The sequence below is a fragment of the Ranitomeya imitator genome, chromosome 2 (genome assembly GCF_032444005.1).
Source record: "Ranitomeya imitator isolate aRanImi1 chromosome 2, aRanImi1.pri, whole genome shotgun sequence".
Taxonomy (NCBI): Eukaryota; Metazoa; Chordata; class Amphibia; order Anura; family Dendrobatidae; genus Ranitomeya; species Ranitomeya imitator.
The window spans coordinates 633,339,704-633,483,882 of NC_091283.1; the positions used below are offsets into that span (position 1 = coordinate 633,339,704).

Below are 144,179 nucleotides of genomic sequence, written 5' to 3' on the forward strand. Positions count from 1 at the left end.
TCTGAGTTAGAGGTGTGGTTAGGGTTACCGTTGGGATTAGTGTTAGGGGTGTGTTTGGATTAGGGTTTCAGTTATAATTGGGGGGTTTCCACTGTTTAGGCACATCAGGGGGATCTCCAAACGCGACATGGCGACCGATCTCAATTCCATCCAATTCTGCATTGAAAAAGTAAAACAGTGCTCCTTCCCTTCCGAGCTCTCCCGTGTGCCCAAACAGGAGTTTACCCCAACATATGGGGTATCAGCGTACTCAGGACAAATTGGACAACAACTTTTGGGGTCCAATTTCTCCTGTTACCCTTGGGAAAATACAAAACTGGGGGCTAAAAAATAATTTTTGTGGGAAAAAAAGAGATTTTTTATTTTCACGGCTCTGCGTTATAAATTGTAGTGAAACACTTGGGGGCTCAAAGTTCTCACAACACATCTAGATAAGTTCGTGGGGGGGTCTAGTTTCCAACATGGGGTCACTTGTGGGGGTTTCTACTGTTTAGGTATATTAGGGGCTCTGCAAACGCAATGTGACGCCTGCAGACCATTCCATTTAAGTCTGCATTCCAAATGGCGCTCCTTCCCTTCCGAGCCCTCCCATGCGCCCAAACGCTGGTTCACCCCACATATGGGGTATCAGCGTACTCAGGACAAATTGGACAACAACTTTTGGGGTCCAATTTCTCCTTTTACCCTCGAGAAAATACAAAACTGGGGGCTAAAAAATAATTTTGAGGGGAAATTTTTTATTTTATTTTCACGGCTCTGCGTTATAAACTGTAGTGAAATACTTGGGGGCTCAAAGTTCTCACAACACATCTAAATAAGTTCCTTGGGGGGTCTAGTTTCCAATATGGGGTCACTTGTGGGGGGTTTCTACTGTTTAGGTACATTAGGGGCTCTGCAAACACAATGTGACGCCTGCAGACCATTCCATCTAAGTCTGTATTCCAAATGGCGCTCCTTCCCTTCCGAGCCCTCCCATGCGCCCAAACGCTGGTTCTCCCCCACATATAGGGTATCAGCGCACTCAGGACAAATTGCACAACATCTTTTGGGGTCCAATTTCTCCTGTTACCCTCAGGAAAATACAAAACTGGGGGCTAAAAAATTATTTTTGTGGGAAAAAAATTTTGTTTTATTTTTACAGCTCTGCATTATAAACTTCTGTGAAGCTCTTATTGGGTCACAGTGCTCACCACACATCTAGATAAGTTCCTTAGGGGGTCTACTTTTCAAAATGGTGTCACTTGTGGGGGGTTTCAATGTTTAGGCACATCAGTGGCTCTCCAAACGCAACATGGCGTCCAATCTCAATTCCTGTCAATTTTGCATTGAAAGGTCAAACGGCGCTCCTTCCCTTCCGAGCTCTCCCATGCGCCCAAACAATGGTTTACCCCCACATATGGGGTATCAGAGTACTCAGGACAAATTGTGCCACAACTTTTGTGGTCCAATTTCTTCTCTTACCATTGGGAAAATAAAAAATTGGGGGCGAAAAGATAATTTTTGTGAAAAAAAATGATTTTTTATTTTTACGGTTCTGCATTATAAACTTCTGTGAAGCACTTGGTGGGTCAAAGTGCTCACCACACCTCTAGATAAGTTCCTTAGGGGGTCTACTTTCCAAAATGGTGTCACTTGTGGGGGGTTTCAATGTTTAGGCACATCAGTGGCTCTCCAAACGCAACATGGCGTCCCATCTCAATTCCAGTCAATTTTGCATTGAAAAGTCAAATGGCGCTCCTTCCCTTCCGAGCTCTGCCATGCGCACAAACTGTGGTTAACCCCCACATTTGGGGTATCAGCGTACTCAGGACAAATTGTACAACAACTTTTGGGGTCCATTTTCTCCTGTTACCCTTGGTAAAATAAAACAAATTGGAGCTGAAGTAAATTTTTTGTGAAAAAAAGTTAAATGTTAATTTTTATTTAAACATTCCAAAAATTCCTGTGAAGCACCTGAAGGGTTAATAAACTTCTTGAATGTGGTTTTGAGAACCTTGAGGGGTGCAGTTTTTAGAATAGTGTCACACTTGGGTATTTTCTATCATATAGACCCCTCAAAATGACTTCAAATGAGATGTGGTCCCTAAAATAAAATGGTGTTGTAAAAATGAGAAATTGCTGGTCAACTTTTAACCCTTATAACTCCCTAACAAAAAAAAAATTTTGGTTCCAAAATTGTGCTGATGTAAAGTAGACATGTGGAAATGTTACTTATTAAGTATTTTGTGTGACATATCTCTGTGATTTAATTGCATAAAAATTCAAAGTTGGAAAATTGCGAAATTTTCAAAATTTTCGCCAAATTTCCGTTTTTTTCACAAATAAACGCAGGTACTATCAAAGAAATTTTACCACTATCATGAAGTACAATATGTCACGAGAAAACAATGTCAGAATCACCGGGATCCGTTGAAGCGTTCCAGAGTTATAACCTCATAAAGGGACAGTGGTCAGAATTGTAAAAATTGACCCGGTCCATAACGTGCAAACCACCCTTGGGGGTAAAGGGGTTAAAGGATATTATTACTGCAGTGATGTATTTATTTTATTTTTTGAGGACACTGTTTTAAATGGGGGGGCGGTCCTGTTACTGTGTAGAGTGACACTATGTTGCCTCTTTTTCTTCATGTGGTGTAATGTAGAAGTTGGGAAAAATTAAGTAATGTGTTCTACAAGCGGAGCTTGAGATAACTGTTATTTCCTGCAGAGACGAGTCCTGGCTGGATGAAAGATGAAGGACTTCATCTAGAGATGTCACTGGTGAGTCAGTGTTACCTATACACTGACACTATACACTGTATACTATATACAGAGCTCCTGTGTATAATGTCACCAGTGATCACTGTATAAGGCTACGTTCACACTAGCGTTGTGCGCCGCTGCGTCGGCGACGCAACGCACCAAAATGCATGCAAAAACGCTGCGTTTTGCGACGCATGCGTCGTTTTTTGCCGAAATTTGGACGCAAGAAAAATGCAACTTGTTGCGTTTTCTTGGTCCGACGCTTGCGGCAAAAAAGACGCATGCGTCGCACAACGCAACAAACAAAAACGCATGCGTCCCCCATGTTAAATATAGGGGCGCATGACGCATGCGTCGCTGCTGCGTCGCCCGACGCAAACTAGCATAACGCTAGTGTGAAGGTTACCTTACCTCTACACAGACACTGCATGCTAAGTACAGATCTCCTGTGAATACTGGCACTTATGGTGATAGTATTGTGTTGTTGTTTTTTGCTTCTTAACTGAAGGGTAAATTGACTAGATCAATGGATGTTTGACAGGTTATAGTTTCACACAGCAACTATTTTTCTGGAATAATCTGGTTCAGGTATATGATGACCCCGTCACATGACCGGGGGGCCCACAGTGTCTGAACAGTCTGGGTCTCTGGCTACCCTTAATCCACCCCTGTATATACTATATGCTCAGTGTGAGCTCCCAATGACTGGCCTAGTAGTGGAAGCAGCCGTGGCCTCGTCCATAACTCGTCAGTCAACTGCGTAATTGTCCTGACGATTGGAGGCAGCGGTGTTGGATCCCTTGACAAACTGGTGGCAGCGGTAGGATCTGTGCAAACCCTCCGGGCTGTTATCCATGAAAAATAAGATTAGTGAATACCTCCAAATAGAAACGTAGTATAGTTCTTCTGATAAGTTGTGTTGCTTACCCCCATGCGCAGGGCTCTGAAGTAGCCTATGTATCCGTGGTTACGGCCACGAAGTTGTCACTATGTGAGGTCGTAACCATGGTAACCATTTCTCACTGGCGATATTTGCTAATATTAATATTAGACCTACTACATATTAGGAGAGGGTTTTGGGGGTGGGAACACCCCTTTAAATTGTGTTCTCTTTGATTTCAACTTGCTGTTAGAACTTTGAAAAACTTATTAAGAAAACACTTGCTGGGGGGCCCCGAGATGTTGAGGACCTAGGGGCCTGCACACGGAAGCCATTACACTAGCGCAGTCTCCTCTTCATGGCGTCACCAAATAAGGGGGCAAACATTAGAGGGTCGTGGTCACTCCCGCAGTCCCCTCTGCTGCATTACTATCCTCCTCCACAGCAGGAGCAGCCCCGCCCCTCCACGTCACTGCATCGCACAGGCCCCGCCCTTTACAGGCCGGTCATGTGACCGCGGACCATGTGACCTGACGTCATCAGTCCTCCCCCGGTGGTCCCTGCAGACTGACAGTACTGTATCTGACAGGATGGTTTGGGGTCTTCCTTGGAGCCCCCTCCCCTTGTGAGAACAGAATGGGTGCAGGAGTAAAGTGTGTGGTCACCGGGGCCAACATTAAAGGTAAGGCCGGCCCGTGTGGGGCACGCTGAGCTTGTGGCCACAGCTGGGTTGCTTTCCATAGGGCTGCAGTGTTGTAGTGAGCAGTCTGAGACCCCACAGCCCAAGCACGGGGGCCTGCCAGCTTCACATAACTAGTGTACTAGTGGGACAGCATATGGCGGCCGTCGCTTAGCAACCCTGACCGCAGCGAACAGGTGAAGCGTGGAGACCATACATCTCTATGAGGAGGGCAGTGTATTGTCTATGGGGTTGGATGCTGATAATGACCGCAGACTGCACTGAGAAATCCTAAGGCCAGAGAAGGCACCGGAAAGCTCTACCCTCCATCCTCTTCCCATAAGGGAACCTGTCAGATCGCTATAGGCGGGGGCGCACGGATCACTGGTTATGTATTCTGATTGGCTCAGATATTGTTCTTGCACTGGGACCCTTTGCGTTTGCCAGTGGATATAGGGTTAATCTGCAGGTTACCAGGGAGAAAATGTACTTTATGTTACTCATGCAGGAGTGCCAGCGCAGCTTCAGAACCTTACCGTACTAGAGAGGATTTTGGGGAACCTCAGGTCTCCCAATACAATGTAGTGCTGGGGAGGAAGTGTAAGAGGTGCAATGTGGATCCTAACCACTGAGCCAAGACCCAAAAGATGGAGCACAGACCAATAATGACCTACCGGAGAGATTCCGGGCCATGGACAGTGATGAAGAGGATGAGCGTTGAGCCGCACAGCACCCCATTCCCATGTGCAGCTGATGAGATCCGTGGCTGCAGTGAAGCTTCTGTCTCTTTCAGTACCTGTTTGGACACCGCAGGTTTCTGATGCGGACTGGGAGATCGCCAGAAATAAGTCTTTAAGCATCGCTTGTGTGTATATATGTCCTTCTGGCTAAAGCTCTTAATTTGCAGATCCAGGGTTTATAGTGTTATGAAGCTGCCCAGCTGAAAGTGGGGAACCTGGGAGAGAATGAGCTATATTTCGCCACCTTTTAGTCGTGCTGGCACGGCTTTAGTCACCGCTTGCTATACTGCGAGTGTAGGCTGTAAACACGCACTGACTAACTGTCAGGTCAGCAGTCCATCAATTCAGAGCTGGCTGTCAGTCATCGGGCACCTTTATAACACTATTAATCTGCAGAAACCCTATATCTGCTTGTTAAAGAGAAACTGTCAGTAGGATCAGCTCTGCTAGGCGGTCTATATGGGCACGTAGGTCATAGGAATCTGAATATAAGGAGACCTTGATTTCTGCGATATCCTATTCCAGAGATATCCATGGTTCTGTTATATGTAAATGAGCTGTTCAGGGCTTTGGGCCGGACACTGAATTGCTTTAGAATCCGTCTTTACAGCTTATGTATTTAAAGGAGAGTTACCAGTGTGAGACAAGTAACTAACACAGAACAGAAGAACTGAACTGGTTTTTTTTTACAAGCACATTTGGTGCAGCTCTCAGAGCTCTGCTGTATTACATCCCGGTCTGCCTGGAAGCTGAGCCTGAGCCGAACCTGCAGATGTCAGGTGTAATCACACAGAGGACACAAAAGAGACTAGTAAAACCAAAAACACTCAGTTTGAAAAAATGTTGCAGTAATCCGCAAGTGCTAGTAAAAGATGTAAAAAACAGGGTATTTGGTTGATACGTTTTTTGCAAAAAATGTATACTAAGCTGCTCTACCAATCTTCACGGTATACCCTTATCAGAGCAGTCCTAACTAATGTATGCAATCCCTATCTGATGTATTTAAAAACCTGATCATCTGTATATAACCTGTGTGAACAGGGTTCAGAGAGGAAAAATCCATGTGTGCATACAGGGTAGAACAGCTTTTGTGCAGATAGCCCAAGAGGAGTGGTGGAACTCCCCAGTCTTGTAGACACAAGAGAACAATTATGGAAACAGGAACACATGGGCTACTTGCACAGTGAACAAGTCTGTATGATCATGTTCACACACCACCAAGAAACCTGAAGACACAAAAGAGAATAGTAAAACCAAAAACACTCAGTTTGAAAAAAATGTTGCAGTAATCCGCAAGTGCTAGTAAAAGATGTAAAAAACAGGGTATTTGGTTGATACGTTTTTTGCAAAAAATGTATACTAAGCTGCTCTACCAATCTTCACGGTATACCCTTATCAGAGCAGTCCTAACTAATGTATGCAATTAATGCAACTAATGTATGCTGCTCGCAGCGTCCGAGGCGCGCACGCGGTCCGTTCCCCGCTCTCGCAGATCGGGGATCTGCGAGAGCGGGGACGTTACCGCAACCCCAGGACGCGGCCTTATTAAAAACATTGCGTTAGCGCAACCCGCTAGCGCTAAACGGGTTGCACTAACGCAATGTGACCCTAGCCTTAGACAATTATATAGTAGATACATGACAGCAGGTTTACTAGGCGTCTCAATAAAATAGTGATTTAATCAAAACTACAGCAAGCAGTCCAGTAAGTGACACATTGCTGGAATCGGGGTATCTGTCTCTATTTTCTTCTGCTCTTAGATTAGGTGATACAAACCTGGGGACAGTCCCTTTAAGCCTCCTTTGCATGTTGAGTAGTATGGAGCATACTTCACTGATAAACGACTGGGCTGCTAGCATCTGCACAACCTAATGCTTCCAATGACAAATTCATCTCTGCTACATGTGTGTAGTGTGTGCTTCTCCGTGTAACATACCCGGCTTGTCTTTCAGCTCTGGGGCGTGCCATCCACTCCTTATCTCGAATCGGAGAAGAACTTTACCTTGAACCTTTAGATGATGGGGTAAGAAAATGTGGCCGCTACTGTTCATCCATTTACTCTGGTGCTCATCAGGACATCTGTCCACATAGTGATATAAGGATATCGCAGCGTGGAGGTCCCACACTCAGGACCACCTGTATGAGCCAGAGTGGGAGGCTTCTGAAAAGCAGCTCTGGCAGACTTAGGTCATAAGCAGCCAGTGGCTGTCACGAAAAGGATCTTTCTTCCGCTGCTGGCCGCACTTTTTCCCTGCAATGGGAGGTTAAAGCGACTTTCTGGGCTGAGACAACACTTCATGTGCTGCTGTAGAGTCGGTTCTGTCTGGTCTTGGTTCCATTGACGTAAGCAAGACTGAGCTGCAATACCACACACATCCTGTTGATAGGTGTGGCGCCAGTTATGCAAGAAAGGAGCAGCAACGTTTTTCTCCTCCTGGGCAACCCATTCAAATAGAAAACAGAACTGTGCATAATTATCAAGGTGATAGATGTATTTGATATTGTCAAAATCCTCTTTTCCTCTCAGCTCTGCCTGCGCTCAGTCAACTCCTCGCGGTCAGCCTATGCCTGTTTTACACTCGCTCCGCTCTTCTTCTATGCCTACGAGGCAACTGGAGGAGGTTGCCACTGCAAAATCTATATGAAGGTAACCAGCAGATCAGCATACATTACATGTATTAGTGAAGCCACTTCACAACCAATCAGATCACATTTTTTTTCTTTGTGATCTACACCGGAAAAAGTAAATCTGTAAGCTGATTGGTTGCTACAGGCAGATGATCAACTTCTTGTCGACAGTAGTTTTTATATGTAGACCTCATTGTCTATGGGCATGTATATTGTCTGCTAACACTTTTGTTCTTTCCCCATTCCTAGTCAGTGATGAGCGTCTTCCGTTCCCTACCTTCTCTGGAGAAGAAGGTGGAGAAGTGTGTGATCAAACTGAACACGGACAGCAGCCGCTTGGTTATCCAGCTGTTCTGCAAATATGGTTTGTATATGGCAAGCATACTTACCTAGTGTATCTGGTATAGGCTGGCTGGGTCTGCAGTCATGTGAAGATCCAAGCTTATTATATCGGTAAAAGGGGTTTCTTTTTGGAATCAACCTGTCCCCCTGCTCCTGGTGTCTGTTATTGTCTGCAGTGCTGACGTCACGCCAGTAGTGCTGCAGCCAATCACTGAGCTCAGTCGCTCTGACTTGCTTGTGCCGTCAAGTCTGGCAGAGCCGCTGAGTCCATTTACCGGCAGTATTTACATCAATATGCATCATTTCTCAGTGGGTAAACCATATCAAATCACTATGTAATTAGGACCTCCGATGTCTAAATTCAATCAGACCAGACTCCTAAACTCCTTCAGATCCTAGATCGGTCCCCCGAAACTCTGAGGCCCCAGACTAGAACTTCATCGTGTACCTGCGCCCATGCATAGAGTGGTGTTCGGATCCATAGACTTTCTTTTGAGACCTTACACCACTCTGTGCATGCTGGAACTGAGCACTTCAGCCTACTGAGTAGTGCCAGGCATATCTGTTTTTGACCCATGAGTGGGTGGTCTGGGGACCTAGACGTTCACTTATTAGCCAGCAACATGTGTAAGGGGGCTTATTATATTAATAAAAAAGGTAGGCTTGGGCAGACCCCCAAATGATCCGACCACTAAATTGAGTTCTTAATCCAGACCACAATTACATTTTAATTTGATTGGCTGCAGTAATCACATTCTATATTGTAGACAGGCAGTGCCCGCTGTCCGCAAAGATCGGGAGTGTAGAGAAAAGGTGGCACTGGAGCAGGGGTGGTTTTATAAAGCTATGTTTTTAATTCCCAAGTCAGGGCAACCACTTTCGTTTAGACTGCTTACCAGCTCCTATCATTAAAGGGGTTGTCCATTACTCGGACAACCCCTGTGCAATTATGAATGAAGTGGCCCATTAGTGACGGCTGATTAGCTACATTACTAACTTCACATAACCATGTCAAAGGAGACCAATCAGGCCCGAACAATATGGCTACTAGATGTACTGGTTTGGCAACTGAGCACTCATATATAATATGGTAAGTTTTTATAGCGTGTACAATACTGTATGGTCATTATATTGTGTATGTAGAGCATAGTAGTTTTTGAATATTAGAGGACTTGCATGTATGGTCCTGCTAATTGCGCACCCTAAGATATTATCACACTGAGGTTACTGCGGGAGCTTTCCTAGCAGGCTCCATTATACACAGCTGTAATAAAGACCGATATAACATGCTGTATCAGTTTTATGATATTTGGGGGCATTCTTCATTTGATATAAGAAACTGGTTATTGTAAATACTTTCTAGTCAGCTCTCTTAGAATTAACATATAATAAGCAATTGTGATTACATTATACTAGCTATTGAACCCGTTCTACGCCCGGGTGGCGAGCATTTATATTGGTATATTGTCTCCATCCTGGTATGTGCTGCTCCATCCTGCGTCCCCATCCTGTCATGCGCTGCTCCATCCTGCGTCCCCATCCTGTCATGCGCTGCTCCATCCTGCGTCCCCATCCTGTCATGTGCTGCTCCATCCTGCGTCCCCATCCTGTCATGGGCTGCTCCATCATGCGTCCCCATCCTGTCATGGGCTGCTCCATCATGCGTCCCCATCCTGTCATGGGCTGCTCCATCCTGCGTCCCCATCCTTATGTGCTGCTGCATCCTGCGTCCCCATCCTTATGTGCTGCTGCATCCTGCGTCCCCATCCTTATGTGCTGCTGCATCCTGCGTCCCCATCCTTATGTGCTGCTCCATCCTGCGTCCCCATCCTTATGTGCTGCTCCCATCCTGCGTCCCCATCCTTATGTGCTGCTCCATCCTGCGTCCCCATCCTTATGTGCTGCTGCATCCTGCGTCCCCATCCTTATGTGCTGCTGCATCCTGCGTCCCCATCCTTATGTGCTGCTGCATGCTGCGTCCCCATCCTTATGTTCATGCTGCATCCTGCGTCCCCATCCTTATGTGCTGCTGCATCTTGCGTCCCCATCCTTATGTGCTGCTGCATCCTGCGTCCCCATCCTTATGTGCTGCTCCATCCTGCGTCCCCATCCTTATGTGCTGCTGCGTCCCCATCCTTATGTACTGCTTCATCCTGCGTCCCCATCCTTATGTGCTGCTGCATCCTGCGTCCCCATCCTTATGTTCATGCTGCATCCTGCGTCCCCATCCTTATGTTCATGCTGCATCCTGCGTCCCCATCCTTATGTTCATGCTGCATCCTGCGTCCCCATCCTTATGTGCTGCTCCATCCTGCGTCCCCATCCTTATGTGCTGCTGCATACTGCGTCCCCATCCTTATGTGCTGCTCCCATCCTGCGTCCCCGTCCTTATGTTCATGCTGCATCCTGCGTCCCCATCCTTATGTGCTGCTGCATCCTGCGTCCCCATCCTTGTGTGCTGCTCCCATCCTGCGTCCCCATCCTTGTGTGCTGCTCCATCCTGCGTCCCCATCCTTATGTTCATGCTCCATCCTGCGTCCCCATCCTTATGTGCTGCTCCCATCCTGCGTCCCCATCCTTATGTGCTGCTCCCATCCTGCGTCCCCATCCTTATGTGCTGCTCCATCCTGCGTCCCCATCCTTATGTGCTGCTGCATCCTGCGTCCCCATCCTTATGTGCTGCTGCATCCTGCGTCCCCATCCTTATGTGCTGCTGCATGCTGCGTCCCCATCCTTATGTGCTGCTGCATCCTGCGTCCCCATCCTTATGTGCTGCTGCATCCTGCGTCCCCATCCTTATGTTCATGCTGCATCCTGCGTCCCCATCCTTATGTGCTGCTGCATCTTGCGTCCCCATCCTTATGTGCTGCTGCATCCTGCGTCCCCATTCTTATGTGCTGCTCCCATCCTGCGTCCCCATCCTTATGTGCTGCTGCATCCTGCGTCCCCATCCTTATGTGCTGCTCCCATCCTGCGTCCCCATCCTTGTGTGCTGCTCCATCCTGCGTCCCCATCCTTATGTTCATGCTCCATCCTGCGTCCCCATCCTTATGTGCTGCTGCATCCTGCGTCCCCATCCTTATGTTCATGCTGCATCCTGCGTCCCCATCCTTATGTTCATGCTGCATCCTGCGTCCCCATCCTTATGTTCATGCTGCATCCTGCGTCCCCATCCTTATGTTCATGCTGCATCCTACGTCCCCATCCTTATGTGCTGCTCCCATCCTGCGTCCTCATCCTTATGTGCTGCTCCATCCTGCGTCCCCATCCTTATGTGCTGCTCCATCCTGCGTCCCCATCCTTATGTGCTGCTCCATCCTGCGTCCCCATCCTTATGTGCTGCTCCCATCCTGCGTCCTCATCCTGTTATGTGCTGCTCCATCCTGCGTCCCCATCCTTATGTGCTGCTTCATCCTGCGTCCCCATCCTTATGTGCTGCTCCATCCTGCGTCCCCATCCTTATGTGCTGCTCCATCCTGCGTCCTCATCCTGTTATGTGCTGCTCCATCCTGCGTCCCCATCCTGTCATGCGCTGCTCCATCCTGCGTCCCCATCCTGTCATGCGCTGCTCCATCATGCGTCCCCATCCTGTCATGCGCTGCTCCATCCTGCGTCCCCATCCTTATGTGCTGCTGCATCCTGCGTCCCCATCCTTATGTGCTGCTGCATCCTGCGTCCCCATCCTTATGTGCTGCTGCATCCTGCGTCCCCATCCTTATGTGCTGCTCCATCCTGCGTCCCCATCCTTATGTGCTGCTCCCATCCTGCGTCCCCATCCTTATGTGCTGCTCCATCCTGCGTCCCCATCCTTATGTGCTGCTGCATCCTGCGTCCCCATCCTTATGTGCTGCTGCATCCTGCGTCCCCATCCTTATGTGCTGCTGCATGCTGCGTCCCCATCCTTATGTTCATGCTGCATCCTGCGTCCCCATCCTTATGTGCTGCTGCATCTTGCGTCCCCATCCTTATGTGCTGCTGCATCCTGCGTCCCCATCCTTATGTGCTGCTCCATCCTGCGTCCCCATCCTTATGTGCTGCTGCGTCCCCATCCTTATGTGCTGCTTCATCCTGCGTCCCCATCCTTATGTGCTGCTGCATCCTGCGTCCCCATCCTTATGTTCATGCTGCATCCTGCGTCCCCATCCTTATGTTCATGCTGCATCCTGCGTCCCCATCCTTATGTTCATGCTGCATCCTGCGTCCCCATCCTTATGTGCTGCTCCATCCTGCGTCCCCATCCTTATGTGCTGCTGCATACTGCGTCCCCATCCTTATGTGCTGCTCCCATCCTGCGTCCCCGTCCTTATGTTCATGCTGCATCCTGCGTCCCCATCCTTATGTGCTGCTGCATCCTGCGTCCCCATCCTTGTGTGCTGCTCCCATCCTGCGTCCCCATCCTTGTGTGCTGCTCCATCCTGCGTCCCCATCCTTATGTTCATGCTCCATCCTGCGTCCCCATCCTTATGTGCTGCTCCCATCCTGCGTCCCCATCCTTATGTGCTGCTCCCATCCTGCGTCCCCATCCTTATGTGCTGCTCCATCCTGCGTCCCCATCCTTATGTGCTGCTGCATCCTGCGTCCCCATCCTTATGTGCTGCTGCATCCTGCGTCCCCATCCTTATGTGCTGCTGCATGCTGCGTCCCCATCCTTATGTGCTGCTGCATCCTGCGTCCCCATCCTTATGTGCTGCTGCATCCTGCGTCCCCATCCTTATGTTCATGCTGCATCCTGCGTCCCCATCCTTATGTGCTGCTGCATCTTGCGTCCCCATCCTTATGTGCTGCTGCATCCTGCGTCCCCATTCTTATGTGCTGCTCCATCCTGCGTCCCCATCCTTATGTGCTGCTGCGTCCCCATCCTTATGTACTGCTTCATCCTGCGTCCCCATCCTTATGTGCTGCTGCATCCTGCGTCCCCATCCTTATGTTCATGCTGCATCCTGCGTCCCCATCCTTATGTTCATGCTGCATCCTGCGTCCCCATCCTTATGTGCTGCTCCATCCTGCGTCCCCATCCTTATGTGCTGCTGCATACTGCGTCCCCATCCTTATGTGCTGCTCCCATCCTGCGTCCCCGTCCTTATGTTCATGCTGCATCCTGCGTCCCCATCCTTATGTGCTGCTCCCATCCTGCGTCCCCATCCTTATGTGCTGCTGCATCCTGCGTCCCCATCCTTATGTGCTGCTCCCATCCTGCGTCCCCATCCTTGTGTGCTGCTCCATCCTGCGTCCCCATCCTTATGTTCATGCTCCATCCTGCGTCCCCATCCTTATGTGCTGCTGCATCCTGCGTCCCCATCCTTATGTTCATGCTGCATCCTGCGTCCCCATCCTTATGTTCATGCTGCATCCTGCGTCCCCATCCTTATGTTCATGCTGCATCCTGCGTCCCCATCCTTATGTTCATGCTGCATCCTGCGTCCCCATCCTTATGTTCATGCTGCATCCTGCGTCCCCATCCTTATGTTCATGCTGCATCCTACGTCCCCATCCTTATGTGCTGCTCCCATCCTGCGTCCTCATCCTTATGTGCTGCTCCATCCTGCGTCCCCATCCTTATGTGCTGCTCCATCCTGCGTCCCCATCCTTATGTGCTGCTCCATCCTGCGTCCCCATCCTTATGTGCTGCTCCCATCCTGCGTCCTCATCCTGTTATGTGCTGCTCCATCCTGCGTCCCCATCCTTATGTGCTGCTTCATCCTGCGTCCCCATCCTTATGTGCTGCTCCATCCTGCGTCCCCATCCTTATGTGCTGCTCCATCCTGCGTCCTCATCCTGTTATGTGCTGCTCCATCCTGCGTCCCCATCCTGTCATGCGCTGCTCCATCCTGCGTCCCCATCCTGTCATGCGCTGCTCCATCATGCGTCCCCATCCTGTCATGCGCTGCTCCATCCTGCGTCCCCATCCTTATGTGCTGCTGCATCCTGCGTCCCCATCCTTATGTGCTGCTGCATCCTGCGTCCCCATCCTTATGTGCTGCTGCATCCTGCGTCCCCATCCTTATGTGCTGCTCCATCCTGCGTCCCCATCCTTATGTGCTGCTCCCATCCTGCGTCCCCATCCTTATGTGCTGCTCCATCCTGCGTCCCCATCCTTATGTGCTGCTGCATCCTGCGTCCCCATCCTTATGTGCTGCTGCATCCTGCGTCCCCATCCTTATGTGCTGCTGCATGCTGCGTCCCCATCCTTATGTTCATGCTGCATCCTGCGTCCCCATCCTTATGTGCTGCTGCATCTTGCGTCCCCATCCTTATGTGCTGCTGCATCCTGCGTCCCCATCCTTATGTGCTGCTCCATCCTGCGTCCCCATCCTTATGTGCTGCTGCGTCCCCATCCTTATGTGCTGCTTCATCCTGCGTCCCCATCCTTATGTGCTGCTGCATCCTGCGTCCCCATCCTTATGTTCATGCTGCATCCTGCGTCCCCATCCTTATGTTCATGCTGCATCCTGCGTCCCCATCCTTATGTTCATGCTGCATCCTGCGTCCCCATCCTTATGTGCTGCTCCATCCTGCGTCCCCATCCTTATGTGCTGCTGCATACTGCGTCCCCATCCTTATGTGCTGCTCCCATCCTGCGTCCCCGTCCTTATGTTCATGCTGCATCCTGCGTCCCCATCCTTATGTGCTGCTGCATCCTGCGTCCCCATCCTTGTGTGCTGCTCCCATCCTGCGTCCCCATCCTTGTGTGCTGCTCCATCCTGCGTCCCCATCCTTATGTTCATGCTCCATCCTGCGTCCCCATCCTTATGTGCTGCTCCCATCCTGCGTCCCCATCCTTATGTGCTGCTCCCATCCTGCGTCCCCATCCTTATGTGCTGCTCCATCCTGCGTCCCCATCCTTATGTGCTGCTGCATCCTGCGTCCCCATCCTTATGTGCTGCTGCATCCTGCGTCCCCATCCTTATGTGCTGCTGCATGCTGCGTCCCCATCCTTATGTGCTGCTGCATCCTGCGTCCCCATCCTTATGTGCTGCTGCATCCTGCGTCCCCATCCTTATGTTCATGCTGCATCCTGCGTCCCCATCCTTATGTGCTGCTGCATCTTGCGTCCCCATCCTTATGTGCTGCTGCATCCTGCGTCCCCATTCTTATGTGCTGCTCCATCCTGCGTCCCCATCCTTATGTGCTGCTGCGTCCCCATCCTTATGTACTGCTTCATCCTGCGTCCCCATCCTTATGTGCTGCTGCATCCTGCGTCCCCATCCTTATGTTCATGCTGCATCCTGCGTCCCCATCCTTATGTTCATGCTGCATCCTGCGTCCCCATCCTTATGTGCTGCTCCATCCTGCGTCCCCATCCTTATGTGCTGCTGCATACTGCGTCCCCATCCTTATGTGCTGCTCCCATCCTGCGTCCCCGTCCTTATGTTCATGCTGCATCCTGCGTCCCCATCCTTATGTGCTGCTCCCATCCTGCGTCCCCATCCTTATGTGCTGCTGCATCCTGCGTCCCCATCCTTATGTGCTGCTCCCATCCTGCGTCCCCATCCTTGTGTGCTGCTCCATCCTGCGTCCCCATCCTTATGTTCATGCTCCATCCTGCGTCCCCATCCTTATGTGCTGCTGCATCCTGCGTCCCCATCCTTATGTTCATGCTGCATCCTGCGTCCCCATCCTTATGTTCATGCTGCATCCTGCGTCCCCATCCTTATGTTCATGCTGCATCCTGCGTCCCCATCCTTATGTTCATGCTGCATCCTACGTCCCCATCCTTATGTGCTGCTCCCATCCTGCGTCCTCATCCTTATGTGCTGCTCCATCCTGCGTCCCCATCCTTATGTGCTGCTCCATCCTGCGTCCCCATCCTTATGTGCTGCTCCATCCTGCGTCCCCATCCTTATGTGCTGCTCCCATCCTGCGTCCTCATCCTGTTATGTGCTGCTCCATCCTGCGTCCCCATCCTTATGTGCTGCTTCATCCTGCGTCCCCATCCTTATGTGCTGCTCCATCCTGCGTCCCCATCCTTATGTGCTGCTCCATCCTGCGTCCCCATCCTTATGTGCTGCTCCATCCTGCGTCCTCATCCTGTTATGTGCTGCTCCATCCTGCGTCCCCATCCTGTCATGTGCTGCTCCCATCCTGCGTCCCCATCCTTATGTGCTGCTCCATCCTGTGTCCCCATCCTTATGTGCTGCTCCATCCTGCGTCCCCATCCTTATGTGCTGCTCCATCCTGCGTCCCCATCTTTATGTGCTGCTCCCATCCTGCGTCCTCATCCTGTTATGTGCTGCTCCATCCTGCGTCCCCATCCTTATGTGCTGCTTCATCCTGCGTCCCCATCCTTATGTGCTGCTCCATCCTGCGTCCCCATCCTTATGTGCTGCTCCATCCTGCGTCCTCATCCTGTTATGTGCTGCTCCATCCTGCGTCCCCATCCTGTCATGTGCTGCTCCCATCCTGCGTCCCCATCCTTATGTGCTGCTCCATCCTGTGTCCCCATCCTTATGTGCTGCTCCATCCTGCGTCCCCATCCTTATGTGCTGCTCCATCCTGCGTCCCCATCCTTATGTGCTGCTCCATCCTGCGTCCCCATCCTTATGTGCTGCTCCATCCTGCGTTCCCATCCTTATGTGCTGCTCCATCCTGCGTCCCCATCCTTATGTCCTGCTCCATCCTGCGTCCCCATCCTTATGTGCTGCTCCATCCTGCGTTCCCATCCTTATGTGCTGCTCCATCCTGCGTCCCCATCCTTATGTGCTGCTCCATCCTGCGTCCTCATCCTGTTATGTGCTGCTCCATCCTGCGTCCCCATCCTGTCATGTGCTGCTCCCATCCTGCGTCCCCATCCTTATGTGCTGCTCCATCCTGTGTCCCCATCCTTATGTGCTGCTCCATCCTGCGTTCCCATCCTTATGTGCTGCTCCATCCTGCGTCCCCATCCTTATGTGCTGCTCCATCCTGCGTCCCCATCCTTATGTGCTGCTCCATCCTGCGTCCTCATCCTGTTATGTGCTGCTCCATCCTGCGTCCCCATCCTGTCATGTGCTGCTCCCATCCTGCGTCCCCATCCTTATGTGCTGCTCCATCCTGTGTCCCCATCCTTATGTGCTGCTCCATCCTGCGTCCCCATCCTTATGTGCTGCTCCATCCTGCGTCCCCATCCTTATGTGCTGCTCCATCCTGCGTCCCCATCCTTATGTGCTGCTCCATCCTGCGTCCCCATCCTTATGTGCTGCTCCATCCTGCGTTCCCATCCTTATGTGCTGCTCCATCCTGCGTCCCCATCCTTATGTGCTGCTCCATCCTGCGTCCCCATACTGCCTCTGACCCGCTCGGCGCCGAGTGCTGGGGGGCCTGAGCAGGCGGGGACACCGGCGCGCCGTGGGGGTCAGGTGCCGGTATCGCCGCCAGCTCAGGCCCCCCCAGCACTTACTATACTCACCTGTCCGGCGTTCCATCGCTGAGCGGCGCCATCTTCCCGGTCTCCTGGCTGTGACTGTTCAGTCAGAGGGCGGCGCCGGCGCGCATTAAGCGCGTCATCGCGCCCTCTGAACTGAAGGTCACAGGCCGAAGACCGGGAAGATGGCGCCGCTCAGCGATGGAACGGGGACAGGTGAATATAGGCCGATACTCACCCTCCTGGCGGTCCCTGCTTCTGCGGTGGAGATCGCGCTGTGCGTTCAGTGTGAACGCACACCGCGATCTCCCGGGAGCGTCGCTCTGTGAGGCCCAGACTGCGCCGGCGCTTGCGCAGTCTATAGAGGCTTCGGACAGAGTGACGCTCCCAGCGTTATATTATAGATGCTTATGTTTGGTGTACGGCTTTCCACCATGAATAATTGATATCATCAATTTCTACAATTAAATAGTCCTTCCTTTTTTGTTTTTAGGAGTTACAAAAACCCATAACTTGTCATATCAAGACTGTGAGTCTCTACAAGCGGTGTATAATCCAGACAGCTGTCCCAATGTACTTCGGGCACATGCCAGGTAAATATATATATATTATTACAGTTAAGGGTTTCTCTGCTCATATGTTAAATCTGTTAGTGGTGAGCCATGAGGGTAAAACTATAAATGAAGCTATACCCACCCATGCTTGAGCTCCACGCTCCAGCGGACTGTCAGACCGGAAGTGATGACCCCAAAGACCACTGTTGACTTTACCGCTACTCCCCACTGATAGATTTAAAATGAGTGGAAAACTCTTAAAGGGGTTGTGCCACCATAGAATATATGGGTAATGCTGTAGAAAGCAAGAAAAGAACCTGAAAAAATAAGGTTTTAAATTTGTATCAAAAAGTACTGGTGAATACACCAGTGTCTTATTCTACGCAAAAGACGTGCTAGATAACCAGACAGCAGAGGAAGTATACTCCCCCCATCCCTTTTCCCCTATTTTCTTTGGCTATCAGTATGGTGCATATCCTTTTGTGCGTAATGTATAACCTCCCCTTCTAAAAAAAAAAAAAAAACCTTTGCCGACTCAGCCTCTCCCACCTCTTCCACTACAGCTCCCCCATTGCTGATCTCACCTGATGGAGAAGGACGGAGATGACAAAGCTCATTACACTGACCGCTTCAGCATCTCAGCTCCTGTCTATGCATAGAGCAGCAACCAGATAAACTCATCAAGACTGTTGCTCACTGCACTGGCAGCAGTAATTGAGGAGGCAGAGCACTTACTGACTGCTCCACCGATTCTGCTTCCAGCCTCTAGAGTAGAGTACTGTACTTGTATAAACCTAAAAAATAACTGAAAAAACGACATGAAGTCACCCCCTATTTTTGATAACCAGCCAAGGTAAAGCAGACACCTGCAGGCTTATATTAGACTGGGAAGGTCCATGGTTATTGAGCCCTTCCCAGCCTAAAAATACCAGCTCACAGCTGCCCCACATGCGGAGCATCACATGAAATGTGTCAATTCTGACGCTTTGCCTGGCTCTTCCCGGTTGCCCTGGTGCGGTGGCATTTGGGGTAATGGTAGTTGGGGTTGATGACAGCTGTGATTTTTGGCAAATCACAGCTGTCATCAAGCCCTAGGGTTAGTTAGGAAGAGGCGTCTTAGACACCACCATTACTAACCCGGTAATAAAAAAACAAAACAAACACTTTATTTAACCCCTTGACGACCACCGATACGCCTTTTAACGGCGGCAGTTAAGGGTACTTAAACCACAGCGCCGTTAATTAACGGCGCTGTGGAAAAAGTGAATAGCGCCCCACAGAGTCGGATTTTCTCTGGGGTTTCGGTTACCGGGGGTAGCCGAAACCCCAGAGAACATGATTCGAGGTTTTTTTACCGACCCCCGGGTTGCGATCGCTGGTAATTAACCGTTTACCGGCGGCCGTAGGAAAAAAAAAAACAAAACGCGAATTCCCATTTAATTTCTCTGTCCTCCAATGTGATCGCACATCAGAGGACAGAGAAATGGGATCCCCGATCGCCCCCCGATACTCACCTGTCTCCCCCGGTGCTTTTCGTGGCTCCCGATGGGCGCCACCATCTTGTTCCGGGCAAAAAATGGCGGGCGCATGCCTGTCGGCCGGCACCCAGAAGATCTTTGGGGTCTCGGCTGCCGGGAGTAGCCGAGACCCCAAAGAACATGATCGGGGTCGGTTTTTACCGACCCCTGTTTTGCGATCGCCGGTAATTAACTGTTTACCGGCGACCGCAAAAAAAAAAAAAAAAAAGCGGTGTGTTATTCTCTGTCCTCTGATGTGATTGCACATCAGAGGACAGAGAAATAGGGGGATTCGGTGACCCTGTTATACTTACCGGTGTCCCTGGATCCTCCTGTGTCCCCTCCTGCCCGCCAGCTTCCTCATCCGGTAAGAAAATGGCGGACGCATGCGCAGTGCGCCCGCCATGATCTGCCGGCTGGCAGCTAGAGGAGTTGGGGCTAAAATTAGGGTTAGGGCTAAAATTAGGGTTGGGGCTAAAATTAGGGTTGGGGCTAAAATTAGGGTTAGGGTTGGGGCTAAATTTAGGGCTAGGGTTAGGCTTCTTTCACACTTGCGTCGGTACGGGGCAGTCGCAATGCGTCGGCCCGACATACCGATGCACGTTGTGAACATTATGCACAACGTGGGCAGCGGATGCAGTTTTTCAACGCATCCGCTGCCCAGTCTATGTCCTTGGGAGGAGGGGGTTGAGTTACGGCCGCGCATGCGCGGTCGGAAATGGCAGACGCGACGTACAAAAAAAGTTACATTGAACGTTTTTTGTGATGACTGTCCGCCAAAACACATCGGATCCAGTGAACGATGGACGCGACGTGTGGCCATCCATCGCGATCCGTCGGCAATACAAGTCTATGGGCAAAAAATGCATCCTGCGGGCACATTTGCAGGATCTGTTTTTGTCCAAAACGACGGATTGCGATGGATGCCACACGACGCAAGTGGGAAAGTAGGGTTGGGGCTAAATTTAGGGTTAGGGTTGGGGCCAAATTTAGGGCTGGGGTTAGGGTTGGGGTTAAAGTTAGGGTTAGGGATGGGGCTAAAGTTAGGGTTAGGGATGGGGCTAAAGTTAGGGCTAGGGTCGCGGCTAAAGTTAGGGTTAGAGTTGGGATAAGGGTTAGGGTTTGGATTAGGGTTGGCATTAGGGTTACGTTTGGGATTAGGGTTAAGGTTAGGGTTGAGATTAGGGTTAGGGGTGTATTGGGATTAGGGTTAGGTTTGAGATTAGGATTAGGGGTGTGTTGGATTTAGGGTTTTGATTAGGGTTATGGTTAGTGTTGAGATTAGGGGTGTGTTGGGGTTAGGTTTGGAGTTAGAATTGGGTTTTTTTCATTGTTTAGGTACATCAGGGGGTCTCCAAACACGATAATTAATTTTGCTCTCAAAAAGTCAAATGGTGCTCCCTCTCTTCTGAGCTCTGCCGTGCGCCCAAACAGTGGTTCCCCCCCACACATGGGGTACCAGCATACTCAGGACAAATTGGACAACAACTTTTGGGGTCCCATTTCTCTCGTTACCCTTGTGAAAATAAAAACTTGGGGGCTAAAAAATCATTTTTGTGGAAAAAAAAATATTTTTTATTTTCATGACTCTGCATTATAAACTTCTGTGAAGCACTTGGGCATTCAAAGTTCTCACCACACATCTAGATATGTTCCTTGGGGGTCTAGTTTCCAAAATGGGGTCACTTGTGGGGGGTTTCTAATGTTTAGGTACATCAGGGGCTCTGCAAACACAACATAACGCCCACAGACCATTCTATCAAAGTCTGCATTCCAAAACGGCGCTCCTTCCTTCCGAGCTCTGCCGTGCGCCCAAACAGTGGTTTACCCCCCCATGTAATAATAATAATAATTTTTATTTATATAGCGCCAACATATTCCGCAGCGCTTTACAAATTATAGAGGGGACTTGTACATACAATAGACATTACAGCATAACAGAAATACAGTTCAAAACAGATACCAAGAGGAATGAGGGCCCTGCTCGCAAGCTTACAAACTATGAGGAAAAGGGGAGACACGAGAGGTGGATGGTAACAATTGCTTTAGTTATTCGGACCAGCCATAGTGTAAGGCTCAGGTGTTCATGTAAAGCTGCATGAACCAGTTAACTGCCTAAGTATGTAGCAGTACAGACACAGAGGGCTATTAACTGCATAAAGTGTATGAGAACATAGTGCGAGGAACCTGTTTTTTTTTTTTTTTTTTTTTTTTAAATAGGCCACACAGGGATCGTTAGGTTAATGCATTGAGGCGGTAGGCCAATATGGGGTATCAGCCTACTCAACATAAATTTCACAATAAATTTTGGGGTCCAATTTCTCCTTTTACCATTGTGAAAGTAAAAATTTGGGGGTGAAAAGATCATTTTTGTGGAAAAAATATGATTATATGATTTTTTTTTTAATTTTCATGGCTCTACATTATAAACTTCTGTGAAGCAGTTGGGGGTTCATAGTTCTCACCACACATCTAGATCGGCTCTTTGGGGGGGGTCTACTTTCCAAAATGGGGTCACTTGTGGGGGTTTCTACTGTTTAGGTACATTAGGAGCTCTGCAAATGCAACATGACGCCCGCAGACCATTCCATCAAAGTCTGCATTCCAAGCGACGCTCCTTCTCTTCCAAGCCCCGATGGGTGCCAAACAGTGCCCCCCCACATATGGGGTATCAGCGTACTCAGGACAAACTGGTCAACATATTTTGGGGTCCATTGTCTCCTGTTACCCTTGAGAAAATAAAAAATTGCAGGCTAAAAATCATTTTTGAGGGAAAAAAAAATGATTTTTTATTTTCACGGCTCTACTTCATAAATTTCTGTGAAGCACTTGGGGGTTTAAAGTGCTCACCACACATCTAGATAAGTTCCTTAAGGGGTCTAGTTTCCAAAATGGGGTCACTTGTGGGGAGTTTCCACTGTATAGGCACATCAGGGGCTCTCTAAACGCGACATGGCGTCCAATCTCAATTCCAGCCAATTCTGCATTGAAAAAGTCAAACGGCGCTCCTTCTCTTCTAAGTTCTGCGGTGCGCCCAAACAGTGGTTTACCCCCACATATGGGGTATTGGCGTATTCAGGAGAAATTGCATAACAAAATTTATGGTTACATTTCTGTTTTTACACTTGTGAAAATTAAAAAAAAATGGTTCTGAAGTAAAATGTTTGCAAAAAAAGTTAAATGTTCATTTTTTCCTTCCACATTGTTTCAGTTCCTGTGAAGCACGTAAAGGGTTAATAAACTTCTTCAATGTGGTTTTGAGAACCTTGAGGGGTGTAGTTTTTAGAATGGTGTCACACTTGGTTATTTTCTATCATATAGACCCCTCAAAATGACTTCAAATGTGATGTGGTCCCTAAAAAAAAATGGTGTTGTAAAAATGAGAAATTGCTGGTCAACTTTTAACCCTTATAACTCCCTAACAAAAAAAAAAATTGTTTCCAAAATTGTGCTGATGTAAAGTAGACATGTGGGAAATGTTATTTATTAACTATTTTTGTGACATATCTCTCTGATTTAAGGGCATAAAAATACAAAGTTTGAAAATTGCTAAATCTTAAAAATTGTCGCTATATTTCCGTTTTTTTTTTCATAAATAATCGCAAGTAATATCGAAGAAATGTTACCACTATCATGAAGTACAATATGTCACGAAAAATCAATCTCAGAATCAGCGGGATCCGTTGAAGCGTTCCAGAGTTATAACCTCATAAAGTGACAGTGGTCAGAATTGTAAAATTGGCTCGGTTATTAAGTACCAAATTGGCTCTGTCACTAAGGGGTTAAATAAAGACTCCCCCACACTATCCTTTGTTCACCAATTTGTTAAAAAAAAATTCAATGCAGGTTTGCAGTAATCCAATGAATCCAAAGTAGTCCAGAAAAGGCTATCTGAAAAACATAAAAGGACAGAAATAAACACATGAGACTGTCCCTCGTTCACAAATGTATTACTTAAAATCTTTCCTCGAAGATCCAATGTAATCCACATTCATCGAATCTGTCTCCGGTGTCTGTGAATAGCAGTAAAGTGACTGCTATTCACAGGCACTGGGGAGTGACGTCAATGCTCATCATTGTCACTGGCTCCCACTGCGCTCAGCCAGACCCAGCGTCTCTGATGGTCGTTTACATCTGTACCCAGCGCCTGTGATTAGCGGTCACTTTACTGCTATTCAGACACCGGAGACAGATGTGAGGAACGTGGATTATATTGGACCTGCAAGGCATTGGTTTGGGTAATTGATGAACGAGGGACAGTCTCCTGTGTTACTTTCTTTTTATATTTTTGAGATAGCCTTTTCTGGACTACTTCGGATTCGTTGCATTACTATTTATATTTTGTATTACTGGGTTAGTGATGAGAGTGTCTGATGGATACCTTTCCTTTACTGACCCCAGATCTTGATGCCAGCTGACATCAACCCCATTACCCTGATTGCCACCATACCAGGGTATCTTGAACAGCCGGGCAAAGCGCCAGAATTTGCTCATCTAATGTGATGCGCCAATTCTGGGGCAGCTGCAGATTTGTATTTATATGTAGGGATTGGCCCAATAACCAGTGACCTACCCAATCTGTGTGTTTTACCTTTGCTGGTTATCAAAAATAGGGGGGACCCCACGTATTTTTTTTTTCCAGTAAACTACACACGTAAGATACTAATTATACATCTCGTAGATATCTATCTAGCCATCTAGTTAGGAAAAAATGAAGGCATCACTCCATATATTCTGGTGAAAAAATGTGGTTTATTTCAAACCCACATGCTGTGGCAACGTTTCGGCTCACACTGAGCCTTTCTCAAGCAGTGAACTACACACACAGGTGAGTATAAATACACTAGATGGTGGCCTGATTCTAACGCATCGGGTATTCTAGAATATGCATGTCCACGTAGTATATTGCCCAGCCACGTAGTATATTGCCCAATCACGTAGTATATTGCCCAGCCACGTAGTATATTGCCCAGCACAGAGCCACGTAGTATATTGCCCAGCACAGAGCCACGTAGTATAGAGACTTAAAAAAAATAAATAAATAAACATATACTCACCTATAGCCCGTTGGAAGTCCTGCTATACTTATCATCTGCCGCCTTTGCCGCTCTTCGCCACGCTCCCTGGATCCATTGCAAGCGGCAGCTTTCAGTGCCAGGGCTGGTGTGAGCAGGACCTATGATGACGTCGCGGTCACATGACTGTGACGTCACGGCAGGTCCTTGTTGCACACCAGCCCTGGGACGGGACCGGAGGCTGCCGCTTGCAATGGAGCGATCCCGGGAGCGTGGCGAGGAGCGAGAAAGGCGGCGGAGGGTGAGTATAGCAGGTTTTTATTATTTTTAACATGACATATTTTTATGCCTATGCAGCATCAATAGTGAATAGTTGGGGACACAGGGTTAATAGCAGCGGTAACAGAGTGCGGTACACCGCGGGCCGTTACCGCTGCCATTAACTCTGTGTGAGCGGAGGAGATTACGGAGCGGGCGCCGGGCAGTGAGTGCAGGGGAGTAGGGGAGGGACTAATCGGACTGTGGCCCTCGCTGATTGGTCGCAGCAGCCATGACAGGCAGCTGCCGAGACCAATCAGCAAACGAATAACCGTGATAGAAGGACAGACAGACAGACGGAAGTACCCCTTAGACAAATATGTATATAGATGATTCTTAACAATCCTTATTAATCATTATTATACCAAAAGTGTTTAACATTTTATATTCAAATTTATTAATCTTAAAGTGCAATAATATCATCTCAGGATATATCATATAAAGTGTCTTTGTGCATCAAAGTGACTTCCACATTACATATAATCAACAATATCGCTTAACTAACAATAATGATACAATGTATACATCTGTGCAGAATTAGAATTGAATCTCGCCCAGTCAGGATTTTCTAGTAGCACGTGGGGGATGCTAGAAAACGCCATAACCAGCGTTTCTAGATGTAAACTGAGCATGTGTCAGCGCATCATCACATCCTGATAGACTGCTGGTCAACCAACAAGCTTGTGTGGCATATTCTGGGTTTGCGCATGCGCACTACCGCTTTTTGGACATACCCACACCATCCTGAATGTGGCACCAAATGTTATTATCCACTGCATTTACATTGCGATATCAAGATTTACATCTTTCATATGCAGATCGCTTAATTGTGCTCTTCATTGCACCATTTTACTTTTCTCACTAAAGCTGGTCTTCAGGTACATGGGAAACTTCACAGACCAAATTACTTCGCCTTGCAAACGGCAATTAATATGCATCCCTCTGTATCTTTAAGGGAGCATCCTCCTTTTATTCAAAACTAGTCATGCAATTTATAAAGTAGATATATTGAAATGTGCTAAAAGGATGTCTATACCCATGTTTGCCCTGACTGATAGGGCTGCCCTTTTTAAGGTAGCACCCTACTGTCAGTGAAACTCGTGGGAGGTATACACCCCTAAATGGGATGGGTCCCTCAACCACCCAGTTATCACATAGGCAAGAGTATTAATCCCAGCACTGTATTTTCATCCTATTATTGACCAGCACTCCATATTGTACAACATTCAAACTTATAATGTCGCCAGATAATTATCATTAACATGCACTGACTATAAAGTAATCCTATTAATTTTGTTAGCCAGCAGTCTACATTCTGTGATGAGAAAACTATAATCAAAAAAGGTATAATCAAAAAAAAATATTTTAATTGAATAAAAAAAACACATGCAGAGAATATAATAATATTAATTCTTGTCCTCCATACAGCCGTATATCCACTTTGGGTGAGTTATCGTGAATCTGTGACAAAAATCAAAAATAATAATAAAAAAAAATTGCAAATATCTCAATATTATGCAAATTTAAAAACCACCTCAGACTAGATGCCTCCACTTCTACTGTATCAAAGAACGGGGATATACCATTTTTCCAATTAATTCATCTTATGATGGAATTAATTCTAAAATCAACATTGAATCCCTTTGGTTTGAGGGTATCTAATTCATAGATCCACGTCAATTCCCTTTCCTTTAACAAACACACTCTATGTCATCCATGTGCACGTACTGATTTTTTAGCAACCTTACAAATAATTTTGCCTGTTGATATTTTAATTGTTCGTTGGGTGATTGGTGACCTCTTTAAAAAAGTTGATAATTGGGAAACGAGTGTTCCTAGGAATGCTTGTTGCAGCATGTGTAAATGCGCTCTTAGAGGGCACCAAATACTTGCCATGCCTCAAGTGCCATCCATTTTCATGGATTTTGCACCTTTCTTCCTACGTGTGTTCAATACTTTTTCCCTGTGTCATTTCTCATTACTACACATAATTTATGGACATCTATGAATTGATTTCTTAGCCTGTGTGGATTGGATGGGTTGTTACTGACATCTGGTGAGAATTCCATGTCAATAGTAAGTAGGGACGTGGTCAATACATATTTCGCTATCTGTTTTTTCCGCTGTCGCTGGGGCATACTTTGGAGCACCAATTTCAGGGTATGACAGCCCACTACAGTGACAGAAGTCACTGGCTAAACTGCGGGAGCTTTAATCCCATGCATTAAATTCAGAATGACGAGGGATTAGTGTATGGATCCAAGCGCCGCAAAATTTTTCAGCCCTTGTTTGTCAGGTTAATACTAATGCACAACACAAGTGTGGAGCAGCATGTAAAAAGTTAATCTGACTTTGATTAAAACACCAGGTTGGACCTTGTAAAAAAACAAAATAAAAAAAGCCATTTGCAAAGTATAAATGTAGTATTATTGCACCCAATGTGAGTAGGGCCGGGTAGCAATATTAGACTCAACCTGTGGACAAAAACAGTGCTGTTACTTTATAAGCAGACCCCTTTCTTAACAAGTAGAAGTGAATCAGATGAGTTCTGCTTCTGTTTATTCTGTTTTTAGGCTGCTTTCAGATGCTGTGGTGCACTTCCCGCTGACACTGGCAGAAGTGACGCTGGGAGCTAGTCCTTGTGGAAAAGTTACACTCCGGAACTATGTGGAAGAGGAGATAGGTAAGAGGAAGATGGGTTGTTTTTGTGGAGTTTTTATCTCCCTTTATTGTTTTTATGTCATTTCATGGTTGATCTGGTAATCTGTAAGATGTTTGTCTCCTTGTGTGTATGTCGATCGCCTCTGTTGATTTCGTGCATGAGTACTATTACTCTGCGCCTACTACGTCCTATGGATAAGCTGATATTTAAATTGTTGCATAAATTCTTTTGCCTTTCTTTCTAAACTCACAATCCACTCTGAAAAAACAAACATGTCACATCTGCCTTGCAGGACAGACTGACAGCTCATTGCAATTTCACGTAACACCTCCTGTTAAAGGGGAGCGATCATCAGAAAATGACCTATTAATTAAGTTTTTTTCTTTTAATACTTTTTTTTATACATGGCATAGACTGTATTAAAAATAGAAATCTCACTGGTGACACTAGTTGTCCAAGTAGTGGACATACCCTGTAAAGGATATGAAGCAGGAGTCCAAAAAAACATCACAGTGGCCAGTGCAAAAGTTACAAGATTACTTCTTTTTATTTATTTTTTAGTAATGATTATGATGTGAGAAAAATAATAAGTAAATATAAAAACGTGTAATATAAAAACTTGATTTAAACCAGTCATTTTCTGGTGATAGGTTCCCTTTACGCTCAGTGAAGAGAGTAGTGAGGAGCACTTGGATAGAATAGGCAGAGGGATGCAAGTAATGCTGGAGCTTATAGCAAATTTATTTCCCTTCAGGGCTGGATTAACAGCTACACAGCTCAGTTTTGCTGTTCCTGCTCCTATTTGTGCTACAGAGAAGGAAGAGCAGTGTATGGCACCGACATCATAGTAGTTGGTCGCTTCACAGTAGGTCAGAGAAAAAATTAGATTAATCTGCAGAGGGGAAAACTGGTGAAACATGCTTACAAGTCATATGGTTGTCAGAAAAAGTGTGTTACCGTGGGTTCAAATCCCACCAAAGACCTCATCTGCAAGGAGTTCTTATGTTCTACCCACGTGTGTGGGTTTTCTCACACAATAGCTTATTCTGAAATTGAATTTTGACACTTTCAAAATCTTTATATAGTTTATTAAGTTTTAGTTATGATTTTTTTTATATATTCCCCTTTTTTTCTAGATCCTAGTAAAGCAATGTTGACTGAGCTGTCCCTGAGTAGAGAAGAGTTCCTGGCTTATCAGCTGCAGGAGCAGAGAGAGATTACCTTTTGTCTACGTGAATTTAGGGTGAGGAATAGTTCTTATTACACCCAAACAAATGTGCTTTTTGCATTGTGATTTTATTCCGCCTTTTTTTCCCTCCCCTCAGGGTCTTCTGGCCTTTGCAGAGTCCTCCAGCCTACCAATCTCGATACAGTTTGATAGTGCGGGCTGGTGAGTCCAAAGATATTGTATTGGTATACTTTTATGTTTCGCCTTATTCATCACTGCCGGTGACTGATTACTTGGGAGTAATTAGTGTTATGTGACAGATAAGGTACTTTTATAATTTAGGGTGGGAATTAAAAACCGATTAAATGGTAATTGCATTTTAGTGTTTGACTTGTAAAGGTTAATAAGTTTAATTTCTTTGATTGCTATCAGTATAAATCGAATCTGTGATTAACAATCTTATTTTACAGCGTTTTTGTTGTGCGGTGCAATGTGTAGAAAACCTTCAGGGTTTTGTTATCTTGACTAGTGATGAGCAAGTGTGCTAGTTACTCGAATTCTCCAAGCATGCTTGAGTCTCAACTGGGTATTGCCGAGCTCGGATGGGATGCTCAGATCCCTAACCCACATGTTTCGTGGCTGTAATACAGCCAATAAACATGGCTACAGTTTAACCGTGTATGGCAGGCAATCCCTGCATCTTTCTTTAAGCCACGCAACATACATTTGAGCATCGCATTTGAGCACCGGCAATACTTGATCATGCTCGGAAAACTCGCACACTCGCTCATCACTAATCTTGACCACTCTTTGTGCTACACTCTTTTTGGTCATTTGGATATCTTGGAGATTAAGCCCACTCCTTACCCAGTGCAGCTGATATCTCCTCTTTCTTCTCCTAGCCCAGTTATATTCAGTGTCGATGATGCCGTTCTTGAAGCCCATTTTGTTCTTGCCACTCTTTCGGATGCAGGTCAAGCCTCTCAGTCCCAGAATCACAGGTACTTTATCTATACCATAGTATGTATGCTGTTCTATACGTTTAACTTGTGTATCTTTGTCAAAATGGATGCTTATAAATATTTAGCATATTTGACATAACCCCCTACCATCAGTAAATGGCACGTTGATGACTGTATGAGTGTGACATTGCTTAGTTCCACATCTTAGTCCGATGGGGCTGAGCCTTGGTGCATGGCTCAGCTATTCTCATAGGGACATCACTGTAGCTGCTTTCTGCAGTTCACTGATAATAGTAGGGGTCCAACCCCCTCTGATCATGTAAAATCCCGAGAAACCCTTAACCCCTTTACCCCCAAGGGTGGTTTGCACGTCAATGACCAGGCCAATTTTTACAATTCTGACCACTGTCCCTTTATGAGGTTATAACTCCGAAACGCTTCAACGGATCCTGGTGATTCTGACATTGTTTTCTCGTGACATATTGTACTTCATGATAGTGGTAAAATTTCTTTGATAGTACCTGCGTTTATTTGTGAAAAAAACGGAAATTTGGCGAAAATTTTGAAAATTTCGCAATTTTCAAATTTTGAATTTTTATGCAATTAAATCACAGAGATATGTCACACAAAATACTTAATAAGTAACATTTCCCACATGTCTCCTTTACATCAGCATAATTTTGGAACCAATTTTTTTTTTTGTTAGGGAGTTATAAGGGTTAAAAGTTGACCAGCAATTTCTCATTTTTACAACACCATTTTTTTTTAGGGACCACGTCTCATTTGAAGTCATTTTGAGGGGTCTATATGATAGAAAATGCCCAAGTGTGACACCATTCTAAAAACTGCACCCCTCAAGGTGCTCAAAACCACATTCAAGAAGTTTATTAACCCTTCAGGTGTTTAATAGGAATTTTTGGAATGTTTAAATAAAAATGATACAGGAAAGAAATATATCTTGGTACCGTGTTAGCCAGTGGATAGAAAAATATTTAGAATTGAGAGTCCTCAGTGGTTGATACCTTTTAATCCTTATCTAAGAATTGGCCCAATATTTATGGACGTAACTGTTTATCACCCATGGTAATTCTGCTTCATGTCACCTGGCTTATCCATGGTTTTTTTTTTTTTTTCCCTTTTTTTTTTTTTTTTCCTATACTATGTTGTGCATAAATATGTGATTCTTCAGAATTTGTTTTAGTCTTTGCCTGATGAAGAGACCTGTGTAGTCTCGAAAGCTTGCAATTTGTTACCATCTTTTCAGTTAGCCATTAAAAGGTATCAACCACTGAGGACTCTCAATTCTAAATATTTAAATAAAAATGAACATTTAACTTTTTTACACAAAAAATTTACTTCAGCTCCAATTTGTTTTATTTTACCAAAGGTAACAGGAGAAATTGGACCCAGAAAGTTGTTGTCCAATTTGTCCTGAGTATGCTGATACCCCATATGTGGCAGTAAACCACTGTTTGGGCGCATGGGAGAGCTCGGAAGGGAAGGAGCGCTATTTGACTTTTCAATGCAAAATTGACAGGAATTGAGATGGGACGCCATGTTGCGTTTGGAGAGCCACTGATGTGCCTAAACATTGAAACCCCCCACAAGTGACACCATTTTGGAAAGTAGACCCCCTAAGGAACTTATCTAGAGGTGTGGTGAGCACTTTGACCCACCAAGTGTTTCACAGAAGTTTATAATGCAGAACCGTAAAAATAAAAAATCATATTTTTTCACAAAAATTATATTTTTGCCCCCAATTTTTTATTTTTCCAAGGGTAAGAGAAGAAATTGGACCTCAAAAGTTGTTGTACAATTTGTCCTGAGTACGCTGATACCCCATATGTGGCAGTAAACCACTGTTTGGGCGCATGGGAGAGCTCGGAAGGGAAGGAGCGCCGTTTGACTTTTCAATGCAAAATTGACAGGAATTGAGATGGGACGCCATGTTGCGTTTGGAGAGCCACTGATGTGCCTAAACATTGAAACCCCCCACAAGTGACACCATTTTGGAAAGTAGACCCCCTAAGGAACTTATCTGGATGTGTGGTGAGCACTTTGACCCACCAAGGGCTTCACAGAAGTTTATAATGCAGAGCCATAAAAATAAAACAATTTTTTTCCCACAAAAATTATTTTTTAGCCCCCAGTTTTGTATTTTCCCTAGGGTAACAGGAGAAATTGGACCCCAAAAGTTGTTGTCCAATTTGTCCTGAGTACGCTGATACCCCATATGTGGGGGGGAACCACCGTTTGGGCGCATGGGAGGGCTCGGAAGGGAAGGAGCGCCATTTGGAATGCAGACTTAGATGGAATGGTCTGCAGGCGTCACATTGCGTTTGCAGAGCCCCTAATGTACCTAAACAGTAGAAACCCCCCACAAGTGACACCATTTTGGAAAGTAGACCCCCTAAGGAACTCATCTTGATGTGTTGTGAGAGCTTTGAACCCCCAAGTATTTCACTACAGTTTATAACGCAGAGCCATGCAAATAAAAAATATTTTTTTTTCCACAAAAATTATATTTTAGCCCCCAGTTTTGTATTTTTCCAAGGTTAGCAGGAGAAATTGGACCCTAAATGTTGTTGTCCAATTTGTCCTGAGTACGCTGATACCCGATATGTGGGGGGGAACCACCGTTTGGGCGCATGGGAGGGCTCGGAAGGGAAGGAGCATCATTTGGAATGCAGACTTAGATGGATTGGTCTGCAGGCGTCACATTGCGTTTGCAGAGCCCCTAATGTACCTAAACAGTAGAAACCCCCCACAAGTGACCCCATATTGGAAACTAGACCCCTCAATGAACTTATCTAGATGTGTTGTGAGAACTTTGAACCCCCAAGTGTTTCACTACAGTTTATAACGCAGAGCCGTGAAAATAAAAAATCTTTTTGTTTTCCCACAAAAATTATTTTTTAGCCCCCAGTTTTGTATTTTCCCAAGGGTAACAGGAGAAATTGGTCCACAAAAGTTGTTGTCCAATTTGTCCTGAGTACGCTGATACCCCATATGTTGGGGTAAACTCCTGTTTGGGCACACAGGAGAGCTCGGAAGGGAAGGAGCACTGTTTTACTTTTTCAACGCAGAATTGGCTGGAATTGAGATCGGACGCCATGTCGTGTTTGGAGAGCCCCTGATGTGCCGAAACAGTGGAAACCCCCCAATTATAACTGAAACCCTAATCTAAACACACCCCTAACCCTAATTCCAACGGTAACCCTAACCACACCTCTAACCCTGACACACCCCTAACCCTAATCCCAACCCTATTCCCAACTGTAAATGTAATCTAAACCCTAACCCTAACTTTAGCCCCAACCCTAACTGTAGCCCCAACCCTAACCCTAGCCCTAACCCTAGCCCTAACCCTAGCCCTAACCCTAGCCCTAACCCTAGCCCTAATGGGAAAATGGAAATAAATACATTTTTTTTTTATTTTTCCCTAACTAAGGGGGTGATGAAGGGGGGTTTGATTTACTTTTATAGCGAGTTTTTTAGCGGATTTTTATGATTGGCAGCCGTCACACACTGAAAGACCCTTTTTATTGCAAAAAATATTTTTTGCAATACCACATTTTGAGAGCTATAATTTTTCCATATTTTGGTCCACAGAGTCATGTGAGGTCTTGTTTTTTGCGGGACGAGTTGACGTTTTTATTGAAAACATTTTTGGGCACGTGACATTTTTTGATCGCTTTTTATTCCGATTTTTGTGAGGAAGAATGACCAAAAGCCAGCTATTCATGAATTTCTATTGGGGGAGGCGTTTATACCGTTCCGCTTTTGGTAAAATTGATAAATCAGTTTTATTCTTCGGGTCAGTGCGATTACAGCGATACCTCATTTATATCATTTTTTTATGGTTTGGCGCTTTTATACGATAAAAACTATTTTACAGAAAAAATAATTATTTTTGCATCGCTTTATTCTCAGGACTATAACTTTATTTTTTTTGCTGATGATGCTGTATGGCGGCTCTTTTTTTGCGGGACAATATGACGCTTTCAGCGGTACCATGGGTATTTATATCTGTCTTTTTGATCGCGTGTTATTCCACTTTTTGTTCGGCGGTATGATAATAAAGCGTTGTTTTTTGCCTCGTGTTTTTTTTTTTTTTTTCTTACGGTGTTTACTGAAGGGGTTAACTAGTGGGACAGTTTTATAGGTCGGGTAGTTACGGACGCGGCGATACTAAATATGTGTACTTTTATTGTTTTTTTTTTTTATTTAGATGAAGAAATGTATTTATGGGAATAATATTTTTTTTTTTTTTTCATTATTTTGGAATATTGTTTTTTATTTTTTTTACACATTTGGAAACATTTTTTTTTACTTTTTTACTTTGTCCCAGGGGGGGACATCACAGATCAGTGATCTGACAGTTTGCACAGCACTCTGTCAGATCACTGATCTGACATGCAGCGCTGCAGGCTTCACAGTGCCTGCTCTGAGCAGGCTCTGTGAAGCCACCTCCCTCCCTGCAGGACCCGGATCCGCGGCCATCTTGGATCCGGGGCTGGAGGGAGCAGGGAGGGAGGTGAGACCCTCGCAGCAACGCGATCACATCGCGTTGCTCCGGGGGTCTCAGGGAAGCCCGCAGGGAGCCCCCTCCCTGCGCGGTGCTTCCCTGCACCGCCGGCACATCGCAATCATCTTTGATCGCGGTGTGCCAGGGGTTAATGTGCCGGGGGCGGTCCGTGACCGCTCCTGGCACATAGTGCCGGATGTCAGCTGCGATAAGCAGCTGACACCCGGCCGCGATCGGCCGCGCTCCCCCCGTGAGCGCGGCCGATCGGCTATGACGTACTATCCCGTCCAGGGTCAGATAAGCCCAGGGCACCTCGACGGGATAGTACGTCTAAGGTCACAGAGGGGTTAATAAACAAGAGGGAACAAGTCTTTCTTAAGGTATTCCAGCCTGGAACATCTTGTAACCATTGAAGGTCCCAGCAGAGGATGCTCAATTTTGAAGTTTGAAGTTAATGGTGATATCCGCTGCTATCATGACCTTGGTGATCATGTTGGTTGCTTGTAGGCAATTGCATGATCTTGGTGAATGATCGAGAAGGTGCCAATGATGAAACTTAATTATTAAATGCACAAACAAAATTACCGTATATACTCGAGTATAAGCCGACCACCCTAATTTTGCAACACAAAACTGGGAACACTTATTGACTCGAGTATAAGCCTAGGGTGGAATATGCAGCAGCTACTGGTGAATTTCAAAAATAAAAATAGATACCAATAAAAGTAAAATTAATTGAGACATCAGTAGGTTAAGTGTTTTTGAACATCAATATTGAATCAGGAGCCCCATATAATGCTCCATAAAATTTATGATGGGCCCCATAAGATGCTCCATATTAAAATATGCCCCATATAATGCTGCACAAATGCCGATTATGGCCCCATAAGATGCTCCATACAGACATTTGCCCCATATAATGCTGCACAAATGCTGATTATGGCCCAATAAGATGCTCCATACGGATATTTGGCCCATATAATGCTGCACAAATGCTGATTATGGTCCCATAAGATGCACCATATAACAATGTGCCACATGTAATGCTCCATACAGCTCATTATGGCCCGATAGATGCTCCATATAACAATGTGCCACATATAATGCTCCATACAGTTCATTATAGCTCCATAAGATGTTCCTTATAAAAATGTTCCACATATAATGCTCCATACAGTTCATTATGACCCCATAGATGCTCCATATAACAATGTGTCACATGTAATGCTCCATACAGTTAATTATGGCCCCATAGATGCTCTATATAACAATGTGCCACATATAATGCTCCATACAGTTCATTGTGGCCCCATAGATTCTCCATATAACAATGTGCCACATATAATGCTCCATACAGTTCATTATTACCCCATAGACGCTCCATATAACAATGTGCCACATATAATGCTCCATACAGTTCATTATGACCCCATAGATGCTCCATATAACAATGTGCCACATATAATGCTCCATACAGTTCATTATTACCCCATAGACGCTCCATATAACAATGTGCCACATATAATTCTCCATACAGTTCATTATTACCCCATAGACGCTCCATATAACAATGTGTCACATGTAATGCTCCATACAGTTCATTATGGCCCCATAGATGCTCCATATAACAATGTGCCACATATAATGCTGCTGCTGCAATGAAAAAAAAAAAGACATACTCACCTGTTGCTGCTGCTCCTCAGCGTCCCGTCTCTCCGCAATGACTGTTCAGGCAGAGGGCGGCACACACACTAATATGCGCTCTTTGACCTGAACAGTCACTACAGAGGACGTGGAAGACGGGGCGGCAGTGGAGCGAGGAAAGGTGAATATGAAATACCTGCTGCCGGCGCGGTCCCTGGCAGCTTCTCCTGGACAGATGGTCTCCGGGAGCCGGCAATGTCTTCCTCTGTTCAGCGGTCCCGTGGTACCGCTCATTACAGGAATGAATATGTGGCTCCACCCCTTTGGGGGTGTAGTCCATATTCATTACTTTAAAGGGAACCTGTCACCCCCAAAATCGATGGTGAGGTAAGCTCACCGTCATCAGGGGCTTATCTACAGCATTGTGTAATGCTGTAGATAAGCCGCCGATGTTACCTGAAAGAGGAGAAAAAGAGGTTAGATTATACTCACCCAGGGGGCGGTCCCGCTGCTGGTCTGGTCAGATGGGTGTCTCAGGTCCGCTCCGGCGCCTCCCATCTTCATTCCATGACGTCCTCTTCTGGTCTTCACACCAGGCGTACTTTGTCTGCCCTGTTGAGGGCAGAGGAAAGTACTGCAGTGCGCAGGCGCCGGAAAGGTCAGAGAGGCCCGGCGCCTGCGCACTGCAGTACTTTGGTGGGGGGCGGACAAAAGGGGAATATCGTGTCACCTCTGCCCAGGGGTGCAGCCTGTGGGCTGATGCATTAGGGACCTGCATCTCACATGGAACCTATTATACATACATATAACTGCACAACATATTCTGGGTGCTGAGTGGTTCCGTAGCACGGCTCCCCTTTTCAGCGATGCAATCGGCATATACAGTCTGATCCTTAACAGATCGGTTTGGGGATGACCGAAGTTTATGGGGTTCGTACAAGTTACGTTTGTCGACTTAGTCCATCGGCATTACCGTTTTGTTTGCCGGGTCTGTAGTGGATGGTGAAGTCCAGAGGTTGTAGGGCTAAACTCCACCGCAGCAATCTGGCGTTGTCTCCGGAGACCCAATTAAGCCAGAATAGGGGATTATGGTCCGTTAGGAGGGAAAACTGTCGTCCATACAAATATGGTTGCAACTTTTTGAGTGCCCATACTACCGCCAGGCATTCCTTCTCGATGGCCGCATAGCTTACTTCATGGGGCAGTAGTTTCCGACTCAGGTAAGCTACCGGGTGTTCTTTGCCGTCCGGCCCGACTTGACTCAGTACTGTCCCCAATCCAAACATAGAAGCGTCTGTGTGAACAAGGAAACGTTTAGTTGGATCGGGTACAGCCAATACAGGGGTATTGATGAGGGTGTCCTTTAGTTGGCGGAAGGCTTCCTCACACTCTGGGGTCCTGGTTACCTGGCGGGGTTGGTTCTTACGGGTCAGATCAGTGAGGGGCTTGGCTACGCTGCTGTAATTGGGAACGAATTTCCTGTAATACCTCGCTGTCCCTAGAAACGCCATGACCTGGGTTTTGGTGCGTGGGGTGGGCCATTTGGCTATGGCCTCAATCTTGGCTGGTTCTGGTCGCCGTTTCCCACTTCCCACCAAATGCCCTAAATACTGCACCTCTGCTTTGCCCACGTGACACTTGTTTGGGTTCAGGGTGATTCCGGCCTTGTGGATCCTGTCCAATAGTGTCTCTAGGTGACTTAGATGCTCTTCCCATGTCGCGCTGTAGATGGCGATGTCATCCAGGTAGGCACACGCATAGTCCTGGAGACCATCCAGAAGCCGGTCAGCCAGCCTCTGGAAGGTTGCTGGGGCAGTCTTCATCCCGAATGGCATAACTCGAAACTGGAATAAGCCGAACAGGGTGACAAATGTCGACTTGGGAATAGCGTCAAGACTAAGGGGAATCTGCCAGTAGCCTTTGCATAGATCGATGGTGGTCAAATACTTTGTCCCCGCCAGCCGGTCTAACAACTCATCCACACGCAGCATGGGATATGCATCCGTCACGGTTTTCTTATTGAGCTTACGATAGTCTACACAAAACCGTGTACTCCCATCCTTCTTGGGCACTAACACTACGGGGGATGCCCAGGGACTATCTGACTCTTCAATGACCCCTAAATGCAACATCTCTTGTATCTCTTGTCACATCCCCTCTCGTACAGACTCAGGGACGCGGAAGGGGTTTTGTCGCAAGGGGGTCTGATCCTGGGTCTCAACCTTGTGTTGTGCCTGGCGAGTGTACCCTCTTCTCCCCGAAAACATCCTCTGTCGCTGCCTCAACAACTCCTCCGCCTGCTGTCTCTCCCAGGGGCCTAGGTCTTCACCCAAGTGTACCTGGTCCCATATTTTAGACTGAGTCCTCTCCCCTAAGACATCAGGCAAGGGAAGTCCGGCTAAATCCTCTGCTTCAGGTGCACAGATGGCCACTACCTCTTCAGGGCGCTCCCGATAGGGCTTCAGCATATTCACGTGGAACATGCGGATAACCCTGGGGTCGTCACAATCGGCGACATTATAGGTGGTGTCGGCTATTTTCCCCACTACCTGGTAGGGCCCCTGCCATGCAGCTTGGAACTTGTTCTGCCTAGTGGGCTCTAACACCAGGACCTTCTGTCCTATTTCCAAGGTGCGCTCTCTGGCCCTCCGATCGTACCATACGCGCTGGCGCCGCTGGGTCACCTGCATGTTCTCACATACAGCCTGGGTCAGCTCCTGTAGGTGGTCCAGGAATTCCAGCACATAGGGTACAATAGGTACCCCTTCTATGAGACCCTCACCTTCCCAGCGTTCTAGCACTAAGTCTAGGGGTCCCCTTACCCATATACCAGCTCGAATGGGGAGAACCCCGTGGATTCTTTGGGCACCTCCCGATAGGCAAACAGGAGGTGAGGCAAGAATTTCTCCCAGTCCCTGTAGGTCCTGGTAAAAATCCCATTGAGTTGTTTTAACGTCCCGTTAAAGCGTTCACACAACCCATTGGTTTGCGGGTGGTACGGGGCGCTTCTAATGGACTTTACGCCGCACAGCTTCCACAGTTGGTTGGTCACCTCTGCTGTAAACTGGGTACCCTGGTCCGAGATAATCTCCCGGGGAAATCCAACCCGTGAGAAAACCTGGAGCAGGGCGGCCGCCACCGTCTCTGCCAGTATGTTAGGTAACGCAACCGCCTCTGGATACCGTGTGGCATAATCTACCACTGTCAATATATACCTTTCTCCTTCGCCTCATTGGGGGACACAGACCATGGGTGTATGCTGCTGCCACCAGGAGGCTGACACTAAGTAATACAAAGAAAAATTTAGCTCCTCCCCTGCAGTATACACCCTCCTGCTGGCTCTCAGCTCCTCCCCTGCAGTATACACCCTCCTGCTGGCTCCCAGCTAACCAGTTCTTGCTTAGTGTCCGTAGGGGGCACACGGACGGGTCTGCTATTCAGACCCAAAGAACTCTTTTTTACCGTTTTTTACTTTTTACTACGGTCGAATGGGGCGACGGATTCTTTCATGTTCCGATCTCCTCGAACCATCAACAGGTGAGCGCGGGAGTTTTACCTCTCCGTATCCTCTCCTGCGACGTGGGAAGCCACTGCCTGAGCTGATTTTAGGGGCGACGGGCCCCTTCAAGGGCACCGATCTCCCCCCTCCCTTATCAGACGAGCACTGGAGTTTTCCTTCAGTATCCTCTTCTGCAGCCAGGCCTATTGCCGGACATTCAGCCCTGTCCACCAGGTTTTACCCTCGGCTGTACAGAGGCACCCTCCAGCGTGGCGTCCGAGCAGCCCCCACTGCATCACCACTGAAAAAGCGGATGATGGAAGGAGGCAGACGGTTCCTCTCCACCCCTCTTCTGCAGGGATGGTGGATGGAGGCTCCCCAACCCTGCACCGTCCTATCTACCCGGGCACAGCTCCTACCTGCAGCATCTGCCACCCCCTCCATATTGGGGTAAGTGCTCCGTGAGATTTGGGTTTTCCGGCGGTCAGAGGAGGGCTCCATAGCGACTGGGTCCCCACAGAGCTTCGCGGCACTTTTCCCCTCAGTCTGCGGGTGCGCGCCGGCCGAAGCCATAAATTTAGTCCCCGGCTTCGGCCCTGTTTAGGCCGCATCCCGGGAAGCCCCGCCCACCGCTTGCTCCCTTCTAGCGGCTCCGCCCCCCTATTCAGGCGCTTCTCGTTCCAGACGAGATCTCGGCGGCCATCTTCTTCCTCCTCCATTGCGGTCACTATTTCTTCTGGAGGGGGCTGCGGCCGGCGGTTTTTCAGCGCTGAAGTCAGCGCTATTCCAGACGGGGGACTCAGAACCTGAGTAAGGTGAATCGCCCATGCAATATCTCCCCCCGGCACGCATCCCGGCAGCATTAAGGGACTAGCTTTCCCTGTTTTTTATATACTTAAGGCTGCAATCTCTGGTGCTCCTGCACACTACAGAATGTATAGTACAGTGTGCAGGCTTGCAAACAGAGAGCTGTGAGTTCCCAGCAATGAAGCTCTGGTGACTCATTCCCTGGTGACTCATTCCCTGGTGACTCATTCCCTGGTGACTCATTCCCTGGTATTTAATACTCTGCCCGGTAGTCGCTGGGCCCATAGGTGCATCCCCAGCTTTCCATGCCTTTTTATTAAACCCAGGACCAGCATTCCCTGGTCTTAAGGGTCCCCTAGTTTTAAAAGGGTCACATCCCCAGCATTCTCTGCTCTGCCAGAAGCCGGTCTCCTTTTCCTTAGTACTTAATCAGGCCAGTATGCCCTGGTCTTAAAGGCACAGGGCCAGTAGGCACTGGTCTTAAAGGCACATGGCAAGTATGCCCTCGTCTTAAAGGCACATGACCAGCATCCCTGGTCTTAAAGGAGCATGACCAGCATTCTTGTTCTTAAAGGCACATTACCAGCTTTGCTGGTCTTTAAGGCACTTGTTCCAACATTCCTTTCATGACCAGTATTCCTGGTCTTAAAGGCAAGTGACCAGCATGCCCTGGTCTTATAGACTCGTGACCAGTATCCCGTGGTCTTAAAGACACGTGTCCAGTATACCCTGGTCTTAAAGGCACATGACCAGTATGCCCTGGTCTTAAAGGCACGTGACCAGTATCCCCTGGTCTTAAACGCTATAACCAGTATGCCCTGGTCTTAAAGGCACATGACTAGTACGTCCTGGTTTTTCAAGGCCATGACCAGTATGCCCTGGTCTTAAAGGCACGTGACCAGTATCCCTTGGTCTTAAACGCAATAACCAGTATGCCCTGGTCTTAAAGGCACATGACTAGTACGTCCTGGTTTTCAAGGCACATGACCAGTATGCCCTGGTCTTAAAGGCACGTGACCAGTATCCCCTGGTCTTAAACGCAATAACCAGTATGCCCTGGTCTTAAAGGCACATGACTAGTACGTCCTGGTTTTCAAGGCACATGACCAGTATGCCCTGGTCTTAAAGGCTCATGTCCAGTATGCCCTGGCTTTTAAAGGCACACGACCAGTATGCCCTGGTCTTTAAGGCACGTGACCATTATGCCCTGGACTTAAAGGCTCAGGACCAGTACGCCCTGGTCTTAAACGCAAATGACCAGCATACCCTGGTTTTAAGGGCACATGACCATTATCTCCTGGATTTCAGCATGCCCTGCTTTTAAAGGCACATGAACAGTATGTCATCTTACAAAAGGCACAAGACCAGTATTCCCTGGTCTTAAAGGCTCATGGCCAGTAACCCCTAGCCTTAAAGGCGCATGACCAGTATTTACTGGTCTTAAGGGCACATCATCTATCCTAAGCTGGTCACCCTAACTGAGCTCTGGAGCACTCACATGCTCCCTCTCCTACAATGGGAGCCGTCGGCTAGCAGGGGCCGCAAGTATTCTAGAAAAACGTACAGGTTCTAGAAAATCTCCAACATTTGACGGTGATGCACTGGAAGACCTCTAAGTAGGATACCATACCTGGTCGGAATTTTATGGGCGTCGGGTCCCTTAAAGGGCTCCGATTTCCCCCCACACCTTCAACAGACGAACACACGGAGTGTCGCCTCCATGTATCTTCTTCTGCAACCTGCCCTGTCCACTCGGAAACCTCAATTCTGGGGATGTGGCGTCCACATTTGTGGCGTCCCAACAAGGAGGTTTTCCCCCCTTTTGTATCAGATGCAAGAAAGTGGACGATTCCTCTCCACTTCCCTGTTAAGAAGATGGTGGATCGAGGTTTTTCCTTATTTTCTTCTCTGCACGACGATGGCAGAGACCTGCTGGTTACAGTCCCGCATTCTGTCACTTGGCAGACTCGCCGGGCAGAATTTCTTGCGGTATTCCTACCAGTATCCTGGCCGGTGTATCATCAATTAAGATTCCACAGACGGTCGGATAGCAAATCTAGTTCGTTCCGTCTTGTGATTTCGGGTTCAGCGCTCTACCCTTCCTTAGCCGCCACATGGGTTGCTTGACCAAAGGGAGAGAATGAAAGTCTCCGGGTCCCAGACCTTATCTACTTCGTTCCACAGTATAGCTGGCCAATCAAATCTTCTGAGCTGGAGACTAGCAAGGGATCGTATCTCTTCTTCAGGCTCAACCAGCAGTGGAAGCATTGGCCAGGACAGTCTAGATCTAAGGGATCTTGGTTCCAAAATGGAGGGAATGAAAAGTATCTCCATTCCTGGACCCCAAACTTCTAACAACCTTTGACAGGGCCCTTTCTTTTTTCGGATAGAGTTCCTCCGCTCAGCCACTACTTCAACAGAGAAACGCGGTTGTTTTCTGGCATCCATCGTCATTCGGGATTCTTACCCTCACATACCTATTTCTCCTCTCTACTATAATCTCTTCGCCTTTCCATTCGCGAACAGTATTTTCACGACCTGGCCCTTCTGCCTGGCTACCACACCAGAGTGGTCGCAAGGGTCATGACGGTTGTCATGTTCTTCTTGCACCTTAGAAGCATGGTCGTCCTGCCCTATTTGGTCGACTTTGTAGCCGCTCTCCTAGGACTACGCTGAGTCGTCCATATCACTTGCAATTACCTCTCTATTGGGCTAGCAGCTAAACTTAGACAAGTTTTTTTCCCTCATTCTCAGCCCAGCAGATCCTCTTTGAGGATGATCCTGCCCAAGAAGGATGGTTATTCTCTCTCGGGTCTAGGTCGTGGCCCTTCTACAGGGAGCTTGCGCACTCGATCTCTCATTCCCTCGGTTCTTTCAATTCGCTAGGAGGGTTCTGAGGGAAAGGACGTCTACGGAAGCAGTTTCCTTCGCTGCGCTCGTTTTCTGCAAGTCAATCAGGCTCTCAAAGGGTAGTCTCTGAGCTCCTTTCTCTTCCAGAGCCTTCTCCTGGCCCAAGGGCTATTGGGAGATACCATTGCCAGTTTTCTTCTCCCGATCATCTCTCTGTAGATCCGAACGGTACGGCTATTCCTTCAGCAGGCCCTCTGCCTTCTGGTGGGTCTTCAGTTGGATAATGCCTCGGCTGTGCCCCAAGTTAGCCATCTAGCAAGTACCCTCAGTCAAGGGTACCTCGCACTCTCTGATGGGCCCAGTTCTATCTTCGGTGATCTCAACAGTACATTCCCTGGAGTAGAACACTGGGCGGCAGACATATTCAGCCGTCCGGGTTTTTCCTCAAGTGAGTGGGAACTTCACTCGGAAATCTTCCATCGGACCTGCCTTCACTGGAGTACTCCAGAGGTAGTTCGGATGGCGTCCAAGCTGAACGCCAATGTACTCCAGTTCATGGTTTGGCCTCGCGATCCAAGACCATTGCAGTGCATGATCTATTCTTCCATGGTACCAATTTCCATAACCCCTCTTCCACTACGTCTGAAACCTTTTCGGAAGCGGGTAGGGCCCCAGTGATCCCGGGAGACCCGCACTGACCATGTCAGGTTTTTTTCTCGCTTGCGGTACTAGTATTTTTCCGGCTTATTGTCTCAAGCTGGAAATATGGTCTTTCTTGCAGGCCTCAACCTGTAGTTCTTCCCTACCGCGTACCGTTAAATCCGTGGGACCTTAATGGTCCTGGGCATCTTACAGTGGACTCCTTTTCTGATCCGGATAGACTTTTCTATCAGGGAGGGTCTCTCCCCTTCTTTCTCTGCGTTCTTGTCCTCCTGATGAGTCTTCAGATCTCGACGCTCTGTTCTTTATCTTTTTTCCTTATTACCTTCAAGGCAAGGTTGCCCTCTAGCCATCCCCTTCCCTCGTTGCCAAGGGGTATTATATCTCCACTGTTGCAGGGGCATCGTCCTCTCATCTCCTTCGGCTCTAGTCCACAAAGCGGAATGGGTTCTCCATAATCTGGAAGAAGCGAGTGCTCCGAGTGGGTATGTATCGAGGACGACGTCCTTCCAAAGGTTGGACATTTTACTCGGGTTTTTCGATGGTAAGTAGGCTTCCTGACGGTCGCAGGAAGGGTTTAGCCGTTTTTCTTCGGCCACGTTAGCCTGGTGGATTCTTTTCTCCATCCAGGAGTCCTTTCGCGCTAGATGCCAGCCTATCTCCCTGTCTGAGGGCTCTAGGCGCCAGACGTTGGCAAGCACGACCGCAGGCTTGCGAATTCCTCCAGGCCGCATGCATTCTTGAAGCACTATAATTCACTCACTTCCACAGATGTGAGTCTGGGCAGGTGGACTTTGCAGGCCGCGGTGGCGCACTTGTAAGTAGCGGCTACACGGCCTGAAGTGATGTTGTCCCCACCCAGGTACTGCTTTGGGACGTCCCATGGTCTGTGTCCCCCAATGAGGCGAAGGAGAAATAGGGATTTTTGTGTACTCACCGTAAAATCCTTTTCTCCGAGCCATTCATTGGGGGACACAGCTCCCACCCTGTTATTAGCTTATGCTTTGTTTTTATCTTTTGATATGTTATACTCTTATATATAATGTGACATGCTTTACGCTTATATGTCGTTATTGATCTCCTACTGCTTTTGCACCGAACTGGTTAGCTGGGAGCCAGCAGGAGGGTGTATACTGCAGGGGAGGAGCTAACTTTTTCTTTGTATTACTTAGTGTCAGCCTCCTGGTGGCAGCAGCGTACACCCATGGTCTGTGTCCCCCAATGAATGGCTCGGAGAAAAGGATTTTACGGTGAGTACACAAAAATCCCTATTTTTCCCTTCACCATGACAGCACCGCACGTGAGAGATGGCATCCACCCTCAGGAACAGGAAACCTGTAGCAGAGATATAAGAATGGGGCGGCCCCTCTCTCCTCAGTTTGGTTTCCTGTTCCTGCAGGTGGACGCCTGTCGCAGAGCTCCTACCTCCGGAGGGATCTCCCTCTGATGATGCCGGTCCGGAGGCCGAGGTCCGCGGGGGGGGCATCCGTACTCGGCGGCATCGCGTGCGGTGCTGTCCGGTGTCAGGCTGCTGGGTTCGCGCCATCCCTTTCCCTCGCTGGACTCCCCGGCGACCGCTCTGGGCAGGAGGCCGGTCCGGGGATAAGGGGGCGTGTCCTTCACTGACGCTGGCGCCGAAGTGAAGGATGACGACTTCCGGTCGCAGGAAGGGACGTCACACGCCGAAGGAGCCGGTGTGCTGGACACTTCCGGGCGGAAGCTGATCCAGTGGCGCGCACACCGCTCCTCTATAAAGCAGCAGAGAGGAGTCGCTGGTCCTGCTCTTCAAACGGAGATGACCGAACCAGCGGTAGATCCGGAGCTGCTGATGCCTGCGCCCAGAATGTCGGAAGACACTCAAGCTGCAGCGGTACCCAGGGTCCTGGAGGGGTGAGTGCCTTTGTAAGGCAACCACACACACATTAACACCCTGTACACTATGTTTTATAGGAAGGGAAAGCCACCTCCAAGCAAAAGAATAGGGCCTGTCCACTATGTAAAGAAAAACTCCCTAGGCTATACAGCAAAAAAATCTGCCAGCCCTGTATCGACAAAACAGTTGCGGAGGAATCTTCTTCCTTATTACAAAACATTAAAACAATTATACGGGAGGAAGTTAAATCTACAGTTAAAGAACAGTTGAAACATCATACAAAGGAGACCCCCCCTCCCCCAACAAGTGAACAAGGGTCGGACATAGATTCAGGGGATGAGCCGGGAGCCTTAACCCCCTCTGATGCCTCAGATTTAGACTCCTCAGATGAGGAGTATGGCCACCCATATTTTCAGTCGGAGGACATTGGAAAGCTGCTCAAACTTGTCAGAACGACTATGGGGGTAGAAACCCCTAGAGAACCACGGACAATCCAAGACACCATGTTTAGCAATTTGGAGGAAAAGAAGCGGAAGTTTTTTCCCTTCCATGATAACATAATCAAATTAATAAAACGTGAGTGGAAAAAGCCTAATAAAAAGATGTCCATCCCTCAGGCTTTAAAACGCAAGTACCCCTTTGATGAGGAAGTCTGTGAAAAGTGGGATAAGGCTCCTAAGCTAGATGCAGCCATCGCTAGCACCTCTAAAGGGGTTGCGTTACCATTTGAAGACATGGGAGCCCTAAGGGACCCCCTCGACAAGAAAGCAGATGCTTTTCTAAAGTCGGCTTGGGAAGCAGCGACATGGTCGTTTAAACCCGGGGTTGCTGCCACTTGCACGGCACGTGCTATGGTCAAGTGGTTAGAGGAGTTAAGTGACCAAATCAAAAATAAATGCCCGAGAGAGAGACTTCTGGAAGCATTGCCCTCTCTGCAAGGCGCCGCAAGATTCCTAGCAGACGCCTCAATAGATTCTGTTAGAAGTGCCGCACGTGTATGTGCATTATCCAATTCAGGAAGGAGAACATTATGGCTGAAAAATTGGACGGCTGACTTCCAATCAAAGGTCAAACTTTGTGGAGTACCCTGTGAAGGGCAATACCTTTTTGGCAAAGCTCTAGACGAGATCCTTGAGAAAGCGTCGGACAAAAAGAAGCGGTTTCCACCTCCTTGCTTTCCCAGGCGCCGATGGGATGCCTCTCGTTCGTCCTTTCGTGGATCTGGATATAGAGGGACCCGCGGCCGATCAGATGACAGGTCTAGTCGAGGCAGACCCTGGAGGGAGCGGAAAGAGAGGGGATTCCTTTTCAACAAACCTCCCCCCAAGCCTGATCCCAAAAGTCAGTGACGCCAGCATTCCGGTGGGGGGAAGACTCCGGCGGTTTGTCCATCACTGGGCAGCACTGCCGGCTTCTCAATGGGTAACAAATTTGTTGTCAGAGGGTCTAAGGTTCAAGTTCTCCAACCTCCCACCAAATCGTGTAAAAATGACCCAGGTGGCGGGAAAAAATCAGGCCATATTAGAAAGAGAAATTCATCTTCTCATGCAAAAAGAGGTGTTAGTAAAAGTACCCCATCAAGAGATAGGGAAAGGGTTCTACAGCACTTTATTTCTAACACCAAAACCAGACGGCTCGCCGAGAGTAATATTCAACCTAAAGGCCCTAAACCATTACATTCAAATAGACAAATTCAAGATGGAAACTTTAAAGACTGCAGTGAAAGTCCTCGACCCGAACTGTTACATGGTGGTGATCGATCTTACAGATGCTTACTACCATGTGCCAATCGCTGTCCAACACCAACAATATCTAAGATTAGTGGTAAATCTGGGAAAAAACCCTGTCCATCTACAATATCAATGTCTTCCTTTTGGGGTAGCCATAGCGCCCCGTATATTCACAAAAATTATTTCCGAAGTAGCATCTTTCGTCAGAAAAGAAGACATAATGTTGGTACCCTATTTGGACGATTTTTTAATAATAGCAAAAAACAAAGAAAGCTGCGAAAAAGCGGCCGCAAGAGTACTGGAGGTGCTGACCAGTTTAGGATGGATGATAAACCTGAAAAAATCAAGGCTTGTCCCAACTCAAACTCAAGAATTCCTCGGAATCGTGTTAGATTCAGTCAAGCAGGAGTGTGTCCTCCCACAGAGGAAAGTTCAATCTATTCAACAGAGTACAATCATTCCAACTACAACAGACTATCTCTCTGAGGAACGCAATGTCGCTCTTAGGAGTCCTAACGGCAACAATTCCAGCAACACGATGGGCACAAAGCCACACACGAGAGTTACAATGGCAGATACTAGCCGAACAAGAAAGAAATCCATACAATCTGAATCGGAAAATTCTTCTATCACCAAAGGTTCAAAACTCACTAGAGTGGTGGCTGAAAACGGAAAATCTAACCAACGCAGTGCCATGGTCAGTACGGGATCCAGTAGTCATTACTACCGATGCGAGTCCGGTGGGATGGGGGGCACACTTAGAAGATCAGGTCCTACAGGGTCAATGGGGGAGCCCAATGACAACAGCGTCCTCTAATCTGAAGGAATTATCTGCGGTAAGGCTAGCACTTCTTCATATAGGAAAAAGGATTCTAGGAAGACATGTGGTGGTGTTGTCCGACAACAACACAACGATAGCTCATATAAACCGCCAAGGGGGCACAAGATCAACATCCCTTATGGCAGAAGCCAAAGAACTTTTTATATGGGCCGAAAACAACCTTCTTTCACTAACCGGAACATACTTAAAAGGGTCAGAGAATCAAGTAGCCGACTACTTAAGCCGTCACACGTTACATCAGAGGGAGTGGTCCCTGAACCAGCGAGTATTTGGGAAAATATGTGCCAGCTGGGGCGTTCCAGACATAGACTTGTTCGCCACAAAACAAAATCGGAAGGTGAAGAGGTTCTATTCTCTGAACCCAAGAGAACACCCGGAGGGGGTAGACGCGTTCCTATATCGGTGGAACTTCCATCTAGCATACGCATTCCCCCCCAATACCATTAATCCCGACAGTCCTCAGGAAAATTCGGGAAGACAAAGCACGAGTGATCCTCATAGCTCTTTTTTGGCCGAAAAGAGCATGGTTCACGTGGCTCAGGCGCATGTCTATCTCGGACCCGTGGATCTTTCCGGATGCCCCGGATCTCCTACACCAGGGGCCAATTCAACATCCCCAAGTTCACAGGTTGCATCTCACCGCCTGGAACTTGAAAGGGGACTTCTGTTAGCAAAAGGATTCTCAGACCCTTTGGTGACCACATTGCTCGCTAGCAGGAAAAAGGTCACCTCAGACAAATCCCAAAAAATCTGGCAAAAATTCCTAGATTTCTCGGGGCGACAATTGTCTAACTCGAGTCAAAAAGTCCCGGTAAAGGAAATTCTTGAATTTCTCCAAAAAGGGTTGGAAAAAGGTCTATCTACTAGCACCTTGAAGGTGCAAGTCTCTGCCCTGGGTGCACTGTTTGATCATAAACTTGCTGACCACTCTTGGGTCTATAGGTTCATTCGAGCCTCCTTTACTTCCAGACCCTCAAAATTATTACCTAAGGTAGCTCCCTGGGATTTGAATTTAGTTTTGAAGGCTCTAACCGTTTCCCCCTTTGAACCTCTGGATTCTATATCAATAAAATCCTTAACTCTAAAAACGGTTCTCCTAGTTGCCTTAACGTCAGCCCGCCGTACTTGTGAGCTGCAAGCTATGTCGGTGAACCCTCCTTACACTATTTTTCATGATGACAAAGTGGTTATTAAAACCGACCCTGCCTTTCTTCCGAAGGTCAACTCAAAATTTCATAGAGACCAGGAAATTATTCTGCCCTCTTTCTGTTCCCAACCAAAATCCCAGGGGGAACAAACCTTCCATTGTCTCGATGTCAGACGCTGCCTCCTTCAATACTTAGAGGCCACAAAATCTTGGCGTCAGTCATCGGCCCTTTTTGTCACCTTTCAGGGGACAAACAGGGGAAAAAAAGGCCTCAAAGGCAACTATTGCACGGTGGTTGCGTACGGCTATTTCACTTTCATATTCTTTTTCTGGTCAAATTCCCCCACAGGGTGTTACGGCTCACTCCACGCGTGCTATAGCCACTTCCTGGGCGGAAAGGGCAAACGCCTCGATAGAACAGATTTGTAAAGCGGCAGTATGTTCCTCACCCTCTACCTTCTTCCGACATTATAGGTTAGACTTAGGTCTATCAGACTTGTCTTTTGGGAGAAAGGTGTTGTCTGCTGTCGTCCCACCCTAGGAATCTTCTATTTCTTCCTCTCACGTGCGGTGCTGTCATGGTGAAGGAAAAAATGATAATTACTTACGGGTAATTTGATTTTCCAGAACCATGACTGCGCCGCATTAATTCCCGCCCTATCTTGGTGATGGTTGTGTGATTCACAAAAAAAAAAAAAAAAACTTATTATATATAAGTAAATGTATATATGCAAAACATGTGTGTAGACAGAAGCTAACGAAAGATTATACAAATGTAAATATGATACATAACTGTGTACTAACAAAGCGGTCATCTTCCATACTCTGGAAACAAACTGAGGAGAGAGGGGCCGCCCCATTCTTATATCTCTGCTACAGGTTTCCTGTTCCTGGGGGCGGATGCCATCTCTCACGTGCGGCGCTGTCATGGTTCTGGAAAATCAAATTACCCGTAAGTAATTATCATTTTCCCTGACGGACTGGGTTTGGCTAACGGCCCTATCAGATCGACCCCCTACTAAATGGTTCCTCCACAATGGGGAGGGGGCGTAATTTGGCCTTGCATTGATCTCCCCTCTTGCCAATGCGCTGGCAACTGTCACAGGTCTGGCAGTACTGACGAACATCATAGGTTACCCCCGGCCAAAAGAAGTTTTGGCCGGGGGTAAGCCGACATCAACAAGGCCATCCCCGACTCCCCAGTTGAGGTGAATCCTGGCAGTGGGCAGTCGATGTATAGCTCCCCCTGCTACATGGACTGCCACTGTCCGGTCCGTCTTCTCTTGGTCCCGGACGAGATGGGGCTTCACAAGGGTCAAAGTTGCCCCGGAATCTCTTAGTCCCTGCATACGTTTCCCATTAACCCACACGACCTGTCGATGCTGTTGTCGATTATCTGCCCGGGCAGCCTGCACGGGGTCTACTTCATGCAGCACTTCCTCCATCTCTTCTACCCCTTGGTTAGTCGTAGCCCCAATGCCGGGTCAGCTTCGCCTTGGTAGCAGTGTACAGCAGCCCGGCTGAAGGTAGCTGTTCCCGCCTTTGGCCACTGGGTATGCTGAGTCCGGTTGGGACATTGTCTTTGCAGGTGGCAGGTGTGGCATTCCGCCCCAGGGAGACTGTGGTAGGCCGGGTTTCTAGCTGGTCCCCCTACAATCTTCGGTAGTTTGGGGCCCTCCAGGTCCATGGGTGGACCCCTAGTGACCATCTTTGATCCGGACAACTGAGGCCTCCTGGCATCGTGATGTTCATCGGCCAGACGAGCGGCTTCCTCAAGAGTCGTTGGCCGCCTTCCCGAAGCCATTCCTGTGTCTCTGGGGTTAGTCCATTAAAGAATCGTTCTAACAAGAAGAGCTGGAGGACGTCCTCCTTAGTGGTTGCTTGGCTCCCTTGTACCCACTGTAGCAGTGACCGCCGTAATTTACAGGCCCATTCAGCGTGGGTATCTGTTACGCGTTTTATAAGTCTGCTGAACTTTTGGCGGTATGCCTCTGGTGTCAGCAAATACCGGGCCAAGATCACTTCTCTGATCCGCTCATAGTCCCTACAGTCCTCGTCAGGTACCGTGCGATAGGCGTCCGCTGCCCGGCCTGTCAGCTTGCTGGCCAGAATCTGAATCCGTTCCTCCAGCTTCACTTGATGAAGGGCACACTGCCGCTCAAAGTCCTGCAGAAAGCCATCAATGTCTTCCTCTGCCTCCCCCAACTGTCAGAAGGCATTATACTGAATCTTTTTGTGGCTTACTGTTGAAGGTACCTGGTCGGAGGCCAGAGCTCCCCCTGCTCGCTGACTCTCATCTCTCCGCTCTGCCATCTCCATCTTGGCCAGCTCCACTTTGGTCCGCTCTGCCATCTCCATCTTGGCTAGCTCTATCCTGGTCCGCTTGGCCATCTCTTCCTTCAGATCAGTACGCACATCAGCCATCACCTCTCGTATGATCTCTACTGCAGGGTTTGGGCCATAGAACGCCAGTATGTTCTTTACCTCCCTCTGGAATTCAGTCTCCTCCACGTTCACATTCCCCCGCTGCACTGTCGTGTTCCATGATGGCTGCTATCAAATACGCTTTTGTTTTGTTGCTGGCGATCAACCTTCGGGCTTCCACCAGATCTGACAAAAGGGGAATATCATGTCCAGGGGTGCAGCCTGTGGGCTGATGCATTAGGGACATGCATCTCACATGGAACCTATTATACATACATATAACTGCACAACATATTCTGGGTGCTGAGTGGTTCCGTAACATGTAACAGCAGCCCAAGCTGTTCATTTAGTCCTGATGGTGACACAGGTATGAACTGAAGGTTTGTTCTGTCTCCATCTGCTGTTCCCTCTTGTCACTTGCCCCATCCTCCCTGATCTCCCCATTCCATTCACATAAATGTCCACAGAGTACAAGGCAGAAAGATGTGGCTGTAATGGCTGGAGTTGTTTAACACTGATGGACTTCTTTAATTGCTTTATCAGACCTTGTATACCAAACGATGATGATTTTCTGGGTGATGACCTTGACTACATGATCGCCATGGAAACTACCTTAGCAGGAGCTTCTTCGCCACCCCGTAGTCCAACATTCAATCATCCCATCCCTGTACAAGAAGAGCAAACCTTATCTTCAGGAAGTGACGATGATCAGGAACGGGAGATACCTGGGACACCACCTAATAAAAGGGTAAGGAGACCTGGAACTGGAAGCCATCCTTCTTATAGGATTCTGTCTCCCTGCCCGAATCTCTTCCAACAATGTCTCAACTCATCTCAGTCTCCTGAATCAGCGCTAGAATATAGGGAACCCTGGTGTAGTAAACCTTAAAGAGAAACTGTCAGCAGAATTTCACTCCAGAATATTTAAATATATATGTGTGTAACTCTTTCAAAGTCCAGTCCAGCTAAACCTTTACATGGCCAGTCTATTCTTCCATTACTGAGAAATCAGCATTTGCATTGATATGTAAATGAGGCTATGGAACTATCTGTAGATCTGAAGCCTCTGTCACTATAGGTGTATTCACCACCCAGCGCCACCTCCTCTTACTTGATTGGCTGCCTCTATGCCACGTGATTTCAGGCAAAGCAATTGTTACATAGGCATGCAATAGAGCTGGAGTGACAGAGGCTTCAGATCTACAGCCTCATTTACATACCAATTCAAACAATGATTTCTCAAAAACAGAGGAACCACCTGGCCATGTAAATGTATTGCTGGACTTGTCTGTGAAAGAGATACATTTACAGATAAATTAGTTTTGGGAGTGAAATCTCTGAGTGGGTGATAATATAGAAGTGGTGACGTGTTTCTATTAGACTTTTCCTCTGATTGTTCCGCTCCTGGTTTTGGCTTACAAATACTGATGTAACACACTGACCAAACACTGAATACAGTATGTTATATACTCTGTTAGGATTCTGCTCTGTTTCTACACTTTTGGCGCTCATGACTTGTCTGCTTACATGACTTGCATACTAATGATCACACATGGACAACAAGCCTTGAGTTGAGAGAAGTGTAAAAGAAATTGGTCAGCTTGTGTTCACAAGTATGCAAATCACATTGGAGTGGATTGACAAATGATGAGCGCTGGGAGAGGGGAGAGAGAGGAGAATAACTACATTGGTAGATTACATGCTGTTAAGATTCCACTTGCCAGATCCACTACCAAGTTATATAAATGTCCTGGACTTTGTCAGCCAAGGCGGTATCGCCTACATCTTTGCAGGGTAGCAACTCTGTAGTCAAGGACTCATGAGATCTGTCCTAATTACGAATAACCTCATCTCTGCCTGGATCGCAGTTACAGCAGTGACCCAGGGCTCATTTTAAAGTTGAGATTCAGCTTCAAAAGGAGACCAGGATTGCCACTGTAGTCACAACCCAGCCCAAGATGTCAGGAGTTAAAGTGAAAACTGCAGGTGTCTGGATTTGTCACTTCGACTATCACTTTAATCAGTGACATCTTGGACTAAGTGACAACTAAATTCTGATTTCCTGTTGAAGTTGAGCATCTCTTCAGCCATCCAGGCTGAGGTACGGCCTGTTAAAATGTCCAGGCCTGACTTGAGCCACTGTTGAGGAGGGGGATGCAGGGATCTGGCAAGCTGCAGGGACAGGAAAGAGATGATATGCGATCTCCTGTCCCTGTGTAAGAATAGGTTTGAATAACACCAGCAAAAGTGAGGGAAAAAGAGACATAAAAACATATAGAACTTTGTTTCTTTTTAAGTTCCTTTATTGGAGAAAAACGCATATTTGAAATGACTGTGTCTATAACAGGTTACACTATAAAACTAGAACTAGCTTGTCACTTCTTAGCTCTAGTAAAAAGGCAGTCAATTGGTATAAGCACGTGACTATCGCCATATTCATTGTATGGGTGTGAAGATTATGGTGCTTTATTATTTACACAGAGCAAAGATGGGTATAGGGGCCTTTTGGGCACAGATGGGGTGCGGTTTGAGGTTACTTATGCTTTTCCAAGTCCATACTCACTTTTCTAATTTTTGATAAATACGGACAATCCCTTTAAGATGCCAATAAAATCTAAATGGCTGTCAGACTAATGTTTTTCAGCCAACATCTATTCCTTTCTCTAATGTGTTTGAGGACCTTGCCTTCCTTTTTCTACAGCTCTCCTCCCACTAACTGAAGTGCCCACCCAATCTAAAACTAATGACCCTTCATGAGACCAAAAAGACGTTTTCTTATATGATGGGAAAAAAAGGAAAAAAAAGGCATAAAAAAATAGTTTTTAATATTTTATTTTGTTAAACCTTAAGTCAGTAATGCCACATATTTGGTCATAGCATAGTAACATAGTAACATAGTTAGTAAGGCCGAAAAAAGACATTTGTCCATCCAGTTCAGCCTATATTCCATCATAATAAATACCCAGATCTACGTCCTTCTACAGAACCTAATAATTGTATGATACAATATTGTTCTGCTCCAGGAAGACATCCAGGCCTCTCTTGAACCCCTCGACTGAGTTCGCCATCACCACCTCCTCAGGCAAGCAATTCCAGATTCTCACTGCCCTAACAGTAAAGAATCCTCTTCTATGTTGGTGGAAAAACCTTCTCTCCTCCAGACGCAAAGAATGCCCCCTTGTGCCCGTCACCTTCCTTGGTATAAACAGATCCTCAGCGAGATATTTGTATTGTCCCCTTATATACTTATACATGGTTATTAGATCGCCCCTCAGTCGTCTTTTTTCTAGACAAAATAATCCTAATTTCGCTAATCTATCTGGGTATTGTAGTTCTCCCATCCCCTTTATTAATTTTGTTGCCCTCCTTTGTACTCTCTCTAGTTCCATTATATCCTTCCTGAGCACCGGTGCCCAAAACTGGACACAGTACTCCATGTGCGGTCTAACTAGGGATTTGTACAGAGGCAGTATAATGCTCTCATCATGTGTATCCAGACCTCTTTTAATGCACCCCATGATCCTGTTTGCCTTGGCAGCTGCTGCCTGGCACTGGCTGCTCCAGGTAAGTTTATCATTAACTAGGATCCCCAAGTCCTTCTCCCTGTCAGATTTACCCAGTGGTTTCCCATTCAGTGTGTAATGGTGACATTGATTCCTTCTTCCCATGTGTATAACCTTACATTTATCATTGTTAAACCTCATCTGCCACCTTTCAGCCCAAGTTTCCAACTTATCCAGATCCATCTGTAGCAGAATACTATCTTCTAAAAAATATGGAACGCTTCACGAATTTGCGTGTCATCCTTGCGCAGGGGCCATGCTAATCTTCTCTGTATCGTTCCAATTTTAGTATATGTGCTGCCGAAGTAAGATCAAGTAAGCATGATCTATAGCTTTACACACTGAGGTCAATTCTTAACAATTTAAAATAGTGGAGGAGTTTTTGTTTTTCTCCAATCACCTTCCAAGGCAGCACCAAAGGAGAATGACTCCTCACCCTAATATGGACAGGAAACACAAAGATGCCATTCCCTTCTGGGGAGAATACATGTTCGGCCCAACACTTGATGATTTACTAGAAAAGGCCTCTGAAGAAGAAATTTTCTGAAGAAAATCCTTTGTTCCACCACAGATCCAGACCCTTCCAAACAGAGGGAAGGTAAAATCCAGACAATGGAGTTACCCCAAAGGGTGACGAGGCAGAAACCTCTTTCTCAGAAACAGCTACAGGATAAATAATGGCATCAGAATGGTAGAGGGCCCGGATCTCAGGATTTTTCCCCCAGTGGCAGACGATCTGTTCAAATCGGTGGATCCTGAAATCGTTCAGTGAAGCAGTCACAATAGAGTTCTCCTGTCTTCCATAGAGCCTGAAACTAACTCTCCTTTCTTCCAAGGAACTACGAAATGCCCTGATGTCCTGTCTCCAGGATTTGCTCACTTTGGGAGTAATCTCTCCAGTTACATATATAAAGAGGCAGAGGTCATTATTCCCAGCTATTCCTTGTGAAAAAACAAAGAGGAGTTTACAGAATAATCCTAACCCTAAAGCCTCTGAACAAATACATCACCTACAGAAGGTTCAAGATGGCGTTCATAAAAATCTACAGTCTCCCTGGTAGGGGAGAACTTTGTCATGGCAACCACCAAGTTACAAGACGCCTATTATCATGTTCCCATTCATCCAGCCTACCAGAAATTCTTAAGGTTCAGGGTTATCCAAGGAAGGCATATATCACACTTCCAGTTCAATGTTCAGGATATCATCAGCACTGTGAGTGTTTACAAAGATCATGGCAGAGGTAGTAGCATTCCTCAGGAAAGCAGGACACCTGCATTCTTTATCTCCACGATTTCCTGCTCTTGGCCCCTCTGTTCAGGGAACACCTGCAGAGAACTATTGAGATTGTGACATTCCGAAGGAGGCTTGTGAACCCTTAGAAATCGGACTTGGTCCCTTCCACCAAGATAACCTTTCTAGGTATCCTGGTGGACGTTTGGAAACAGACATCCTTCTTGCTAAGAGCGAAACAAATTCAGCTGAGATGCCAAATAACTTTCCAACGGAGCCAGAGTACAGTGTCATTAAGATTTGCGATGTTTGCTGGGTTCCATGACGCCATGCATTCAGGCGGTGGCCTTTTCCCAATCCCATATCAGAGTTTTACAAACCTAGATCCTTTCAAGCGGTGATGGATCCTCAAACTCCCTGAGCAAGAAGGTACCTGTAAAGTCCTCTCTCGCCAATTGGCTCAGTCAAGGAATATAGAGAAAGGAGTATCCTGGATTCAGAGTTCTCTGACAATGATAACAGTGGACGCCAGCAAAAGAGGATGGGGAGCTATGATCTCCCAAACTTCTTTCCAAGGGATCTGGGCACAAGAAATCAGCCACCTGCAGGGAGCTAAAGGCAGTAGAGGAGGCCCTCAGGTCAGCAACATCCATAGTACAGGGTACCCATATAAACATTTATTTAGATGACATGACCACAGTAGTACATCTCCGCCATCAGGGAGCATGAAGTGTGAAAATCTAAAGTCAGTCTCCATATGAATTTTCTCTTGGGCAGAGGAACATCTCTATCAGCTCTCCACATAAATGGCTCCGCCAACGTCCAAGCTGACTTTCTGAGTAGGAAGGATGTCCATCCAGGCGAAATGGAATCTAGATTTGTGGACTTTCCAAATGATGACCAAAACATTGGGCCATCCAGAAGTAGATCTATTTGCAGGCCATCAATGTGCAAAGATAGATCAGAACTTCTACATGAACCCAGACGAAGCCTGTATAGCGGTGGATGCTTTTGCCCACCCCTGGGAATTTGACCTGACATATGCATTTCTACCAAATATGGTCTTGCACAGGACACTACAGAAGATAAGGACCAAGAGGGTTACAACAGTCTTGTTAGCACCTTTTATGACTGAAAAATAACTGGTTTGGGACTTTGAACAGCCTAAAGTTAGAAGGTCCTCTGATGCTCCCACCAGTCAGCAACCTACTTACCCAGGGTCCGATCCAGGGCTGTGGTGTCGGAGGTTTGGCTTACCGTCTCCACAGCCCTGATCCGATCTACTACTCAGACCTGGAAACATGCATCTGGCTGCTTGACTTTTCAGTTTGCATTCCTAAAAGTTAGGGGCCTCTCAGATAAAGGCATACATACCCTTCAAAAAAGTAGGAAAGAGATAACAAATGCCATTTATGGCAAGTTGTGGAAGACCTTTGTATCATGTGTGGCTCTAGTCCTTTGGACCCCCTTCATCTGGACATAGCCCAGATCCTAGCTTTTTTACAAGATGGTCTGGAAAAAGGCCTAAAACCCTGCAACCTCAATGTTTAGGTTTTAGCCTTAGAGCTCACTCACACAAACACACAAAGCATCATATGTCACTCGAACCAGTGTTATTCTATGGGGCAACTCAGCTCTGCAATTATTTTCTCATGTCGATTTGGTATGAGAAAACAATCACCGCATGCTGCGATTGCATCCGAGTATTGAGTCACACGCATCCATGTAAGTGTATGGTTGTGTGTGAAAGATCGGACTGCACTCTGATGTCATCCTAGTGCAGTACAATTACCGCGGATGCCTACAATGGAGGAAATGGAGAAATTATTTTCTCAGTCTTCTCTTCACCTGTGCTGCGATTCTTTCATGTGAGAGGATCTGAGCACAGTGCAACGCCACTTGGCTCACACTCAGAGTTTGAGCTGAGGGTCATTAGCATATTGCATCTTATGCTCTCACATCAGATGTGTTAAGCTCTTTTTTTGATCAACTCTTGACTGGTCACCTTTGGATAAGAAGATTCAAGACTGCAGCCTTCCGTGTACGCCTTAGGCCTCTTTCACACTTCCGTCTTTCTTTTTCCGTCACAATGCGTCATTTTGTGAAAAAAAAAAAAAAACGGATCTAGCAAATGTTTCTGCTGGATCCATTTTTTCTCATAGACTTGTATTAGCGACGGATTGTGACGGATGGCCTTCCGTTTCATCCGTCGTGCACTGGATCCGTCATAAAATTGCTGTACGTCGGGCGGGGACAACGCACAGAGGAACGTTTTTTCTGTACGTCGGAAAATCGCTCAGTGACGAAACCTGCTCTGTCCGTCATTGGCTATAATGGAAGCCTATGGCCGCAGGATCTGTCGCTGACTGTCAAACGCAGGAATCCAGCAACGGATGCCGTCTTTTGAAACTGAGCATGCGCAGAAGAATTTCCGGTCAGGGAAATTCTCTCTCTCTCTCTTTTTTTATTATTATTGATGCTGCCTATGCAGCATCAATAGTAAAAAGATATAATGTTAAAAATAAAAAATCATGATTTCTTTATCGCCTCTCATTGGGGGACACAGGAACCATGGGTGTATGCTGCTGCCACAAGGAGGCTGACACTATGCAAATAAAAAAGTTAGCTCCTCCTCTGCAGTGTACACCCCACCGACTGGCATTATACTCTTCAGTTTAGCTTAGTGTCAGTAGGAGGTGGACACGGGTCTTTCATTAGACCCTTATCTACCTCAATGTGCGTCGTTTCTTTTCAGGTTTTTCCGGAGGGATACAGGGTGAACAGTCACACCTGTAGTCCCACAAGGTGGACTATGAGTACGGCGTGTACTGCCACCCCGTATCCTCATAGATCCCTCTCCAGGACCAAGAGCCTAGCACACCAGCGTGTTCAGAAGTCCGGTCCTGGCTCCGTCCCCCACCCACTCGCCCACCAGAGCCTGTCGGTTGGAGGAGACGAGGACGTCCACCACCAGCTCCCATGGACGTCTGATACCTTCCCCAAGGTTTGAGGTTAGTAACGGACGGCGTGGGATGATTTTAGGTGAGTATACTTCCCGGGGGTCCCTTGTTTTCAGTATTCCAGGTCACTTTTTTGGCCTGGTCGGCGTGCCTTAATGGGGTCTCAGTATTCAGCAGGGGTCCTCGCAGCACCTTTCCCCATTCTCTGCGCGGTGGTCCTGTCTGGCACGGCGGTTTTTCTGCCAGCCGTGCTACCTTTCCTGCACCTAGCACCACCGCAGCCCCCCGGCGGTCGCCTTTTCTTCCTAATTCAGGCCCCAGCTTCCTCCGGGGCCTACTTGCGGCGGCCGTCTTCTCTGATACATCAGCCTGCGGCAGCGCCCCCTCCTCTCTCCCTTTCTAGGCGGCGGCCTCGCAGGCTGCCGCACCGCTCACCTTCCAGCCGATTAGCGCTGGCACCGCGGCCTTTTCCTCCGGTCGCCGGCTCCTACTTTAGGCCCCGGCTTTTTCCGGGGCCTACTTCCGGTGTTACGCCCACCGGCAGCAGCGCTCCCCGTGTATGCGGCGGCCTGCAGGCTGCCGCGCCTTTAATTCTGGGCAGCGCCTGCACAGCGGTGCTTCTCCGGCGGTCGCCGGCTTCTAATTTAGGCCCCGGCTTTTCCCGGGGCCTACTTCCGGCGACGCCGCTCCGCCCACTTCCCCTTTACTCGGGCGGGCTTTTTCCCCGCCGAACATCCCCACCTCGGCACGAGGCGTTGCTCCGCCCATCGACGCCATCTTTGTACTCCTGGCACGCACGTCCCTGATATCGGTGTGCTGCAGGGGCTTACTGGGGGTTCGGATTCACCTGGCTGGACTGCTGCACATCCAGAAGGGAGAAGCGTTCCTTCCAACCTTCCCTGAGGGACCACGACCTGGGCTGCGTCTTCCGTCTGGTATTTCGTCAACTGTGAGTGGCTCTGCAACTGCAGACTTACCTCTGCTCCCACTGTCCCCTAACCGTCTGGCATTCTCTTCAGACCTTTCCCTCAGATCAGTTCTCTCCGCTCTGTCAGGCCTGCAGTAACCCGATTGTTCCCACCGCCCAGGATCCCCCTGCCGATCCGCCCGAGAGTGATAACCCCATCCCAGGCTGGGCTTCCTCTCTGTCACATCGGTGGCCAATCTAACACGGGTTTTTCAAACTCTGGTTTCCGTGCTGGATCGATTATCTCCGCGGACCCCCGCAGTAGCTAGCGGGTTGCAGGAGCCTCCGTCCGAGCCCTCCATGACAAGCCACAAAAGGTCCAGACAGAAACGACTGTCTGAGTCCTCTTCCCGCTCCATCTCACCACACGGTCCTCCTCTGCGGTCGGCGTCCTCCCGATCCTCCTCCCCTGAGTCAGGCGAGGCGTTCTCTGATGCGCCCTCGGAGGATATTTCGGAGCTGGATTCTAACCAAATCGCCACCATGAGGGGATATGGTCCAGAATCTCATTGGAGCTGTAAACCAGACCTGTGGCATCAAGGATCCCTCTACGGAACCCGCAGATCAGGCGGTTTCGTTTAGACGGGCTAAATCACCTCCCAAGTTTTTTGCTCCTCATCCTGAATTCAAGGAAATCATGTCCAGAGAGAGAGCGAATCCGACCAGACGTTTTCAGAGGGGAAAACGCCTGGGTGTGTTATATCCTTTTTCTCCTGAACTTAGCGCCAATTGGACGGTCTCTCCCTCGGTGGATCCCCCTGTTTCCAGGCTGTCCACCAACACGGTGTTTCCACTGTCCCGCGGAGCATCACTGAAGGATTCTAACGAAAAGAGTTATAGAATCCTTTGCGAAGTCAGCCTTTGAAGCGGCTGCAGCGGCTCTATGCCCAGCTTTTGCTTCCACTTGGGTTTCAAAATCCATTTCCAAATGGGCCAAAGAACTTCGCCGAGATATCCTGGACGGGGCACCTCCCGTGCAACTGGCGGAGCTTGCCAACCAGATTTCCCACACTGATGAATATCTGCGTCTTGTGCGGCTCAGGCATCCAGCAATGCTGTTGCCATCCGCCGGACCGTTTGGCTCAAGGCCTGGCAGGCGGACTTATCTTCCAAAAAGTCCCTTACCAGTCTGCCCTTCCAAGGCTCTCGTCTCTTTGGTTCCAAGCTGGACCAAATCATTAAGGACGCCACCGGGGGTACAAGTTCTCTTCTCCCCCAGGCTAAGCCTCGTCGCCCTCCTCCTAGACGGCAATTCCGATCCTTTCTGCCTTTTCGTCGCTTCGCGGCGTCAAACTCTCTTTCCCAGCAACAACAGAGGCCACAGGCACGTCAGGAGAAGAAAGCGTTATCCTTTAGGCCCACTCCGTACTGGCGTCCTCGCTACTCCCAGGGTAGATCCTCCAGGCCCAGGGCTGGAAGATCCTCCTCGGCATGACTCTCGGCAAGACCCCAGCCCACCTCTCAGGTTGGGCGGCCGTCTTCTCTTCTTCAGAGACGTGTGGATCTCCGCAGTGGAGGATGCATGGGTCAGGGAAGTTGTATCCCGTGGATACAAGATAGACTTTGTTTCTCGACCCCGGGATCGTTTCTTCGAATCCCGACCTCCAAGAGATCTCGCTCTAGTTTCGGGTTTCTTCACAGCCAAAGCCGGGGTAATCGTTCCCGTCCCAGAAAAAGAACGGTTCACAGGTTTCTACTCGAACCTTTTTGTGGTACCGGAAAAAGACGGCAAGGTTCGCCCCATTCTGGACCTCAAATTGCTGAACAGGAGGGTTTGTCTGAGACACTTCAGGATGGAATCCCTTTGTTCAGTAATGGCTTCCATGGAGGCTCAGGAATTTCTATGTTCCATAGATATTCAGGACGCCTACCTCCATGTTCCGATATTCCCGGGAGATCACCGATACCTGCGCTTTGCAGTGCTTCAGGAACATTTTCAGTTCGTCGCCCTGCCGTTCGGTATTGCAACCGCCCCAAGAGTTTTCACGAAGCTCATGGCGGCGCTGTTGGCAGTCTTGAGGGTCAGAGGCCTGGTTCTGTTTCCATACCTCGACGACATACTCATCAAGGCTCCGTCTTTTTCTCAGGCCCGCCAAAGCCTGTCCATCATTCTCGACACCCTAGCCCGCTTCGGGTGGCTGGTCAACCTGAAGAAGTCATGCCTTATTACTTCTCAGCGCATCATCTTTCTGGGCATGCTCTTCAACACTCGTCACACCAAGGTCTTTCTTCCCGAAGACAAGAGATCCATCCTTCGTCGGGACATACGCCAACTCCAGGGCCTTCGGTCTCCCTCCTTCCGATCGGCCATGAAGGTTTTGGGGAGGATGGTAGCAACATTGGAAGCGATTTCTTTCGCCCAGTTTCACTCGGGACCTCTCCAGCAAGCCATCCTGTCTCACTGGGAGAGGTCTGTCTTCTCCCTGGACCGCCCGATTTGACTTTCTGCCCAGGTCAAACGGTCTCTCAACTGGTGGCTCACGTCACCTCATGTCTCCCAGGGCAGGTCTTTCCTTCTAGTTCACTGGCAAGTGGTGACGACGGATGCCAGCTTGCTCGGCTGGGGCGCGGTGTTTCGCAACCTGACAGTTCAGGGCCGTTGGCCGTGCAGCAGTCAACGTTGCCGATCAATGTCCTCGAGATCCGGGCCATTTTTTCTTTCCCTTCATCTCTGGGAAAGGATTCTCAGGGGCCTTCCAATCCGAATCCAGACGGACAATGCCACGGCGGTGGCATATGTCAACCATCTAGGGGGGACTCGGAGTTTCTTGGCTTTGGCCGAAGTATCCAAGATCCTCCTCTGGGCAGAGGAAACGGTTCCGGGGTTATCTGCGGTGCATATACCCGGCGTGGACAATTGGGCCGCCGACTTCCTCAGCCGCAAGGGTCTCACGGCAGGGGAATGGTCCTTGCATCCGGAGGTCTTCCATCAGATTTGTCTTCGATGGGGACTCCGGACATGGACCTCACGGCGTCTCGAATGAACAGGAAGGTTCCGCAGTTCGTCTCCAGGTCTCGCGATCCTCTTGCAGTGGGCGTCGACGCTCTGGCCATTCCTTGGTCACAGTTTGTGCTGCCCTACCTGTTCCCGCCCCTTCCGCTTTGATCTTTTTCAACAGTAATGGAAGGGGTGCCGGTCATTCTGATCGCCCCGGATTGGCCCAGGAGAGCTTGGTTCGCGGAGCTCGTCAATCTTCTCTCGGACGCTCCCTGGCGCCTTCCAGACAGGCCCGATCTGCTGTCTCAGGGTCCGATCTGCCACCCGAATTCTCGGTTGCTCAGTTCAACGGCGTGGCTGTTTGGACTGCAGTTCTAAGAGCGTCCAGTCTTTCGGACCGGGTGATTCACACCATGATTCAGGCTCGGAAGCCTTCGTCTTCCAGGGCCTATTATCGTACCTGGAAGGCTTACTTCCGTTGGTGCGAGTCCAACCGCGTTTCATCTATGTCTTTTTCCCTGCCTTCCATGTTGGCCTTCCTTCAGGCAGGACTGGATTCGGGCCTAGCTCTTAGTTCCCTGAAGGGCCAACTCTCTGCTCTTTCCATCCTTTTTCAGAAGACTTTTGCCTCCCTACCACAGGTTAAGACCTTCCTTCAAGGAGTAGCACACGCTGTCCCTCCGTACAGGGCCCCTGTGGATTCATGGGATTTAAACCTGGTCCTGGACGTTCTGAGGGTTTACCCCTTTGAGCCTCTCAGGGAGATTCCCCTGTCAGTTCTATCTTGGAAGGTGGCCTTTCTTGTGGCCAGTTCTTCTATCCGCCGTGTTTCAGAGTTGGCGGCCCTCTCTTGCCGTCCTCCGTTCTTGGTCATTCTCCAGGACAAGGTGGTCCTCAGGCCTCCGCCTTCCTTCCTTCCTAAGGTGGTTCCACCTTCCACCTCTACGAGGACATCGTTCTACCTTCCTTTTGTCCAGCTCTGACTCATCCCCTGGAGCGATCGTTGAACAAGCTGGACCTCGTCTCGGCAGTGAGGATCTACCTGGATAGAACGTCCACTTTCCGGAAGATGGATTCTCTTTTCGTCATTCCTGATGGCACGCGCAGAGGCCAATCGGCTTCTAAGGCGACTATTGCTTGCTGGATCAGAACGGCAATGCTGGAGGCTTACCGGGTCGAGAACAGAGTGCTCCCTCCTGGGATCAAGGCTCACTCTACCTGGGCAGTCGACGCCTCCTGGGCGGTGCACCACAGGGCTTCCGCCCTACAGCTTTGCAAAGCGGCAACCTGGTCTTCCATCCACATGTTCGCAAAATTTTACAAGGTCCATACCTACGCTTCGGCGGACGCCAGCCGAGGCGGAAGGATCTTTCAGGCGGCAGTGGTCAGTCCTCTAACCTGATGGAAGTCCGTTTTTTCCTGCCCTTGGGACTGCTTTGGGACGTCCCATGGTTCCTGTGTCCCCCAATGAGAGGTGATAAAGAAAACAGGATTTTTGGTTGCTTACCATAAAATCTGTTTCTTGGAGCCTCCATTGGGGGACACAGCACCCTCCCAATGTTTCTCAGTTCCTGTTGGTTTTTGTTCTATGACTGTCCTCACGTTTACAGTTCTCAAGTTTGTGGTTATGGTTTTCAACCTTGTTATTTTTCTCCTACTGCTTTCTCACTAACTGAAGAGTATAATGCCAGTCGGTGGGGTGTACACTGCAGAGGAGGAGCTAACTTTTTTATTTGCATAGTGTCAGCCTCCTAGTGGCAGCAGCATACACCCAAGGTTCCTGTGTCCCCCAATGGAGGCTCCAAGAAATAGATTTTACGGTAAGCAACCAAAAATCCTGTTGTTCTCACCTTCCGGCATCCCTCGCAGCATTCCCGATGCTCGCGATGCTCCCGTTCCCAGTAATGCTTTGCGAGACAATGACCTCTGATGACGTAGCGGGTCATTCTCGCAAGGCGTTACTGGGAACTTGAGCATCGGGAAGGCTGCGAGTGACGCCGGAAGGTGAGAATATCAAGATTTTTTATTTTTTTTAAATTATTTTTAACATTACTGGTATATCTTTTTACTATTGATGCTGCATAGGCAGCATCAATAGTAAAAAGTTGGTCACACTTGTCAAACACTATGTTTGACAAGTTTCACCAACCTGATCCGTCAAAAACCGACCAACGGATCCGTCAAAAAAATGTATCCAGTGCATCTGTTTTTTACAATCTGCACAGGGATCCGTCTTTTTAACATTTTGATGGATTGTGACTGATTGTAAAAAACGGAAGTCTGAAAGAGGGCTTAGATTGAGCATCCTAATCCCATCTTGGGATCTGAATATCGTCCTTACAGGGCTAACACTGCCTCCATTTGAACCAATATCCTCAATAGACCTAGGTAAACTATCCTGGAAAACAGCCTTCCTGGAAGCAGTTGCAACAGCCAGAAGAGTCAACGAACTTCAGGCCCTTTCAATCAGGGAGCCCTATCTGAAAGTTCTAGAAGACAGTGTTATTTTCGGTCTGGACCCATCTTTTTTTTGTCCAAAATGGCTTCTGATTTCCACAGGTCTCAGGAAATTGTTCTTCCTTCCTTTTGGCAAGATCCAGCAAATGATAGCGAAAAGGAGTTTAATTCCTTAGATGTATGTAGAGGGGTCCTTCATTACTTTCATTACCTAGTCCTTGGTCCACACCTTCTCTAAAAATTATAGACCAAACTTGCTGTCCATTAAATGTTTGGCCTTTGGGAGAAAAGTGCTCCAGACTATTGTCCTTCCCTCACATTATTCATTGGTATTTCTACTGTGGTTCGGTCATGGAGCGTGATTAGAAAAAATAGAAATAGAATTACTGGTAACTCGGTTTCTAAGAACCGGTAAGCAGAGGTCATTCCCCACCCTTTTGTTTTTTTCTTGTATTGCTTCAATCGGTTGTTAAATATTTGAAACATTCATAACTTGGTGGTCCTCTAGAAAAACATTGGAGAGAGAGTGTGGGAGAGGCTATTCGACCTCTTTGTGTTTCCTGTCCCTATTAGGGGACGGATTCATCCTCCTGTGGTACTGTCGTGGAGGGTTCTTAGAAATTGAATTATTGGTAAATCGAATTTTTTATTTTTTTTTGCATGTTCCCCCCCAAAAAAAAGTTTTGAAAGGTGGAGATGAAAAATAAAGTTGTAAGGGAATTAAGCTCTATGTTGTACTGAATTCCCATTATAAAATTCACCTTGTGTTTTTCTTATTTTTACATTTTAGTTCCGGTCTTTATTCTTCGATTCTGTTATCCAAAATTCTGGGCAGACAAGACAAGAAGTTCTTGCAGAGGACAGTGATGGATAGTATTGTACCACATCCAAACTGGCACACAGTCAGCAATGTGGTCCTGCATAAAATCAAGAGTACTAAACACTGTCCTCTGCCGCGGGAAGTGAGACATTCCCAGGTCCATTTATGGACTCGACACAGAATGTCGGATCTGTGAAGTAAGGAGTCTGAGATATGTGGCCCCACGATGCTTACAGATGGAGATGCTACAAGGAACTTCATAACATTACATGAAGGTGCACACATTTTAGAGGATAAGGAGACATATATATATATATTTTTTTAATAAAAGGTTTTCTAGGTCAAGTTCCTAATCTTATTATTAAAATAAATAACCTGGAGATGTTGCTTTTGTTGTTGGTTTTTGTTTTCTTTTTTAGGATCTGACGATTTCACATACAGTGGATTGGGAAAATATTCATCCCCTTTTTACCTACTTTGTTACATTACAAACTGTTTAACCCCTTTCTGACATCGGACGTACTATCCCGTCGAGGTGGGGTGGGCCCCTATGACCACGGACGGGATAGTACGTCCAGCGCGATCGGCGGCGCTCACGGGGGGAGCGCGGCCGATCGCGGCCGGGTGTCAGCTGCCTATCGCAGCTGACATCCGGCACTATGTGCCAGGAGCGGTCACGGACCGCCCCCGGCACATTAACCCCCGGCACACCACGATTTTTGTGAAAAAATATGATTTTTTATTTTTACAGTTCTATATTATAAACTTCTGTGAAGCACTTGGTGGGTCAAAGTGCTCACCACACCTCTAGATAAGTTCCTTAGGGGGTCTACTTTCCAAAATGGTGTCACTTGTGGGGGGTTTCAATGTTTAGGCACATCAGGGGCTCTCCAAACGAAACATGGCGTCCCATCTCAATTCCAGTCAATTTTGCATTGAAAAGTCAAATGGCGCTCCTTCGCTTCCGAGCTGTGCCATGCGCCCAAACAGTGGTTTACCCCCACATGTGGGGTATTGGCGTACTCAGGACAAATTGTACAACAATGTTTGGGGTCCATTTTCTCCTGTTACCCTTGGTAAAATAAAACAAATTGGAGCTGAATTAAATTTTTTGTGAAAAAAAGTTAAATGTTCATTTTTATTTAAACATTCAAAAAATTCCTGTGAAGCACCAGAAGGGTTAATAACCTTCTTGAATGTGGTTTTGAGCACCTTGAGGGGTGTAGTTTTTAGAATGGTGTCACACTTAGAAAATACCCATCATATAGACCCCTCAAAATGACTTCAAATGAGATGTGGTCCCTAAAAAAAAATGGTGTTGTAGACATGAGAAATTGCTGGTCAATTTTTCACCCTTATAACTCCCTAACAAAAAAAATTTTGGTTCCAAAATTGTGCTGATGTAAAGTAGACATGTGGGAAATGTTACTTATTAAGTATTTTGTGTGACATATCTCTGTGATTTAATTGCATAAAAATTCAAAGTTGGAAAATTGCGAAATTTTCATAATTTTCGCCAAATTTCCATTTTTTTCACAAATAAACGCAGGTACTATCAAAGAATTTTTACCATTGTCATGAAGTACAATATGTCACGAGAAAACAATGTCAGAATTACTGGGATCCGTTGAAGCCTTCCAGAGTTATAACCTCATAAAGGGACAGTGGTCAGAATTGTAAAAATTGGCCCGTCATTAACGTGCAAACCACCCTTAGGGGTAAAGGGGTTAAATATTTTTGTAATTCGATTTGTCTTTGATGCATCAGTACTAAATAGCCTAAGTTGGGGAAGATAGAAAAATATAGACAAATGAAATTTATCGTCTCAAATAACTAAAAATTGGCCCGTGCATATCTACTCACCCCATTTGCAATGAAGCCTCTAAAAATTTCTGGTGCAAGCAATTGCATTTAGAAGTCACATGCTTAGTGAAAGGAGGTCCGACTGTGAGCAATCTGTCACATGGTCTGTCAGTATGTACACCCCTTTTCTGAAGGGCTGCAGAGGCTGCAACACCATTAACCCCTTAGTGACAGAGCCAATTTGACACTTCATGACCGAGCCAATTTTTACAATTCTGACCACTGTCATTTTATGAGGTTATAACTCTGGAACGCTTTAACGGATCCCGCTGATTCAGAGACTCTTTTTTTGTGACATATTGTACTTCATGTTAGTGGTAACATTTCTTCGATAATACTTGCGATTATTTATGAAAAAAACGGAAATATGGCGAAAATGTTTAAAATTTTGCCATTTTTAAACTTTGTATTTTCATGCCCTTAAATCAGAGAGATATGTCACTAAAAATAGTTAATAAATAACATTTCCCACATGTCTACTTTACATCAGCACAATTTTGGAAACAAATTTTTTTTTTGTTAGGGAGTTATAAGGGTTAAAGTTTGACCAGCAATTTTTCATTTTTACAACACCATTTTTTTTTTTTTTTTTTTTTTTAAGGACCACATCACATTTGAAGTCATTTTGAGGGGTCTATATGATAGAAAATAATCAACTGTGACACCATTCTAAAAACTGCACCCCTCAAGGTGCTCAAAACCACATTCAAGAAGTTTATTAACCCTTTACGTGGTTCACAGGAACTGAAACAATGTGGAAGGAAAAAATGAACATTTAACTTTTTTTTGCAAACATTTTACTTCAGAACCATTTTTTTTATTTTGACAAGTGTAAAAACAGAAATTTAACCATAAATTTTGTTGTGCAATTTCTCCTGAATACGCCGATACCCCATATGTGGGGGTAAACCATTGTTTGGGTGCACCGCAGAGCTTGGAAGTGAAGGAGCGCCGTTTGACTTTTTCAATGCAGAATTGGCTGGAATTGAGATTGGATGCCATGTCACGTTTAGAGAGCCCCTGATGTGCCTAACAGTGGAAACCCCCCACAAGTGACACCATTTTGGAAATGAGACCCCTTAAAGAACTTATCTAGATGTGTGGTGAGCACTTTAAACCCCCAGGTGCTTCACAAGTTTATAACGTAGAGCCGTGAAAATAAAAAATCACATTTTTTCTACAAAAATGATCTTTTTGCCCCCAAATTTTTATTTTCACAAGGGTAAAAGGAGAAATTAGACCACAATAGTTGTTGTGCAATTTCTCCTGAGTACGTCGATGCCCCATATGTGGGGGTAAACCACTGTTTGGGCGCACCGCAGAGCTTGGAAGAGAAGGAGTGCCGTTTTACTTTTTCAATGCAGAATTGGCTGGAATTGAGATCGGACGCCATGTCGTGTTTGGAGGGCCCCTGATGTGCCTAAACAATAGAAACCCCCCACAAGTGACCCCATTTTGGAAACTAGACCCCCCAAGGAACTTATCTAGATGTGTGGTGAGAACTTTGAATGCCCAAGTGCTTAACAGAAGTTTATAATGCAGAGTCGTGAAAATAAAAAATATATTTTTTCCACAAAAAAGTTTTTTAGCCCCCAAGTTTTTATTTTCACAAGGGTAACAAGAGAAATTGGACCCCAAAAGTTGTTGCCCAATTTGTCCTGAGTATGCTGGTACCCCACATGTGAGGGTAAACCACTGTTTGGGCGCACGGCAGAGCTTGGAAAGAAGGAGCGCCGTTTTGGAATGCAGACTTTGATAGAATGGTCTGCGGGCGTTATGTTGCATTTGCAGAGCCCCTAATGTATCTAAACAGTAGAAGCCCCACACAAGTGACCCCATTTTGGAAACTAGACCCCCCAAGGAATTTTATCTAGATGTGTGGTGAGAACTTTGAATGCCCAAGTGCTTCACAGAAGTTTAACATGCAGAGTCGTGAAAATAAAAAAAAAATTCTTCCACAAAAAATATTTTTTTAGTCCCTAAGTTTTTATTTTCACAAGGGTAACAGGACAAATTTGACCCGAAAATTTGTTGTCCAATTTATCCTGAGTACGCTGATGCCCCATATGTGGGGGTAAACCACTGTTTTGGCGCACGGCAGAGCTTAGAAGGGAGGGAGCACCATTTAACTTTTTGAGCGCAAAATTGGCTGTCGTGTTTGGAGACCCCCTCATGTACCTAAACAGTGGAAACCCCCCCAATTCTAACTCCAACCCTAATCCCAACCCGATCCATAATCCTAATCACAACCCTAACGATAATCAGAACCTTAACCCCAAAACAACCCTAATCTCAACCATAACCATAACCCTAATCAAAACCCTAAATCCAACACACCCCTAATCCTAATCTCAACCCTAACCTCAAACCTAACCCTAATCCCAAACCTAACCCTAATGCCAACCCTAACCCTAATACCAACCCTAATCCAAACCCTAATCCCAACTCTAACCCTAACTTTAGCCCCAACCCTAACCCAAACTTTAGCCCCAACCCTAGCCCTAACCCAAACATTAGCCCCAACCATAACCCTAGCCCCAACTCTAACCCTAACTTTAGCCTTAACTCTAAATTTAGCCCCCAGCCTAACCCAAGCCCTAAGGCTACTTTCACACTTGCGTCGTGTGGCATCCGTCGCAATCCATCATTATGGACAAAAAACGGATCCTGCAAATGTGCCCGCAGGATGCCTTTTTTGCCCATACACTTGTATTGCCGGCGGATTGCCACATGTCGCGTCCGTCGTGCACTGGATCCATTGTGTTTTGGCGGACCGTCATCACAAAAAAAGTTCAATGTAACCTTTTTTTTGTATGTTGCGTCCGCCATTTCGGACCACGCATGCGTGGCCGTAACTCTGCCCTCTTCTCCCCAAGACATAGACTGGGCAGCGGATGCGTTGAAAAACTGCATCCGCTGCCCAAGTGGTGCACAATTTTCACAACGTGCGTCGGTACATTGGGCCGACACATTGCGACGGCCCCGTACTGACGCAAGTGTGAAAGAAGCCTAACCCTAAATTTAGCCCCAACCCTAACCCTAATTTTAGCCCCAACTCCTCTAGCTGCCGGCCGGCAGATCATGGCGGGCGCACTGCGCATGTGCCCGCCATTTTCTTTTCCGATGAAGAAGCCAAAGGGCAGGAGGGGACGCAGGAGGATCCAGGGACACCGGTAAGTATAACAGGGACCCCGAATCCCCCTATTTCTCTGTCCTCTGATGTGCGATCACATCAGAGGACAGAGAATGACAGATCGCTTTTTTTTTTTGTGACCGCCGGTAAACAGTTAATTACCGGCGATCGCAAAACAGGGGTCGGTAAAAACCGACTCCGATCATGTTCTTTGGGGTCTCGGCTACCCCTTGCAGCCGAGACCCCAAAGATTTTCCGGGTGCCGGCCGGCGGGCGCACTGCGCATGCGCCCGCCGTTTTTTTGCCGGAAAAAGATGGCGGCGCCCATCGGGAGCCACAAGTAGCACCGGGAGACAGGTGAGTATCGGGAGGCTATCGGGGACCCCATTTCTCAGTTTTTTTTTCTAATTTATTTAGAGCACAAGCGCCAGCTCATGTATACTCCCATCATCCGCCGCCTGCTTTCGCTGTTATTAGCGACATCGGGCGTAGGCTGATGGGAGTAGTAGTCCCATCAGCCTACGCCAGTAACAGGAGGTAAACTTTTTACCACTGGACACAGCTGCGGGCTCTCACTGTGATTTGACAGCGTGGGAGCTGCGGCTCTCTGACCGGTTGTCATGATTTTAGGCAGTGTTTGCCACGCTGTCATGCACATGATTGGTTTAACTTTTCGGCCGGATCCGAACATCCAGAGGTTCTCCTATCACTACCACTAATAAAACACCGTGAAGACTAATGAAATCTCAAATCTTGAACAAAACCTCTGTCAGTGATTTGAGACTAGGACGGAGGTTCACCTTCCAACAAGACAATGACCCAAACATACTGTTAAAGCAACCCTCGAGTGGATTAATGAGAAATGGGTAAATGTTTTGGAGTGGCCTAGCCAGAGCCCAGCCCTTAATACAATTGAGACTCTGTGGTCTGTGGTTGAAAATTGCTGTTCACCAGAGGAAAGCGTCTAACTTGAAGGAGCTGGAGCAGTTTTGCCTTGAGGAATGGGCAAAAATCCCAGTGGCAAAATGTGTAGACTTCATAGAGACTTATCCAAAGCAACCTGCAGTTGTACAAAGTACTGACTTTAGGGGGGTGAAGAATTGTACACACTGACATTTTCAGTTATTTTGGCTTATTTGTTCTTTCCTTTACAATAAAAATAAAACTAAATGTTCATAGTTGTAGGCATTTTCTTTACATGAACTTGTATAAATCCTCCAAAAAAACAGTGAATTTTCCAGGTTGTGAAGTGGCAAAACATGAGAAATGCTGGGGGGAATTTGGCGAAAATATGGAAAATTTAGCAATTTTCAAACTTTGAGTTTTTATACCCTTAAAACAGAGAGATATGTCACCCACAATAGTTAGTAAATAACATTTTCTACATGTCTACTTTACATCAGCACAATTTTGGAAACAACTTTTTTTTTGTTAGGAAGTAATAAGGGTTAGAAGTTGCCCAGCAATTCTCATTTTTAAAACAAGATTTACAAAACTATTTTTTTAGGGACCACGTCACATTTGAAGTCACTTTGAGGGGTCTATATGGCAGAAAATACCCAAACATAAAAACTGCACCCCTCAAGCTGATCAAAACCACATTGAAGAAGTTTATTAACTCTTCAGGTTTTTCACAGGAGCAGAAGCAACGTGGAAGGAAAAAATTAACATTTAACTTTTTAGTGAGAAAAATGATCTTTTAGCAACATTTTTTTTATATTTCCACAAGATCAAAAGGAGAAAATGGACAGAAAAAGTTGTACAATTTCTCCTGAGTACGCCAATACCCCATATGTGGGAAAACCACTGTTTGGGCGCACTCCAGAGCTTGGAAGGGAAGGAGCGCCGTTTGACTTTTTCAAACCAAAATTGGCTGGCATTGAGATTGGACGCTATGTCACGTTTGGAGAGCCCCTGATGTGCCTAAACAGTGGAAACTCTATGGGGTGTGGCCTGAAGCAATGTGAGCGGACATCTGAGGCAGGAGCTCCCGCTCAATATCGGGCATATAAAGGATTGCAGCCTTTGAAATTGGGCCCAGGTACCCTAAACTATTGGGGGAACCCAAGGCTGGTGCGGTGCCTGGGGAGTTGCGTGCCTGCGGGGCAATGGCCGGTAAAAGGAGCTCCAGGAAGGCGGCGGGGGAGGATGGCGCCAGCCAAGAGGAAATGCTGCCTGTGATGGTGGGGGAGGATCCGAGGGGAGCAGACGCAGCAGTCAGGCTGCACCGCTTCACCCGGCAGACGGAGGAGACCCAGAGCCCGGCAGTGACAGGCAAGACACAAAGCAAGCTGGTGCTGTATGGGGACATGGAGGAGCTGGGGGAGGAGGAGGGAGAAGATGATGGCACTGGTGTGCAGGAGGATGAGGAGGAAAGCGGGGGAACCATGAAGGACACTGCAGTATGCATCAGTAGACTTCAAATTCCTGAGGAGCCCACTTTGAAGGAAGTGTTTAAGGTGGTCCTTCACAGTCATACTACTATCACAAATGTGGCTGCGCAACTAGGGGTCCTGCAGGTGGATATGGCCAAACTAACATTCAATGCATGTGACTAAGGAAAGGATGGAAGAGGCGGAAAAACGTATCAGCAGTGCTGAGATAACTCTCTTCTCGACCCTCTTCAATCTGGCTTCCGCTCTTTACACTTTACTGAAACTACCCTCACTAAAGTCTCTAATGATCTACTAACAGATAAATCTAATGGTCACTACTCTATGCTAATTTTCTTGGATCTCTCTGCAGCATTCAACACTGGATCATCAGCTCCTCCTCACTATGCTACATTCCATCGGCCTCAAGGACACCGTTCTCTCCTGGTTCTCCTCCTATCTCTCTAACCGCTCTTTCACTGTATCCTTTGCGGGTTCTTTGTCCTCTCTTCTTCCCATTACTGTCGGGGTTCCTCAAGGATCAGTCCTAGGCCCCCTCCTCTTTGTATACCGCCCCTATTGGACAAACAATCAGTAGATTTGGGTTCCAGTACCATTTCTATGCAGATGACACCCAATTATACACGTCTCCTGATATCACTCCTGCCTTTTTAGTAAACACCAGTGATTGTCTTACCGCTGTCTCTAACATCATGTCCTCTCTCTATCTGAAACTGAACCTGTCAAAATCTGAACTCCTTGTGTTTTCTCCCTCTACTAACCTATCTTTGCCTGACATTGCCATCTTCGTGTGTGATCCACCATTACTCCTAAGCAACATACCCACTGCCTTGGGATCATACTTGATTCTGAGCTTTCATTCACCCCCTACATCCGATCACTGGCTCGCTCTTGTTATCTGCACCTAAAAAACAATTCTAGAATTCGACCTTTTCTGACTTTCAACTCTGCAAAAAGTCTTACTGTTTCTCTTATTCTTTCTCGTCTGGACTATTGTAATTCTCTACTAATCGGCCTCCCTTTTACCAAACTCTCCCTCTCCAGTCTGTCCTGAATGCTGCAGCCAAGATCATATTCCTCACCAATCGTTATACCGATGACTATACCTTGTGTCAGTCATTACACTGGTTACTCATCCACTCCAGAATCCAGTGCAAACTTATTACCCTCATCCACAAAGCAGTTCACGGCTCAGCACCACCCTACATCTCCTCCCTGGTCTCAGCCTACCACCCTACACGTGCTCTCCTAATGACCTGAGGTTAACATCCTCGATAATCAGAACCTCCCACTCCCGTCTCCAAGACTTTTCATGTGCTACGGTAATTCTTTGGAATACGCTACCCAGGTTAATATGATTAATCCCGAATACCCACTGTTTTAAGCGTGCCCTAAAATGCATTTGTTCAGACTGGCCTACCGCCTCAACGCATTAACCTAACTATCCCTGTGTGGCCCATTCAAATAACTTAAACCATAATCAGGTTCCTCGTATCATGTTCTCAGACTCTTTATGCATTTAATAGCCCTCTGTGTCTCTACTGTTACATATGTAGGCTGTTAACTGGTTCATGCAGCTTTATATGAACACCCGTTTCTTACACTATGGCTGGCCCGAACAACAAAAGCAATTGTTAACACCCACCCTTCGTGTCTCCCCTTTTCTTCATAGATCGTAAGCTTGTGAGCAGGGCCCTCATTCCTCTTGGTATCTGTTTTGATCTGTGTTTATTGTTATGCTGTAATGTCTTTTGTCTGTACAAATCCCCTCTATAATGTAAAGTGCTGCGGAATATGTTGGCGCTATATAGATAAAATTATTATTGCAAAAGTGGATAAGGCTACAAAACGCATGAGTGCTGTGTTTTCTGCCATACAAGCAAAAACGGATGACCTTGAAAATCGGTCCAGGCGCAATAATGTGCGGCTGATTGGGGTGCCTGAAAAGACAGAAGGCGCTGCCCCAACAGAGTTCTTTTAAAAATGGCTACTAAATATTTTTGGAGCCGATAAATTGTCCTGGATGTACGCAATTGAAAAAGCACACACTGTTCCTACGTTTCCCCTCCCTCCTGGGCGCCCTCCTAGACAAGTGCTAGTCAAGGTCTTGCAGTACCGTGACAGGGACGCAATTCTTAGACACGCCGGAGAGATCCCGGATCTAAAGATAAATGGCTCCTGGATTTCCATATTTCCGGACTTCTCCATAGAAGTGAAGAAACAAAGAGCCAGCTTTGTCCATATCAAGAAGAGGCTGAGGGACATTGGTGTCACTTACTCGATTCTATACCTGGCCAAAAAGTAGTCGCTGAAGGGAAAGTTAATTTCTTCACCGAGGATAAAGAGGCTCTCGGATGGCTGGACAGCAACGAGCAACATTTGTGTCAGGCAAAATTAAAGGACTCAGCGGGTTGATAGAACTGTTCTCCTTTTACTCTTGTTTCTCTTGTTGCTTTTTCTGGAGAGACCCATTGGCTCTTTATCCCCCTCCTGGTTTTTGTGTTTTTATTTTTATGGGTTGGGGACAGGCCCTTTTTGGATCTCGCTTTTTTTTCTGTTTTTTTGGGGAAAATTTTTTCAATTTAATAGGCTGCAATCCACAAGTCATGGGGGAGTCCCAATAAATTGGGACAAGTTGCGGGACTGTTGGACGGGGTTAACAGACTGTTCTGGATAAAGTGCTCTCTCCCCTCTGTGCTAGGAGGGGATGGAAAGATGGGATGGGGATTTGTTGGGGGAGGTTTTTTGCTGTGTGCGGGGAGGGGGTGGGGGTGGAGAAGTATTAGCACAATTTACATTATTATTAGTGATGAGCGAATATACTCATTACTCGAGATTTCCCGAGCACGCTCGGGTGACCTCCGAGTATTTTTTAGTGCTCGGAGATTTAGTTTTCTTCGCTGCAGCTGAATGATTTTCATCTGTTAGCCAGCATAAGTACATGTGGGGATTCTCTAGCAACCAGGCAACCCCCACATGTACTTAGCCTGGCTAATAGCTGTAAATCATTCACCTGCGGCGAAGAAAGCTAAATCTCCGAGCACTAAATAATACTCGGAGGACACCCGAGTGTGCTCGGGAAATCTCGAGTAACGAGTATATTCGCTCATCACTAATTATGTTTACTGTGGTTGTGACTTCGGCTGCAACTGGATGAAAGAATGCTGGGTAAAATGTTCTGTGGAGGGAAAATGTCTGGAAGAATGAGAGTTGTGAGTTGGAATATAAGAGTTTTGGCTTCCAGAGTGAAACAGCAAGCTGTGTTTAAATTTCTGAATGATGATCTGTCTGCAGGAGACTTGTATGGTAAAGGAGAGAACACATTTTCTGTCTAAAAGATGGGTACAGGCGGGATATCATGCCACATATTCAGCATATTCCAGGGGGGTTAGCATTCTCATTTGTGCTGGGGTACCTTTTGAGTATCACAAAGTGATTATAGACCAGATAGGTAGATTCATATGTTTACTTTGTAAATTGTATGGATGTCTGATGTGGCTGGTCTCAATATATATTCTACCACCATATTGTGGAAAAGTGATCCACGGAGTTCTGGAGATAATGGAGGAGACACCAGGAATACCGTTTTTGATAGTCGGGGACTTTAACAATATTCCAGACACACACACTGGGATAGGGGGAGACGAGAGCCGTTGCAATCGGGTGGTAATTGTACACCATTTGGTGCCATCTTAAGGGAGACCGCTCTGTATGACTTATGGAGGATTTCCCATCCTGGGGTGTACAAATATTTATGTTTTTCATCCTCCTTTGTTTCGTTGTCAAGAATAGATCTGGCCTTGGGCAATACGCAGATGTTGGGCCTTGTTAGGGAGGTAACGTATATGGCTAGAACAATATCTGATCATTCCCCCATGAGTATGATACTTGAGGGAGTGGGATCTATAACTGCTAGGAGGTGTATGTGGAGGCTTAATCCATTCTGGCTACAACTTATTGACCTGGATGGACACATGAGAGGGGGACATTAGGGAATATTTTAAAATTAATTCTGGGTCGGCATCAGTATTGACGGTATGGGAGGATATGAAGGCTTATTTCAGAGGGCTCTGCATTAATGAGATATCCCAAGTCAAGGTAGAAACGGGCAGGAAGGATCAGATGTTGATAATAGAGTTGGAGGAGGCAGAGGAGGCATTAATCAACGATCAGTCCCCAGAAGCTCTGGGAAGGTTGAAGGTAGCGCAGAATAGAGTATGTCAGATGGCAATGAAAAAGGAACAGCATTACTAAATTTGGGGCTCTTTTGAGATTATCTATTAGCTGGCATAGTAACATAGTAACATAGTTATTAAGGTTGAAGGAAGACGTTACGTCCATCTAGTTCAACCCATAGCCTAACCTAACATGCCTTAACATGTTGATCCAGAGGAAGGCAAAAAAACCCCATGTGGCAAATAGTAAGCTCCACTTTGGGGAAAAAAATTCCTTCCCGACTCCACATACGGCAATCAGACTAGTTCCCTGGATCAACGCCCTATCAAGGAATCTAGTATATATATCCTGCAACATTATACTTTTCAAGAAAGGTATCCAATCTTCTCTTAATTTTAAGTAATGAATCACTCATTACAACATCATACAGCAGAGCGTTCCATAGTCTCACTGCTCTTACAGTAAAGACTCCACGTCTGTTATTATGCCTAAACCTTCTTTCCTCCAGACGAAGAGGATGCCCCCTTGTCCCTGTCTTAGGTCTATGATTAAAAAATCATCAGAAAGGTCTTTGTACTGTCCCCTCATATATTTATACATTAAAATAAGATCACCCCTTAGTCTTCGTTTTTCCAAACTAAATAGCCCCAAGTGTAATAACCTATCTTGGTATTGCAGACCCCCCAGTCCTCTAATAACCTTGGTTGCTCTTCTCTGCACCCACCCTAGTTCAGCTATGTCTTTCTTATACACTGGAGACCAGAACTGTGCACAGTATTCTAAGTGTGGTCGAACTAGTGACTTGTATAGAGGTAAAATTATGTTCTCCTCATGAGCATCTATGCCTCTTTTAATGCATCCCATTATTTTATTTGCTTTTGTAGCAGCTGCCTGACACTGGCCACTGAATATGAGTTTGTCATCCACCCATACTCCCAGGTCTTTTTCATTGACGGTTTTTCCTAGAGATTTAGAATTAAGCGCATAGTTATACATCTTATTACTTCTACCCAAGTGCATGACCTTACATTTATCCCCATTAAAGCTCATTTGCCATTTTTCAGCCCAAGCTTCTAGTTTACATAAATCATCCTGTAATATAAAATTGTTCTCCTCTGTATTGATTACCCTGCAGAGTTTAGTGTCATCTGCAAATATTGAAATTCTGCTCTGAATGCCCCCTACAAGGTCATTAATAAATGTTAAAAAGAAGAGGGCCCAATACTGACCCCTGTGGTACCCCACTGCTAACCGCGACCCAGTCCGAGTGTGCTCCATTAATAACCACCCTTTGTTTCCTATCCCTGAGCCAGCTCTTAACCTACACAGATAAGTCTGTGTTGTTGCCCATGGATGCGGCGGCTCCTCTGACACTAGACCCTGGGATTCCCTTAAGGGTGGTACATGAGTTTAAATATCGGCATTGTGGTTTCAGACAAAATAGAGGACTATGTGCGGCTCAACCTGAATCCTTTGCTTGGGAAGTTTCAGCAGAAGATAGGGGCCTGGAAGAAGCTATTTCTATCGGTCTCAGGTAGAGTCAATCTGATCAAAATGATACTTATACCTCAGCTCCTCTATATATTGCATGATTCTCCATTGTGGTTGCCACAGAGTAAATTCTATATGATTAATACTTTATTTAGGGATTTAATTTGGAAGGGTGGACGGGCACGCATCAAATTAGAGCATTTGCATTGGTCAAAGGATGAGGGTGGTCTGGCTGTCCCTAACCCATGGATCTATTATATAGCATCCCAATGCCAACATATGGTTGATTGGGGAGAACTAATCAGTGGGGATAATCATTGAATACGCGGTGGGGAAGGGCCCATTGTTAGCTAGTCTGGAAGCGGGCAGATTCAGAATTAACCCCCAAAAAATCCCAACAATAGCTATGATGGGGAAAGTCTGGCAGAAAGTTAAGCAGTGGAGGGGAGTAATGGAATTTACGCCATATGCGCCGATTTGATGTGATCCCAGGTTGGCAGACCTTATGAGATTGCGGTGGCTCGGTCAGTGGAAGCGAATTGGTATTTAGTTTGTGTCTCAGTTGTTCGATGGGGGTGTTATTAAAATGTTTGAAACACTTAGGAATGACATTCCTTTAAGTCAGAAGATTTTCTTTCAGCATTTGAAGTTGAGACATGCCCTAAAAAAAACAAAATTAGGTGTCGCGCCTGATTCTGCAGTCCGCTTGGTAAATCTTATGGGGCCTCGGAGGAGCACGAAGGGGTTTATTACTTTGATGTACAGGGGTCTGATGGATACCTTTTTATTGAATCACCTGTGAAGGATAAGGGAAAAATGGGTGTCAGATGTGGGTCCCTTATCGGAGTCCCAGTGGGAGTCCATACTACAATACATCCCCAGGGTTTCCTTGAGTGAAGTTAAGAGGGTGTCACATTTATATCTGGTTTATAGGGTGTACAGGACCCCGGTATGGATGATGAAGGCAGGACTGAGAGGTGACTCAAATGCCCAAGGTGCGGTGAGGAAGGTGCTAATTAGCTACATATGATGTGGTCATGTGCTCGCCTCGAGCCCTTTTGTGTGAAGGTGCTTAATTTGATTCAAGAGGTGACGAGGGTAAGGGTACCGTCACACAGTGCAATTTTGATCGCTACGACGGCACGATTTGTGACGTTCGAGCGATATAGTTACGATATCGCAGTGTCTGACACGCTCCTGCGATCAGGGACCCCGCTGAGAATCGTACGTCGTAGCAGATCGTTTGAAACTTTCTTTCGTCGTCTAATGTCCCGCTGTGGCGGCATGATCGCATGGTGTAACATATATCGTATACAATGTGCGCGTAGTAACCAACGGCTTCTACATCGCACATACGTCATGAAATTATCGCTCCAGCGTCGTAGATTGCAAAGTGTGACAGCAGTCTACGACGCTGGAGCGATATTGTTACGATGCTGGAGCGTCACGGATCGTACCATCGTAGCGATGAAAATTGCACTGTGTGACGGTACCCTTAGTCTGGTGCGTAACCCGCTGACTTGCCTCCTGGGATGTATGGATGAGATTGTTACGGATGAATGCGGAAGGTTGGCTATTGCAAGATTGTTGTAAGCTGCGAGGATGCTTATTGCGATGCATTGGTTGGATGAAAGACCACCAGGTAAAAAGGAATTTGTTAACAAAATAAATTTTATTGTCCTCATGGAAAGGAATATATACATCAAGAGCGGTCAGAATACATAATTTGAAAATGTGTGGGGCGGATGGATGGATTATCCAGGTGTTGTGTCTGCTGAGTTATTGCAGAATAGAATGGGTGTCGTTTAGTGGCTTCTGGAGGGACTTTTATATGTACAGATGTGCTTTCGTAAAGCTTGGTATAATTTTTTCAAGAGGTGATGTTTCAGATGGTTAATATTGGATAAAGGGCAGGGGATTGTTAGGAGGGAGGGGAGAGGGGGGATGGGTTATTGGGTAAGAGTGTTGTTTACGTAAAATGTATTGATCTGTTTTGTATTGATTGTACTTGTCTGGAATATGTATCAGACTGTGTTACATGCTTGTCATTTGCTTTAATAAAAACTGTGATTTAAAAAACAAAACAGCGGAAACCCCCCACAAGTGACTCCATTTTAGAAACTAGACCCCCCCCCCCCAAAGAACTTAGCTAGATTTGTGATGAGCACTTTGTCCCCCCAAGTGTTTCACTAAAGATTACAGCGCTCAGGCATGAAAATGGAAAATCATATTTTTTCCACAAACATGATCTTTTAGTCCCCAATTTTTTATTTTCTCAAGGGTAACAGGGGAACTTAGACCCCAAAAGTTGTTGTGCAATTTGTCCTGAGTACGCTGATACCCCATATGTGGGGGGAACCACTGTTTGGTCGCAAGGCAGAGCTTGGAAGGGAAGGAGCGCCGTTTGACTTTTTTATAAAACCAAAATTGGCTGGAATTGAGATCGGACACCATGTCACGTTTGGAGAGCTCCTGATTTGCCTAAACAGTGGAAATCCTCCATAAATGACCCCGTTTTGGAAACTAGACACCCCCCAAGGAACTTAGTTAGATGTGTGGTGAGAACTTTGACACTCCCTTCCCCCCCCCCCAAGTGTTTCTCTAAGCATTATAATGCCCAGGCATGAAAAAAAAAAATTTTTAGCCCCCAATTTTATGTTTTCCCAAGGGTAACAGGATAAATTGGACCCCAAAAGTTGTTGACCAATTTGTCCTGAGTAGGCTGATACCCCATATGTGGGAGAAAACTACTGTTTGGGCACACGTCGGGGCTCGGAAGGGAAGTAGTAACGTTTTGGAATTCAGACTTTGATGGAATGGTCTGCGGGCGTCATGTTCCGTTTACAGAGCACCTGATGTGCCTAAACAGTAGAAACACCCCACAAGTGACACCATTTTGGAAACTAGACCCCAAAGGAACTTATCTAGATGTGCCTAAACAGTGGCAATGCCTAACAAGCGCCCCTTTTTGGAAACTAGCAGGCACGAGCTCTGATAAGGGAACTGCGTCAGTTATCAAAGTTTGGCGGCTGCTGGATGTGCGCATGGAGGTGGTGCAAAGGGGGGTGAGAAAGAAAAGCGAGCACGAGTGTTGATCGGTGAACTGGGACATCAATCAATGCTCAGCGGCTGCTAAATGTCTGCACAGAGGCGGCGCAGAGGGAGGATGGAGGGGGGAAGGGATGGGGGGATTGGGGTGGATGAAGAGAGATCCGGCAGGGATCAGGGATCAAAACACTTACGGTTGTAGTCTCTCTTCTTTCTTCTGTCTTCTTTCTTCTGTCTTCAGCAGGAATTGTGGTGTCACAGGCTTCTGGGGCACCACAAGGCCCAGCACAGCAGGAGATCTAGCAGTGTGACCACTCTGAAGGAATCCTCAGCTAGTGTGAGTTCCTGCAATGCGGTCACAGACAGATCACAGACCGCTGCTGTGACTAGTCATCGGTGGGATCGATGATCACATTGATCCCACCTATTAGAGCTGGCCCTGCTGATGCCAGGGTTGCTAGTTACCGGCCTAGGATTGTAGCTCACAGCTCCGATCCTAGGCAAGTCACAGGCAGGTCAGCAGCAGGGCACAGCACGGTCACACCGCAGCTATGTCCTGTGATTGGCGCGATCAACGATTATATCGATCATGCCAGTCAGCAGCTGCAGGCCATACTAGGCCTATGCTAGGCCTTTCCTAGGCACCGACCTAGGATCGGTGCTCTTGCAGCACCGATCCTAGGCAGAGCACAGTGCGGTAACACAGCTGCTGTGCCCTGCGATTGGCGCAATCGATGTGATCGTCGATCGCACCAATCTGAGAGGTTTTCGCTGATGCCTGGCATTGCCAGGCACCAGCCTAGGATCAAATACATATGTGCTCGATCCTAGACTGGGACATCATTGTTTCAGCCAATCACAGCGTTCATGAGTGCGGGTGGGCAGGGACAGCCCCCAGAATGCCGACACCATCTTCCCACAGGTAAGATGGCGCCGGAATTTTAATGCGATCACGACGACTTTGGTCGCAGTGTCACTTTAAAGGACATGACGTACTATTCCGTCCATGGTTAGACAGGATCAGGTCACATGGATGAAATAGTACGTCTGATGTTAGAAAGGGGTTAAGCATCCATTCATCCATCATAGGGCCCTATTGCATGGTGCATGTTTTATTTGCAGTGACCACTTCAGTAGAAAAGTGTGGACTCCTATGCTTTTCTATGCAGTAGCACAAACAGTATGTAGATACATGCTCATCAGACAGAGGCTGAAAGAACAAAATAATTGAAAAGAAATTAGGCCATGAAAACCATTTATCATTTACCCACAGAGGCTCTAGTGTTCACACAATTAAATGAAGTAGTCGTCATACTTGAGACCTACCAGATTATGGTCTATAGGATTAAGAGAGTGGCAGTGATCCTTTATATATATCAGTTCCTTAGACTTTGAAAAGTAACCCTTGTCCTTGTGATTGTTGGATGGCACCCACGAGCAGGTAATATTTTTTTTTTCTTTTGTAGACCAACTCCTTTACAACATTTGCAGTATAATATGTCACGGTCGGGAAGGAGTTCCTGCCCGATGCAGTATATCTACAGTACAGACCAAAAGTTTGGACACACCTCATTTAAAGATTTTTCTGTATTTTCATGACTATGAACATTGTAAATTCACACTGAAGGCATCAAAACTATGAATTAAAACATGTGGAATTATATACTTAACAAAAAAGTGTGAAACAACTGAAATTATGTCTTGTATTCTAGGTTCTTCAAAGTAGCCTCCTTTTGCTTTGATGACTGCTTTGCACACTCTTGGCATTCTCTTGATGAGCTTCAAAAGGTAGTCACCGGAAATGGTCTTCCTACAATCTTGGAGAAGTTCTCAGAGATGCTTAGCACTTGTTGGCCCTTTTGCCTTCACTCTGCGGTCCAGCTCACCCCAAACTATCTCGATTGGGTCAGGTCTGGTGACTGTGGAGGCCAGGTCATCTGGTCTGTACTGTATCTCCCCTCACATATCGTGCCAGTGACCTTGCCACAATATGTTCAATGTGAATTCAAAAATGAGTTTGCATTTTCAGGTCTTCTCTCTTCTTTCTAGATGTCTTAGGGATTTAAATTTTTCTATGACAGAGTGTATTTTTTGGGGGGAGTGAGTTACATCTGACTCCTAAACATAAAACTTTACAGCCTTATACTATACAGCCCTGTTTGTTTAAAGGGTGCCTGCCATGTAAAGCCGCCAGTGCTTGCACTGAGACCTCTGCTGCTGGAAGAAAATTAACTTTATTCCTCACTTCAGTCACCGCTTGAGTACATAGTGAATGATGGCTGTAATCGTACCCTCATCACTGACTGACAGCCTGCTCTAATGCTGAGTCGGCTCTCATTCAGTTCCGGGATGTGGTTACAGCTGCCGTTCAATATGCATTGAGCGGTGACTGAAGCCTTGTAGCTGCATGGAGGAATAAAGTTATTTTCCTTCCGGCAGCGGGGCTCTCGGTGCAACAGCTGGGCAGCTTCAAAAAGCTATTAACCTGCAGATTAACCCATTATCTGCAGATTAATAATGTTTTTTCTACAAAAATCAAATGTTTATTTGGAAGGCAAATGAACTAAAATGCTTGTTGTGACCTCAAACATTAGAGAACAAATAATTTCAGCTAAACCCTGTCCCTGGAACCACTTTTTAGACCATGGGAGTCTATGGCAATCTGCATGCCACTGACCGCATGCATTATACAAGCTGAGGCAGGGATACTGCACGTCCATTCCGTCATTCATTCCATTTTAGTACTTACTGTTTTGCTGTAGGTGGATTTTTTTGGTGTCTGATAAGGTTTCTGTACAATGACAGAACTACAGGCTGCTGAATTCTGAGGACCATGTTTACATATATATTTGCCAATGTAAGGTCAAATAGTATAGGAAATATGAGAGCTTGATTAAAAAGTGACACCCACATATGTGTAAATGGCTTAAAGTGGTAAAGAAAGTAAGAAACAGACTAATCTTTTTCTTTGCATGTGCCTCTCTTATTGTTTTACACCTTATTGATGGTTTCTTATAGCTTACTCCCACGTGATAATGTTTAACCGATATGACTCTAAGAAATCAATGGTGATATCAAACAGTAAATAGCACACACCTTGTAGTTACATTTTAAACCCTCGATTATGCTGCCAGGCTATGCAGCTATCTCAAATCCACCCTATGCCTACAAAGAAATCAGGGCATTAGTAAATTGTGCCAACAATGCTATAAAATATAACTAGCACTCAAAACATTTTGCACAATGTTAACACTACAAATATCTACCACACAGAAGGATAAAAGTCCACCAAATATACCTTCACTTATCATGGCAGACTTAGGTATACATCTCACTACACCTGAAGGGTAAGTCTTAGGCTACGTTCACATTTGCGCTGTTGGGCGCAGCGTCACCGACGCATACCGACGCATGCATCATGCGCCCCTATCTTTAACATGGGGGGGCGCATGGACATGCGTCGGTATGCGTTGTACTGCGTTTTACGACGCATTCATCATATAGACGCACAGACAGGGCGCAGAGGATGCTACTTGTAGCGGTTTCCCTGCGCTGAAATTCCTGCTCTGTGCTTTCTTATGACAACGCATGCGTCGCAAAACGCAGTGTTGTGCACATGCGTTGTTGGTTGCGTCGCGTCGCCAACGCTGCGCCCAACAACGCAAATGTGAACGTAGCCTTAGGCTGCATTCACACATCTGTGTGACACGTCATAGTACCATCCATTTTTTTCTTGGACAGTACACTGGCCCATAGTTTCATTGATTCATACACAAAACAGTTTTAAATAATTTTCTGTCCGAAATAGATAAAAGTATTCTAGATGTGATACTTTTATTGGTTAACCAGAACTATTATTTCATGGGAACAGAGGCTCCTTCATCATGCAGCTTTACAAACCAGACAAGAACACAATATTTTAGAGAACTGATAACAGGACATTTGTACTTGGATGGATGGGCTGATGCTTCCTAAAGATAACACAAGGTTTGAAAATTAAGGTTTTTATTACAAATGGAGAAATTGTGGGTATGATGGCTTACTGATCTGGAGTCAGTCTGGTAGACGGGTGAAGTATGAGTCATAAATATAAGTGTTAGATTGAGACCTTTTGTCAAAGACCTGAACATCCTTATTCGCTTGATTTTGTAGATTTTTCTCTGTCGTTCTTAATATGACCTTTCAGTATTAAAACTTTTTAATCTGTCATATAGTGCTCAGGTCCAGGAAATGGTTTCCAACAGGAGTGTCCAGCTCATTCCTTATAGCATGTCTATATAGATTCATCCTCGTTTGTAGTTTTTGTTTAGTTTCCCAATATAGGTTCCTGCTGGGGAACCTTGTACACTGTATCATGTATACCACATTGGATAATGTACATGAGACTTTATATTTCTGTTTTGTGTTTGGTATGTGGACTCTAAAGGTATCACTCCAATAATTATTACTGTATATACTAATGTATAGATCGAGTTTTTCAGCACATTTTTTGTGTGCTGAAAAGGCCCCCCTTGGCTTATACAAGAGTCATTGTCCCAGAAAGACGGCGGTGGAGGGGGAGGGGTGGAGCAGCGGGTCACAGAGGTAGGAGCCAGCGGCTGTGGCTGTAACTGTACCCGCTGCTAAAGAGTAATGAATATTCACTGTGCCAGAACGAAATGCAGTGAGGGCACGCTGGGAAGGTAAGTAGGATGTGTTTTTTATATATAGGAATCATGCATACAGGGATAGCGGATAAGGAGCCATGCATACAGGGATGGAGAGCCATGCATACAAGGATAGGGAAGGGCAGTCATGCATACAAGGTTAGGGGATAAGGAGCCATGCATACAAGGATAGGGGATAAGGAGCCGTGCATATAAGGACAGGGATGGGGAGCCATGCATACCAGGATAGGGATGAGGGGATAATGCATACCCAGCTTATATTCGAGTCAATATGTTTTCCCAGCTTTTCATGGCAAATTTAGGTGTCTCGGCTTATACTCCGGTCGGCTTATACTCGAGTATACACAATAACTTTTTTGGCCACAAAATTATGTCATGGGGTTACCGCAGCAGAGAGGAGCCAGAACACCACAGCATCTGATTGCTCCTATTCCTGCACTGAAAATAGGCACTTCACCTTCTTTTTAAATGGTGTTAATTTCATTTGGCCGAACAGGGGTTAATCGGCCATGTTGGGAGCTCTGGCAATCTGAGCTATCAGCCTCAGCTGAGCTCTGTTAGCCACTCCCATTCCCTTTATAGTTTGGGACCTGATTGAAACACATCATCAGAGGTAGCTTTTGCTGCATAGCTTGGAAGAAAGGTATTTTGGTGGGTATATGAGAAGGAATTTGGAGGAGTTATCCGTGACTGTTGCTTGGGTTTGTAAGTGTGATAATTCCCTTCCGTCCTCTTACTTTGGTTTTTCCCCATCCTCCACTCCCCGGTGCATTCCTTTGTTATATGTGAGTGAATATTTGTATTCCTGGTATTTTCAGTTACCCTTGTTCGTCAGGTTGGTTTACTGCGGTGCACGGCAGCGCTCCTCTTCCCTTGGTGGGGGGAAGAGAACAGACAGAGGGCTGATTCAGGAGACAAGGCAAGGGTGGAGGCCCCGGCATCTTCAACTTCAGAAGTATCCCAGGAAATAAGAAGAGCTAGGGTGCCCACTAGTGTTAGGGACAGGGAAGGATCCCCTGGTCCTGGGTCACCCGACAACTGTGCAGTGACAAATTATTTACATAGATTTTTTTTGCTAACACGATGCCACAATATAATTTTTATTGCACATCACACATAAGTTTTAAAATCAGACCCATGTCTCCAATTCAGTAGACTTACAGCAAGTGCTATTTTCAATCACTTTGCTGATCAGACTTGGCCATTACAGTCTATGGGCAGGGGCGTAACGATTGCGGTCTCAGAAAGTATGACTGTGACTGAGCCAGTGCAGGAAGAGGGGCCAGCTGACGTCCATTACTATTTCAGCTGGATATGCATCAGTGGATGCCAATTCAGCCCAAATATATTGCAGCTTAGGGGACCTGCCGATTCCCTTCACCGCAATCAACAATAAGAGGCTGCCAGTTGGTAGCTAACATCAGCAGATAGTGCATGGCAGTGACGTCATACATCGCTTATAGCAGGCACGCCGATGTCTACTGCTGGCCTCTGTGCAGGCTACAGAAGAGGACACCAAGCAATGTGGAAATGGGGAAGGTAAGTAGAATGGGTTTTTTTATTATGTGTTGGAGAACAGCGGCATAACAGTGGATATATGTATCTGGAAGGCACCCAGGATGAGGGACATATATATCAGAAAAGAACCCAGGATGACAGACATATATATCAGGAAGGGGCCCAAGATGTGGAACATACATACAAGGATGTGGTGACATATATATCAGGAAGGGGCCCAGGATGGGGGCATGCACACGTGGTACCCCTCGTTTAATGACAGAAAAACCCTCAATGGTCACAGAAATAACTTGAATCTGACAAAAGTAATAATAAATAAAAAAAATCTATGAAAATGAACAAATGAAAGACAGACATTGCTTTTCAGCCATGCTGCCACAGAATAAAAAAAAAAATAAAACTCATGAAATAGGCTTGGACTGAAATGATGATACCCATAAGTTAATATTTTGTTGCACAACCTTTTGAGGCAATCGCTGCAATCAAATGATTCCTGTAACTGACAATGAGACTTCTGCACCTCTCGACAGGTATTTTGGCCCACTCCTCAAGAGGAAACTGCTCCAGTTGTCTCGTGTTTGAAGGTTGCCTTTTCCAGGCACCATGTTTCAGCTCTTTCCAAAGATGCTCAATAGGATTTAGGTCAGGGCTCATAGAAGACCACTTCAGAATAGTCCAATGTTTTCCTCTTAGCCATTCTTGGGTGTTTTTAGCTGTGTGTTTTTGGTCATTATCCTGTTGCAAGACCCATGACCTACAACTGAGACCAAGCTTTCTGACACTGGCCAGCACATTTCTTTCTATATTCCCTCGGTAGTCTTGAGATTTCATTGTACCCTGCACAGATTCTAGACACCCTGTGCCAGATGCAGCAAAGCAGTTCCAGAACACAACTGAGCCTCCTCCATGTTTCACAGTAGGGGCAGTTTTCTTTTCTTGATATGCTTAATTTTTCCGTCTGTGAACATAGAGCTGTTGTGCCTTGCCAAAAAGTTCAATTTTTGTCTCATCTGTCCATAGGATATTCTCCCAGAAGCTTTGTGGCTTGTCACCATGTAGTTTGGCAAATTCCAGTCTGGCTTTTTTATAATTTTTTTTCAACAATGGTGTCCTCCTTGGTCATCTCCCATGAAGTCCACTTTGGCTCAGACAACGATGGATGGTGTGATCTGACACTGATGTTCCTTGAGCTTGAAGTTCACCTTTAATCTGTATAGAAGTTTTTCTGGGCTCTTTTGTTATCATTCGTATTATCCATCTCTTTGATTTGTCATGAATTTTCCTCTTGTGGCCATGTTCAGGGAGGTTGGCTACAGTCCCATGGATCTTAAATTTCTGAATAATACAGTTAGGGCCAGAAATATTTGGACAGTGACACAATTTTCGCGAGTTGGGCTCTGCATGCCACCACATTGGATTTGAAATGAAACCTCTACAACAGAATTCAAGTGCAGATTGTAACGTTTAATTTGAAGGGTTGAACAAAAATATCTGATAGAAAATGTAGGAATTGTACACATTTCTTTACAAACACTCCACATTTTAGGAGGTCAAAAGTAATTTTACAAATAAACATAACCCAAACAAAATATTTTTATTTTCAATATTTTGTTGCAAATCCTTTGGAGGCAATCACTGCCTTAAGTCTGGAACCCATGGACATCACCAAACGCTGGGTTTCCTCCTTCTTAATGCTTTGCCAGGCCTTTACAGCCGCAGCCTTCAGGTCTTGCTTGTTTGTGGGTCTTTCCGTCTTAAGTCTGGATTTGAGCAAGTGAAATGCATGCTCAATTGGGTTTAGATCTGGAGATTGACTTGGCCATTGCAGAATGTTCCACTTTTTGGCACTCATGAACTCCTGGGTAGCTTTCGCTGTATGCTTTGGGTCATTGTCCATCTGTACTATGAAGCGCCGTCCAATCAACTTTGCAGCATTTGGCTGAATCTGGGCTGAAAGTATATCCCGGTACACTTCAGAATTCATCCGGCTACTCTTGTCTGCTCTTATGTCATCAATAAACACAAGTGACCCAGTGCCATTGAAAGCCATGCATGCCCATGCCATCACGTTGCCTCCACCATGTTTTACAGAGGATGTGGTGTGCCTTGGATCATGTGCCGTTCCCTTTCTTCTCCAAACTTTTTTCTTCCCATCATTCTGGTACAGGTTGATCTTTGTCTCATCTGTCCATAGAATACTTTTCCAGAACTGAGCTGGCTTCTTGAGGTGTTTTTCTGCAAATTTAACTCTGGCCTGTCTATTTTTGGTATTGATGAATGGTTTGCATCTAGATGTGAACCCTTTGTATTTACTGTCATGGAGTCTTCTCTTTACTGTTGACTTAGAGACAGATACACCTACTTCACTGAGAGTGTTCTGGACTTCAGTTGATGTTGTGAACGGGTTCTTCTTCACCAAATTAAGTATGCGGCGATCATTCACCACTGTTGTCATCCGTGGACGCCCAGGCCTTTTTGAGTTCCCAAGCTCACCAGTCAATTCCTTTTTTCTCAGAATGTACTCAACTGTTGATTTTGCTACTCCAAGCATGTCTGCTATCTCTCTGATGGATTTTTTCTTTTTGTTCAGCCTCAGGATGTTCTGCTTCACCTCAATTGAGAGTTCCTTTGACCGCATGTTGTCTGCTCACAGCAACAGCTTCCAAATGCAAAACCACACACCTGGAATCCACCCCTGACCTTTTAACTACTTCATTGATTACAGGTTAACGAGGGAGACGCCTTCAGAGTTAATTGCAGCCCTTAGAGTCCATTGTCCAATTACTTTTGGTCCCTTGAAAAAGAGGACGCTATGCATTACAGAGCTATGATTCCTAAACCCTTTCTCCGATTTGGATGTGGAAACTATCATATTGCAGCTGGGAGTGTGCACTTTCAGCCCATATTATATATATAATTGTATTTCTGAACATGTTTTTGTAAACAGCTAAAATAACAAAACTTGTGTCACTGTCCAAATATTTCTGGCCCTAACTGTATGTGCAACTGTAGTCACAGGAACATCAAGCTGCTTGGAGATGGTCTTATACCTTTTACCTTTAATATGTTTGTCTATAATTTTCTTTCTAATCTCCTGAGACAACTCTTTCCCTCGCTTCCTCTGGTCCATGTTGTGTGTGATACAAACCATGTAACCAAACAGCACAGTGAGTATATATAACCCTATATACAGGCCCACTCACTGATTCCAAGATTGTAGACATCTGTGATGCTACTTAGTGGACACACCGCGATTTAACATGTCTCTTTTGTCACATTATTTTCAGGGGTACCATCATTTCTTTCCAGGCCTATTTCATGAGTTTTATTTATTTTTTTTTAATTCTGTGGAAGCATGGTTATAAAGCAATGCCTGATTTTCATTTGTTTCATTTGTTCATTGTCATAGATTTTTTATTTATTATTACCGTATATACTCGAGTATAAGCCGAGATTTTCAGCCCAAATTTTTGGGCTGAAAGTGCCCCTCTCGGCTTATACTCGAGTCAATGTGGGTGGCAGGGTCGGCGGGTGAGGGCGCTGAGGTATACTTACCTAGTCCCAGCGATCCTCGCGCTGTCCCTGCCTTCCTCCCCGTCTTCTGTGCTGCAGCTTCTTCCTCTCTTCAGCGGTCACGTGGGACCGCTCATTAGAGATATGAATAAGCGGCTCCACCTCCCATAGGGGCGGAGCCGCCTATTCATTCCTCTAATCGGCGGTGCCGGTGACCGCTGACAGGAAGAGCTGCGGCACCGAAGACCAGGCAGAGGGACAGCGCGAGGATCGCCAGGACTAGGTGAGTATGTCATATTCACCTGTCCTCGTTCCAGCCGCCGGGCGTCGCTCCATCTTCCCGGCCGGCACCTCCATCTTCCCGACGTCTGCGCTCTGACTGTTCAGGCAGAGGGCGCGATGACGCATATAGTGTGCGCGGCGCCCTCTGCCTGATCAGTCAGAGCAGAGACGCCGGGAAGATGGAGGCGCCGGAACGAGACGCCGGGAGCTGCAATCAAGGGAGGTGAGTATGTGTTTTTTTTTTTTATTGCAGCAGCGGCGGCGGCGGCAGAGATTTCTATGGGGCACAATGAACGGTGCAGGGAGCAGAGCTGTGTATATATGTGGGACATGCAGGGAGCAGAGCTGTGTATATATGTGGGACATGCAGGGAGCAGAGCTGTGTATATATGTGGGACATGCAGGGAGCAGAGCTGTGTATATATGTGGGACATGCAGGGAGCAGAGCTGTGTATATATGTGGGACATGCAGGGAGCAGAGCTGTGTATATATGTGGGACATGCAGGGAGCAGAGCTGTGTATATATGTGGGACATGCAGGGAGCAGAGCTGTGTATATATGTGGGACATGCAGGCGGCAGAGCTGTGTATATATGTGGGACATGCAGGGAGCAGAGCTGTGTATATATGTGGGACATACAGGGAGCAGAGCTGTGTATATATGTGGGACATGCAGGGAGCAGAGCTGTGTATATATGTGGGACATGCAGGGAGCAGAGCTGTGTATATATGTGGGACATGCAGGGAGCAGAGCTGTGTATATATGTGGGACATGCAGGCGGCAGAGCTGTGTATATATGTGGGACATGCAGGGAGCAGAGCTGTGTATATATGTGGGACATGCAGGGAGCAGAGCTGTGTATATATGTGGGACATGCAGGGAGCAGAGCTGTGTATATATGTGGGACATGCAGGGAGCAGAGCTGTGTATATATGTGGGACATGCAGGGAGCAGAGCTGTGTATATATGTGGGACATGCAGGGAGCAGAGCTGTGTATATATGAGGGACATGCAGGCGGCAGAACTGTGTATATATGTGAGACATGCAGGCGGCAGAGCTGTGTATATATGTGGGACATGCAGGGAGCAGAGCTGTGTATATATGAGGGACATGCAGGCGGCAGAGCTGTGTATATATGTGGGACATGCAGGGAGCAGAGCTGTGTATATATGTGGGACATGCAGGCGGCAGAGCTGTGTATATATGTGGGACATGCAGGGAGCAGAGCTGTGTATATATGTGGGACATGCAGGGAGCAGAGCTGTGTATATATGTGGGACATGCAGGGAGCAGAGCTGTGTATATATGTGGGACATGCAGGCGGCAGAGCTGTGTATATATGTGGGACATGCAGGGAGCAGAGCTGTGTATATATGTGGGACATGCAGGGAGCAGAGCTGTGTATATATGAGGGACATGCAGGCGGCAGAGCTGTGTATATATGTGAGACATGCAGGCGGCAGAGCTGTGTATATATGTGGGACATGCAGGGAGCATATGGCACCGTATATGGCACAGCAATGGGGCACAATGAACGGTGCAGAGCACCGTATATGGCACAGCAATGGGGCACAATGAACGGTGCAGAGCACCGTATATGGCACAGCAATGGGGCACAATGAACGGTGCAGAGCACTATATGGGGCACAGCTATGGGGAAATAATGAACGGTGCAGAGCACTATATGGCACAGCTATGGGGAAATAATGATCTATTTTTATTTTTGAAATTCACCGGTAAATGCTGCATTTCCACCCTAGGCTTATACTCGAGTCAATAAGTTTTCCCAGTTTTTTGTGGCAAAATTAGGGGGGTCGGCTTATACTCGGGTCGGCTTATACTCGAGTATATACGGTACTTGTCAGATTCAAGTTATTACTGTGACCAATGTGGGTTTTTCTATCACTAAACGAGGGGTACCAACAATTTTGACCACGTGTGTATATGCCAAGATGGGGGACATATATACCAGGAAGGGGCCCATGAGAGGTGACATATATACCAGGACAGGGGGCATATATACTAGGAAGTGGAAGATATATACCAGGACAGGGCCCAGGATAGGGGACATACATGCCAGGACCAATGACATATCCTGGGATGGAGGATACAGTGGGGCAAAAAAGTATTTAGTCAGTCAGCAATAGTGCAAGTTCCACCACTTAAAAAGATGAGAGACGTCTGTAATTTACATCATAGGTAGACCTCAACTATGGGAGACAAACTGAGAAAAGAAAATCCAGAAAATCACATTGTCTGTTTTTTTAACATTTTATTTGCATATTATGGTGGAAAATAAGTATTTGGTCAGAAACAAAATTTCATCTCAATACTTTGTAATATATCCTTTGTTGGCAATGACAGAGGTCAAACGTTTTCTGTAAGTCTTCACAAGGTTGCCACACACTGTTGTTGGTATGTTGGCCCATTCCTCCATGCAGATCTCCTCTAGAGCAGTGATGTTTTTGGCTTTTCGCTTGGCAACACGGACTTTCAACTCCCTCCAAAGGTTTTCTATAGGGTTGAGATCTGGAGACTGGCTAGGCCACTCCAGGACCTTGAAATGCTTCTTACGAAGCCACTCCTTCGTTGCCCTGGCGGTGTGCTTTGGATCATTGTCATGTTGAAAGACCCAGCCATGTTTCATATTCAATGCCCTTGCTGATGGAAGGAGGTTTGCACTCAAAATCTCACGATACATGGCCCCATTCATTCTTTCATGTACCCGGATCAGTCGTCCTGGCCCCTTTGCAGAGAAACAGCCCCAAAGCATGATGTTTCCACCACCATGCTTTACAGTAGGTATGGTGTTTGATGGATGCAACTCAGTATTCTTTTTCCTCCAAACACGACAAGTTGTGTTTCTACCAAACAGTTCCAGTTTGGTTTCATCAGACCATAGGACATTCTCCCAAAACTCCTCTGGATCATCCAAATGCTCTCTAGCAAACTACAGATGGGCCCAGACATGTACTGGCTTAAGCAGTGGGACACGTCTGGCACTGCAGGATCTGAGTCCATGGTGGCGTAGTGTGTTACTTATGGTAGGCCTTGTTACATTGGTCCCAGCTCTCTGCAGTTCATTCACTAGGTCCCCCCGCGTGGTTCTGGGATTTTTGCTCACCGTTCTTGTGATCATTCTGACCCCACGGGGTGGGATTTTGCGTGGAGCCCCAGATCGAGGGAGATTATCAGTGGTCTTGTATGTCTTCCATTTTCTAATTATTGCTCCCACTGTTGATTTCTTCACTCCAAGCTGGTTGGCTATTGCAGATTCAGTCTTCCCAGCCTGGTGCAGGGCTACAATTTGGTTTCTGGTGTCCTTTGACAGCTCTTTGGTCTTCACCATAGTGGAGTTTGGAGTCAGACTGTTTGAGGGTGTGCACAGGTGTCTTTTTATACTGATAACAAGTTTAAACAGGTGCCATTACTACAGGTAATGAGTGGAGGAAAGAGGAGACTCTTAAAGAAGAAGTTACAGGTCTGTGAGAGCCAGAAATCTTGATTGTTTGTTTCTGACCAAATACTTATTTTCCACCATAAAATGCAAAAAAAATGATAAAAAAACAGACAATGTGATTTTCTGGATTTTTTTTTCTCAGTTTGTCTCCCATAGTTGAGGTCTACCTATGATGTAAATTACAGACGCCTCTCATCTTTTTAAGTGGTGGAACTTGCACTATTGCTGACTGACTAAATACTTTTTTGCCCCACTGTATATGGCTGAGGAACAAACCAATGATGGAAGCCATATATACCAGGATGGTGAACATATATACTAGGAAGGCGCCCAGGATAGGGGACATATATACCTGGAAGGCCCCCATGCACAATAGACTGTTGATATCGGCAGGTTCAGCTCACATTAGTCCGATGTGTATGGGGGCTTTAGTGTCTTCATTTGACATAGCAGGGTTTTACTACGTAATTCGAGGACAGCATGAGGTATAGGGTTAAAACACTGAATTCAGCTATGTGTTACATATCAGGATGTGGTGCTGTTATTTACTTATATTGAAGGTTTTATCACTAGGACATTATCAAAGTTGTGACTTGTTGCCTTGTGCACAGTCGTCTGACTCTGCCCCTTCCTCTGATAAGCAGCTCAGTGTCAATATATATTGTAAATTAAAAAGCTGTGACTCAGTGGTGTGGGCAGGGTCAGCTGTGTCATGGGTGGGGGTCAGCTTTCTGAGCTTTGTTACGTGCTGCATTTAAGAACGGTGAATGGGTCTCAACTGCTGCACCCAGTAGACTAAGTGATACATGGTTGCAATCAGAGTCTCTCTTCTTACACTATGCTTTCTCAGATGAGATAGCAAAAACCTGGAGACAGATTCCCTTTAACCAGATAATACAGTTAAAAAACTTATACTAAAGTATAAATTACCATAGCTGCTTATTTTTGTGTATTAACCGTAAATAAATTAACTGGGATTTTCACAATGATGGTCTGTTCTTAGGATAGGGCACTTACGGTATGTTTGTTCAGAGGACTTATGACTGTCGACCTTCAGGACACCTCCTAATAAACACTGAAGGGGCTGTGATGCCTCTTCATTGTTTACACAGGCAGGAAAGGATGAGACATAATGCCTGTTGTGAAAAGGTCACTGGTAAATTACTGGAGAGGAGATATGTGTCACTCTGGATGTTAGTCTCAGTGATATGAACCTGGAAAAATCCTCCAGCATACTAAGTGCTTAGAGGAGTTAATCGGTCATATTAAGGGCTCAGTTTTTGTGAACAACTGAAGAGTGGGTGGGAGGCTGTTCACCATATCTCCACCCCAAGGTGTGGTCCAGAAGCTAAACATGGAGCCTTTGGACTCATTCAGTGTTCGGCGTGGCTGGAGATGAGATCTCCAGAGTTGTGCTCTTGTTAAAGAAAACTGAACCTTGTTTTGGATCCCCTGAGCGGGTGGATCCCTACAGCCACACAGACTGTACTGTATGCTATTTTATTTTTCACGTTATGCCCGAAGAACTGTGTTTGTTTACCTAATTTTCCACTAGTTTATGTAGTACAGTTTAATAAACCAGTTGAAAACTTAAATGGAAAGTGTTCCTGTGACTACATTTCTGGGTAGCTGAGTGAGCCGATCTACCACACTGTGCAAACAATGTAGGGGCACCCTGCTGACCTACTGGGGTACTGGAGGTCTATTCTGAGGGCCTCCAATGTGTATGGGGTCCTCCCGACTATTCTCTGAGGGTCAATGTTGATATAAGACAAAAAAGTATGTTCAATTTCTTTATTTGACTCTTTTATTTTCTAGAGGTGTCTGGTATGGGCTTACTATCCTTTCCCTATACAGAGCACATTTACCTCATGCACAGGCATAGCTAGGGGTTAGGTTCAGGGGAGGCCGAAACTTCTGAGTGGGCCCCTAGCTAGGTAACCTTGATTACAACTATGGTGGTGCACCCTAATATTGGATGTAGGAGAACTTGTTTCTAAAAAAATCTCTATACAAAGGCCAACACTGATATTACGATATTACTGCCATATGGTGACTACATAGTGATAGAGATCAGTCCTGAGGAACATGTTTAGATATTACAGAAAAGTTACAGATAGTGACTTACAGCTTATGTGCTTTCTGGTGGAGTCATGCACTTTTCCCGTCTTTTTCATCTGACCCAGACCAATATGACAACTTTTTCCAGCCAGGACTCGTCTGCAGAGATTACAGCAAATACATATGACTTCTCACATTTCCAGCACCACATCTATCCCCCACCTGCAGAAACTCCTTATCCTGCCGATACCCCAATACTGAGCTGCTGCTGCCATATGTGTCCCTCTTACTTCACCTACAGTGTGCCCTCTAGATGCTAAAACAAACTTTTAGAATTTATGAATGCCCTGCACAAGTGCCCAAGAAAACAGTGCCCCTTTAACAGTCACATTAGGCTGAGTGCCACTATAACAATAATTGCCCACTTAACTTTTAATAATGTCCCAAGTCTCCTACCTGTACAGCTCAGCTCTACACAGTATAATGCTCTCCTATACATAGAAATTAGTGATGATTAGTGTTGATACCTTCCGATATTTGAAAGTATCGGTATCGGATGGGATCAGCCGATATCCCAAAAATATCAGATATCGCCGATACCCGATACCAATACAAGTCAATAGGACACAAATATCGGAATTGATCCTGGATGGTTCCCAGGGTCTGAAGGAGAGGAAACTCTCCTTCAGGCCCTGGGATCCATATTCATGTAAAAAATAAAGAATAAAAATAAAAAATATGGATATACTCACCCCTCCGAAGGACCCTGGCTCTCACCGCTGCAAGCGTCTGCCTCCGTTCCTAAGAATGCAGAGAGTGAAGGACCCTCGATGACGTCGCGGTCAGGTGACCGGTCACCTGACCGCTCACGTGACCGCGACGTCATCGAAGGTCCTTCACTCTCTACATTCTTAGGAACAGAGGCAGACGCTTGCAGCGGTGAGAGCCAGGGTCCTTCGGAGGGGTGAGTATATCCATATTTTTTATTTTTATTCTTTATTTTTTACATGAATATGGATCCCAGGGCCTGAAGGAGAGTTTCCTCTTCTCCAGACCCTGGGAACCATACGCACCGCACACGCCGAAGATGACTGGAAACACTTCCGATTCCGATTTCCGATATCGCAAAAATATCAGAACTCGGTATCGGAATTCCGATACAGCAAATATCGGCCGATACCCGATACTTGCGGTATCTGAATGCTCAACACTAGTGATGATCGAGTATACTTGTTGCTCGGGTCAGAGGCGTATCTAGGGTTTCTGGCACCCGGGGCAAGAATTCATTTTGGCGCCCCCCCCCCCCAGGATATATGTGACTTGCACACTTAGGCTACGTTCACATTTGCGTTGTGCGCTGCTGCGTCGGCGACGCAACGCACGACGCAAATAAAAACGCACCAAAACGCACGCAAAAACGCTGCGTTTCGCGACGCATGCGTCCTTTTTTGCCGAAATTTGGACGCAAAAAAAATGCAACTTGTTGCGTTTTCTGCTCCCAACGCTTGCGGCAAAAAAAACGCATGCGTCGCACAACGCAGCACAACGCATGTCCATGCGCCCCCCATGTTAAATATAGGGGCGCATGACGCATGCGTCGCCGCAGCGTTTCCCAACGCTGCTTCGGGAAACGCTAATGTGAACGTAGCCTTAGTCATGTACAGACGAGCTCCTCTCCCTAATGCTCTCAATATTCAGTAAAAAACTGAGAGAAGCAGGAAGAGAAGCTCGTTGTCACAGGACCATAAGTATGAAAGTCGCATGTGAGTGAAGTGTCCAATGATGAGTACTGGAACCTGCAGAGCTGAATCCTGGCATTGCAGGCTTCTGAATTCTCACAACTAATGCACTGCACACTTTTAGGATTCTCCCTTGCCGGTGGACAGTCATGTGAGCACAAGCATGCGAATTGTTTACTTCTGACCACATTCCGACTAGACATGCCCGGCCTCACTCAGTTCATTTTCATTGAGTGAGGCCACACATATCTAGTCAGCACGTGACCGCATGTACTGTATGTAAAATCGCCAGCACGAGAGAATCCTGACAGCATGCAGGGCACACTGTGAGAACTCAGAAGTCTGCAGTCACAAAGAATGACTGCAGACTCATCACAAACCTGGACATTCCGTTTAATGCTCCTAACAAAAATAAAAACATGAGAGTTAGTTAGTATCACAAATAACATTTACATCCAGGTTCCTTATAGATGACGTCGTCTCTGGAGTCCTTCTCCTTCTCTTCTTCATCTTGTCCAGACCCCATGATGAGTTTTCTCATCCACAGCCGTCTCTGCAGACCTCCATCTTCTCCGCTCTTTTGCAGAAAATCTCCACATGATGCCCTTAAAGATAAAATTGTCATTATTAGGGTTGAACGAAACGTTCATTTTCAAAAGTCGCCGACTTTTGGCAAAGTCGAGTTTCATGAAACCCGACCCGACCCCTGTGCGGGGTCGGCCATGCGGTACGCGACTTTCGCGCCAAAGTCGCGTTTCAATGACGCGAAAAGCGCCATTTCTCAGCCAATGAAGGTGAACGCAGAGTGTGGGCAGCGTGATGACATAGGTCCTGGTCCCCACCATCTTAGAGAAGGGCATTGCAGTGATTGGCTTGCTGTCTGCGGCGTCACAGGGGCTATAAAGGGGCGTTCCCGCCGACCGCCATCTTACTGCTGCTGATCTGAGCTTAGGGAGAGGTTGCTGCCGCTTCGTCAGAAGCAGGGAAAGTGTTAGGCAGGGTCCATTAACCACAAAACCGCTTGTGCTGTAGCGATTTCCACTGTCCAACACCACCTTCGGTTTGCAGGGACAGTGGAGGCTACATTTTTTTTTTTTTTCCTCAGCGCTGTAGCTCATTGGGCTGCCCTAGAAGGCTCCCTGATAGCTGCATTGCTGTGTGTACGCCGCTGTGCAAACCAACTGCTTTTTTCAAAGCAAAAATCCTCTTGTTCCTTCCTTTCTGCAGAGCTATCTTTTTTGTTTGTCCACACTTTTTATTTAATTTGTGCAGCAGTCCACTCCTTATTGCTGCTTTTTTTTTTTTTGTGGGAGATTAAGATTGGCATTTCTGCTAGAGTGCCATCCCTGTGTATGCCATCTCTCACTCAGTGGGCCATAGAAAACCTATATTTTTATTTTTTTGCTTGATTTGGGTACTAAAATCTACCTGAAAAAAATCACATCAATCAGTGGGAGAAAAATATTGGCCTCTGGGCTTGTGTGCCACTCCTGACTCCTGTGGGTGCCATCTCTCACTCAGTGGGCCATAGAAAGCCTATATTTTTATTTTTTTTGCTTGATTTGGGTTCTAAAATCTACCTGAAAAAAAATCACATCAATCAGTGGGAGAAAAATATTGGCCTCTGGGCTTGTGTGCCACTCCTGACTCCTGTAGGTGCCATCTCTCACTCAGTGGGCCATAGAAAGCCTATATTTTTTTTTTTTGCTTGATTTGGGTTCTAAAATCTACCTGAAAAAAATCACATCAATCAGTGGGAGAAAAATATTGGCCTCTGGGCTTGTGTGCCACTCCTGACTCCTGTGGGTGCCATCTCTCACTCAGTGGGCCATAGAAAGCCTATATTTTTTTTTTATTTGGTTTCTAAATTGTCCCTGAAAAATCATTTTATTTTATTTGGTTTCTAAATTCTTCCTGAATAAATCATTTTATTTAATTTTTTTTCTAAAGTCTCCTTAAAAAAAAAAAAAAGTGGGAGATTAATATTGACATTTTTGCTTGAGTGACAGTCCTGTGTGTGTGGCATCTCTCTGATTTTGTGCCACAGAAAACAGAGTGTGTAACATTGTGCCTGATTTTCCTTGCGGTTTCACCAATCTGTAAAGCGATATCGAAATCATACTGAAGTTATAGCTCACCGTGTAAGTTGTCTGACAGCAACAAATAAAGTTACTTTGGTTAAGTTTGTAAAACAATGAGGAAGTCTGGTGGAAGAGGTCGTGGCCGTGGGCGTTCATTGTCAGCTGGTAATGATGGTAGTGGTAGTGGAGCATCAGGTGGTCGTGGGAAAAAAATTATTCCACCTAAGTCTGGAGCTGTGGAGCCAGGTTCGTCGTCTGGCTACACAAGGCCTCGAACACTCCCTTTTCTGGGAGTTGGAAAACCGCTTTTAAAGCCGGAGCAGCAACAGCAAGTTTTGGCTTACCTTGCTGACTCAGCCTCTAGCTCTTTTGCCTCCTCTCGTGAAACTGGTAAAAGTAAAAGCAGCGCGTCGTTAGTGGATGTTCACGGTCAGGGACAAGTCGCTTCCTTGTCCTCTTCAGCAAAAACAACAACAAGAGAGAAGGATGCAGCAGGCGACACAACGGGTTACTCCATGGAGCTCTTTACACATACCGTCCCTGGCTTAGAAAGTGAAACAGTTAACAGGCCATGCCCATTACAAGTAGATTCTGACATGGAGTGCACTGATGCACAGCCACAGCCAGACTACTATGCTGGTCCTTTGACTCAGACCACAACATTGCCCTCTCAGGGTACTGATCCAGAATCAGACCCTGATGAGACTATGTTGCCCCGTCACGAACGCTATACCGCCGACCTAAACGGTGACACAGACGAACTTGCACACGAGCTAGAAGAGGAGGTTATAGATGACCCAGTTGTCGACCCCGATTGGCAGCCATTGGGGGAACAGGGTGCAGGCGGCAGTAGTTCTGAAGCGGAGGAGGAGGGGCCGCAGCAGGCATCAACATCGCAACAGGTTCCATCTGCCGGGCCCGTATCTTGCCCAAAACGCGTGGCAAAGCAAAAAACTGTTGGAGGACAGCGTGTCCATCCGGTTAAAGCTCAGTCAGCAATTCCTGAAAAGGGATCCGATGCTAGGAAGAGTGCAGTCTGGCATTTTTTTAAACAACATCCAATTGATCAGCGCAAAGTCATCTGTCAAAAATGTTCAACTAGCTTAAGCAGAGGTCAGAATCTGAAAAGTCTCAATACAAGTTGCATGCATAGACATTTAACCACCATGCATTTGCAAGCCTGGACTAACTACCAAACGTCCCTTAAGGTTGTAGCACACTCGGCCAATGAAGCTACTCAGCAACGCAACATCCCTTCCGTCACTGTAAGGCCACCATTTTCTTCACCACCGGCAGTATCTGTGCAGGTTTCTTTGCCAGCCCCAAGCAGTCAGGGTCAGGGAATCACCAGTTTCGTTGGAGGTAATACTGCATCTAGGGCACCGGCGGAAACAATACCGTCTCCAACCGTCTCTCAGTCTGCCATGTCCACCGGCTCACCCGCTAGTTCCACGATCTCCAGCTCTCCAGTCCAGCTCACCCTACATGAGACTCTAGTTAGAAAAAGGAAGTACTTATCCTCGCATCCGCGTACACAGGGTTTGAACGCCCACATAGCTAGACTAATCTCGTTAGAGATGATGCCCTACCAGTTAGTTGAAAGCAAAGCTTTCAAAGCCCTGATGGAGTACGCTGAACCACGCTACGAGCTACCCAGTCGACACTTTTTTTCCAGAAAAGCCATCCCAGCCCTGCACCAGCATGTTAAACAGCGCATCGTCCATGCACTCAGGCAATCTGTGAGTACAAAGGTGCACCTGACTACAGATGCATGGACCAGTAGGCATGGCCAGGGACGTTACGTGTCCATCACGGCACACTGGGTGAATGTGGTAGATGCAGGGTCCACAGGGGACATTAATTTCGGGACAGTTGTGCCTAGCCCACGGTCTAGGAAACAGTTGGCTGTAGGCGTTCGCACCCCCTCCTCCTCCTCCTCCTCGTCCTCCTGCAGAAGCGAGAGCTCTTCCACAGACCACAGTCGTGAAACCACTCCATCGTCAGCTGTCACTGTTGCACACCTGTTGTCCCATTATGGGGCAGCTACTGGCAAGCATCAGCAGGCTGTATTGGCTATGAAGTGTTTGGGCGACAACAGACACACCGCGGAAGTTCTGTCCGAGTTCTTGCAGCAAGAAACGCAGTCGTGGCTGGGCACAGTAGATCTTGAGGCAGGCAAGGTAGTGAGTGATAATGGAAGGAATTTCATGGCTGCCATCTCCCTTTCCCAACTGAAACACATTCCTTGCCTGGCTCACACCTTAAACCTGGTGGTGCAGTGCTTATTGAAAACTTATCCTGGTTTCTCAGACCTGCTCCTCAAAGTGCGTGGACTTTGTGCACATATCCGCCGTTCGCCTGTACACTCCAGCCGTATGCAGACCTATCAGCGGTCTTTGAACCTTCCCCAGCATCGCCTAATCATAGACGTTGCAACAAGGTGGAACTCAACACTGCACATGCTTCAGAGACTGTGCGAACAGAGGCGGGCTGTTATGTTTTTGTGGGAGGATACACATACACGGGCAGGCAGTAGGATGGCAGACATGGAGTTGTCGGGTGTGCAGTGGTCGAAGATACAAGACATGTGTCAAGTCCTTCAGTGTTTTGAGGAATGCACACGGCTGGTTAGTGCAGACAACGCCATAATAAGCATGAGCATCCCACTAATGCGTCTGCTGATGCAAAGTTTGACGCACATTAAGGATCAGGCGTCTGCACCAGAGGAAGAGGAAAGCCTTGATGACAGTCAGCCATTGTCTGGTCAGGGCAGTGTACAGGACGAGGTAGCGGGCGAAGAGGAGGTGGAGGACGAGGAGGATGATGGGGATGAGTATATTTTTAATGAGGAAGCTTTCCCGGGGGCACTGGAAATTGGTGGCGTGGCAAGGCCGGGTTCTGGTTTTTTGAGGGACACAAGTGACGTCGATTTGCCTGCAACTGCCTCTCAACCAAGCACAACCGCAGATTTGACAACTGGAACTTTGGCCCACATGGCGGATTATGCCTTGCGTATCCTCAAAAGGGACACACGCATTACAAAAATGATGAACGATGACGATTACTGGTTGGCCTGCCTCCTTGATCCTCGCTATAAAGGCAAATTGCAAAATATTATGCCACATGAGAACTTGGAACTAATATTAGCAACAAAACAATCAACTCTTGTTGACCGTTTGCTTCAGGCATTCCCAGCACACAGCGCCCGTGATCGTTCTCACACGAGCTCCAGGGGCCAGCAGACCAGGAGTGCTAGGGGTGCACACATCAGAAGTGGCGTTGGACAGAGGGGTTTTCTGACCAGGTTGTGGAGTGATTTTGCTATGACCGCAGACAGGACAGGTACTGCTGCATCAATTCAAAGTGACAGGAGACAACATTTGTCCAGTATGGTTACACACTATTTTTCATCCCTTATCGATGTTCTCCCTCAACCGTCATTCCCATTTGATTACTGGGCATCCAAATTAGACACCTGGCCAGAATTGGCTGAATATGCATTGCAGGAGCTTGCTTGCCCGGCTGCTAGTGTCCTATCTGAAAGAGTATTCAGTGCTGCTGGTTCAATATTAACCGAAAAAAGGACTCGTCTGGCTACACAAAATGTTGATGATCTAACATTCATTAAAATGAACCACAACTGGATTTCTAATTCTTTTGCCCCACCTTGCCCGGGCGACACCTAGCTTTCCTCTGAAAAGCTCTTGCCTGTGGACTACTGTGAATTACTTATCAAATGTCTTAATTTGCAGCAGCTGATTGTCCAGCATACGACATGTTAACACCTCCCTAAATGGCCAAACTCCCCACACGGGCCCGTGGTATCGCGACTTGGCGCAAGCACCCGTGAGAGTGCTGTTTGTCTGAAGAGGTGGGTGTGCCCGCTTTTGCTCGACAGCACTGGCACTGGGTCCCTCATAGTACAATAAAGTGTCTCTGGCGGTGGTGGTGCGCACCCAACGTCAGACACACTGTTGTAACATGAGGGGCCCTTTGGCCTGTACCGCCGTCCACAAGAGAGTTCACCCACCCCCAGGTCAAACATTGCTCTGCCACTTCCACAATTATCTCTCACACTTCCACCAATGTTTAGACCATGCGCTGACATCCTTCCATTCCTGACACTGACAATACCATTGTGTTGACATGTATGATGGTACTTCACATAGTCAGGGGCAGTGTCCTCTATTTACCCAAGTAAATACTTTGCGCCAAATTAGTAGGTCAGAAACTACGCAGAGGATCCCACCCCTGTACCTAATGATTGCACTCTTTAGTGTTTCCGTTGTGTTTTAAATGCGAGACATTCACATTTCTGTATTGTTTTTGACTACTAACTGGCAGACACTCATTACAATCTGACTACACTGACCAGACCACTGCTGCCCGTGTACCCCTGGAACCAATTTCTAATTGCTTAAAGCAAGGCCAATTTTTTTGTGTTAGGCCTTTGATGCCTGTCTGCGGTCACTCCTTCCACTAGACCTCCACTGACCAGACCACTGCTGCCCGTGTAACCCATGGAACCAATTTCAAATTGCCTACAGCAAGGCCAATTTTTTTATGTTAGGCCTTTGAGGCCTGTCTGCGGTCACTCCTTCCACTAGACCTCCACTGACCAGACCACTGCTGCCCGTGTAACCCATGGAACCAATTTCAAATTGCCTACAGCAAGGCCAATTTTTTTATGTTAGGCCTTTGAGGCCTGTCTGCGGTCACTCCTTCCACTAGACCTCCACTGACCAGACCACTGCTGCCCGTGTAACCCATGGAACCAATTTCAAATTGCCTACAGCAAGGCCAATTTTTTTATGTTAGGCCTTTGAGGCCTGTCTGCGGTCACTCCTTCCACTAGACCTCCACTGACCAGACCACTGCTGCCCGTGTACCCATGGAACCAATTTCAAATTGCCTACAGCAAGGCCAATTTTTTTATGTTAGGCCTTTGAGGCCTGTCTGCGGTCACTCCTTCCACTAGACCTCCACTGACCTGACCACTGCTGCCCGTGTACCCATGGAACCAATTTCAAATTGCCTACAGCAAGGCCAATTTTTTTATGTTAGGCCTTTGAGGCCTGTCTGCGGTCACTCCTTCCACTAGACCTCCACTGACCAGACCACTGCTGCCCGTGTACCCATGGAACCAATTTCTAATTGCTTAAAGCAAGGCCAATTTTTTGGTGTTAGGCCTTTGATGCCTGTCTGCGGTCACTCCTTCCACTAGACCTCCACTGACCAGACCACTGCTGCCCGTGTATGCCGATGGGCGGGGGTTTATGATGCGCTTCCGGCACAGGTATGTTAAATGCTGCTGTCAGAGATTGACAACAGCATTTAAGATGTTAACAGCCATGGGTGGATCGGAGAAAAGTTGCAGGCTCATCGCCGCATCAAACGGGGAGGCAACCTTGGACGAGCCTATACATTTTTACCTTGTCCCAGTATGGGACATCTATGTTTCCTGATCTCATACTTTGCAATGCATTTAAATTGCAGGGCATCAGATCAGCGTCTTGCAGGCAGGGAGGAGGCATTTCATCTCCTACTCTCAAAGAGCTTAAAGGCCAAGGCCATAGTCCCTGGGTGACCTTGCAGCCATCTTTCATCCCGGGGTCACCATGGAGACCGTCGGCACAAAGCAATGGCAAACGCATTGTGATCATGGGAGCAGAGAGGGAGCTACCACCCTCTGCGATGCCCATTGTTGTCACTGTCACTATTGACAGCAGCATCAGAGGGGCTAAACGCCCACGATCAATGCTAGCAGGGCGTCACCTCTCATATTGAGTTGACACCCACATTTGATCGTGACGGTGCTTGGTGTGAGCTCATGTGATCCCTGTTGTGAATTCTGTGGCTGAATTCACTCCTGTGGTCACAAGTGGTACTGCAGCTTCTGGGCTTCCTCCCTCAGGTGTTCTGGTGAGCTCGTTGGCTGCCTTGTTATTTAACTCCACCTGATTCTGTCTTCCTTGCTCCTTGTCAATGTTCCAGTGTTGGATCTGAGCTTCTGGATCTTTCCTGTGGCCTGCTGCTCTGCTTAGATAAGTGCTTCTTTGCTTTTGTTGCTGTTTTTTCTGTCCAGCTTATCTATTCGTTTTTGCTGGAAGCTCTGAGACGCAAAGGGTGTACCGCCGTGCCGTTAGTTCGGCACGGTGGGTCTTTTTGCCCCCTTTGCGTGGTTTTTTGTTTTAGGGTTTTTTGTAGACTGCAAAGTTCTCTTTGCTATCCTCGCTCTATCTAGAATATCGGGCCTCACTTTGCTGAATCTATTTCATCCCTACGTTTTGTCTTTTCATCTTGCTAACAGTCATTATATGTGTGGGGCTGCCTTTTCCTTTGGGGTATTTCTCTGAGGCAAGTCAGGCTTGTATTTCTATCTTCAGGCTAGTCAGTTCCTCAGGCTGTGCCGAGTTGCATAGGTAGTGTTAGGCGCAATCCACAGCTGCCTTTAGTTGTGTTTAGGATAGGTTCAGGTATTGCGGTCTACAGAGATTCCACGTCTCAGAGCTCGTTCTATTGTTTTTGGGTTATTGTCAGATCACTGTATGTGCTCTGATTACTGGCACACTGTGTTACTGGATTGCCTTCATAACAGATCCCACAGCACTGTACATATATGGCGCATGTTGGGAAGGGGTTAAGAAAGAAGTGTGTAAAGACAGAAGACACAACCTTCAAAGAAATCAAGCATTTTGGAAATTAAGAAAAGTAAACGCTGAATCAGAAGGCAAACATTTTAATAAAGTTCACAATACTAATAACAATACCTCACACAATACAATACAACCACTCACCGATTCATCAAACCTACATACTAAAGATGACCTGCTAATAGTTGTTATCACATTTTACTGTCTTTATAAGTATAACAGCAGCTCTAGAATGTAGTCTTTATGTTGTTTATCTATTTTGAAACACTACTGCTTTTGACAGAACAAACTTGACATTTCAGTCTGTCTTAAAATATTGTGCACAGGGCAACAAGCTCAGAGTACAAAACCAGCACTAAAACTACATATAAATTATGCAAAAGGAATCAATGAAGAAAGTAATGCAATAAAAGGAACAAATAATGTCATGTCAAATGCATACAGGTTGCTGGGGAGAGGATGTATGCCTACAAAAAAGTGCTGAATGATTGCCCACTGTCCTTAAAATCTGATGATACCTATGGTGCTAATTACAATCAGTTCCTTCTATAAAATCTTACAATGGCTGTAAAATATAAAACATTATGTAGCAATGAAGAAAGTGTTTAAGTAGGAAAGATGGATATGCTTCTTAGACCAGCTAATTTTCCTTACTGCTCAGTTCACAGATCTGGGGGTATGACCTAGAATAATGGCCCAACAGACGGAACTTGCTAACATTTCACCTGAGAAGAGCTGTCCATTCAGTTTTTTTTTATATAAGACAGTAAAGGCATAACAATCATTTCCAAACCATGAAATCTTTGAGATCTCTTAGAGCAACAATTAGAAAAAAAATATAATGTGACTCATTAGAAACACATATATAAGACACTTTATAAGCGTGCCCCGAGGAACACTCCGGTATAAAACATCAGAAAATATAAAAATAAGTATTTTGCTTATAAAAAAGAAAATACTGGAGAGATATCAAATGCAGACATTTTAACATTAAAAACAAACACATACAACAAAAATCTGGTACAGTACTAAAAATGGCCACCAGCTACAAAAACTTTCTCCTGCAAGTAGTTAACTGAAAGTTTTTTTTCAATTGAAAACACAGATATGGCATCCACCGAGTGTTGTCCTGTCGCGTCTTCTTTATATTATTGCCAAGAAGATGCAAAACAATGAAAATAATAAAATCATTATTTACCAAAAAAATAGAGTAAGTCAAAACCACATTACAAATAAACATTCATTACAAATAAAGAAGCAGGGCGCATCCGAGGGTGAGTATATACCTAATAAGAATATACTCACCCTCGGACGCGCCCTGCTTCTTTCCGACAGCCTTCCTTCCTAAGAATCAGCCCTTCCAGGACCTTCGGTGACGTCAGCGGTGACGTCGCGGCTTGTGATTGGTCGCGTGAGCGGTCACATGGGCGGCCGCGCGGCCAATCACAAGCCGCGACGTCACCGCAAGGTCCTGGAAGGCTGATTCTAAGGAAGGAAGGTTCCCGATTAGTACCAGGGCTCGTCAGAGGGTAAGTATTGCGATATTTTTTATTTTAATTCTTTATTTTACACTAAAATATGGATCGCAGGGCCTGAAGGAGAGTTTCCGCTCCTTCAGACCCTGGGAACCATGGAAACCCAATGCACTACATTGGGTTTCAGGTTTCGGCCGACCCCGACTTTTTTATAGGATCGGCCGATTTCACTCGACCCGACTTTTGAAAAAGTCGGGTTTCGTGAAACCCGACCCGATCCTATAAAAGTAAAGGTCGCTCAACCCTAGTCATTATAATGCTCCTGAATGAATAATTGCCCCTCACTTTATTGTCTGCACAAAATATGACCCCCACACTGTCCCTCTTATGGTACATGCTCTTCACACTGACCTCTCCTTTCCATACCGGTCCCCTTTTCACACTGTCCTCTCACACTGTGTCCTCCCTATAGGGCCCAGTACTTATACTGTACTCTCATCAGACCCCCCCTCCTTGGTATACTGTCCGCTCCTGGCTGTGCCCTTACACTGTGCCCCCATGCTACGAACCCACTACTCAGTTTCTATTCTGTGCCCACTCACTTTTGTCCCCCCATACTGTCTCCTCACACTATTCCCCTCCCTCCTCATATACATAGTAACATAGTTAGTAAGGCCGAAAAAAGACATCTGTCCATCCAGTTCAGCCTATATTCCATCATAATAAATACCCAGATCTATGTCCTTCTACAGAACCTAATAATTGTATGATACAATATTGTTCTGCTCCAGGGAGACATCCAGGCCTCTCTTGAACCCCTCGACTGAGTTCGCCATCACCACCTCCTCAGGCAAGCAATTCCAGATTCTCACTGCCCTAACAGTAAAGAATCCTCTTCTATGTTGGTGGAAAAACCTTCTCTCCTCCAGACGCAAAGAATGCCCCCTTGTGCCCGTCACCTTCCTTGGTATAAACAGATCCTCAGTGAGATATTTGTATTGTCCCCTTATATACTTATACATGGTTATTAGATCGCCCCTCAGTCGTCTTTTTTCTAGACTAAATAATCCTAATTTCGCTAATCTATCTGGGTATTGTAGTTCTCCCATCCCCTTTATTAATTTTGTTGCCCTCCTTTGTACTCTCTCTAGTTCCATTATATCCTTCCTGAGCACCGGTGCCCAAAACTGGACACAGTACTCCATGTGCGGTCTAACTAGGGATTTGTACAGAGGCAGTATAATGCTCTCATCATGTGTATCCAGACCTCTTTTAATGCACCCCATGATCCTGTTTGCCTTGGCAGCTGCTGCCTGGCACTGGCTGCTCCAGGTAAGTTTATCATTAACTAGAATCCCCAAGTCCTTCTCCCTGTCAGATTTACCCAGTGGTTTCCCATTCAGTGTGTAATGGTGATATTGATTCCTTCTTCCCATGTGTATAACCTTACATTTATCATTGTTAAACCTCATCTGCCACCTTTCAGCCCAAGTTTCCAACTTTTCCAGATCCATCTGTAGCAGAATACTATCTTCTCTTGTATTAACTGCTTTACATAGTTTTGTATCATCTGCAAATATCGATATTTTACTGTGTAAACCTTCTACCAGATCATTAATGAATATGTTGAAGAGAACAGGTCCCAATACTGACCCCTGCGGTACCCCACTGGTCACAGCGACCCAGTTAGAGACTATACCATTTATAACCACCCTCTGCTTTCTATCACTAAGCCAGTTACTAACCCATTTACACACATTTTCCCCCAGACCAAGCATTCTCATTTTGTGTACCAACCTCTTGTGCGGCACGGTATCAAACGCTTTGGAAAAATCGAGATATACCACGTCCAATGACTCACCGTGGTCCAGCCTATAGCTTACCTCTTCATAAAAACTGATTAGATTGGTTTGACAGGAGCGATTTCTCATAAACCCATGTTGATATGGAGTTAAACAGTTATTCTCATTGAGATAATCCAGAATAACATCCCTCAGAAACCCTTCAAATATTTTACCAACAATAGAGGTTAGACTTACTGGCCTATAATTTCCAGGTTCACTTTTAGAGCCCTTTTAGAGCCTGTCTCCTCTCACATCCATCCTGTTCACCAAACTGTCTCCTCATATATTTACCCCTCACTTTCTATACTGCCTGCTCACCTGACTCCCCATACTGTTTCTGCACACATCCCATCACCCTCACTCCCCGTACTCTGTCCACATACATTTTTCACATCGCTACTCATACTGTGTCCGCATACATTCCCCCGTTCGCTCCTCATACTGTCTGCACCCATCCCCTATACTGTTTCCTCAGATATGCCCCCCATTCTCCTGTACTGTTTCCTCATACATGCCCCCAATTCCCCAGTACTGTTTCCTCATACATGCCCCCCATTCTCCTGTACTGTTTCCTCATATATGCCCATTATTTTCCTCTACCCCACCTCATCATTGCTCTCTTCACCACCTCCATCTTTGCCTTCTCCACCACCACTATCATTGCTTTCTCCCCCACCACCCAATAATTTCCCATTCCACCACCTCCATCATTTCCTCCTTTGCCTTTTCCACCATATCCCCATATCCATAATTTTCTCTTCCCCCACCATCCACATCTTTGCCCTTTCCACCACCATCATCATTGTCCTTTCTGTCGCCATCGCCATACTTGCCCATTCCACCACCTCCATCATTTTCTCCCTCCAATATCATCAGTGTGCTTTCCACCACCATCATCCTTGTCCATTATACCACCTCCATCATTTCTCCCCCCCTCATTATTGCCCTTTCCACCACCTCCATGATTTCCTCCTCCCCACCATCATTGCATTCTCCCCCCACCACCATCATTGCCCATTCCAATTTCCACCTCCCTCATTGCCCATTCCACCACATCCATCATTTCCTCCTCCCCCTCCATCCCAATTTTTGCCCTCTCCCCGTCAGCCCCATCATTGCCCTCACCTCTCCTCCCCGTACACACACACACAAAACCATTTACGTCTCTGCACATTCACCCACAGCGCTACGCATGCACGCACAAACACACACACATATTGCGTACAGTATAATGGCCACACCTAGTTACTCCTACACACGCGGCTGAGCTCCGTACACCTTTTACACAGGGCTCCACTCACATACACCTCGTACACACGTGGCTCCACTCCATACACCTTGCACACACCCAGTTCCGCTGTGTACACCTCGTACACACAGGGCTCCACTCCGTACACCTCGTACACACACGGCTCAGCTCCATACACCTTGCACACACCCAGTTCCACTCCGTACACCTTGTACACACACGGCTCCGCTCCATACACCTTGCACACACCCAGTTCCGCTCCGTACACCTCGTACATACACGGCTCAGCTCCATACACCTTGCACACACCCAGTTCCGCTCCGTACACCTCGTACACACAGGGTTTCCCTCCGTACACCTCGTACACACACGGCTCAGCTCCATACACCTTGCACACACCCAGTTCCGCTCCATACACCTCGTACACACTCGGCTCCGCTCCATACACCTTGCACACACCCAGTTCCGCTCCGTACACCTCGTACACACAGGGCTTCCCTCCGTACACCTCGTACACACACGGCTCAGCTCCATACACCTTGCACACACCCAGTTCCGCTCCATACACCTCGTACACACTCGGCTCCGCTCCATACACCTTGCACACACCCAGTTCCGGTCCGTACACCTCGTACACACAGGGCTCCACTCTATACACCTCGTACAAACATGGCTCAGCTCCATACACCTTGTGCAAAACCAGTTCCGCTCTGTACACCTCGTACACACACGGCTCAGCTTCATACACCTTGCACACACCCAGTTCCGCTCCGTACACCTCGTACACACAGGGCTCCACTCCGTACACCTTGTACACACACGGCTCCGCTCCGTACACCTTGTACACACGGCTCCGCTCCGTACACCTTGTACACACGGCTCCGCTCTGTACACCTGGTACACACACAGCTCCGCTCCATACACCTTGCACACACCCAGCTCCGCACACCTCGTACATACACAGCTCCGCTCCATACACCTTGCACACACACGGCTCCGCTCTTTACACCTCATACAAACACGGCTCCACTCCGTACATATCCAGCTCCGCTCCATACACCTTGCACACACGGCTTCCGCTCTGTACACCTCGTACACACACGGCTCTGCTACATCCACACAAACCAGTCCTGATCCCACACAAAAGCTTACCCTCATCCAGCACCGAGCACCATGACAATCAGCAGAGTCCTGCACTACACAGAGGCCCTTGATCATGTGACTCCTGACTCCTCCCCTCCTGTGATCTCATCACAGGTCCTGTGCGCACAGAGCTGCGGCAGCAATAGCTGTGGTGTGCAGCTCTCTGCGGTGGAAAGGGCTCTGCTGCGGGACAAGTGCAGTCCCACCCGAGCCTCCTTGGACCGACGCATCATCAGGCGGTCCGCTGGTGCCCCCCTGTCGGCTGCCCCCCCTGGATACGCCACTGGCTCGGGTTTTCCCGAGCACGCTCGGTTGGTCTCCGAGTATTTGTTAGTGCTCGGAGATTTCGTTTTTGTTGACGCAGCTGCATGATTTACAGCTGCTAGCCAGCTTGAGTACATGTGGGGGTTGCTTGGTTGCTAGGGAATCCCCCCATGTATTCAAGCTGTCCAGCAGCCATAAATCATGCAGCTGCAGTGATGAAAACTAAATCTCCGAGCACTAACAAATACTCGGAGACCACCTGAGTGTGCTCGGGAAAACCCGAGCAACGAGTATACTCGCTCAACACTAATAGAAATCATGGGGCAACATAGCAGAAATTCTAATTGCCTCCCTCCACCCCCATAAGAAAAAAAAATATTTGGTGGGGTTACAGAAGAGCATGCTACACATCTTTTCAGCCTTTACAAAGTAATTTTTCTCCTACTGGACCACTAGATTCCGCTTTCATTTCGCTCACAAAGTGTGATTTCAACAAAAGTGTCCCACAAACACTGTAAGAAACCCCTCATAGTGAATTCCTCCATAGTACTCTTACACACACATTATAATGACCCTTCTGTACCTCACCTCTCGACTCCTTCAGAAAATTATGCTGACTCAAACACAGTATGATCCCTCAACTCTGACCCCCAAACAGCCCTCCATGCAGAATAATGGGCATACATACGTATAATGGCCCCACACCTCTCCACACTGCAAAATGGCCCCCACACAGCCCTCCACACAGCATGATGAACCCCACACAAACCTGCACACTATATACTTGCTTGTATGCAGTACAAAGGCTCCCACATAGCCCTCCAAATATTATAATAGCCCCCAGATATCCGTCCATATAGTATAATTTACTCCATAGTCCTGTATATAGTATAATGCACTTCACATAATCCTTCATACAGTACAATGCACTCCCCATAGTCCTCCACACAGTATTATGGGCATCACAATGTTCTCAGTGATTAAAAGAAAGAATAAAATACAAAGCTCACTTCTCTTTCTTCCCCCGCTGCTCCGGTCTCTGCAGCGAGTGTGTTGACCCACCACACATCGCAGTGGAGCGGGAGGCATGTAGTGACGTCATCGTGCCCGCTGAGCTGAGACGTTAGATGCCGAGGAAGAATAACGCTCATTCTTTCCTCGTTATTTTCAACTGTATTGGCATCCAGTATGCTGATACAGTTTAACTTGCGATGACGGGCCTGGTGTCAGTGCAACATGCCTCATGGACCCCATGGAGGCGGCGGTCTACCTTGTCTGCCACAGAATTTAACTGTATCGGCAGTATCAGTGCGCTGTTAAAAGTATTGTAGCTTCAGGTGGGCCCCTCAGAGTGCGGGGTGACGTCACCCTCTGTCCCCCCTTCCCCTGGTAGCTACAAACAATAAAATGCAGAAAGACAAGTTGTATTGACTTTGCTTCTAGATTTCTAGATTTCGTTCTGCACTCTTATCATCTGCTCACAATCTTGTCCTTGGGGCTGCTAAGGCCTCTTTCACACTCTGTCTTTTGATCTCCGTCGTTTTGGGAAAAAAACGGATCCTGCAAATGTGTTTGCAGGATGCGTTTTTTTCCCATAGACTTTTATTAGCGACGGATTGCCACACGTCGCAGCCGTCGTGTGTTGGCGGACCGTCGGCACAAAAAAAGTTCAATGTAACTTTTTTTGTGTGTCGCGTCCGCCATTTTCGTCTGCGCATGCGCGGCCTAAACGCCGCCCCCTCCTCCCCGGACTTCAGAATGGGCAGCGGATGCGTTGAAAAACTGCATCCACTGCCCACGTCGTCCCACATTTTCACAACGTCTGTCGGTATGTCGAGCCGATGCATAGCGACAGACCCGTACCGACGGAAATGTGAAAGAGGTCTAAGTTGTCTCTTCTGGCTTGAATTCCTTCACATGGTATTTTATCAATTTGCCACAATTCAATGCCACCAATTCCCCTCTAGTGACAAGCACATAATCTGTAATAAATCTTTTCTTCTGTCATCCTTTACTTTATACATCCTTAACTTATTTTCTCTATTAGACAATACTCCGCAACAAATTCTTCAATTTCTGCTTTTCAGAGTAGCTTTTCTCTCAAAATTCCCATTCAAAGCTGTGGCTGGAAGTGAAATCTCTCTGGAAGCAGTGGTACACTTGCAACATGGAATATTGTTTTTTTCCCCCCAGAATTTCCACAGCATAACTGTAGTGAAACCAACTAAGGTAAATACTACTGCGTAAAAGGTGAGGATTTTAATGCACATTTAACTCTATAGAATCAAAGGTACCACCATCAATATTTTGTGGAATAACCATGATTTTTAATCACAGCTTTCATGTGTCTTGGCATGCTTTCCACCAGTCTTTTACACTGCTTCTGGTGCAAAAATGTAAGCAGTTCTTTGTTTGATGTATCCTTCATCCTCTTGATTACATTCCAGAGGTGTTCAACGGGGTTCAGGTCTGGAGATTGGGCTGCCCATGACAGGGTATCAAAAGTTTAGATACACTGAGAATAATAACCAATGTCACTAGGAAGTACATAGAATCAAAGGTACCACACCAATAGATCTCTCATGTGATAGTAGGGATACACGTGACAATTGAGCAAGTTTTAACGCAGTATTTTTATTAGGAAAAAAATTGTTAAAAAAGATACATAAATAAAAACAAAGTGCCTCAGAGTGTGAGGGACATTCGACGAGACCAGTAACAGTAGGCCAGTCACAACATCAATGAGCAAAGCTCAAATAGCAAACAGTACAGATAAAACATATATTATAGCAGAATGTCCAATCACTTAATGCATAAATAAATGCTAAATAACAAAATAGTGTACATGCATTTTTACAATGATAGTGTGCCCTCGAAATCCAAATAGCTAAAGTGCAAGTGCAAAAATGAATATTGCTATCAATGGGCTACTGCCAAAGGGGATAATCAGAAACCGAAGTAGGCTATTTAAGTAAGAACTGTACCTATAGTAGGGATTTCTGTTCTGTGCCCACGCTGCTGCCATCAAGCATCCCTTCTGCCCGATGTATGTTTCGGAAATCCTTCTTCAGGGTGCGTAGCGGGTGGGGGGACACCTGACATCAAATACTACCGCTGCCCAATCATCTATTCTACATGATCACATGCATGCCGAGTAATCGGGAGAGGTGTGAATTCCATCCGTGTTGGCATGCAGCGTCATGTGCATCCCCCGATCACATGACTCATGACACTTTCGGTCGGTGACCCGCAAGCCGGCAGTGGATTCATGGAATATTGGGGTGGTGCCCAATAACGTGAGCGCACTATGGATCGGAATTGTGTGGAATTCTCTCTAAGTGTAGTGGTTACATGGATGGCACCAGATCATAATACAAGAATACTAAAAAAGTGAGTATATGTTACAAATAGAAAAGGAATAGAATATAAGGTGCGGTTAAGACACAAATATTGTAAAGAAGAGTGAAAAAATAGATAAAAAAGGTTTTTTGGTATTATAAAAAAGGATACAATATGAGGAAATATTGGTCCATATTAATAGAGTAAGTGTATATTTACCACAATGACAAGCACAAGATGAGAATTATTATAAAATATGATGAGCCACTAATGACAAAATATTACATTTGATTACTATGAAAAAATGACTAAAGTGAAATAAGACATGAATAAATAGGAAAAATTAAAAAAAAAAGTCCATAAAAATATCATATCGCCCAAATAGAAAAGTGGGTAATATATTGCTAGGATAAGGGATCCAGGAAGATCTTGTGAAGAATGAAGATGATGGAGCAGTATCAGGATATTGACATCATGTAGACTAGATACAATAATTAACCCCTTCATGACCCAGCCTATTTTGACCTTAAAGACCTTGCCGTTTTTTGCAATTCTGACCAGTGTCCCTTTATGAGGTAATAACTCAGGAATGCTTCAACGGATCCTAGCGGTTCTGAGATTGTTTTTTCGTGACATATTGGGCTTCATGTTAGTGGTAAATTTAGGTTAATAAATTCTGCGTTTATTTGTGATAAAAATGGAAATTTGGCGAAAATTTTGAAAATTTCGCAATTTTCACATTTTGAATTTTTATTCTGTTAAACCAGAGAGTTATGTGACACAAAATAGTTAATAAATAACATTTCCCACATGTATACTTTACATCAGCACAATTTTGGAAACAAAATTTTTTTTTGCTAGGAAGTTATAAGGGTTAAAATTTGACCAGCGATTTCTCATTTTTACAACGAAATTTACAAAACCATTTTTTTTAGGGACCACCTCACATTTGAAGTCAGTTTGAGGGGTCTATATGGCTGAAAATACCTAAAAGTGACACCATTCTAAAAAATGCACCCCTCAAGGTACTCAAAACCACATTCAAGAAGTTTATTAACCCTTCAGGTACTTCACAGCAGCAGAAGCAACATGGAAGGAAAAAATGAACATTTAACTTTTTAGTCACAAAAATTATCTTTTAGCAACAATTTTTTTATTTTTCCAATGGTAAAAGGAGAAACTGAACCACGAAAGTTGTTGTCCAATTTGTCCTGAGTACGCTGATACCTCATATGTGGGGGTAAACCACTGTTTGGGCGCACGGCAGGGCTTGGAAGGGAAGGAGCGCCATTTGACTTTTTGAATGAAAAATTATCTCCATCGTTAGCGGACACCATGTCGCGTTTGGAGAGCCCCTGTGTGCCTAAACATTGGAGCTCCCCCACAAGTGACCCCATTTTGGAAACTAGACCCCCCAAGGAACTTATCTAGATGCCTAATGAGCACTTTAAACCCTCAGGTGCTTCACAAATTGATCTGTAAAAATGAAAAAGTACTTTTTTTTCACAAAAAAATTCTTTTCACCTCAATTTTTTCATTTTCACATGGGCAATAGGATAAAATGGATCCTAAAATTTGTTGGGCAATTTCTCCCGAGTACGCCGATACCTCATATGTGGGGGTAAACCACTGTTTGGGCACACGGCAGGGCTCGGAAGGGAAGGCGCGCCATTTGACTTTTTGAATGGAAAATTAGCTCCAATTGTTAGCGGACACCATGTTGCGTTTGGAGAGCCCCTGTGTGCCTAAACATTGGAGCTCCCCCACAAGTGACCCCATTTTTGAAACTAGACCCCCCAAGGAACTTATCTAGATGCATATTGAGCACTTTAAACCCCCAGGTGCTTCACAGAAGTTTATAATGCAGAGCCATGAAAATAAAAAATAATTTTTCTTTCCTCAAAAATGATTTTTTAGCCTGAAATTTCCTATTTTGCCAAGGGTAATAGGAGAAATTTGACCCCAAATGTTGTTGTCCAGTTTGTCCTGAGTACGCTGATACCCCATATGTGGGGGTAAACCACTGTTTGGGTGCACGGCAGGGTTCGGAAGGGAAGGCACGCCATTTGGCTTTTTAAATGGAAAATTAGCTCCAATCATTAGCAGACACCATGTCACGTTTGGAGAGCCCCTGTGTGCCTAAACATTGGAGATCCCCCACAAATGACCCCATTTTGGAAACTAGACCCCCAAAGGAACTAATCTAGATGTGTGGTGAGAACTTTGAACCCCCAAGTGCTTCACAGAAGTTTATAACGCAGAGCCATGAAAATAAAATAAAAAATTATTTTCTCAAAAATGATCTTTTAGCCTGCAATTTTTTATTTTCCCAAAGGTAACAGGAGAAATTTGACCCCAAAAGTTGTTGTCCAGTTTCTCCTGAGTACGCTAATACCCCATATGTGGGGGTAAACCACTGTTTGGTCACATGCCGGGGCTCGGAAGTGAAGTAGTTACGTTTTGAAATGCAGTCTTTGATGGAATGCTCTGCGGGCGTCACGTTGCGTTTGCAGAGCCCCTGATGTGGCTAAACAGTAGAAACCCCCCACAAGTGACCCCATTTTGGAAACTAGACCCCGAAAGGAACTTATCTAGATGTGTGGTGAGCACTTTGAACCCCCAAGTGCTTCACAGAAGTTTATAATGCAGAGCCGTGAAAATAATAAATACGTTTTCTTTCCTCAAAAATAATTATTTAGCCCAGAATTTTTTAATTTTCCCAAGGGTAACAGGAGAAATTTGACCCCAATATTTGTTGTCCAGTTTCTCCTGAGTACGCTGATACCCCATATGTGGGGGTAAACCACTGTTTGGGCACATGCCGGGGCTCGGAAGTGAAGTAGTGACGTTTTGAAATGCAGACTTTGATGGAATGCTCTGCGGGAGTCACGTTGCGTTTGCAGAGCCCCTGATGTGGCTAAACAGTAGAAACCCCCCACAAGTGACCCCATTTTGGAAACTAGACCCCAAAGGAACTTATCTAGATATGTGGTGAGCACTTTGAACCCCCAAGTGCTTCACAGACGTTTACAACGCAGAGCCGTTAAAATAAAAAATCATTTTCCTCAAAAATTATGTTTTAGCAAGCATTTTTTTATTTTCACAAGGGTAACAGGAGAAATTGGACCCCAGTAATTGTTGCGCAGTTTGTCCTGAGTACACTGATACCCCATATGTGGGGGTAAACCACTGTATGGGAGCACATCGGGGCTCGGAAATGAGGGAGCACCATTTGACTTTTTGAATACAAGATTGGCTGGAATCAATGGTGGTGCCATGTTGCGTTTGGAGACCCCTGATGTGCCTAAACAGTGGAAACCCCTCAATTCTAACTTCAACACTAACCCCAACACACCCCTAACCCTAATCCCAACTGTAGCCATAACCCTAATCACAACCCTAACCACAACCCTAATTCCAACCCTAACCCTAAGGCTATGTGCCCACGTTGCGGATTCGTGTGATTTTTCAGCATCATTTTTGAAAAATCCACGGGTAAAAAGCACTGCGCTTTACCTGCGGATTTCCAGCGGATTTCCAGCGTTTTTTGTGCGGATTTCACCTGTGGATTCCTATTGAGGAACAGGTGTAAAACGCTGCGGAATCCACACAAAGAATTGACATGCTGCAGCATTTCCGCGCGGTATTTTCCGCACCATGGGCACAGCGGATTTGGTTTTCCATAGGTTTACATGGCACTGTAAACCTGATGGAACACTGCAGCGAATCCGCAGCGGCCAATCCGCTGCGGATCCGCAGCCAAATCCGCACCGTGTGCACATAGCTTAATTCTAAAGGTATGTGCACACGCTGCGGAAAACCCTGCGGATCCGCAGCAGTTTCCCACGAGTTTACAGTTCAATGTAAACCTATGGGAAACAAAAATCGCTGTACACATGCTGCGGAAAAACTGCACGGAAACGCAGCGGTTTACATTCTGCAGCATGTCACTTGTTTCTGCGGATTCCGCAGCGGTTTTACAACTGCTCCAATAGAAAATCGCAGTTGTAAAACCGCAGTGAAATGCGCAGAAAAACCACGATAAATCCGCAGCGGTTTAGCACTGCGGATTTATCAAATCCGCAGCAGAAAAATCTGCAGAGGAACAGAATACGTGTGCACATACCGAAACCCTAACCCTAACCCTAGCCCTAACCGTAAGCCTAACCCTAGCCCTAACCCTAGCCCTAACCGTAACCCTAACCCTAGCCCTAACCCTAGCCCTAACCCTACCCCTAACCCTAACCCTAGCCCTAACCCTATTCTAACATTAGTGGGAAAAAAAAATTCTTTATTTTTTTATTGTCCCTACCTATAGGGGTGACAAAGGGGGGGTCATTTATTATTTTTTTTATTTTGATCACTGTGATAGATTATATCTCAGTGATCAAAATGCACTTTGGAACGAATCTGCCGGTCGGCAGATTCGGCGGGCGCACTGCGCATGCGCCCGCCATTTTGGAAGATGGTGGCGCCCAGGGAGAAGACGGACGGACCCCGGCAGGATCGGTAAGGATCGGAGCACGGGGGGGTGGAACGGAGCACGGGGGTGGTGGATCGGAGCACGGGGGGGTGGATGATGCACGGGGGGGTGGATCGGAGTGCAGGGGGGTTGGATCGGAGCACGGGGGGTGGATGATGCACGGGGGGTGGATCGGAGTGCAGGGGGGTTGGATCGGAGCACGGGGGGGTGATTGGAGGACAGGGGGAGCGGACAAGAGCACGGGGGGAGCGGAGCATAGGACGGAGCGGTGCATAGCACTGATCGGAGGATTGGGGGGGGCGATCGGTGGGGTGGGGTGGGGGCACATTAGTGTTTCCAGCCATGGCCGATGATATTGCAGCATCGGCCATGGCTGGATTGTAATATTTCACCAGTTATAATAGGTGAAATATTACAAATCGCTCGGATTGGCAGTTTCACTTTCAACAGCCAATCAGAGCGATCGTAGCCACGGGGGGGTGAAGCCACATCCCCTGGGCTAAACTACCACTCCCTCTGTCCCTGCAGATCGGGTGAAATGGGAGTTAACCCTTTCACCGGATCTGCAGGGACGCGATCTTTCCATGACGCCACATAGGCGTCATAGGTCGGATTGGCACCGACTTTCATGACGCCTACGTGGCGTCATGGGTCAGGAAGGGGTTAAAGTGAAATAAGATGACCCTGCTCGTGAGAGCTTACAATCTACAATAAGGAGGGGGAGATACAAAGTACAGGTGTGTATTTACAATGATGTATTTACAATGATGGTCCAGCCATCTTCAGGGGGTGGGGGATAGATGGGGGTAGTGAATGGGCTACACACACACAAACTTAAAATGACTTTGATTAGTGAACGTGATAGGCCGCTCTGAACAAATGTGTTTTGAGCAAGCGTCTAAAACTATGCAAATTGTGGATGGTCCTAATATCTTGGGGTAGAGCATTCCAGAGGATTGGCGCAGCACGGGACAAGTCTTGGAGTCAGGAGTGGGAGGTACGGATTAGTGCAGAGGTTAGTCGAAAGTCATTTGCAGAGCGCAGCGGTCTGTTAGGCCGATAGACAGAAACGAGGGAGGAGATGTAAGGGGGTGCCGCACTGTGGAGAGCTTTGTGGGTGAGAACAAGTACTTTGAATTGTATCCTGTAATGAATGGGCAGCCAGTGTAACGACTGGCGAAGAGCGGACGCGTCCGAGTAACGATTAGCCAGATGGACGACCCTGGCTGCTGCATTAAGGATGGACTGGAGGGGGGAAAGTTGAGTGAGGGGGAGGCCAATTAATAGAGCATTGCAGTAGTCCAGGCGGGAGTGGATCAGGGCGACAGTGAGGGTTTTAGTTGTCTCCATGGTGAGAAAAGGGCGGATTCTAGAGATGTTCTTTAGGTGTAAGCGGCACGAGCAGGCAAGAGATTGTATATGGGATGTGAAGGAGAGATCGGAGTCAAACATAACACCCAGACAGTGCACCTGTTGACGGGGTGTTATTATGGTGCCACCCACAGAGAGGGAAATTTCAGATTTAGGAAGGTTAGCAGACGGCGGGAGCAGAAGAAGTTCAGTTTTGGAGAGGTTGAGTTTCAGATAGAGAGTAGACATGATGTTGGAGACTGCGGACAGACAGTCAGTGGCGTTCTAGGGAACTCAAACTCACAAGAAAGACATGGGTCCCATATACTGAAGGGTAATGCCTAATTGGCCTGGTGTATATACCCATGAAGTAAGCGGACATTAAATGTATACTCCCAATACTATTAACACATTAGAAAAAATGGAGTTCCATACATATAGTATAATTAAAAAATTAGTACACTTTATTGAAAATATCAAAGATTACAAACGAGTAACAAAATTAACAAAAAAAGACAAAAAACCCTAGTCTGGGAACTGCTGCATCCCCGGCACAAAAATGTATTTAATGTGCTCCAAGCATGGAAATAGTCTAGCACAACATGACTGATACCGACTATTGCATTACTAATATGCCCAGCATAAGTATGAGGCAATGTCCAACCTCTATGAGATAGTACATACCACAGGAATTGTCATAGTGACAAAAAGTCCATATGGGGAAACATAAGTGCAAAGTATCAGAGTTAGGTATAAAATTCCTTACCCATGCTGGAAGACAGTTAGGTGCCGGGTTGCTGAAGTAAACCCACCTGTAGTACAGCTGGGGTAAGATCAGGGGATGATGTGTATAGTTGTGTGTCATCAGCATAAAGATGGTACTGAAAGCCAAATCTGCTGATGGTCTGTCCAATTGGGGCTGTGTAGAGGGAGAAGAGAAGGGGGCCAAGGACTGAGCTCTGAAGTACCCCGACAGCGAGAGGAAGAGGAGATGAAGTGGAGCCAGAGAACAGAACACTGAAGGAGCGGTCAGAAAGGTAGGAGGAGAACCAGGAGAGAGCAGTGTCCTTAATGCCTAGAGACTAGAACCTAGAGAGCAGGAGAGGGTGGTCAACAGTATCAAAAGCTGCAGAAAGGTCGAGAAGAATGAGCAGAGAGTGGTCACCATTGCGTTTTGCTGTCAGAAGGTCATTGGTCACTTTGATGAGTGCAGTTTCTGTTGAATGTAGGGGGCGGAAACCGGACTGTGAAGGGTCTAGGAGGGAATGAGTGGAGAGGTAACGGGTAAGGCGGGAGTATATCAGGCGCTCAAAGAGTTTAGAGATGAAGGGGAGATTGGAGACCGGTCTGTAGTTGTTTGTGCAGGATGGGTCGAGGGTGGGTTTCTTTAGTAATGGAGTAATGATAGAGTGTAAGTATAGTAGATTGTAAGTATACTTGTTTATTAAAAATAAAACAGTTGTGTGTTAGCACAAATTCCCATTGTAATAAAAGAAGGTGAGCAAGGCATGGTTAAATGTTGTTGGATTTCAAATACCAAGAAGTTGCTGTAAGGCCGTCAGAATGTTTGATGTACGTATACAGTGACTCAACGTCCGTTGTAACCATAATCATGTCCCTTGTAAGAGACATGTTGTCTAGCTTATGTAATGCTGCCATTGTGTCTTTTATGTAGGATGGGAGGGTAGTGACCAGAGGCTTAAGGAAGTTATCAATGGTGTCACATATCATTTCGCATAGACTACAGTTTCCCGCCACAATCAGTCTCCCAGGTGGATCCACTGGATCTTTATGGATCTTGGGAATTAAATAGAAAGTGGGAAGTCAAGGATTTAGTTAAAAAATGGTTTCTAACATTTGTTTGGGGATATTTCCTTCAGATACCGCTTTTTCTATTATGGAACAAAGTTCAGCATGATAGATAGTGTAAGGATTGGAAGGTAATTTCTTGTAGCAGTTGGAGTCATCAATTTGTTTGATTGCTTCTCATATAAAGAATTGGGCCAGATCACCAAATTACCCCCCTAACATCGGCCAACTTAAAAACAACGTCAAAATTTTGAAGTTCTTTAATTGCTTGTTGCTCCTCTTTGGTTAGATTGGAGTACCATTTTTTCTTTTCTGTTAAAAGATCAATATCTTGAGTTACCAAATTAGTGAAAATGTCCACGGCAGGACAGACATGAAGTGATGGAAATTTCTTAGGCTTGGAAGAAAAGATATGAGGGAAAATCACTTACCTTACCTGTCGAAGGTTCGCTTTCCTCCAGGAGGGATTCCAGAATATTAAGGGCTTCCACTTCCTTTTTTAGTAAGAGAGGATTCAGACTGATCAGATTTAAAATTAATTTTTTTTTCAAAAAAAAACCTTCCTGGCAAAAAGTTGTTAGTGTTTGGTAGTTATAAACGTGTCTAGATAACAGGAGGAAGAAAACGTTAAACCTTTTTCTAGGACCTTTATATGTGGTGCTGATAGTACGGTATATGGGATGAAAGGTTAGGACCTTGAGAAATGGGAACATGACATTAGTGAAAGTAAAATGTCCAAATTCACGATAGATGCTTCTGACTATGACTCAAACAAGGTATTCAGATGGCAATGGAAAACTGGCACTAAAAGGACACATCCTACACGAAGTGAGTCCATCAACTCCCTAGCATCTTCTACAGAATGTCCAAATATGGTCAAAAAGTCTATATATGCAGGGCCACCATCAGGGCATTACTGCCCTGACTGGGGTATGGGGCCCGATGAGCAGAGGGGGCCTGCATTGGGTCCCATCTCTTCTGCTCAGGGCCCCAGTGGCAGGATTCTGCCGTTGCTGAACTGAACCTGCGTCCGAGCTGCTGGCTATATGTGTGATCTGGTGATGGGAATTGTTAATATGTGATTGGTGAGAAGTGGAGTTTTTCCAAGAGAGAGCAGTGGGACTGTGGACAGTTTGAGGGGTGGAGGTGGGGCTGGGGTGGAGCCTGGGCAAACTCTCAAGGGGGCCCCAAAAATGTTGCCAGTATGGGGCCCCGAAATTCCTAGTGGCAGCCCTGTAAATATGTATCTACCTGATGCCAGTATCCTAATACTGTTCCATCATCTTTATTCTTCACAAGTTCTTCCTGGATCCCTTATACTATCAATATATTACCCATTTTTATAATATTCCATGACTGCACTACCGGCTTGTGGGTCACTGACCGGAAGTGTCATGAGTCATGTGACCGGGGGATGAACAGGATGCTGCGCGCCAACACGGATGGAGTACACGTCTCTCCTGGTTACTCAGAATGCATGTGATCCGCTAGAGTAGATGATAATTGGGCAGCGGTAGTATTTGATGTCAGACGTCCCCCCACCCGGTACACCCAATGAAGGATTTCCAAAATGTACGTTGGGCAGAAGGGACGCCTGATTGCAGCAGCGTGAGCCAGCAGACATCCCTACTCTAGGTACAGTTTTTACTTCCAATAGCCTACTTCAGTTTCTGATTATCTCCTCTGACAGTAACCCTTTAACAGCAATATTCCTTTTTGCACACTGGCGTTTGCACTTTAGCTATTTGGATTTCGAGGGCACACTATCATTGTAAAAATGCACGTACACAATTTTGCTATTTAACATTTATTTCTGCATTAAGTGATTGGACATTCTGCTATAATATATGTTTTATCTGTACTGCATGCTATTTGAGCTTTGCTCATTGATGTTGTGACTGGCCTACTGTTACTGCTCCCGTCGGATGTCCTTCACACTCTGAGGCACTTTGTATTTGTTTATATATCTTTTTTAACTATTTTCCTGATAAAAATACTGCTTTTAAACATCTATTGATCTATTGGTGTGGTACCTTCGGTTCTATGTATTTCCTAGTGACTTTGGTTATTATTCTCAGTTGATGTAAACTTTTGATATCACATTTAACTCTATGCATTGTACAAGGTAAAATATGTACTTACATCCACAGTATTATTATTATTTATTTATTTATATAGCACCATTGATTCCATGGTGCTGTACATGAGAAGGGGTTACATACAATTTACAGATATCACTTACAGTAAACAAACTAACAGTGGCAGACTGATACAGAGGGGCGAGGGGCAACAACAGTACAAATTGTCATGCTGTAGATTTCAAATATACAGCTCTGGTAAAAATGAAGAGACCACCACATCAAAACCCTGTCATGGGCAGCCCAATCTCCAGACCTGAACCCCATTGAAAACATCTGGAATGTAATGAAGAGGATGATGGATAGTCACAAGCCATCAAACAAAGAACTGCTTACATTTTTGCTCCAGAAGCAGTGTGAAAGACTGGTGTAAAGCATTCCAAGACGCATGAAAGCTGTGATTAAAAATCATGGTTATTCCACAAAATATTGATTTCTGAACTCATCCTGAGATAAAACATTAGTATTGTTGTTTCTAAATGATTATGAACTTGTTTTCTTTACATTATTTGAGGTCTGAAAGCACTGTTGTTTTTTTTGTAATTTTGACTATTTCTCCTTTTCACAAAAAAAAAATACAAAATGTATTGCTTGGAAATTTGGAGACATGTTGTCAGTAGTTTATAGAATAAATGAAAAATTTACATTTTACTCTGAAATTTACCTATAAAGAGAAAAATCAGAACATTTTGCAGTGGTCTCTCAATTTTTGCCAGAGCTTAATAAGAAAGATTTTCTGCAAATGAATCCGTAAAGAAAAATCAGCTAAATTTGTCTTACATGGGCACATACCCTGAAGATTTCATGGTATATAGCTGTACTGGGAGAAGATACCATCAATGAGCGATCCTTGGAAAATGAGTCACCATTTCATCTAATTTTAGAACTATGGTAGAAATGGTAGAATTTTTGTACCATATGCCACACTAAATTGGAAGTGTAGGATTCTACAGGTAAGCAATTGGATTACAAATTTGTTGAAAGAATAAGGGCTGTGAAGCAATAAAAGTTACAAGCTCTAAGGAGTCGCTATTAGATGTAGATAGTCCAGCAGTGCTGTTGGAAAAGAAAATATATTTCACATATTTTATTTTGATAAAAGGTTTGGACTCTGCAAAACACACATTTCAGAGATGGGATAGGTTCCCCAGTGGCCTCATAAGAAAAGAGCCTTGTTCTTTATGGTTTAACATAATGAAAGGCATTACATAAAATATATATACAGGTCCTTCTCAAAAAATTAGCATATAGTGTTAAATTTCATTATTTACCATAATGTAATGATTACAATTAAACTTTCATATATTATAGATTCATTATCCACCAACTGAAATTTGTCAGGTCTTTTATTGTTTTAATACTGATGATTTTGGCATACAACTCCTGATAACCCAAAAAACCTGTCTCAATAAATTAGCATATCAAGAAAAGGTTCTCTAAACGACCTATTACCCTAATCTTCTGAATCAACTAATTAACTCTAAACACATGCAAAAGATACCTGAGGCTTTTATAAACTCCCTGCCTGGTTCATTACTCAAAACCCCCATCATGGGTAAGACTAGCGACCTGACAGATGTCAAGAAGGCCATCATTGACACCCTCAAGCAAGAGGGTAAGACCCAGAAAGAAATTTCTCAACAACTAGGCTGTTCCCAGAGTGCTGTATCAAGGCACCTCAATGGTAAGTCTGTTGGAAGGAAACAATGTGGCAGAAAACGCTGTACAACGAGAAGAGGAGACCGGACCCTGAGGAAGATTGTGGAGAAGGACCGATTCCAGACCTTGGGGAACCTGAGGAAGCAGTGGACTGAGTCTGGTGTGGAAACATCCAGAGCCACCGTGCACAGGCGTGTGCAGGAAATGGGCTACAGGTGCCGCATTCCCCAGGTAAAGCCACTTTTGAACCATAAACAGCGGCAGAGGCGCCTGACCTGGGCTACAGAGAAGCAGCACTGGACTGTTGCTAAGTGGTCCCAAGTACTTTTTTCTGATGAAAGCAAATTTTGCATGTCATTCGGAAATCAAGGTGCCAGAGTCTGGAGGAAGACTGGGGAGAAGGAAATGCCAAAATGCCTGAAGTCCAGTGTCAAGTACCCACAGTCAGTGATGGTGTGGGGTGCCATGTCAGCTGCTGGTGTTGGTCCACTGTGTTTCATCAAGGGCAGGGTCAATGCAGCTAGCTATCAGGAGATTTTGGAGCACTTCATGCTTCCATCGGCTGAAATGCTTTATGGAGATGAAGATTTCATTTTTCAGCACGACCTGGCACCTGCTCACAGTGCCAAAACCACTGGTAAATGGTTTACTGACCATGGTATTACTGTGCTCAATTGGCCTGCCAACTCTCCTGACCTGAACCCCATAGAGAATCTGTGGGATATTGTGAAGAGAAAGTTGAGAGACGCAAGACCCAACACTCTTTATGAGCTTAAGGCCGCTATTGAAGCATCCTGGGCCTCCATAACATCTCAGCAGTGTCACAGGCTGATTGCCTCCATGCCACGCCGCATTGAAGCAGTCATTTCTGCCAAAGGATTCCCGACCAAGTATTGAGTGCATAACTGAACATTATTATTTGATGGTTTTTTTGTTTGTTATTAAAAAACACTTTTATTTTATTGGATGGGTGAAATATGCTAATTTATTGAGACAGGTTTTTTGGGTTATCAGGAGTTGTATGCCAAAATCATCAGTATTAAAACAATAAAAGACCTGACAAATTTCAGTTGGTGGATAATGAATCTATAATATATGAAAGTTTAATTGTAATCATTACATTATGGTAAATAATGAAATTTAACACTATATGCTAATTTTTTTAGAAGGACCTGTAGATAGAAAGGAACATATGTGCATATACAAAGACAATACGCCAGGGTGAGCAAAATCCACCTAAATGCCCAGATGCCAAAACCGGCTACTCATAAAGTGCAAAGTGCCACAATAGAGGCAAGTGTACCCACCAACAGAGCGCCCTATATGGGCATAGCCCGCAGTCGAGCAGTAACCATAGTCTACCAGGTGGGAGAACACTTACCAAAGGCAGGGGATGGAGGAACTTGAACCGGGTGTATAAAGATGCCCCCGACGCGCGTTTCGCGTCCCTATGAGACCGCTTTATCAAGGGAGTACCCATCATCTGCCTGTAGGACCTTTTAAAGGTCAGAGGGTAGATAACATGCTACGTAAGGGCCAATCAGAATGGTTATGCAGCGGCGCATGCGCACCGCAGCTGCCAGGTCCCGGCAGTGCAACGAAGCGTCGCGCGCTACTGCGCACGCGCGGGGGGCAAGAGAAGATCCCCGGGCGTGCGAGCAGGGCTAATGACGCGATGCCGCATGGCAGGAACCCCAGGCCGCGGCACGCATGCGCACAACCACTGAATCGCCAATGAATGGTCTACGCATTACTGCATTAGGTATCTGGAATGAGTTCAAGTAAATAAAATAAAAGTGCACAGCTTATTATATATAACAAAGGCGGATCTGTTCGTCGGATCTTAAATCTAGATTTGTGGCATGTGGCTACTCGAACCGATGTATTAAGAATGGTTATCGCAGGGCGCGGGCGACTCCACGCGGCGATCTCCTTCGGGGTGCTGGAGCCAGACCTAACATTACTGGTAATGGACCTATTCGGTTCATATCAACCTTTAATCACGAATGGGAGGATATGCGGCAGATCCTTTCGAAACATTGGTCTATTTTGCGCACCGAGCCCTCCCTGGGAACTGGACTAGGTGACCATCCCCTTATGACTGCAAGAAGGTCCAAAAACCTCAAGGACCTCTTGGTCAGCAGTCATTATGTACCTACCGTGAGGCACCCTTTTGGCTCCAGGGGTCCCACACCAGGATCCATACCATGTGGTCGCTGTCTTGCCTGCGCAAATGTCCTGCGCTGCTCCACCTTCTGTAGCTTTGACGGAAAGAAAACCTTTGAGATCAGACATCGGATCTCCTGTAACAGCATGAATGTGATCTATTACGCCACTTGTGGGTGCTCTAAAATATACGTAGGACTTACGTCAAGGGAGCTCAGAATAAGGGTACGTGAGCATGTGCGGGACATTTGCGCGGCCAAGACGGCGACTGATGTGACCCTTCTGAAAACCGTCCCTCGTCACTTTCGACAATTTCACAACAGTGATCCGACATCTTTTAAAGTAAGAGGGATAGATGCCATTCATCTTGGCATTAGAGGGGGGGACTACAAAAGGGTACTGGCCCAGGTGGAGGCAAAATGGATTACCACACTTGATACCCTGACCCCGAAGGGTTTAAATGAATCATTGTCCTTTTCCTCATTTGTGGGGTCCTGAATGTGATATATCTTTAAAAGCATCTTGTTGTAATTATCTGTTCCTATTAGGGACCCATCGTTTTTAGCTGGGTGTTTTTTGATTTTAGTATTTTTTAATGTGACACTAATTTTATTTTTTCCTATATACCTATCATTCTGCAGTAGGACCTACACGTGTATGGGCCCCCAATATACCATACTAAAGCGCCGGATGTCTTTGTGCTGCACCATGCATAGCTGAAATTTCTATCCTGGAGGACACTATAGAGGACATTTACACATACCTGGAGAGAGGATTATCCGATAGCAACGAAATTTGGACTGTTATATTTTAATTATTCTTCTCTCCCTTTTAGTATGTCGTTATTTTGGAGTGCTTAAAGTGTCCTCCCTTTGTTATATATAATAAGCTGTGCACTTTTATTTTATTTACTTGAACTCATTCCAGATACCTAATGCAGTAATGCGTAGACCATTCATTGGCGATTCAGTGGTTGTGCGCATGCGTGCCGCGGCCTGGGGTTCCTGCCATGCGGCATCGCGTCATTAGCCCTTCTCTTGCCCCCTGCGCGTGCGCAGTAGCGCGCGACGCTTCGTTGCACTGCCGGGACCTGGCAGCTGCAGTGCGCATGCGCCGCTGCATAACCATTCTGATTGGCCCTTATGTAGCATGTGATCTACCCTCTGACCTTTAAAAGGTCTTACAGGCAGATGATGGGTACTCCCTTGATAAAGCGGTCTCATGGGGATGCGAAACGCGCGTCGGGGGCATCTTTATACACCCGGTTCAAGTTCCTCCATCCCCTGCCTTTGGTAAGTGTTCTCCCACCTGGTAGACTATGGTTACTGCTCGACTGCGGGCTATGCCCATATAGGGCGCTCTGTTGGTGGGTACACTTGCCTCTATTGTGGCACTTTGCACTTTATGAGTAGCCGGTTTTGGCATCTGGGCATTTGGGCGTTTAGGTGGATTTTGCTCACCCTGGCGTATTGTCTTTGTATATGCACATATGTTCCTTTCTATCTATATATATTTTATGTAATGCCTTTCAATAAAATTTGGACTTTTATACTATATACCCAGGATAGCTCTTCTTTCTCCTGTATTCATGTGATTTAGTGAGTGGGTTTTTCTCATCCTCCTTGCTTAATGGGCTAACTATAGCCAGTGTTCTTGACAGCAATATGTCAGTGAGGTTTTTGTGGTCATGGTTTAACATAAGACTAAGGGTACAGGAGCTGATATTTGCTAATTATATTAGCAAAGGATCATGATTCCTCTGCTCAGTGTGGTGAGTGTGTGCTCAGCTATCCAATCTGGGGTAGGGGTGTCCTGAGCTGTCAGTATTGTGAAAAACAGCTCAGCAGTCCAATCTGAGGCTTGGGCGTGCTGAGCTGTCAGTTTGGTGAGTGACAGTCCAGTCATCCAATCAGGGCCGGGGCTTGCTGGGTTTCCTACAGGAGTCTCCTACTTGGAGTGATTCCCAGGCCATTTAGCTGGCTGTCTGCCTCTAATCTCTGCCAGTTGTAAAAACCTACACAGAAAGAAAATCCTCCATATAAATTCATATAAAGGTATAAATTTTATTGAACCATGTCTAAAACATATTTAAAAAGGGATGACATCACACAGGAAAAAATGACAAAACAAGCAAACATTGGGCAGAAGGATAAATTATGTCCAACAATAATGGCAAATACATAAAAACCTGCAGTAAGGTCCCTAAATAAATAAATAGAAGCAAAGTGCTTTGAATGGACCAAGAAAAAAATGCAAAATGCATGTGAATAAGGACTAGACACGTCCAACAGAACTAGGTAAGATTATTTATGTATCAATTAAAGACTCCATAAAGTTCAAGAAACAAAGTATAATGCATGGTAAGCAAAGTCACTTGGGAGCTTAATGGGAACCTGTCACCCCCGAAATCAAAGATGAGCTAAGGCCACCGGCATCAGGGGCTTATCTACAGCATTCTGTAATGCTGTAGATAAGCCCCCGATGTATCCTGAAAGATGAGAAAAAGATTAGATTATACTCACCTGGGGGGAGGGGGGGCGGTCCGATCCGATGGGCGTCGCGGTCCGGTCCAGGGCCTCCTATCTACATAGGATGAAGTCCTCTTGTCTTACTTATGGCTGCTAGCTTCTATGTAGTCTCTGTGCTTTCAGTGTATCCTCATTTTTGGATTTACTTTATAACTTTATATTGATAGACTCTGTAGTACAATGCACATGCACTTTTGAGCTGATTGATGTTTACAACTATTTACCTTGCCTGAGGTTTCTTTCTTTTTTTGCCTGTTTCACTACTGTGGGCCAATGGTTTCTTTGGCTCACCATTGTCATCTCCCTATTTATATTTTCAATGTTTTCATACTATGTATTTTATTGTTATCTCAATAAAGTTTTTTAATTTTAATATTTTGGGGTCTATTAGTGCTTTTCTCTTGATATGATTTTCATTGCTCTTGCACTGAATCCTTCCTATACATCCTTGCACCCCTATATGCTGGTTTATTGACATATATTACAAATTGTGGGTGCTGGCTTGGTACATAGGTTTGTGTAGTATTTCAAAGGTTGAGGGAGAATTCTTTCTTTGCTAAAATTGAGAAATGTATTTTTTTTTATAAGGAAATTTCAATCCTGGGGTTCATTTTATCGACTGACCAGTTTAAAATGCACCCTGGAAATGTTCATGCCTTTAATAGATTGGGCCTAACCCAGTGATCTGAAAGCGTTGCAACATTTTCTAGGATTCGCCAACAATTATAGGAAATTTATTAGGGATTTTTGTCAGATTGCTAAACCTCTTATTGACCTCATGTGTAAGAGGGCGGATCTCAAGGTTTGGCCAAGGGATGCTGTTAGGGCTTTTGAAAAATTAAGAGTGTTTTGTGTCCGCTCCAGCTCTAATCCAACATTATCTTCAAAAACCATTCATTGCAGAGGTGGAAGCTTCGGAGTTTGGGGTAGTGGCCATTTTATCTGAGGGTTTCAAAACTCTGACCAATTAGTGGCTATGGACTTTTTTTCTCAAAAAAATTTTCATCTACTAAAACAAATTATGATATTGGGAATTGCGAATTACTCGCTGGTAAATTAGCCTTTGAGGAATGGAGACATTTTTTGGAGGGGGAAGTTCATCAAGTCACTTTGGTCACTGATAATAAGAAATTACCATATATTGAATCAGCAAAGCAACTAACTTCTAGACAGGCCAGATAGTCCTTATTTTTCTTTAGATTTAATTACTCTATCATGTTCAGGCCAGGTCCAAGATCGTGAGGGCTGACGCATTATCACGCTGTCTTAGTTCAGTTTCTTCTCCAGAACTTCCATCCTCCGTTCACCCTAAAGTCATTGTGATTTCTGTGGTATCTTTGGAGTTGGGAGCTGAGATCCGTAAAGTCCAGTTGTTGGCTCCTTCGGCCACTACAAAGTCCAAATGATTTGTACCGGTGTACCTATGATTACGTCTGTTGTAGGAGTTAAATGATTCCTACTTGAGTGATCACGGCTACGCGGGAAGCTATTACTAGGCTTTATGGTGGCAATCTATGGTTAATGATATTAAAGATTTTGCATCTGCTTGTGAAGTTTATGCATATGCTAAAGTCTGTCTCAACCGGCTGGCCATGGAATTGGCTTCATTCAATTCCAGAAAGACCATGGACTCATTTGTCTATGGAATTCATCACAGATTTGCCATTATCTGGTGGGAAAACTGTTATTTGGGTGGTGGTTGACCGATTCAGTGAAAAGGCTCATTTTGTTCTTTTATCAGGTATACTGAATGCTGAGACGCTCTCTGGGTTGTTTGTCATGTTGTGAGATTTCATGGAATTCCTCCTAACATTGTGTCTGATAGGGGAATGCAATTTGTCTCCAATTCTGGAGAGCTTTTTGTAAGAAACTTTAGGTTGACTTGTCATTTTCATCTGCCTAACACCCTGAAATCAATCTGATAGACAGGACAAAACAGTCTTTGGAACAAATATTAAGATGTTTCATTGCGGCTAAGCAGGAGGACTGGTGTTCATTTTTATCTCTTGCTGAGTTAGCCTTCAACAGTCGGGTCAATCAGTCCACTGAAACCTCTGCTTTTTTGTAATTATGGTTTTCATTCCCATTTTGGTGAATTTTTCTAGGATAAATTCTGAATGTCCTGGGATGGAGGCCACCACACAGAAACTTGGAGATGTTTGGAGGGAAGTTGAAAATAATATTTTAGCCAAAAACGGAAGGGGGTCCTGTACTCAAAGTAGTGGATAAGGTTTGGCTGCCATCCAAAATTATTAAACTTAAAGTACCGTTGGCAAAGTTGGGTCCAAAGTTCATTGGTTCCCATGAGATTCTGGAAGTGGTTAATCCTGTGGCTTTTAAGTTGTTGCTTCCTCCATCCCTTTGCATCCCTAATGTCTTCCATAAATCTCTGTTAAAGGACTTTGTCCCTTCAATTTTGTCTCTCTTATCCCCACCTCCTCCAGTTTCTGTCAATGACAGTTTAGAGTACGTGTTACAAAAGATTGTGGATTCTCAGAAGGTCCTTAATTCCATCCAGTATCTTATCCATTAGAAAGGATACAGACAGAAGGAGAGATCCTGGATTCCAGCCCAAGCTGGGAAGGCCGATTACCTGGTCAGGGCCTTCTGTTCTAAGTTTACTGGTAAACCTGGGGGCCTGGTGACCCCTCCAAGAAGAAGGATACTGTAATTATTCCTCCATTCAGTATGGTGAGTGGCAGTTCGGCCATCCATTCTGGGGCAGGGGCTTGCTGAGCGGTCAGTATTGTGATAGACAGCGCAGCAGGTGTTCTGATCTGTCAATGTGGTGAGTGAGAGTCCAGTGGCTCAATCAAGGCCAGGGCGTCCTGTGTTTCATACAGGTGTGTCCTGTTCAGAGTGCTTCCCAGGCTATTTAGCTGTTTGTCTGCCTTTAATCTCTGCCAGTTGTAGCTTTGCTCAAGTGGTGTGTGTCTGCTCTGTGCTTTAAGTTCTAGTATTCTGATCTTTGCTGCTCGACCTTGGATTTGCCATTGACCATTCATTTGCCTAGTGTCTTTGTCTTGATCCGCTACCTTCTTGGAATTCGGAACTTGGACTATGAGCTGACTATGCCTTTGCTTCAACTCTCTGTTTATAATTTACCCTCTTGGCTTTTGACCTCAGAGCTCTTAACTTCCCCACCTCATAGCTTCTTTGTGAATAGTGACTAGCTCCGCCAAAAGACTTGAGGTCACAGTTGGTGGGCATCAGTGTATTAGGGCATGACATTGGCAATTTCCAAAAAATTATACTATTGTTACGCTCACCTGTTGAGGTAGGTTCATGAAGCCGCAGGTCAGGGTAGACACACGGACCCAGAGCATTGTAACAGCAGGTTGAATGGCAAGTGTAACTATGAGGATATACTGAATGGCAGACAAACAATCAAGACAGGATACACAGGAATTCACAGAACCAGGAAGGCAGGTGTAGGGGAAAATTGCAGGTCTAAAGCAGCACACGGATGAAAGACAGCAGATTGCAGCTTAATGTGAACAGTGATGCTTACTAAAAATGATGCGTTAACCAGCAAGTGGCAGATGGAGGGTTAACCAGCAGTTCTGAGGGTTTGTAGAAATCACAGGAGTTTGAAAAAATATGAATGTAGTGTAATGTAAACAGTCTCTAAGGTGTTCAAGAGGTTTACAGTAAATGATAGGTTAAGGAGACGGTCTTAAGGAGTATAAGGTGCAAATTGTAGAAATCACAGTAGTCCGAGAAGCTGATGGCAACAGAAGACCCTGGATGGTGACAAACTCCAAATAGCAGCTAAACACATAAGAGTCAATACTCCCTTTTCCAAAATTTGTGTGTCTGAGTCTCAGGACAGCACGTGCAATTATGTCACTAGATCACGTGGAGCCTCAGTCCACATGCTGCACAGAACATTTGGTCAGCACTTATGGGGGGAAACTGTGGGAGGAATATACAGTATTGTATGTCTGGCTGTGGGAACATCACTCTACTTCTGCCATGAAGTGAGAAGAACCTCTTGCCTCAGGCAGTGGTTTAAAGTGCCTTCAAGGGGTGGCGTTTTCAGATGGTTCTTTGAACTGTTTGCTAAACTGACAGCAAGCTCGGAGAAGCTGTGGAAAGTCAGTTCCCTACTGTCTGCATTCAATTTCAGATGCAAATTACAATTGAAGAAGAAATTACCAGTGTTGCTGAGGCAGAAGTGACATGCAGCAGCGTGATGACGTCACCTCCTCATGCTGCTGACATCACTGCTGACCCGCAGGAAGAATATGGCTGGAAGGTAAGCGCTCCATGGAATGGAAAATGCGTCATTTGGAGGCATTGTTTGTGGCGGCAAATTTTGTGAAATCGTCGTCATGCGTACGATTGTGGATGATTGTGTCAAAAAACGCATTACTGTCTATGGGAATGCATGGTTACGCAAGGACATGCGTACGCTTGCGTTCGATACACATGTGAGTCGCCCGCCAGGGCCGTGGGGTATCCGGTGCTGGCTCCGGTGTTCACAGGGGGATGTCACGGTGGTGACCCGGTCCATGGCCCTGGGCGCCCATGTAAAAGGGAGATTGAATAAAGTTTATGTTCGTGGGGACTGATGCTGCTTTAAGGGGTCCTCTGGGGTGATGTTATGACAGCTACTGTAGATGGTATAGCTTCCCACAGGTGAAGTATATCCCCAGGGCTCCCGGTGTGTAGATGGAAGATGATGGTGACGGGTGCAGTAAAGAACGAGGACACAGGTTTGCAGTCATATTACCTGGTTTACTGAAGACTTCAGACAGCCACAGTCCAAGGCACCAGATCACAGGGAGGTAGGGTCCGGCTGGCTTGGAAGCGAATCCAGAGTCCCCTTTACCAGGTGGAGTTAAAAGCGTTCCTCTTGCGCGGTGTTGCTGTAGTCCCTTACTGCCTATGGCTTCTGATAACGTCCTCACAATTTTTCTCTGTCCCCCATATAGGATAGGACAATACCTGTATGACAGGTAACGCAAGCCTTTTTACAGGATCTCTATCACGACCTGGGCTCTATGTGTTACTGTGTCCTCAGGTGTGTGTGGCGGACAGGTAACTTTGTTCAGCTGTCCTGCCAGTTTCTGCTGTAAGTCGTAGAGTCCCTTACAACCTGGGTATTCCGGCTACCGGTTATCTGCGCTTCAGAGGGAGGCAGCTCCTTCGCAGCTGGTCTCCCCTGATATCACTCTCCTGTGCTTCGCTCTCCTTCACGCTCACTGAACGATGTTCTTTCCTTCTGTATCTCTGTCCAGAAGCTGTAGTATTTTCTCGTGGCTGCACGGCTCCTCATACGTTCTTCCTGCCTCAGACTGCTCCAGTCTGCTCTCTGGCACTATCTGTCTGAATCTGAATGACTTTCCCTCCAAACCACAATATATATAGGGGAGTCACCTAGGAATAGGATCAAAAGCTCCCCCTTGTGGCCTGGAGTGTGAACATGTTGTGTGCATTGTGATACCTGGTGAGAGTTATCCTCATCGCTTCCAAACGTGACATCACTCTCCCCATGTCAAGCCTTGTCACTGTGATGACCAGGACCCTGGGGAGTCACACATGCATACTTCTGCCTAATTTTGCCTTGGAAATTATCTAACCACCTGAAAATTGCCAGCTGTATAAAAGGGAGCCTGTATACAGGAAGTCCATTACTCTCAAGACTATTGATGCGGCCACAGGACATTAGAAGAAGGCAGAAGACTCTGGATATGGGCACAGGACATTGGAAGAAGGCAGAAGACTCTGTATGCGGGCACAGGACATTGGAAGAAGGCAGAAGACTCTGGATGCGGGCACAGGACATTGGAAGAAGGCAAAAGACTCTGGATGTAAGTATAGAAGCTTTGAAAAGGTCTGTCTGTCTCTCACTGCATTCTTACTCTGTACTTATGTTTTTTTTCTGTTGCTTCTAGACTGTTTGTTGCTGCCATCCCGGTGCTGCTGTCTTGGTCCAGGTGCCACCGTCTTGGCCCCAGTGGTGCCGTCTATATGTAAGTATAGAAGATGTGAAAATGTCTTTCATTCTTCGCACTCTGTACTCCGTACAGATTTTTTTTATGTTCCTTGTAGATTAGGTGCTGCTTCCTTGGTCCCAGTGCCTTCGTCTTGGTCCCAGTGCCTCCGTCTTTGTCCTAGTAGCGCCATCTTGGTCCCAGTGCCTCTGTCTTGGTCCCAGTCCCGCCATCTTGGTCCCAGTGCCTCCGTCTTAGTCCCAGTGCTGCCGTCCTGTTCCTGGTTTTGCTGTCTTGGTCCCGGTGCTGCCATCTATGCAAGTATAGAAGCGTTGAAAATGTCTTTCTGTCTTTGCACTCTGTACTCTGAACAGAATTTTTTTCCATTCCTTGTAGATTAGGTGCTGCTGTTTTGGTGATGGTGCTGCTCTCTTGGTCCCAGTGCTGCTGTCTTGTTCCCGGTGCTGCTGTCCTGGTGCTGTTTTTCAGTCTGTCCTTGTGCTGAGGTTCCTGTTGTGTGGTGCCTGCCTACTGTGTGCTTGGACTACTGCCTGTAATGTAAGTATTGATGTCCATTTTTTATTCCGCTAAATTGTGTTTTGCTTTTAACAAGTTACATTTGTCTTTTTTTTCTCTCTAGTGTTTCACTTGACTGCTGCCTGCTCAACATGTCCTCCACTGCAGGTTCTGAAGGTGCCCATGACACTGATTATGTAATCACATTTTATTTACTGATTGGTATGTATTGACTGTCAATACTAGTAATGTGTTAAATCATGTATTTTCTTTACAGGTACCTGACACTGCAGAAGAGCAGGAGCAGTCAAGTGGTAATGATTCTTCCCAGGGGCGTCAGCCGCAAGTTGCTGAGGAGGAAAGATGGGGTGTAAGTATCCTTTATCTGAGTTTTTATTGAATTTGTTGTCATTTTTACTAACAAATTCTTTTTTTGTATTTCATCTATAGGTTCCACAACATGACATAGATAATGACCTACTGATTCAAGCTGTGCAAGAACAAGCAGCGTTATGGGACCCCCGTGATCGGAATCAATCCGACTCAGTCTTGAAAGTCTGGGAAGAACTAGGAAGAAGTGGCCAGATCGCTGCTGGATCATTGGGACCATGCAACACCAAAAGTCAGAAAGGATTTTGGTAAGTATAGCTATTTTGTCAGCCTCTGTTTTTCTGTAAATTTTGCTGTCTTTTAACAATTTTTTTTTCTTCCCCCTTCACAGAGAAGAGAATAAAAGTTCATTGGTGTTTGATGAAGGATCGCTTCAATAAGGACATGAGAGAGGAGATTTAGGTTCAAAGTGGTGCAGCGCGAAAACTAAGAAAATACAAATATCATAAAGAGCTTTCTTTTCTGAAGTCAGCGCTTGCTCAGCAAATGTGAGTATCTTTTGTGTTGTCTTTTACTATTATTTAATTTATTCTTTGTTGTAATAATCTTTTTTTATTTAATTTCCACACAGAACCTGGAGCAGCACTGTAGAACCTGGATCTTCCTCTGTTGGAGAGGCCCCTCATCGACCAGCCAACGAACCGGAACCATCCCAATCATCCACCAGCGATGGAGCAGCCAGGCAGGCGTTCCAACATGGGGAACAGGAAGCCGGTCCTTCTGGTTTTCCCCTCTCTTAGCCCTCTGTCACTACTTTACTTGGGTCTGCTCGGCAGCAGCAAAGGGCTTGGGAGAGATCAGTCATGCCCGAGTTTATTCACTTAAGCTCGGTCATCCAGGCTGGGATGAAGGCGGTTGTGGATGGGATGGACAGTGGGTTCACTCATGTGAACAAACTATTCCAGGAAGGCCACAAATGCCTTGACCGCCTGGAAGGCGACTTTAATAGACCGGCGCAACATTATTTTTCCACTATAGAACGGGGTGTGATGGAAAACCTAGGTCCTGATCTCAAGCTGTTTATGATGAAGGCCTGTCAGGATGCTTATACCGAGGCCATGCAGCGGTCCCGATATCAGCAGTAGGCACAAAGTTCTTTCCCTACAGGGGAACAAGCTCCAGGATGGCAGCTGTGGCAGAGTCTGCCAGCACCGACTCGCCAAGGGACTTATCTACCACCACCACCTCCGCTGGACATTACAACATTGCCAAGAATACCCAGCTTCACCATGCAACTGAGTGCAGCAGCCCAGCCATGCATATCCCCCACCACGCAGCCAAGTGCAGCAGCCCAGCCATCCACATACACCACCACGCAATCGACTGCAGCAGCCCAGCTGTCCTGTTCCACCATCATGCCGACTGCAGCAGCCCACACTTCTCCTACACCAACACAGCACCAGGGGAAAAAAGCAAAAACCAAGTCCCGGAGGAGACGAACCTGGAAAAAAATATTACATGCACCCCCTCAACCCTCACCTCCTAATATGTCTGTGTTTTGTAGTCTGTCCACATCTTTGCTTCGTTCTTTCCCTTCCAATGTGTCAATCCCTTCCAACTTGTTTTCCACTCCTAATGTGTCCTCTTCCCCCAATGTGTCTTCTCCCAATGTGTCTGACCCAATCCTCCAATTGTTTTACACTTCCCCTATAATAACTTCCCCAACTACTCCTAACCTACCATCACAGCCTGACACCCCCCTGGTCCACCATGTTAGGCTGGTTTCACACTTGCGTTTCAAAACGTATGCGTTTTAACAAAAATACGCATGGTGAAAAAACGCATGTAAACGCGTGCAAACGCTATGTTTTTTTGACGCATGCGTTTTTGCATGTGGTGAAAAAAACACAGCGTTTTGATGCGTTTACGTGCGTTTTTTCATGCGTTTGCGTTTTTTAAACGCATGCTGAGAAATGTGTGACAGCTGCCAATCATCAAAATAAAGTAAAAAACCCACTATAAACAGAAATAGTTAGGGTTAGGGGTAGGGATCATAACCCTAACCCTAAAGGGATCCTAACCCTACCCCAAACCCTAAGCCTAAAGGGATCCTAACCCTAAAGGGATTAGGGGTAGGGTTAGGGTTAGGATCCCTTTAGGGTTAGGGGTAGGGTTAGGGGTAGGGTTAGGGTTAGGATCCCTTTAGGGTTAGGGTTAGGATCCCTTTAGGGTTAGGGGTAGGGTTAGGGATAGGGTTAGGATCCCTTTAGGGTTAGGGTTAGGATCCTTTTAAGGTTAGGGTTAGGGTTAGGATCCCTTTAGGGTTAGGGTTAGGATCCCTTTATCACCTTTATGGTGGTAAATCAGTGTGTTTTCTGTTTTTTGTAATAAAAACGCATGCATTTTTAAAGCAAACAAACGCATGTGCTTAAAAACGCATGCGTTTCCATTGACTCCAATGTATTTTTTGACACAAAAAACGCATGAAAACGCATGCGTTTTTATGTGTCAAAAAAAGCCTCTCAAAAATACTACAAGTTGCATTTCTGAAAAAGAACGCATGCAGCAAAAAAAACGCATGCGTTTCAAAACGCGACCAAACGCGTACAACAAAAAACGCATGCGTTTTCAATGTTAAATATAGGAAAAAAACGCATGCGTTTTTTGTGTGCAAAAAACGCTGCAGACAAAAATGCAAGTGTGAAACCACCCTTACTCCCTCCCACAGACCCCGAAAGTAATGAATCATTTTTCCCTTTTTTTTTAAATTGTAAATTTTTTATTTCTGTTAGTAAAAATTGTTTTGATTCACAATACCGCTCTCATTGTGTTTTCTTTATCTCTTTATTTAACCATGTGTGTATTGTTGAGTGAAGTATGAATGAGTGTATCAGTTAAGGTGTTTATTATACAAGTTAAATTCAAAGTGTTAATATTAGAGTCAGAAAATATTACAGGTACATAACATTACAAGTACATAACATTAAAAATACATAACATTATAGGTACATTTTATTTACAGGTTAAACCATTTCTTCTTGCCATGACACACGTCCTCTAACAAAATAGGCTGCAAATGTATCCCTCATTTGGGCAACTTCGACTGTAGTCCTGAGAGGGTGATGTTGGTAATCCTGCAATGATGTATTAACAGTTTCTTCCAGTTCAAAGTGGGGTTCCACTTTTGACAGGATGTAGTTATGCAAAACAACACATGCTTTCACAACCTCATCAATTGTCTCTATTTTGAGATTTATGGCTGTGCCCAAAATGCACCATTTAGATGCCAGCAAACCAAAGGCACACTCCATAGTTCTTCGTGCCCTTGTCAGTCGGTAGTTGAAAATCCTCTTTGCGTGACTCAAGTCCCAACTTGAGTAC

At 46.1% G+C, this 144,179-nt stretch overlaps 1 protein-coding gene and 1 non-coding gene across 3 annotated transcripts; one reads left to right on the forward strand and one right to left on the reverse strand.

Annotated features, from left to right (window-relative positions):
- Nucleotides 1-4,140: 4,140 nt before the first annotated feature.
- On the forward strand, nt 4,141-66,873 carry RAD9A (RAD9 checkpoint clamp component A). 2 transcript variants are annotated; one of them, XM_069752642.1, is made up of 11 exons: nt 4,153-4,304; nt 6,994-7,064; nt 7,569-7,688; nt 7,919-8,033; nt 17,845-17,944; nt 27,329-27,438; nt 28,554-28,660; nt 28,743-28,807; nt 29,488-29,586; nt 52,094-52,298; nt 66,457-66,873. In XM_069752642.1, the coding sequence occupies exons 1-11, from the start codon at nt 4,259-4,261 to the stop codon at nt 66,538-66,540; spliced, it is 1,122 nt and encodes a 373-aa protein (XP_069608743.1). In that variant the 5' UTR covers nt 4,153-4,258; the 3' UTR covers nt 66,541-66,873. The 2 variants fall into 2 exon arrangements, with proteins under 2 accessions (XP_069608744.1, XP_069608743.1); XM_069752643.1 differs by lacking the exon at nt 52,094-52,298 and having other exon boundaries at nt 4,141-4,304.
- On the reverse strand, nt 55,320-55,422 carry LOC138668300 (U6 spliceosomal RNA). The gene has a single exon (XR_011319128.1). It is a non-coding gene; the product is annotated as a U6 spliceosomal RNA (small nuclear RNA).
- Nucleotides 66,874-144,179: the final 77,306 nt, after the last annotated feature.

Coding starts and splice junctions, on each gene's coding strand:
- RAD9A (XM_069752642.1), top strand. CDS start 4,259: ATGGGTGCAGGAGTAAAGTGTGTGGTCACCGGGGCCAACATTAAAG. Junction 4,305..6,993: donor CACCGGGGCCAACATTAAAG/GTAAGGCCGGCC, acceptor CTTGTCTTTCAG/CTCTGGGGCGTGCCATCCAC. Junction 27,439..28,553: donor CTATGTGGAAGAGGAGATAG/GTAAGAGGAAGA, acceptor CTTTTTTTCTAG/ATCCTAGTAAAGCAATGTTG.